This window comes from Saccostrea echinata, unplaced genomic scaffold, assembly GCF_033153115.1.
Source record: "Saccostrea echinata isolate AGI-Se365-2 ecotype Australia unplaced genomic scaffold, CSIRO_AGI_Sech_v1 ptg000015l, whole genome shotgun sequence".
NCBI classification, from domain to species: Eukaryota; Metazoa; Mollusca; class Bivalvia; order Ostreida; family Ostreidae; genus Saccostrea; species Saccostrea echinata.
Window position 1 is genome coordinate 10206953 of NW_026889764.1, and position 144179 is coordinate 10351131.

A 144179-nucleotide genomic window follows, 5' to 3' on the forward strand; every position below is an offset into this window, starting at 1 on the left:
CGATACAATGACCTTCCCAGCGAATACAACCTATCATTAAGAAGAATGTTGACTGAGGTTTTTCAAACAAATTGTAAGGCCATTTTTCCACACTGAATTGTCTACTGATTTTTTTCCGTTTGCCCGGTCATGACAAGGAGCACACGGCGGGTGTGACCGGTCGACAGGGGATGTTTACTCCTCCATGGCACCTGATTCCACCTCTGGTGTGTTTTGAGGTCCATGTTTGCTCTCCTCCAAATCTGTTTTGTTACAGTAGACTTCTGAGCTTGATTACTGTTCGTTATCTTCATATTTCATCTTTATGAATAAATATAATGCATCACATCAAATATAGTAAGAATATTTTCACTATATGATGTATGTTTCCAAACACACCTTTGCAATATTAGAAGACATGTTTTCAAACCAATTTGACTTGAGCTGATAAGACATGACACAAGCCAGGCTTGGATATAGTAATGACTTAGATCCCCCTCTGAAGAAAAGTGTTGTAGTTTTATCCTTATTAAACATTGAGCTGTGCATCATATTAAGTAAGACATGAAATTGTATTAAACAAACTAGTCTTGGTCATGTTGATCTATTGAGTCTACCTCAAATATTATGTAAGACATGAAATTGTATTAAACAAACTAGTCTTGGTCATGTTGATCTACTGAGTCTACCTCAAATCATTTTATGGTGATTTAGATCCTTATCAACACATTTAATAGACCTAATAGAGCTAGATAGATTTTGATATTATTTGCTAATGTCATCAGAAGCTCCTGACCTGAATATGTACGGTTCTTGCTAAATATTCTGAGAGTACCAAAAGATTCATTTTACTTCAATATACTTCTACCATTCCTGATCTATGGCGTATTGGTAACGTTAAACATCTGAATAGTTATATGAAATGTTAAAATAAGGATAAGTGACCATTCTCAAAAGTCTATTTAAACAACAAATTATGAGCAGAGCAACCAGGTACCTAAGAAAACAGATGTGGAATCAGGTGTCATGTCAAGCAGTCACATCCGCCGTGCATGTGGTCCTTGTCATGATCAGGTTTCCATTGTATTACCAGTGATCGAGTGTTCCAGTTTCGATTTCATCAAGAAAAGAGGCATGTCAAGAATCTGAAGCATTTCTCTTTAAATGGTCTTCTTCGTAATTTCTGTAAAAAACTTAACACACAAAGCACAAACTCTATGTAGACTTGAATAGATGTTTTCTAATATAAACTTAATCAACAGATTTTGCATCGTCGGAACCCCACGGCCAATCTCGCATACACTTATCAATGAGCGCATGCAAGATTGGCCGTGGGTTTCGGACGATGCAGATTTTGATACTTTCATAATTTGACAAAACCTGCTTCAAAGTTGTTTTCTAAGATATTTCCTGTAAGAAATTTGTGGCTCGTGTGAGCTTAAACACAATTTTAGATGGTTATGGTTTGATTTCTTTTAAGACCACATTCTGCATTCAAATTAAAGATAACTTATCTATAAGGAAGATTTCGCTTCTCATTTCCTTCTTTAAAGCACTGTAAATATACTGTTATGCATTTATTTTCTTGCAATGTTTGATAATAAATATTTCCTCAATAAGATTTCAAGCAAGTGAATAAATGTTTAACTATGCATAGTGAATATATAGCTTAGGCCTGCATGTATGTTATTATTAATAGAAATCTTTCTTTAAAAACAAATATATGAATAATTTTAGATGAAATACATCTACGAACAATGACTGAGCCTTCTCGAAATAATTTCATGGTTTAAAGTATATTATAAAGGCATTTGACATGTTTTATAAAACTGTAAAATCGGCATTTTTAAACATTTTAAAAGATTTATGACCCAGTAGATTACCTTTTAAATTCCCTTGCAGATATTACTATTTTTTCACTTTCTGTTTGTTTTCTTTTTATGAAAATGCTATATATCACAACACAGAATGTAATAAACTGAGTTTGTTACATCTTGTATTATTACTACGAAAGCCTATTAGGATCAATCTATGGAGAAAAAAAATTTAAAAGGCTTTATAAGGCCTTTCGAAAAGGCGTAATAACGCGAAAAAAGGCGTTATAAAGTCTTTTAGAAAGGCGTTATAACGTCTTTTAGAAAGGCGTTATTACGCCTTTCTAAAAGGCGTTAGTACGCCTTTTCAAAAAGGCCTTATCACGCCTTTCTAAAAGGCGTTATTACGTCTTTCCAAAAGGTGTTATTACGCCTTTTCAAAAGGCGTTATCACGCCTTTCCAAAAGGCGTTATTACGCCTTTTTAAAAGGCGTAATTATGCCTTTTATTAGTCCCCTACCGGTGAAACCGGAGGGGACTATAGGTTTCCTCTGAGTCTGTCCGTCCGTCTGTCCGTCCGTCTGTCTGTCTGTCTGTCTGTCTGTCTGTCCGTCTGTCTGTCTGTCTGTCCCTCTGTCTGTCTGTCAGTCTGTCCCACTTGGTTTTCCGCACTTTTTTCCTAAACGCTTGCAGATATTGAGCAGATTTTTGGTATGTGAGTGTATCTTGATGAGTTACAGATCAAGTTTGCATTTCGTTCCGCTTCATTGATTTTTGACGGAATTACGGCCTTTTCAATTTTTCAATTGCCGGTAGGGGACTAGTATTGCTAATGCAATACTCTCAGAATGCTTGTTTTCAATACATGACTAACTTACTAAAGCCCACTCCGGGGACTGAAATCTTACCCTCGGGACCTCAATTTCGAAATTCAATCTTCAAAAATAATTTAAACGTATTGTAATTAGATTTCCAGAAAAAAAGATTTTTAAATGTTTAATATATTTCCAATGTTTAACCAACTTAGTCCTTCTCTGATGCCAGACACCTCTACCAAGGGTCATGGATTTCACAAATTTAGTTGAAGGCTAATTGCTCATTATACCCATGCAAACAGTTTGCCTGCTTTTTTCCAAGAGGAGAAAAATATATTCGAAATTGACATAAATTTTTAGTACATGGCAAGCAAAGCCCCAAGCTGCATCAGCCTGTATCCTGAATTTCCACTGGTAGAGTGTTGACTTCTCTTGATACGCATGCAAACATTTGTCTGCGAGATGTGCAGGAGTATAGAAAATACTTTTAAATATTGCATAAACAAAGATGGCTTTGAATCAATCTTTCAAGTATTTATTAATATAAAATAACACATTTCCATTTTTGGATATAACGCCTTTTCAAACATGCTGATAGTACGTGTGCAAGTGTGTGTGGGGGGAGGGGGGGATCCCCCACTTTTTGGGAGAATAGTCTTGCTATTATAGTTTAAATATAAAATTCATTTATTTGCTGCTTGGTCTCTGAACATTTTGTTGCAGTATGGTAAAACTCTGGCAAATCATTGCTTTTAAAAAAAAGTTTTACCGAAAAGATATAAAAAGATTCCCCTCGAGTTTAGGCAGTTTAGTAGGGTTTTTTCGGGGGATGGGGGGGGTTCTTGTTTTTTGTTTGCTTGTCAATTTATTTGGAGGTTGTCCCCCCTTTCTAAAGCACGGGTCTGTCATATTAAGGCATAATAATGGCTCTTCAAAAGACGTAATAAGTTAACGCCTTTTAGAAAGGCATAATAACGCCTTTTAGAAAGACGTAAAAGGCGCAATAACGCTTTTTAATTATTTTTTTTCTTCATAGATTGATCCTAATAGGCTTTCGTATATTACATATTGCGTCGATATCAACACAGATTTTAAAAATGCAAATGTTATAAAACGATTTCTGGATGATTACATTTTGCAATACTACAATTTGCGCCGAGGTCAACGCAGAAAGTAGTAATGCAAAATATAAAAAACACAATTTTTTTCGGGGGGGGGGGATTTACCTTTTTGTGTAATTACATTTTGCATCGAAGTTAACACAGAGGAATGTTTTTAAGTTTTGTGTTAGTTATTTATGGAATGTTTTTAAGTTTTGTGTGAGTTATTGGTGTGTAAATCACACAGACTTGTCACGTAGGCATATTTCATGAAGCACGCTAGCGTTTCATGAAAAATATGCCTATAGATGTGCAAGTCTGTGTGATTTACACACCAATAATTCACACTAAGCTTAAAAACATTCCTTATATTTACATTTTACATGTTTAAATGCACTAAAAATATACTCAATGTTTGAATTTCTTGCTTCCCTACATTGTCATAACTTTATTAACGTCTCTGTAGTCTCATTGTGACGTCACTTTAGCGCGAGTTTCTCCATGTATATTTCTACGCGTGAGTATACACAAAAATGGTTTTCAAATCAATTTCACTGTTGGCTTAGTAGAAAAAACTGCAAATGTAATTAAATGTAAAATTGCAGAATGTAATGATCGCTTTTTATCTCTACAATTAAATGCATTTTTCATAAAAAGTGAGCGTATATTGCAATCAATTAAATTTTCTTTTTACAAACTTGACTACTTTTTTTTCAAAATACTCTAAATTTCTCGTCGGTATACAACTTTATTAGAACTAAATGCCATAATCCTTGTTAGTTGCTATAACAAAATGAAAACGATATTACTTGGATGTTTTCTTGTTTCGAATCATAGTTCTTACCTCTCAAAATATTTTTATATAAATCGGATAGGATTTTATTTTATTTACAGCTTATATGTGATATGTTTCTGTTATAGTTTAGTGTTAATTCTTTATTTTGTTGCGCTTTGGGAAATGGTTTGTCTCTGAACTTTGAGAGATAAGATTTTATCTCTATCAGTCTATTGACACAAGAAATTATTTCAACTAATAAAAGAGCCATAGCGCATTTGATGTGCATTACTCTAGTAGTAATTTCTTAAATGCATTTTTAAGCAAAATGTTATCATACAACCTTAGTTTATAATGTGTAAATTCAAATTACATAATAATGATATCTAAATGTTAATAGTTCCATTATATATGATAAATATGAAAATCATCGAGTTTGTATGGAATATATAGTAAATATTGAGGTATCCACCTAAACGATGACAAATTGTTGCCAAAGACCACCCTCAACCAGAAAAACTTTTGAATAATTTTATCTGGACATGACTGCATTTCATTACATTTAGATAATTTTGGTTAAAAGTGGTTTTCATGTTGAACAAAATATATATTTAATTTTTCTTTTCATATTATCTTAAGATTTAGCAATCTCACTTAAATTTATCCATTTGACATCAATGACTTCCTGGCGCATAGGTGTGATTGCTGGAATGTAAATGTAGTGATTCCTAGATCGAGCCCAACATTTTCCAATTTTGTTTTTTATACAACCCACTTGAAAAGCGGGAGATGTATGGTGACGGGGGTGTCCGCCCGTCCGTCTGTTACGCTTTGGGGTACTCATATCTTATCCGCAACTCCTCTTATACCACCGAATAAAATTTAATGATACTTTCATAGAATCTTTGGTACATAGTGCCATTGTGCACCTCCTATTTTACTTTCTGATCGGACACATATTTCGGGTTTCCAGTAGCAAAACATAGACATTGCAATTTTTCAATAATATCGGAGGTACCTTTTCAATTCAAGATTCAACCTATGTAATATCATTTGTGGACGAGTGTTATATTTTCACAGTTGCAAGTATGTCATATGACAATCATTTTTCATGTACATAACTCTAAAGGCAAAAAACGATGACGTCGTAGAACGTCACGGAACAGCAGTTAACGATACAATTTTGTGTTGTACGCTGGAACACTACAGGAAAAAACTCTGAAAATGCTGGCCATGGAGGAAGTAGAAAATATGTCAAAAGTGAGCCATGTATGTGTGTGTACATGGGACAGGCGAATTCTCTTTAGAGAAGTGGGCAGGCTTTCGCCTACATCCACGTGGATGAAGGCGAAAGCCTGTACACTTCTCTAAAGAGAATAGGGACAGGCGGTATTTGAATGATGGAGACTCTGTGTCAGACTAAGACGATCTGTGAAGAAACGGATTATCTGTAAAAATCTGTTCAAAAACTTTAAAAAGTAAGTAAGGTCATGGTGAGAGTTAGGCGCTTCTCAGTTGCTGATCTTGTAAAAGCACAGTTACGCGATATATATATATATATTTCCATTTCTATTTGTTTTCTCTGTGATAACTCTTTGAAAGTTAGGAGAGTTGATTTCTTGATCATTCCACCGGAATGCAAATTTCGCCAAGCGAAAGGTCAGGAGCTAAGACGGCCTAATATGCATGTAATTCTCGTGCGGCTGTCTTTGTGTGTGACTCTAAGGGGGCTTAATGTACATGTAATTCTCGTGCGGCTTTCTTTGTGTTTGACGTCAGTGGGCGGGGACTATTGAAATTGACATGTGAGGCCTCTTGTAATTTAAATCTATTACTCTACATTTTTAAAATCTAAATTTGCAATTTTATTTTACAGTGAAATGGAAATATAAGGAATCACTGTCTAGTTAGTAGAGTATGCCAGGGACATCAACGATAGTTGGAAACGTGGGATAATTTATGCATAACGGGCTTCGCCCGTTATGCAAATTATCCCACGTTTCCAACTATCGTTGATGCCCTGGCATACTCAACTAACTAGACAGTGATTCTTTAAATATATATATATATATATATATATATATATATATATATATATATATATATATATATATATATATATATATAAAGCACTAAAAACCAACAACACTGTATATCCTAAGTGTCGGATCTACTAAGTAGTTACAAGGTCACGGATGGAAATTTATATAAAGCACTAAAAATGACCAACGACACGAACAATAATAATAAAAATTATAATAATTGTCAAATTATTGTTCGTGTCGTTGGTCATTTTTAATGCTTTATATATATATATATATATATATATATATATATATATATATATATATATATATATATATATATATATATATAACATTGAAAAACAAAATTATGCTACTGGAACTAATTAATGTTAGCAAACTAAATTTCAAGTAATAAAGAAATGGTTTTAGTAAGTGCACTGGTATTGGGCCATACTATGTGAAATTATAGGGAGATTTTTGAGAACCTCATGACGCTTTGTGTTTGACATTACAATGTTGTTGAGTTTCTCCGTGGTTACCAAACATGTTGATTTTAAAATTAAATAACATGACTTCTATTAAATCACATGGAATGAAACTTCACAAATCAACAAAATAAATATTTTTACATATAATAATGTGCTCATTTTAAATTTCTTGAAGATAGTATAACGAAGATTGACATGGTCCACGAACTTTTCAAACAACCCTCGTATTTAGAATAACCAAAGAAACTTCATTCATTGAATTTTTAAAAAGTGATAAAGAGAATCATGTATCTTGGTATTGTTTACTAGTGTTCCAAATTTGACTGAAATCGAACTAAGCCTTCTGTGAGAATTTCTACTTTTAGAAATTATGGCAACTCTGTACATCATAAACAAAAAGTATATTTAGTGGAACTTGCTATAATCTTATTCATGCACAAAAAATTCTATTGAAATAAGACCAAAACTGAAACAGGGTTTCAAAAGAATTTTAAACTTTCCATTTATAGTACCTATGGCAACATTGATTGTCAAAAAAAGGATTGTTTATTTTAGAGTAGTCTTCTTGAATTACAGAATAGTGAAGTCAGACAGAAACTGTAGTATGAGTGGTGTTTTGAAAAATTCAAACAAACGGACAATGGACTCTGCCATTACATAATCTATTCCAGTCCATGACCAAAAGTGCTAAAAATGTTATATTATTTTTTTTTATTTATCATGTATACACTATACAAAATTGCTAAATCACCACCTGTTATTTTCGTTTGTTAATTGAACATTTGCCCAATCGACACTAGTATATCTAATATGCCATCTTTCCCAATACAATGGAGTTGACAATGCCTTGGTGTCATGACAAGACCCTTGAATGAACTTCTTGATAAAACAAAACAATGCTCATCGTGTGTGTATGGCTATACACTAAATATTTACTAATCCCTCATAGTACATCATAAACTGTTAACAATAATAAATAATGGTTTTAATAAAGAAACATTATTTGCTAATTTAACCATGATATTTCAATGTACAAAGGGTAAAAAGTTATTATTATAACTTATAACTTAAACAATTTATATGTATAAACAAAGATGTAAGTATCTGTGACTGAGAAATATTTCTTGTGGTACACAGTACTTGGAAATCAAATGATGCTGTGAAGCAGAAACAGACAATGAGATCAGTAACCGATATGTATGTTCTTAAACACAAAACAAAAGTATAATACACAACTACAGGAGTATTTCATTGCTGTCACAACAACAAAAACTGATTATGCATATTAAGGATTTCACATTTAACAATTACAGCCTTCCATTATTACATGGCTATTACAGTTACATTTCCTTGTAATTAAATTAAATCCCACTGAAGAAGTTATAATTGACCCACATATCACACAATAATACTTAAAAGTTCCATCACAGGATTATTTTTTGTTCATAATTGAACTAACATAACATTTCAGTACTTTTTCAGTTCTGGAATGTCGTAGAAGTAATCAATGCTTGAGGGATTGGCTAATGCCCCCCGCTGGACTACTTCTTGTCCATGAATGGCTCGTCTGACAGCTACCTCTACTTTCTTTCCACTGATTGTATACTAAAAAAAAAACAACACATCAGATTTTTAATATACATACACACATTTGTCAATTAATGATAAATAGAAAATTAATACTTTTGTACGGAATTTAAAAGTCAATCTACTTTGTATAATAATCTCAAAAGAGGATCAGTACAAAATATTTTAAAATCATTCTATATATTTTACCATTTCACTCTTTTTTATTCTCAAAGGTATACTGGAAAGCATCAAAAGAGAAAAAAAAAAAGAATGCTTCTTCATAAGTCTACATTCTACCAACTTACATATCAATGTCTCTTTTAAGAAGGGAATTTAATATGAAATGAAAAAAAAACTTAGAATCTAGAGAGTCTCCTCTGATTTTGTGATCAATTTGTTGATGTAGGTTTGAGCTGCCGGAATGGCAAATTATTTTTACAAGGGAGTGTGTTTACTTACTGGAATGTCCTGGATAGGGAGGATGACCTCTGGTACGTGTCGGGCAGACAGAAGATGTCGGATGTTGACCTTTATGCTCTTAACTAGTTCCTGGGCAAAATCTGCTCCTGATGCCATCTTCAAGAATAAGATGACTCTCTCCTCGGAGTTATCTGCCTTTCTCTGGGCAACACAAACACTATCCTGTATTTCCTTATAGGACTCGACTGAAATATGGAATAATATTTCTTTTATCAGTGTGGCCGATACACTTTGTAATTGAAACTCTTAATGGAGTTTTTTTTTTTTTATTGGAACCCAGAAGGGTTTTAAGACACTGATAGCCAGTGATGACTTCTTTTATGAAATGGATCTGACAATATATTATTATCGAGTTCTTACCAACATTATAGATTTCTGCACTTCCGAATCTAACTCCATTAGGATTAAGTACCCCATCACTGAAATTCAAAGATTTTTGTATCAAAAATCTCTTAAAGAAATTATGCTTGGAAAATCTGACACAAAACACATATCTTCCTTAGCATACTTACATTCAAAGCTTAGTTTTAGATATAAAAAAGCTATGAAAATTGTTCAGAATTAAGAATTATCTGCTTTCCTAAGTGATTGTGTTTTTACCTTCTTCCCAGCATGACTATCCCTCCAGTCCTAGGATTAATACAACAGTAGTCACCATGAGCCCACACACCTACAAGACGTTCACTGAATTATGACTACTTACAAAAAACCTTTTTTGCAATCAAAATTACTTGTAGGTATCTTAAATATATTCAGATTTTCATATAGTACTGTACATGTTTATGTCAGTACATGTATCTAGTACTTATTTTGTCTTTTTAGGTGAAAATATCGACAATATTCAATTTAAAATATATTAATACATTGACCAAAGTCTACCCTTCAATTACTGTAGATCACCAAATTTTTCTGACACCTTATTTTTGTGAGAAAGTAATTTTGTATTTATTAGCTATGGCCTAAGGCCATGCATGAAATTAAAAAAAGTCTTCTCTCAAATAAAAGAGTGATTTACTGTAAATTGATTTCATCTCAATCAGCCATATTAGAACTGAGTCTAATCCAATACATGTATAACAAAAATTCACCTGGGTACATGGAGAAGTATGCATTAGTGTACTTTTCCCCCTGGGGGTCATTCCAGAAATAGACGGGCATGGAAGGGAATGGCTTCAGACAGACCAGTTCCCCTGGCTCCCCATACACTGGCTTACCTATGACACAAGAAAAAGATGTATCGGACTACATCATCAAGAATTGAATTACCTTCCACAAGGTAGGTAAAAGCAAACATCTAGATGATGTACACTACTGCTGTACAGTTTGAATGCTACTGCATAAATAGCAATTTTAACACTTAGAAAGAGCTTTCACAAAATATGATACAAATTTATATCAATTGATAACATTGTTACTTGCTGATATAGTAGTACTATACTGATTCATTTACCTTCCTCATTCCAGCTCTGCATGTCACAGCCAAGGGTAAAGCCCTGAACCTCCCCTCTGTGTACCGGGACTGTCCAGTTCTGACCCATAAAACAGGCAATGATGTCAGTGCCACCTACAGTAAAAGACGAAAAATTAAAAAATGTCTATATTCCTAACACAAAATTACTAACAATTGTTGTGAATCACCAATTATAGGGGAATTTTTAAAATATTTGTTTATTTTCATGGTATGAAGAGAACGAATTCAATAATCACCAAATGTTAAAGTTTATAACTTTAGTATCAAATTTGTATACCATTACTTCATCAACCACAAAGTCAAATCTATACAAACCAATATTTTTTCCTCAAACCATGAAAATTTGATCCTATTAATATACTTGATTTAACAATACTTGAATTTCAAACAAATTCTCATGTAACTCCTGAATTTTGCATCCACCGAGTACAAAGAATCTGTTTACATACCTGATATGGAGGCCAGGAGAAGGTCTTTTTTAATTTCCTTGTACACATAATCATAACTTTGAGGCTTCAGGGGGGATCCTGTGGACATGATCATCTTTAGAGTCTTCAGTTTGTGTGTGGTCCCTGTGACATGAATACATGTATCCAGTTAGTTACGACATGCAAGATGTATATTTTCATTTGAAATAAAGTTAAAGGATATGGTAAATAAAGTGCTCGCCACAGCATGATACGCCCGTCAAATATTGTTCAATTGTCATAAACAGTTAAGAGTGCAAAAAAATCATGTCAACCTTGATACAAGGATTTCAATGATTTTTGCATTCCTCGTAATATTTGTTTATACATCTCCTGTGGTATAGGCATTAATTATAGCAAATATTACATAATAGATCTTCAACTGTTTGTGTTAGAGCTTGACAAATGCCCATCTGCAGCCCCCCCCCCCCCCCCTTTCCAGCTTTCAGATTTATGAGACATGATCCTCTGAATTTGTTGATATTTTCAAAAAATTAATTAAAAATGTCATATCAAACAATATAATTTAGTCTTAACAACTTAATCTATATCAAATTAATATCAAAAATAAAAGGCTGGCCATCAAATGACATATGCTATAAACTGACAAGCAGTTCTTCTGTCTAATTCCCAAAGGATACAGATAAGAGCTGCTTGATCAGAGATCCTCTAACAGAAATGATTGAGACAGCTAGCCTTCCTACACTGAACTCATTAATTAATCTTTAACTGGATGCATGTCCACTTATTACTCCCAACGGATGAATGGATCTATACATACTATCTGCTTTGTAGTGCAATAAAAATGCATATTTATGTCATTCTGATATTAAATTTGAAAACAAAGATTTTTTTTTTTATTTGTTACAAACATTTATAAAAAGAAAAAAAAAATTGTGTAATCTTGATGCAATATTTTTAATAAGGTTCCTGCATTACTCTTAGATTTGTAGGGACTATCTACCATAATAAAAACATTTTTTTAAAATACTTGATTATTTTTAGATTTAATATCAGACTGGTTTTAAGCTGCAATTCATACAGACAATGGGCATGCTGATTCCAATACCCCCCCCCCCCCCCCCAAGTATAATTAGTTTTAATTATATTATACAATATCAATTAGTTTATTATACAGTATCAAATTAATTTATTATACAATATCAAATAAGTTTTAATTACTTTTCAACAAATTCATTTTCAAAGTTAGGCTAGCCAACTATTTAATCCAACAGGGCTGATTCTTTTTACCCAGTTCCAAAGAGATATAGACAACACCTGCTTGATCAGAGATGCTCTACCAGTTAGCTCCTCACACTCAACACATTAATTTTTCTCTAATTTGACATGCAATTTTCTGTTATCAAATTCTCCTTGACCAGTGCTTGATAATTACACCCATGGGAGAGGTGGAATTTCTCTTGTAACATTACAATTGTTATAGATTGCTGTAACGTATATAATGAAACAAGAGGCCCAAGGGCCTTAACAGTCAGCCGAGTACAATACAACAATTTAGAGGATCCATAAACTGAAAAATGAAGCTTTGTTGCCCAAAAGCAAGAAAAATAGTATGATTAGCATCAACAAAATAATTGGTCTAGTATCTTCTGCCCCCCCCCCCCCCCCCCATTTATCACTATTCCCATGCAGAATATTAACAAAATGTCTATCATTTAACCCCATATTATTACTTCTTCTCACAATGGCCTCTCTTCGCCTTCGAAGAACATTTAAAAAGATAAGTTATTTTTGTCTCATGTTTATTTTTCTATTATTTCCAAGTCATTAAAACTATGAAAGTACTTTTTTATTATACAATAAATTATCTTGCATAATTCTCTTATTCTATAAAGCTTTCAAAAACATTATTTACACTGATTAATTATCAAAGGTGAATGGCAAAGGGGAATAACTTTGCTAAGCAGAATAAAACTTAAAAGAGCCCTGGCCAGGACTAGAACACTTTGACTAAATGGTCCAGGTGTTCAAAATTCTGGTAAAAATACCCTTGCATATTAAAACTTTTACTCTGTTTGCCTTGACCATCCACAGAAGCACTGAAGATTTTCAAAGAAATGCATTTTCACCATATTATTAAATAAATAAAGCCCCATCCTTACCCCAGAACATCTGACCCATTGGCCACGAACTCACAATTCTGGAAGAAGCACCCTTTCTCATTATAACTATACACTTGTTTCTTTACTTTATAACCAGAGGTAGAAAAAATATTTTGAAAGAAATTATGCATTTTCGCTATATAATCAATAGAGCTCTTCCCCCCTCACCAGAACCCCTGACCCAAGGGCCATGAGGCATTCTTCCTTATCATAACCATGCACTTCCTTTGTTTGAAAAATACCCAGGCGCACAGAAGAAGATTTTGAAAAAATTCATGCCTTTTCCCTATATAATCAATAGAGCCCCGTCCTAACACCAGAACCCCTGACCCTGGGGCCATGAAATTCATAATTTCTGAGGCAATCATGCTCATCATAACAATGTACTTAGTTTATTTAATATCCAGGAGCAGAGAAGAAGATTTTCAAAGAATTAATGCAATTTTACTATATAATCAATGGAGCCCATCCCTAACACCAGAACCCCTGACCCAAGGGCCATGAAATTCAATTTCTGAAAAGGCAGTCATGCTCACCATAACTATGTTCTTAGTTAGTTTATTTAATACCCAAGAGCAGAGAAAAAGATTTTTAAAGAATTGATGCATTTTCACTATATAATCAATAGAGCACCCTAACACCACAACCCCTGACCCTGGGGCCATGAAAATCACAATTTTGAAAGAGGCACTGTTGCTCATCATAACTATGTACTAAGTTAGTTCATTTAATACCCAGGAGGAGAGAAGAAGATTTTCAAAGAATTAATGCATTTTCACTATATAATCAATAGAGCCCCACCCTAACACCAGAACCCCTGACCCTGGGGCCATGAAATTCACAATTTTTGAAGAGGAACTCTTGCTCATCATAACTATGTACTTAGTTACTTTATTTTATACCCAGGAGCAGAGAAAAAGATTTTCAAAGAATTAATGCATCTTCAATATATAATCAATAGAGCCCCACCCTAACACCAGAACCCCTGACCCTGGGGCCATGAAATTTATAATTTTGAAAGAGGCACTCTTGCTCATCATAACTATATACTAAGTTTCTTTATTTAATACCCAGGAGCAGAGAAAAAGATTTTCAAAGAATTAATGCATTTTCTCTATATAATCAATAGAGCCCCGCCCTAACAACAGAACCCCGACCCTGGGGCCATGAATTTCATAATTTTGAAAGAGGCACTCTTGTTCTTCATAAGTATGTACTTAGTTAGTTTATATAATACCCAGGAGCAGAGAAGAAGATTTTCAAAGAAATAATGCACTTTCACTATATGATCTATATAGCCCCACCCTAGCACCAGAACCCCTGACCCTGGGGCCATGAATTTCACAATTTTGGTAGAGGACTCAATGCTTATTACAATGATGCCAAATGCCAACAGTTTGACTGCTTGATGTCCAGGAGTAAAGAAGAAGATTTTTAAATATTGCATTATTTTTGGTGGTTTTAGCCCCACCCCTCAGGCCCCAGGGGGGGCGGGGCCATGAAATTCAAAATTTTTGTTCCCCTTCACCCATAGATGCTATATGCCAAATTTGGTTGAAATTGGTTAAGCGGTTTCAGAGAAGAAGCTAAAAATGTTCAAATGTTAACACACGACGCACACCCCACGACGCACGCCGACGGACGAGAACGGATAGCAATAGGTCACCTGAGTGACTCAGGAGACCTAAAAATAAGTATTTTCTTGATTTAACATATTTTTAATAAGGATACTACAACACTCTTGCATTTTTTGGGATTGTGTAATCTAATAGTAAAAAGACAGTTTTATTTTTAAATTTCACTTAAATTAAAGGTTGCAGTGTCCTTGAAATAGGTCGCGACACACCTTCTACCTAAGATGCATAAATTGGCCAAGTTTGATGATTCTAAGTCGAATAGTTTTCTAGTTATGAGCCGGACAGGATTTTTCCATATTTGGCCATAGCATCTTAATTAAAGGTTAGAGCGACCTACTTTTAGTGCGCGACACACCTTCTATCCAAGAAGTATCAGCTGACAAAGTTTGATAATCCTAGGCCTAATAGTATTAAAGTTATGAGCCGGACACAAGAAAAGCTAACAGACAGACAGACGGACATGAACGCCATAACATAATATGGGCATATAAAAAGTCACAGTTAGTTACAAAAAGTTAAGATACAGTGTGTGCCACTTTCCTAATCAATTTTGAATTTGGTGTGCACTATAGGGGAGATTCAGATGATGCATGTTTTTGGTGTGTTTTTTTTAAAATAAAGAATAGCCTGCGTATAGTGTGCAGTAAGAGATGCAGTAACTGTAACTCTTACCTGACAGTAACTGTAACTCTTACCTGGCAGTAACTGTAATTCTAACCTGGCAGTAACTATAACTCTTACATGACAGTAACTGTAACTCTTACCTGACAGTAACTGTAACTCTTACCTGACAGTAACTGTAACTTTTACCTGACAGTAACTGTAACTCTTACCTGACAGTAACTGTAACTCTTACCTGGCTTCAGTCCCCTGTCTTCCATTACAGCCAACCATTTAGCACTTGTTCCAAACAAAGTGATCCTATAAGAGGAGTAAAACACAGATTAACCAATCTGCTATGGGTTCTAACTGCATCATTTTTACTCATAATAGTTTGTTTCCAAGTATATGTTTGTTCACATTTACTTGGTAACAAATGAGGACTTTGTTACATTGAAGTATTAAAATTCTCTTTGATATTGGAAAAAACAATCCCTTTGTTTTCAAACTTGCCTTGTACAATACACAGTTACTGCTGGCTTTGAGATTAAAATGATGATATAGCTACCTGAGGAGTAAAATATTTAGTACCGAGCCTAAAGGGCAAGAGGAATATTGTACAGTGAAACCTGTCTAATCTGAGACATGCACTGAGAGACAAATTTTGTGTCGGAATAGACAGGGTGTCTGATTACACAGTGAAAAGAACATGGAAAATGGTAAAATGGGAACAAAAATAAAGGTTGGAAAACACAGTGAAATGGGTTGCACAGGTGTCAGATTAGACAGTTTTCACTGCACTTTGAGGGTGTATTCTAAATTTTTAGGTAGTTATAATCTAAAAAGTAGTTATAATCTGAAAAGAATACCTTTAATATCTTCATAAACCAATAAATAGAATCATGAAAATAGAATTATGCTCATGGAAAAATCATATCAAAGAAAATGTTTTTATATTAAACTTGAAAACATTTACCCTAATTCATCCACCAGATCCCAGAGGTGATTTGCATGGGGCACCAGAGGGGACCCATCATACAGAACAATGGCGGCACCCACAGCCAGACCTGAGACTAACCAATTCCACATCATCCAGCCAACCTATCACATACACAAGTACACAGTAAAAGTAAATTATTTTCAGTTTTAGAATTATCTGCATAAAATAATTTTCACTTTATATTTACTAAGTATGACCCCAAAATTTTGTTTGAAAAGTCAACTATTCTTATAATGCCAGTATTTTTCCAATATAATTAAAATTAGATCCTTTATGCTCCTGTATTTTGTTATGTCACTGTAAGGATCCTTAAAGCGATGTAACAAAATACAGGAGCGTAAAGGATCTAATTTTAATTAGATTGGTATTTCTCATGTATTTTTCAAGAGATTTATATCAAATTCAAGCTTGAGGACTTTCTTCAGTAAACATGGTAAAAGAGAAAATAGAAAACATAGTGAAATTCAACTTCTAATACTTAAATGTACTTATTTTAGAGGTAACCTTATTTTAGCTGTAACCATATTCTCGCGGCTTTTATGCTTCTTCTTGTATGTTTATTCATGTTTACGTTAATGTTATGTATGATTAAAGTAGGATTTAAGACTCACATACATGTACACTAATTTATAATTGTGCTAATCAGTTGAAAAGGCCAGGCACTAAATTTTGATTGTGCTAATTCATGTACGTTTACAGCACTGAAAACTACCTATATGTCTTCAATGTATAGCTTGCTACAAAGGAAAAAGTTCAGGCATTGTGCATATCACAAGAGAAAACCATTACAAAGTAATTAAAAAGGCATTTTTAATGCATTAAATCTGTCCTAATGCTGTAATAAAGTAAACATTCTCCTTACTGTAGTGTAATAAAAGAAAATGTCCTCCCTTCCCATGTTGCTTTGTATGATGTGTTCCTCTAAATGCTTCAGCAAGGTTCCCTGTGGAAAAACATAATCAAAAACAATAAATTGTACCTTTCTGTAGTAAACCCATGTATAATTAGAGGCTTGCAACAGACTTTCAGCACCTTAGCCCATAAACTCCATTTATTTACTAACCCCACAAAATTTTCCCTCATAAAAGTACCAGGTATGTCATTTTTATCAATACCAAATCATTGAATGCTTTGAAAATTCTTCGTATCAACATGATAGAAGTTTGTTTTGAAATACTGTATACAGGAAAATTAATGAATCACTAGTCAGGTGCTCTACCAACCGAGTTATCAAGCCAAGATTTGAAAGTTATGTACTTGATGGATGCAGTTTAAAAAATATCACTGTTTAATGAATTCTGTGGGGGGTTTTTTTAAGTCATGCACACATACTATTCCATAAAGGTAATAAAAGTAATTTTTCCCATCAGACAAGTATTTGTGGAGACTGACTTGTCTGCATGGTCACAAAATGAACTGAATATGGACAAGCATTATTGTTGAGCCCTGTAATTAGTGATGGTGAGTTTCAAGCTCAGCTGTTGCACAAGTTTGATGAAAAAAAATTCTTACAATATTGATTTTTTGAAATAAACGTGAAACTTATTTTTAAGAAGATAACAAGTTACAAACACATTACCAATATGTTGATTTTTGATGTCAGCTTACCCCCACTGAGTGGACCATACACTTAGGGGCTCCAGTGGTCCCTGATGAGTACATGATAAATAATGGATGGTTAAAGGGGACTTGTTCAAAATACAGCTCCACATCTGGGTCACTTGATGAGACAAATTCCTCCAATAAGCAGCTAAATACAACACAAAACATTGTTTTTTATATATCACAAACTCAAAAAAAATCATATACATGTACATGTACATGTATGTATTTGTCTCTTACAAAGTCTCTGCATTGGTATCTGCCTACTGATATTTTTATGTAGGAAAACATGATAGGTAGCAAAACTTATCTAATCTGACATGTAAAATCCTATACAACACATGTACTGTGAAATCATTTATTTTTGTACAGTTAAATTTGCCTGGTTTGAGAAAAATTACTGGTTTGTGAGGATTTCATTTCATGGTGGAAAGACAAACATAATACATGTACACTGTATTGAAGTTTGGAATTGTAAAACTTCACGGAGGATATGAAATGGTAGTTCTCTACATACCACAAAATCATTCAATACCTCCCCCCTTTCTGAAAATTAGTGATTTTACAGTACTCTGTCACATTAGTAATCATAATGATCATTTTACTTTGTTGTTTAGAAATATCATAATGTCAGAATCTAAAAGTAATGAGAATATTTTTGTTCAAAAAGTTTGGGACATAAATCCTCCTCCTGTATTGTCTCACCTGTTAGGAATAGCTGAAATATCACAGGGTGCATCAGGAACAAACCTCAGAACAACAACTTTCTCAAGGTCAGGTAACCCTGCAAAGGGAGACAAACACCATAAACTTGACTGGAATATAAAAATGTCAAAAACAAATTGATGTTTCTCACAAGATCAATTGTGAGAAACAATTGATATAAGGGAAGTAACTCTCCAAAAGGAGTCCGCGATTCAAAGTTTTGAGATCATTTTGGTATAAACCATCCATTAAAAAGGTTTTACTTTACTGATCTCAATGGCAAATATGACAGAAATTAAAAACTTACCAGTCATTCTTACATCTAATTCATGTTACCATAAATAATCATTTGTGTATTGAATCAGAAATACATTGTAACACAGTACCTCTGACAACTTGTTCCAGTTTCTCCAGATGTGAGTGAACTTTGCCATTGTACCATACAGCATTAATACTGAATATCAACTTTGGTTTTATTTGTGAGAATCTGTCCAAAACACCCTACCAAAAACATAACAACAATAGATGAAAAGAATTTCTCTTGTTTATTATACTCTTTACTTTAAATACATATATATTAACTGGATTTATTTTCTGTTCTGCTAAAATGTATATTAAACAAACAAGAGTATAATACAGGTAAATACAACTGGGTATAAAAGGTTTATAACATAAAACCCATAAATATTGTTATAAATTTTAAAATGTGCATTCAATTAACCTTATAGCGTACTAATTTCCTATACCTTTTAAAGATATACCCATAGTATTTTCCTAACTTAGGAACAAAATTAATGTGTTGTTTGATAGTACCTCTTGGCACACTAGCTACCATTTATAATATTTTTGTTAAAATGAAAACAATTATTGGCTACTCATTTGCACATTATTTATAACATTCATTTACCGTAATATTTTTACCAAAAAAATCAGTATCATTTCTGCATAAATTACACTTTTTTTAATTATAATATATCACAGACTTAACATGATGCAAAATTTTGAATTTTACGGAATGGAAATTTTCTGGAATAGGCAATATCAGATGCATTCTCAGGCACAGAGATATAATGAAATATTGTGTTGAGTGAAAACAGTGAATGATTCTTATTCTCTAAGTATCTTTTTAATAAGATGTGCTGGAGAATTTTTCTGACTTACCTGTACCCCAAAGTCTGGAGAGGTAGAGCTCCACACAGCACCTATAGATGCTGCAGCTAACATGGCCTCCAGAGCAACTGTACAGTTTGGGATGTACCCTACATAAATAAGACAAAAATGGGAAGGATTACACATCAAATCCTTCAATAGATACAGAGGCTCCATTGGTAGAGCATATGAAACTGTTTATACACTACTAGTAACCAGATCATAAGACTTACAATACTTTGTACTTGTAGACATACTTTTTTCCATGTGGGATTAATTTACGCTATGTACATGTATGTGGTCACAAATTTTCTTTGGAAATTTGTAACAGCAAACATAAAGTGCATTTAAGACATTTAATGGTACTCCAAGTAATCTGAGTATTTTTCTACCTGTCAATTGAACAGAAATTGTGATTCCGTGGATTATGTGTGACGTAGTTTATATTGGGTTTCAGCCACCCCCATTTTTTTGTATAATGTATTAGTCTGTTATAGAATTTATGATCAAAGAGAGATAACTCTTGGATGTGTGTAAATCCGGAATGTGGGGTATCTTGGGTTAAACTTTTATTGTTGCTGAAACCCGCCAAATAAACGTAACGTACTTCACCTCTCCTGTTCTTTTTAGGTAAGAACATAAATTTGTACATGTTAACATGTTTGTAACTGTTTTCTTGATATATAATATGTTTGATATAAGACATTTTGTTTCTCAAAATATTGCGATTAGGTGAATTTCAATGTATTCGCTAGTATTTTGATGCAGCATGGTCTAGTCACGTGGGTAGAGTTCAGTGAAAAGTCTTTATTTTGAGTTTAAACAATAGTGAACAGGTTATATGTACAGAATTGTTATGTTATAATCACAGAAAGTATTTGCTAAACATATAGATTTGATTTTCTAAAGAATATATACAATTTCATTTGTTTCCGGAATTAGTTGAGTTGCACGGATTAGAGTCATGTTTTAGAGTAGTGTAATCTGTTTCCGGTTTGAGACAAAACGTCAACAAATACAGATGTAAATGTGTTTTGGCTGTTTCGGACATAAAGATATGGTATTATAAAATATTTTATTGATAACTTATCAAACGGAATCTACTAGCCACATGTTTTATTCTAGTCAGTGATATTTTGATGTCATAGTAAATTAGTAGTTGTAAATCCCCTAGACTAAATGAGTGTATGTATGTATAATAATGCGTATCTTGTGTTAGACTTTTTAATTGTTGCTGAAACCCGCCAAATAAACGTAACGTACTTCACCTCTCCTGTTCTTTTTAGATTCTGCCAGGCCAGGGTAACATTTTGGGGGCTCGTCCGGGATTCTTATCATGGCAGAGTTGACAGAGGAAATGTTGGAGGTGAGGTCAAAGCTGATGATGGCACCACTGGACGTACTGAAGGGAATTCTGGAGGAATTCGGGGAGACTGTTGATGCTTCCAAGGGTCGACTAGTGGTGGCTATGCAGGCAGATAAATTCTTCATGAAGGAGATGGAAGGCGCACAGTCTGGAACCACATTGCTCTCAGTAAAATATACTTTAGCAGAGGCAGCTCAGAAAGAACTTGAAAAAACTGTGGGTATGAAAGCGGAAACTGAAAGTGTGAAGGACACTAAGTCTCCAGGGATTTGTGAAGAAGAAATAGAAAAGAAACCGGAAGTCAAGAAAGAAAATCCCACAGCGGTAAAGCTACATAAGGACTTTAAAATCAGTGGCCAGGTTGATTGTAAGGCAGGGATATCTTACACAAGCCTAATTCGACAAATTGAAACTGGTAAACAGAAGGGATATTCAGAGGTTGACATTATTGATGGGGTGATCAAGGCAGTTGTTCCATCCTCGAGTCTTCGTAGTTACCTTGATGGACGACCTGACATAAATCTGGCTACTCTGAGGAGTATTCTAAGAGGACACTATGCAGAAAAAAATGCTACTGAGTTGTACAGTGAACTTGCCAGCGCGACCCAAAATCCGAAGGAAAACCCTAATGATTTCCTTTTGCGTGTGATGGACCTCAGGAACCGGATTCTGTTTGCTTCGCAGGAAGATAACAGTGAACTCAAATACAGTCCAGAACTGGTTGCTGGTCTATTCAGAAGAACAGTTTACACAGGGTTACGGGACACAACATTACGACATGAGATGAGGAAACATTTGGACAAAGTGACTATATCAGATGCAGAGCTCATGCATGAGCTGAATCAGATTCTTATACAAGAGAGTGAAAGACTTAACAAACTCCAATCTAAACACTCGGTGTCTCAAATTAACTCTACCTTGGAGATCAACTCTGTGAAAGAGGCCGTGAAAAATGACCTTGCGAGTGAAATTAAATCTTTACGGCTCGAGATGAATAAACTGAAAGAAATAGTAGGACATTCCCAAAGTGATGTGAGGACGCAACCAGTAAACGCAAGGAGCAGACCAGGATGTGCCGACTGCCAAGCCACCGGCAAGCGTTGCGACCACTGCTGGACATGTGGTGGATCCGGTCATCGTCGACAACAGTGCCCAAACCGGAAGTCTCACCCATCGGGAAACCGCAGCGGGTCGTCTTAGAGGGACAGTTGGCGGCCCAGCAAATGGAATGTCCCAAGAGTTGTTTATCATGTCATCGTCAATTGTCAAGTGAAACTATCAAAGTTTGCACAAGTTGTCATTTAGCCACATATTGTAGTGTAAATTGTCAAAAAGCACATTGGGTTGAACATAAGAAAATTTGTAATGCTGTCAAATATATGAACACAAAATTTTTTGCTGAATGTCAACCTAACAATTTTTCTGCAATTTCTGTAAATGAAATCAAAGGTGATGTTTATGATATTGGGCCGAACATTGTAAAACTTGTCAGTAAGCCATGTCATGTTTGTGTATTATTGAATGAGAAACCTGTGAAAGCATTGTGGGATACAGGGGCCCAAGTTTCACTGTTAAGTAAGTCATTTGTCATGAATTATTGTCCAGATGTAGTTGAAAGTGTTAAGAGTGTTGAAGAATTTTTACAGTCGGAGAAATTTTCATTAGTATCTGCCTCGGGCTCAGATATACCTATTGAAGGTGTTCTTACTGTCAGTTTGAAATTGTTAAAACAAGGTAGTGAAATTCAGGTGCCTTTTCTGATCACCAATGTATCTGGTATGAATGAACCTATTCTTGGGTATAATATTATACAACACCTGGTACAAACTGTACATAGTAGTGATGCTGTTGACTTGTTAAAGTGTACTCTTCCAGCGGCTGATGAGGCTCAGGTCAACGCCCTCTACCGGGAGTTGAAAAACACGGGAGACGGAACACTGGGAATGGTCAAGGTAGGACGCAGGAATATAACCGTACCAAGGCAGTCGTCGATAATCGTCAAAGTACCATTCAAGACCAGACAACTTCAGCATGGCACTAAGGCTGTCTTCATTCCGTCTCAAGAATTGGATGCCTATGGAGTTACATCACAGGAAATGCTCATTGATGTGAAGCCAAAGCGTACTAGACACGTCAAATTGTTGTTGTCTAATCCATCCAAAATGGACTCTGTCCTCCCAAAAGGAACACCTTTAGGACATGTTGAAAGGATTTGTTCATCAATTCACTTTGAGACTACAGGATCTAATAGTGTTCAGACAGTAGTAAATAAAGTGAGTACTAAAAATTGTGAAAAGTGGGATCCGCCTGTTGATCTTTCAAACTGTTCCCTTACCCCAGACCAGAAAAAGAAAGTCCAGGAGCTATTGAGGGAGGAATGTGAGGCGTTTACATGTGATGATGATGATATCGGTTGTGCCGTGGATCTGCAGTTGGAGTTAGAACTGATGGACAAAGAACCAGTGCATAGTTCTTACATGGCTGTACCGAGGCCTCTTTACCAAGAAGTTAAAGATTATATTGCCAACTTGTTACAGAAACGTTGGATTCGAAGATCAACATCCCCATACTCTAGTCCTATTGTGTGTGTAAGGAAGAAGGACGGATCACTCCGTTTATGTGTTGACTATAGGAAGTTAAACGCAAAAACTGTCCACAACCAACATCCAATTCCACGAGTACAGGATGCTCTCGATTCCTTGGGAGGAAGTCGCTGGTTCTCACTTCTTGATCAAAGTAAAGCATACCATCAGGGTTTTGTGAAAGAGGAATGCAGAAAGTACACTTCATTTGTGACACCATGGGGACAGTACGAGTGGAATCGTATTCCATTTGGACTCACAGGTGCTCCTGGAATATTCCAAGCATACATGAATGAAGCTCTAGAAGGACTCAGAGATAAGTGTTGCCTCCCATACTTAGATGACATTTTGGTGTACAGTAATTCGTTTGAGGCTCATTTGAATGACCTTCAGTGTGTGTTGCGTCGTATGAAGGAGAAGGGACTGAAATTGAAACCTAGTAAATGCCATATCTTTCAGAAACAGATCCGTTACTTGGGTCACCTAGTCACTACACAGGGTCATACTGTAGACCCAAATGACCAGGAGGCAGTGTTGAAATTAAAGGATCAGAGGTTTCAAACAGTTGGAGATGTACGGAAAGTGATGGGCTTTATCGGATATTACAGGAGTTATATCCCAAATTTCTCCCGTAGAGCAAAACCCATCTACGATTTACTGAAAGGTGACAATGATGCACCCTTATTGGGGAAGAAGCAGAAGAAAACCAAGTCTCAGAAATCAGGACAGAAGAGTTCATCAGTGCGGATTACATGGACAGCTGAACACCAAAGTATCTTAGAGGATCTCATTGATGTCCTACTTCACCCACCAGTGATGGCTTATCCTGATTTCAACAAACCTTATACTCTCCACATTGATGCATCACAAATGGGCTTGGGAGCTATCCTTTATCAGAAACAGGATAATGACAAGCTGGCTGTAGTTGCTTATGCGTCTAGGACACTGACACCAGCTGAACAAAACTACCACCTTCACTCCGGAAAATTAGAATTCCTAGCACTCAAATGGGCAGTGACAGAGCGATTTAGAGATTACCTTTACTATGCCACTCATTTTGAAGTGTACAGTGACTATAACCCATTGCGATATATATTCACCGCCCCAAAGCTAGATGCTACGAGATTAAGGTGGGTTTCCATGTTGGCAGATTTCCGATTCCATATCCACTACAAGCCCGGTGTGAAAAACAGTGACGCAGATGGACTCAGTCGCATGCCCCTTGATGTGTCCAAGTTTACAGAAAGTTGTTCCCCTGACACCATTGATGCCATTGTGTCAGCAGTAAGGTTAGACGAGACTGTTTGTGGCAGTATTTGTGCACCAGTTAAAGAGGCTGAAGCTGAGGAAGAGAAACTTCAGGGTGGAACCTTTACTTCTGTTAGCAGTGCTACCTTAACAAAGGAACAGAGTAAGGACCCAGACATTGGGCTTATAATTCCTTTTGTACAAAAGGGGACAAGACCGTCAAAGGAAGTAACCAAAGGATGGAGCTCTGCTTCCAAGTGTTTACTACGAGAATGGCCAAAGTTGAAGATGGTCAATGGATTACTTAGGAGGGAGATTTCACTACCTCGAGAAGGACAAATACAACAGCTGGTACTTCCAAAATGTTATAGGAAATTAGCCCTTAAACATTTACATGACGATCTAGGACACTTAGGAGCAGAGAGAGTATTGAGTAGCGCAAGGGATCGATTCTACTGGCCGCACATGGGTTCAGAGATTGAGCGATATGTCACTCAGGAGTGTTGTTGTATCAAGGACAAAAGACCACATCTTCCGCGCAAAGCAGCACTACAACCGATAACTACGACTTGTCCATTGGAACTGGTCTCAATTGATTTCCTCCATTTGGAGCGCTGCAAAGGGGGATATGAATATATTCTTGTGGTGATGGACCACTATACTCGCTTCGCCCAGGTGTATGCCACCAGGAACAAATCGGCTAAGACCGCAGCAGAAAAAGTGTTCAATGATTTTGTGCTAAGGTTTGGAATGCCTAGCAGACTTCACCATGATCAGGGACGTGAATTTGAGAACAGATTTTTCTTTGAGTTCCAGAAGCTGTGTGGAATTCATCACTCTCGTACAACACCCTACCACCCGCAAGGAAATGGCCAGGTGGAGCGTTTCAATAGAACTTTGTTACAAATGTTAAGAACTCTAGAACCATCTTTCAAATCTGACTGGAAATCTCATTTAAACAAAGTCATTCATGCATACAATTGTACGAAGAATGAATCAACTGGATATGCACCATTCTTCTTGTTATTTGGACGTCATCCAACACTGCCCATTGACCTAGTTTTTCCTGAGCTACAGCATTCAGAATCAAAGCGGACTTACTCACAGTATGTCACTCAGTGGAAAGCTCGCATGGAAGAGGTTTACAAAGTTGCATCACAGCAAGCAATGAAGATGTCTGATAAGGGAAAGCGTCAGTATGACAAGGCACTATTGAGCGCACGATTGTATCCTGGAGACCATGTATTGGTGAAGAACCTGTTGGAAAAAGGAGGGCCAGGGAAATTAAGGTCATACTGGGAGCAGGATGTGTATGTGGTACTAAAGCAAGTAAATGAGGATACACCAGTGTACGAGGTGAGGAAGAAGTCAGGACAGGGTGGTATCAGGAGACTTCACAGGAACCTGTTGAGGCAGTGCAATTCTCTACCCGTAGAGTCTGGACATAAGGAGAAGAAAAAAACCTGCCGGATTAAACAACCCTTTAAACCTGCAGTCCCAGTGACAGTTTATGATGCTGACGGCAGCTCCTCTGATTCTGATGGATCAATTGATTTTGGAGGGATCTCTTTAAATCCACATGCAGAACCGTTTGTGCCTCAGCAGCATATTACAGAAAATGATAGCTCGGACTCGGTAATTGAAGTAGAGAATCCTTGTGACTCTCATTCTGAGGAACCGGTTGTGATTTCTGACAGTTCTGGTGATAGTTTCAAGTCAGCCCATAGCTCAGATAGACAATCTGATGATCAGGAGGACCCAAATTCTGAGGATAGATGTGCGGAGCCAGATGTTGAACAAACAAGCGAGACTGAAGACTATCATTCAGAAAGACCTAGGAGAGCAACCAAACCTCCCAGGAAGTTTACATATGATCAGTTAGGGAAACCATCATATGTGCAGACCATTAAACCAGATTTTGAAATTTTTGTGTAGATTTTCACATATTAGTAGACTGTCATGTTTTACAGCTTTAAGGGCAAATGCCCTCGTGAAATCAATACATGTATGTTTATTTAATAATATCATGAGTGATATGAATCACATGCTAATTATAGCATTTATCAAGTATTGTCAAATTTCATTAGTTAATGGTTGTTATATGGGCCATGTACATGTATGCGACAGAGTAAATGTAACCTTAGTGTCTAGCTTTATGTATACTTAGGACATTTTAGAGTGTTGTCTGCAATTTGGCCAGTTGTAGACATTTGGGTATAATCGAGCAAGTTGCATATGTATGTTGTTAAAGGGTCTATGTAATGATAATACAGTATACTGTTCTGTGGAAAACAGAAGCCTGATAATGTTGCTTTATTTTAATTACAAAGAGTGTTTCATTGTAATTGTTAATGTCGGGACAACATTCAATTTTGTAGGGGAGTGTGTGACGTAGTTTATATTGGGTTTCAGCCACCCCCATTTTTTTGTATAATGTATTAGTCTGTTATAGAATTTATGATCAAAGAGAGATAACTCTTGGATGTGTGTAAATCCGGAATGTGGGGTATCTTGGGTTAAACTTTTATTGTTGCTGAAACCCGCCAAATAAACGTAACGTACTTCACCTCTCCTGTTCTTTTTAGGTAAGAACATAAATTTGTACATGTTAACATGTTTGTAACTGTTTTCTTGATATATAATATGTTTGATATAAGACATTTTGTTTCTCAAAATATTGCGATTAGGTGAATTTCAATGTATTCGCTAGTATTTTGATGCAGCATGGTCTAGTCACGTGGGTAGAGTTCAGTGAAAAGTCTTTATTTTGAGTTTAAACAATAGTGAACAGGTTATATGTACAGAATTGTTATGTTATAATCACAGAAAGTATTTGCTAAACATATAGATTTGATTTTCTAAAGAATATATACAATTTCATTTGTTTCCGGAATTAGTTGAGTTGCACGGATTAGAGTCATGTTTTAGAGTAGTGTAATCTGTTTCCGGTTTGAGACAAAACGTCAACAAATACAGATGTAAATGTGTTTTGGCTGTTTCGGACATAAAGATATGGTATTATAAAATATTTTATTGATAACTTATCAAACGGAATCTACTAGCCACATGTTTTATTCTAGTCAGTGATATTTTGATGTCATAGTAAATTAGTAGTTGTAAATCCCCTAGACTAAATGAGTGTATGTATGTATAATAATGCGTATCTTGTGTTAGACTTTTTAATTGTTGCTGAAACCCGCCAAATAAACGTAACGTACTTCACCTCTCCTGTTCTTTTTAGATTCTGCCAGGCCAGGGTAACATATGCCCCCATGGAAAAAAAGTATACATGTATTGTATGTTTAACATTAAGAATGTTAGAATCTGTAAAAATTCAAGATGATCCTGATATTGAACATTTGATCTTTACATTGATGTGAATTTTGTAAAGCAATACTTTACAATGTCTCAGTTGTGTAAAAATAACGTCCATGCACACAGATCAATTCCAAGCTATGATATCATTGGGAAACAAACTTTTTATCCATATTTGGTGGTGATTTGATAAGAACAAACAAAATGTGGAGTCAACAAACATATCCATATAGGTACACGTAATAGTACATTGAAAGCAGATCCTTTGAAGATTTATTACCGTACCTTGAAACCAAGGAAACCCCAGACAACCACCCTCAAGTCCAAGACTAGTAAAATATAATATCTTCCAAATAGCATGGTTAAAGGACTTATCGCATGATCTTTCAAAAATCGTAATTTTATGAAAAATATTATCTACAACCTTGTTTTTAAAATATTGAATACAATAAACGTTATTGAAAGCATATTTTAAGAGATATTGAGAGTTGAAATTCAAATACGGCAATATGCATATTTCAGTCGGATTTCGGCAAAATACTGCTCTGACGTCATAGGCGACAATTCAGTGATAGAGAGATGAGAATATATAAACTATTTACGGAGTTATCAACAACAAATGCAGCTTAATTACGAAAAATGCTGAAAAAAATAATTCCTAGAGTGCTTTTTAATTACTATAGAAACATTAACTAGTTCTAAGGTAGAAGGCTTTTGAGATGTTTTCGTTTTTTTATTCGAAACATTCAGAATCAGTACAGCTCCGATTACGGCAATGTTTCGTGATCGGAAAATTATTTTTCAAGACTGCCATCCTTTACAAAACATAAGTAAATTAATGTTATGCTAAAAACGAAGAATAACAGTTATACAATATTAAATTTGTAAATCAATGAAGTTAATATATGTGATAAGATGACAAATCAAATTGTATTGTGATGGTGAGTTTCTTCGTCTTCGCCGCGTCTCCTTCGATATCGTCGCTGCTATTTTTACAATGTTAACAGATTTTTCAGATTTTTTCTTGATGACAATTCTAAAATATAAGGTTGGACATTCAATTTCATATCGATAAAATCAGTGAAATGGTCGTCCAAAATGCAGAATATCCATGTTGTATCGCGTATATTTTAGTAAGATTAACTATAGAGCTGATCAGCCATTGTCGCCTTTGACGTCACAGGGTCACGTGATCGCTATCTAATTAACTTAGATTTTTAATTCAGGGGTTTTCATTTGAGTCAATAATTGGTTAATTACCGCGGTTTATCTGCAGCAAAAACACAAAATTTATAAACTGTGGTCATAAGGAACGTTTTACGCTTTTAATTTCAAATAATTTAGAAACATGCGATAAGTCCTTTAATGAGGGTTTAAAAACTTCTTCATGGGAAATCATAATAAATCATGCATACCTACGACCCTGTCTCCTGACTGGACCCCCATTTTTCTCATGGCTGCTGCATATCTCGCCACAGAGGATCGGAGTTCCTTAAATGTTTTCTTCTGCATTCCTTTGATCCCAAGTCCTTCACCTGATAAATAAGGAAGAGTTTTAAAATGTTGACTCCATACATGAATAAATTAAGACATATACATGATTTATCACTGATTACTCATTACAGCTTACTCCACTTATATTGAAATTGCTAATTTTGAATTTCCGCTTATTTTGAAATAAAAATAAGTCCCCAGTTTTAGCCTCTCAATTTCTTTGCATTAAAATAACATATTAATGAAATCGGCTATTTTGAAATATCGCTTATATTGAAGCCACTGATCGGTCCCTAGAGGTGATACTGAGTTGTTTTCATAACGGTTATATTGAAGTACTCCCTGGCGGCTGTCATTACCGTTGGTGACAGTAATTATGCCTAACTGTCTGGTTGATATACAAAGGTGTGAATTAATAATTTCTCACCTTATGTGTTTTAATACTGCTTTTACAAAATAAAATGTATTCACTGTTGAATTCTTTGTTTTCACATATACGGATGTATTGAGGCTAGACAATATGGGAACCCCACAGAAAAAAACCTTATCTTTGGACAATAAATATGTATTAGTTATGGCTATTGATAAGAAGACAAAACCTAAATCCGAAATAACTAAGGATTTTGGGATTGACCAGAGTACACTTACGATGATATACAAGCAGCGTTCAGCAAGTAATTGAAGCGGTTGAGTTCGGTGATTTTCTCCAAAAACGTAAAAGAATGCGAACAGGGAATTATAATGAGGTTGAAGATGGTCTTTTCAAATGGTTCACAAACGCAAGATCCTCAAACATTATCCATTTAATTCTTGCTGAGAAATCTAAATAGACTGTAATAGATAAACGATGACCAAATTAATTTGTTCGGGTTTGTTCCTCTTTATTCTAGATCGGGATTGAACTTGTAAAAATGGCGGCTTCACGTCAGTCGATTTCGCTTATATTGAATTACAGATATATTGAAATAATTTGCATGGTCCTCTGAAGTTCAATATATCCGGAGTATGCTGTATATTTCCTAGCATCATTGCAATGTGATTTTATTTTTTTTTATTCTGTTATCCTGCGAATAAAAATAAACTACATGGAAATGAGGCTGTTTACAAGAAGCTCTTCCATTAGCAATATATTTATGCTATGATGTCGATTCTTTTACCTGTAGCATAAACTGCAACACGGTCATCATTGTAACGGAGCAGATTTTCCGCAAAATTAAGGCGGCTCCCTCGAAACCATGTAGGAATCTCTGCAATATTCTTGGATTTATCAATCACCTGAAAATCAAGTTTGCAGCAACTGACAAGATGAAGAACAAAATCTAAAAAAAAAAATCTGAGAAGGATCTGCAAACTACAATCAAGATGAAATTTCAATGAACATTCAGCTGACAAATTTATCTTATATATGGCAAATATTTTTGATTTTTCCAACTTTAATAGTTTGCATTTTAAAACAAGATGTGTTTGTGAAACACTGATGCCCCCGTATGGCAACTTTTAGTAAAGGTTAAACTTTCTCAATGCAAATCAAATATGTTGGTACACAAAGTAAGGTCTTGTCTCTAGGAATAAACCTTTGAATTATGAAAGCCCTAGCAGTGACCATTGAATAGATATGGAAATGGTTAAGTTTTTTCAAAAGTATGTCAAACATCAAGGTCAAGGTCAAATGGTCAAAATTATTGGTACCCAAGGAAAGGCCTTTTCCCAAGAAATACACAGGTGAAATGTGAAAGCCGAAGCACCAATCGTTCAAAAGTTATGACCAAGATTAAAGTTTTCCAAAAGTAGGTCAAACTCCAAGGTCAAGGTCAAAGGGTCAAAGTTGTTGGTATCCAAAGAAAGGTATTCTCACAAGGATTACATATGTTAAGTATGAAAGCCCTAGCACCAACTGTTCAAAAGTTATGGCCAAGGTTAAAGTTTTTCAAAAGTATGTCGAACTCTGGTATCCAAAGGAAGGTCTTGTCACAAGGATTACACATGTGAAGTACGAAAGCCCTAGCACCAATTGTTCAAAAGTTATGGCCAAGGTTTAAGTTTGGTAAAATTTTGCAAAAGTGGGTCAAACTCCAAGGTCTAGGTCAAAAGGTCAAATATGGTGGTACCCAAAGAAAGGTCTTACCACAAGGAATACACATGTGAAATATGAAAGCCATAGCTCCAACCAATCAAAAGTTATGGGCAAGGTTAAAGTTTTTGCGGACAAACAGACAAACAGACAGATGGACAGGGCAAAAACTATATACCCCCGAATCTTCGATACGGAGCATAAAAAGTTATGTAACATTCTGGATAAACTAAAAATGACAAACACATTTCTTAAGATATATATACCATCAGTTCAAGAATTTAAGACATATAAAATGAATACTTTATTGAGAAGGTGATGTTTTATGATTTGAAGGTCTGTTATACAGACAAATCAATATATTACCTCTGTATAAGGCTGTGAGTGGATGACATCGGTAAACTGCCAGACTTCCTCCCAAAACTGGTCATAGTTCTCACAGGACCACTTGTGGAACTCTCTATAAGTCTCTGTAAACATGAATATATATATATATATATATATATATATATATATATATATATATATATATATATATATATATATATATATATATATATATATATATATATATAACCTGACATATGACCCCATGACCTTCTTATTATTTATCAACATTACATGAATTCAATTTCTGAATTCTACCCATCACACCTACATTCTGATCCAATTCATGTTAACCTAGCTAGCATCACTGGTTTTGCATTGCCACTATTTAGAAAAAACATAAGTTTTTGTTTAATTTATCACCCATAACTGGCTGACAATTTTGATGAACAGTGCCTGTTGCCATGTTTGCTTTTGACATGACTAGCTAACAATTAATATTGTCAGCAAGAAATGTGAGAATGGGAAACACTCCTGTTAATTTTTATGTTCCATCACGAGCTATAATTGAGGAGCTATAATTGAGGCACAGATGATTAGTCATTGGTTTCACTGGATTCCATAACTGTATCTATTCAGGGACATATATAGTAATACTGTAGTATTTAGGTCCATGATCTATTTCAAGTCATTTAAAAAAATATAAGTTTTTTAAATGATTATCTGCAGATCCTAAATAAAAAAAATATGATTCAATCAAGACATTGGAGTACAATACAAGATAAATATAAATGGAAATTATTTGGCATCTGGTCCTACATACGTCCCTGCTGGTACATCCAATTTTGTACTCCTTCACTTCAACCCCATGGCACCGATGATTGACAGAGGAAATTCGAGATTCTTAGTTTAACTTACCCAGATTTACACTATATTTTTCATTGATTCTTGTCCTCAATTCATCCATTTTAGTCGACATGGTTCGGTCCGGTTCCCACATAATAGGGGGGATTCCATCTACTGCGGCGTCCATAATTTTCTCTGTTTACCAAAACATCCAACGTGACAAATAATACTTCCGGTAATAAAACATTTTCTACTTTCACTTTGACGCTTTAGACGTCCAATATCGCGAGAATTATTTATTTTTGAGATCTTGTAAATTTATAATTAATAAGTTTTTTTTCGAATTAAAAGAAAAGAAAAATAGAGATACGTACAATGTAGGTTTCTTACGACACACAAACAGGTCTGCTTTCCAGTAACTAGTTTAGATCATATATATATAATGGTCATGAATGCGGACATAGCCTCACCTGACTCGATCTGATTGGTCAAAAGAACACAATAAGAGACGCACCCACTAACCAGTGATCCTAGCGGCAGTGACTGGAATGAAGGACAGAAAACCGAAACCAGTGCTTTGTAACCCCCCTTTCCTCTTTCTGCACACTAAAGAATTCTAATTGCAGTGTAGTTTTATGCACTTAAGTGAACTGTCCATGGATATAAGGAAGTATAAATGATCACACATTTTCAACAACCCTCCTTCCCCGAATAAACTTTTAATCTATTTGCAGTCTCATGTGTCTGAATACCCCCCCCCCCAACACACACACATAAAAAACTGTATAAATGCATTTTTATATATCTACTCGTAAATTCCTTTATCATAACAGATATAATATATGTGTCCCTGGTCTTACGTAGTAGATCGTGCAATTAAGCGCCCCACCCCACCCCTTTCACCATTCCCCAAATCTGGAATGGATTGTTTTCAAACTCGAAGTGTTGATAATTGATAGTATACTTTTTTCTTACCTCAAGACTGATAAATGCCCCCCCCCCCACTTCCCAGTGAAAAAAATGACAAATTAAGAAGAAAAATGACTGAGATATGACCATTTAAAGTAATTCACCATATTCCTCTTAGTAAAAATGTGGAATCTTTTTACTACATTGTACGGTACACCCCCTCCCCTTCCAATAAAAACAAAATAATGTCATGTTATGCATTCTTAAACTGATGAAAGAGCAGGGTTGATTAAAGAGCATATGGATTTTTTGGATGCTTATCTCATGATGAAAATGTATAATCCATGCATATTATGCATACCATTGATTCTGTTTTTGATACTGAAGCAACTTAGTTCTCAGCTGTGTTAACGTTGCTACATGTACATGTATGATAATTTGCATATTCATTTAAAAAAAAAACGCTTTGGGTAATGGTCAAATATTGTTTGCATTGTGGTTGGTTTTGTGGGAATTGGCTTTTGAAGAAAAAAAAAGTGATATTTTAAATAAAATTTAAGAAAATTTGTATTTTCATATTATCTTATGCATTATAGATCTATTTAACTTTATAAACAGATGACATAAAGAAATTATGCATGCTTCTCTACCGATCATTTAAAATTAATTCCTTTAAAAGTTAGCAGAATCATGGACCTACATACTATCAGTAATTAAATCTCTGGCAGAATTTTGTATAAAGGGGGACCTAAAAGATAAACTTTCTAATTCAAATAAATTACAGATTGGAGAGAGAGAGAAAGAGAGAGAGAATTTTAATTCAACACATATCAATACAGGTATTATCAATACGGATATAACCTTGAGTTTCGACGACTGGCTTTTAAAGGTACAAGTGTGGTGTCAACTTCGTTGCTATGAGATTTGTTTACATTGGAGAATTCTATTAAGCGTTAATTCTCTTGGGATTTTAAAAGCACTATAATAAAAAGGGACATATAGCAAAGACAATGGCTGACGACGGTAAGTTCAACACGCATCGTTTCTTCCTAATCAACTAATTAATTAATTGGTGGATATAATTACAAATAATATGTTGTCTTCGGTTATACAGTTGCTTGTTGGCGTGCCAGAAATCCGAATTGTTCCAATACGTGCAAGATTTTGTATTGTTAGGAGATTTCCAAGTGTGTGCGTGGATTGTTTTCAAAAAACACAGTAATGTGTCAGTTTGTATGTTCTTTGATTGTGTAGCTATGTCAAAATACTAAAAAATTCTACGACGACACTTAAATTTTTGATGGTTTCCTAGATGCATACACAATACAACAATTATTTAAAGCTGTTCCGGTATTATTTTTGATTACACGGTCTAAAGAAAAATCAATGGTACATACGAGTATATTGAACTTCGTGTTCAGTGTTGCCTGAAAATCACAAATCGATTAATCTAACACAGTAACACACCCGCACAAAGAAATCGAATTACGTTTTTGATGTATATTCTGTATATCTATATATCCCACACGGGTAACTTATATAGATAAATCTTGTACATTTGTTTATATGAAGTGGAGTTGATATAGGATGAAGTAGGCATAATATTATAAGGAAATTTGAAATTTTGGGACGTAGAGCGAGACCAACAGTGGGTAAAATACAGTCAAGAGAGGGAAGTGGGGGTACGCCCTGCCCTAGTGTATTTTGCACATAAGTTAAATATGACATTGTGTAAAGGTAATAGGGATTTACAGCTAGGTTATATAAATATGTCTCCATATATATGTATTCTGTTGATGTCATGTATTTATATACAATGTTTTTTTTGTACTTTATACATCTTTTGACACAGTGAGAGACTAAATAAACTTGGACTTTGTTACTGCAACCACCCACTAACCCCTTCCGTATTCTTGACAATTAAATGTACTTATATGTAGCAAAAATGTAGGAAAAAGAACATATGAAACCAAACTTTAAGTTACTCAGTAAAAATCTCACTTAAAATCAGTACATACCTTGCTATTTTGTTTGTATATACATTTATATATGGTGCCTCCTCATGCAGTTTCAACTCTTGCTACTACCTCCCCCGCCTTTTTTTTTTTTTTTTTTTTTTTTTTTTTTTTTTTGCAATTATGCATCCTTGTTTGTCAGCATGTCTACAGAAAGCTGATGCATCGGCAATATACCAGAGAAATTACAATTGTTCAAACTAAGTAAACTTTATTATCGAAATTTCTATCTATTTGTTTTGTCCAAAGACTCAATACACAAGACAAATCCTGAAGACTCACAATCTTTTTAAACTGAAATGAACAAAATTCCTGTATTTCTCTCTGTACAGTCATGTGCTATTTTTTGCTGTAGTAGAACAGAGCACATGTTTGTATACTTTATTAATACTCCCCGCGTACTTTTTATCCGTGGTCATGACACCCCGACAGACAAGTGTCAATTACAGCCTGTACTTCATAGAATGGAAAATCAATCAACCAATCAATAATGTCCAAAATACAAAGACGTGGAGGGTGAAATATTATCTGTTAATTGTGCAAAGAAACGCACTAAAGTCTGGGATTAGAAATGCTTCGATTTTCTGGTTTAGATTGCAAGGATCACGTGGACCTGGAAATAAGTGCAAATTAAAATCTTTCCTGGGCAACGATAGAGTTGCATGTACACGTTTAATCAGTAGCTCTTGGATCTTCTATTTTTCGTTTTAAAACGTGAATGAGAATTTTATAATTTTGGATATGGGGAAAATTTCACCAGCAAAACAAAATCAACCCAAGAATGCGAATCCAAAACTTCAGAAATGTAAGTTTCCAGCAATGAAAATTCTTTGCAAAGGAATGGTATTCGAACGGTACTTAATGAAAAGGCTTCAAGCAATATGTTGTACACAACTTACAAAAAAAGGTTGTTGTCGCTTGCACATAGAGCACGGTTTTAATCAGGGAAATGCATTTCTACTTTCAGCATTATGTGTTCTAATTTGCAAAATGCATCCAAGAACAACATCACCAAACTACAACCTAAAAATTTGAGAATGTGCCAATGTGGTCAGCAATTAAGCTGTAGTTGTTTGTTTGTTGTTTAACGTCCCTCTCAGAATTTTTCACTCATATGGAGACGCCACCACTTGCTGATGGAGGGCTAAAAATTTTGACCTATACTCGGCACTTAGGGCCATTGCGCAGTGAGGGATCTTTTTCGTGCCAGTACCTACTGCGACACGGGACCTCGGTTTATACGGTCTCATCCGAAGGACCGCTCTTCAGGTCCCGCAGTGGAATTCGAACCCGCGATGTAAGGATCAACTCCGCGACTCTAGAGCAGACGCTCTAACCACTGCGCCACGCAGGCGACAGCTGTAGTTGTATCAACTATACTTAAAATTGACCAAGTTCATCAGCTAATATCCCTCTCATAAATGATCAAAAATAAAAATCCAGTTACTTTGAATGGTTTGTTAATATTTTGGAACAAAACATAACGCACGTTTTACAATGTTTTCTTCAATATTTCAGCATCATCATCCGTGACTTCAAAGAAGGAGGCAGCAGTGCTAAAGGACACCAGTCTCGCTGTGCTGTCGAGGGAGCTTGGGGCCGTAGACAAATACAGCGGATTAATGCTCGGAATGTATCTAAATGTCCCTACCACAACAATCGTCAACATCGCTAACGCTGCATCAGACGAAGGGTACAGTGACGTCAGCGACAGAACCCGGATTGACACTACACAGAAAATACTGCTCACATGGAAAGACTCTTGGAAAGACATGCGTCCAAAGATAAAAGAGCGGGAAAAAGTGAAAGAACTTGCACGAGCAGTAACTGAGATGGGAAAGTCTGAAATGGCATCTGTGATTACCGAAAAACACGCAGAAAACGCAGAACTGACGGCGGATGCTTTCGTTGGACTCACGTCATGATTCTGAGTGTTAGACCTAAAATATTCAATATCTCAGGAATTTCCACTCATCCTGAAAAAAGACCCCTCAATTTTTTCACCTTTATATTTGGTGTTATTGCCAAACCATTTGTACTGTGAGCCAAAGATTGTCCAAGTCCTTTTAATTAAGTTTTGAACAAATTAAGTGCAGGTTTCATCATGTAGGCAACGCTTATTCTGTAGTGCCGTCCATTTTCGATTCAGGCATATTATTCTGTTTTTACTGCAACATATAAAAATACTGTATTTATCGGTAGCTAAATATGTTTGCAAATACTGTTTTGTTTGATAACAATTCTTATCGATAAATAGCTTGTGTAGTCTATTCAATTAATAAAGCAATTTATTTCTCTATAATGTATGTACATTATCTTTTCATTTAGAATTTCAATAAATGAATGGAGTCCATAACAAAATATGTTTCGTCGAAAATTTAGTGAGGATTAAAATTCAATCTTATCTACTCCTTACAGATTTTTCCTTGAATTGCTGTGTTTCCCAAGGAATATAAAAGCATTAAGATATAAGTTTCCATTTCAGACTTATGACATTTTAAATACATGTAATTTGATTGCTCGTTTGCACCTTCATCACAAATCAAAATGTGGATTCGATACAAATGGATATTAAATGAGAAAAACGTAAAGAAGATGAGCTGTATGGATCTGGTAATAATCGATTACTGTTCTTTAAGAAATCGAGTAGAGTGATATGAATTTACCCGAGATCAAGCTGCAGAGTTACATGTAATTGCCTCTGTATTTCTTACGTTAACTAATTATATAATGTCGCTAATTCAAAGTAAATGCTGGAATATATACACTGGTTGAATTCATCATTAAATATTCAGCGCACTTTGGATTATTTGTGAACAGATTTGTCACAATTTTCTCAATAGTTTGGAGAAGCAAGTCTGAGAGTGTTCATTCCTTGATGCATCATCATTGCCAGTTTGGTCAGCATAGGTCTTCTGGTTACTTTAGAATGAACCTGCTCCAAAAACTTTAACCTGGTCACTCATCCGGAAAATGTAGGTCAGATCCAGCTTTCGAAACAAGTCTGGTAGTGTACATCCTTAGATGTATCATGCAAGTTCGGTCAATATAGGGCTTGGAAATGAGACCTACTCCTAAAACATCTACTTGGTCGTTTAACTGGTACAATGAGTCTTACTAAAAGCTATGAAAAGATATCTGCCCCAAAATCTTTAACCTGGGATGAGACACGGAGGGTATTACATAAGCTCCCCCAACTTCGTTGAGGTGAGCTAAAACTGCACTGGACCTGATCATGATTCGAACCTGGATCTCCTGAATCACTAGTCAGGTGCTCTACCAACCGAATTATCAAGCCACCAGCAATCAAACCTGCCTGACCACCACAACTGTAACATTTTTTCTATGTGTCTGGCTTTCCTAAAGTCAGTCCTACTGTGGTCAGCCCACCAAAACCAAAATGTCTGCTTGACTGGACAATAATACCTTGATTTTTTTTGTATAAAGAGGGTATTTATAGGCATTGCCCCATCCCCAACCCAATGAGGTTTTTTTTTCAAAATAAATAATGTTTCAAGAAATGATTCATCCACAAGTTTCCTGAAGATTAGACACTGAACATGTCCTAATCTTTGCACTGAATTTTTATTTTTCCACTTCATTAATCAGTACAGAAACAAGGTTCTCTCAGAAAACAGCATACAACAATTATATATATATATATATATATATATATATATATATATATATATATATATATATATATATATATATATATATATATATATATATATATATAAGGCCTAAGAAAAAAAAGTTTTTTTACAGTTACATGCACCTGACCAATCCTAGATTTTTGCACCGACCCAAATTCTTGTTTGATGTATGATAGGAAAATTGCATGTCCATACATATTCTTTGAACATTAAATTTTATATGACATAAGTTCCATACCACTTTAATGAGGTACATGTATATGGTAGATGGAAAAAAAGATTTTGCACCAAGAAAATGTGAGCTTCATAAGTGCTCAAAAAGTTTTGTATTTCAACTTTATGTTTATAATAAATAATTTTAAAAATAAAAATATAATCCTACCTACCATCCCATTTTTTTTTTAAATGCATGTAATAGTACACAAACATATTTCTTACTTAGGCCTAAGTACCAATTTTTATGTTAATAATATTGAAAATAAATAAATACTCAAAGAATATTTTTTTTGTTAAAATAAATATAATCCAGAAATTAAAAGATAAAAAAGTGTGTTCTTGAAAAGAAATTTAAAAAAAAATTAAATATAGTATGAAATGAACCAAAAACAAAATTTTGCATATGTACTGCCATTACAGTTGAAAAACATGAAGTTTTGCACAAATGAAATTGAATCGAGATCTACACTGTACATATAATACAACAAATGCAAAATCATAACATATAATTTAAAGAAATCATATTATCTATCATTGTTCATGTAATATGGTACAAATAAAACTGAACAAAAAACAACACTTAACCAGTCGAGATATACCTTATTTGTACACAATTAATGCATGATTTAAATTTGGACACCTTATCAAAAAAAAAAAAAAGAATGTATTATTTTTATGTCCAATACTAGAATAAAGTTTCATTTATATTCTGTATATAACTGTAACAGCTATTTGTTTTTTTTCAAAATGACAACACTATATTCATTTTTAAAAAAATTACTGTGTACTTCATCAATAAAGTTGATGATGTTAAGTTTACAGAAAATTACTTTTTCTGATTAGTCAATCTTATTTTTAATGATTTTTTTTCTTGTCACATGCAGAGTGCACCATTCAACTTCTCTGACATATTCTCTGTATAATGAAGCCATTTCTCTATATAATGAGGCCATTTATAGGATTGTAATGTTGTACATGTACATGTAACCATTGAAATATTGCTCTCCTTTTGTGTCAAAATAAAAATGACAGTTTAACAACTGCAATTTTAACCTCAAATACAATGTAAATCTTAAATACAACACTTATTAAATATAAAGAAACTATAACACAGTACACTAAGCCATGCTGTAAATTATAATAAAACATTTTTTAAAAATATAACTGGTACACCTACTAACAAAAATTATATTCAATCAAAAGTTTTTAAATTATTAAATTATTAGTTTTAAATAAATTTTAATCATAAATCATAAAATATTATCTGATAAATTAACAGCTGTAAAATGCTGCTGCAAACAGGCAGTGTAGCTTGCCATTAACTTGATACATAGCACCACACAATCTCTATATATGACAGTCACAAACCATAAAGAAAACAACACACCCTGTCATGATCTGATTAATTTCTTCCTCTACGCATTAAAAGCGTTCCGAGGCTCTGTCTTTATAATACACACACACAGAGGTCATCATCCAGGTACTTCAGAATCATGAAAAGCTCATATTCTGGGGAAGCTGCAAGTAACATAAAATTACACTGTGAAAAAGTCAAGAATTTTGCATGATTTTTGTGTTGAGTGTGGCAATAGTAAAATGTGCTACAATTAAAACTCACTTCCACATACATGATATACTGACAATGTTAATCCACAATAAAATGTGCAATGTATGGACATGACATGGATTAAAATATTTATGGGTTAACTTAATCCAAGCTGAGGTAAACTGCAGGGTTGTCCCTAAGACCCGGGGGACAGGGAATTTCCCTGCCTATAATGACACAATCCCCCAGTTACTTTGGTATTCCTCCTTACTCCCCTGTCAGGAGAGGAACCCCAGATCCCCTTCTAGTCCTTTAATGTCCCCTGCTATTTTAATTTTTAGGGACAACCCCAAAACTGGATTAATAAACAGAATGAATTCTACAGAGCTTGTTGTACGACACATTTCAATTTTCATGTACAACATCAGTGTGGAATTTCCTTACTTACATACCCTGATGTTATTATTATATATACCAAGGTTTGACATTAACTTTTATATGTATAAGACCTGGTGATAACTCTAGCTCTCTTTGATGTTTTGCAATGAAATTTTTATACCTTTAGTCAATATGACATTAAAAAGGTTCCTATTGATTTTGAGGTCAGAAATTTATATACAGTCAAACCTCCTTATCTCAAACTTGAGTGGGGCCAAGAAAAGAACTTCGAGGATTCGAGATATCCATGGCAAAATACTTATAAAAAAAAGAATAATAATTTTATTTAAGGTTGTTGGAATGACTGATGTTCTTTAACATGTATTATATTATATATTTGTATATCCCAATGAACCCGACTCAGTTGGCTGCAACTTATCAAATAGTCTGTTAAAAGCCATGTTGGTTGATCTTGACACATTGAATATAACCATAATTAATACTAGAAAACTGACCAGTCAGCAAGGGCCCCACCGAGGGGTAGAACACAGGTCTCTACATATATTTCTGTCATAGTTCATGCTATGGGATTGACTCTGCATCTCGTAAGAATCCCACAATTAATCCTTAAACTTCATTGTACTAACCCCGTTGAAAATTCCTTAGGTAAACGCAACGGAAGTGCATAGAGAATATATTACCTATTAAGATAACACCCGAGAGAGATAATTACGTCAGACCAAAACTCTCTCGGACGTTATTGTAATAAGTGATACATTCTTGGTGTACTTCCGTTGCGTTTACCTAAGGAATTTTCAGCGCGTTTGATGCGTTGAACCGACATTTTAGGTTAAAATAAAATAAATACATGTTTTTAAACCCAGAAAGACTAGTGGGGGTACAACGTAAACAAACCGGAGTGGCATACCTTTCTCTCTTATAATGTATAGTGGGGTATTTTTGTGTGGAACGATTATTTTGGGGTTTTCACGATTTCTTCGTATGGTACACATTATGAATAAGTGTAACAAATATAATTTGTAAAAAAAAATGTCCAACAAACCTCGGGGTTGAATTGGGGGGGGGGGGGGGAGGGAGGGGGGGGGGGGGGTCCTGTCCACAAGTACCTGTGGGGTGCAGCTTACAGAATGAGAATTTTAATTGATTACAAAAATTTTAAAATATATGAAGGAGAATATGCAATAACAACTGTATTTATAAAATTTCAAGATAATTCCTAAATATCCAACAACCTGTAAAGAGTATCCCTGTATTTCCATACCGGTAAGGCAGTAAAAAACATATCTATAATAACTCAATTAAATGTATATTTAAACAAGAATAAAGCATGTGTTTTATAAAATGCCAGCCTTCAGTGAATACAAATATCAACCAGACTTGACCTTAACTTCAAAACAAACATCAGTTGCAGACAAAGGTTAATTTATCTTAAAATGACAAATAAAGATAAGCCTGGAAAATTTTCTGCCCTAGTCAAGATAATTAATCCCAAGGGATTAATTGTACTGCTCTCTCATCCTTTTCTTCAAAGTTTACAGTAAGAACTCTTTCAGTAATGATAGAATGGGTTTATTATTGGACTACCCATTAAAATTAATAGTATTCTTGAATTTACATATGGCAGCCAAAAAATGAATAAATAAATAAAATAAATAAATAAAAAAAAATTTTAACCCCCCCCCCCCCCCATATCTTTATGTATATCTTGTTTTTAGAATTCAATAAATTCATAACACATTGTATATTTTACCAAAATAAAGTATGAACATTATTTAAATCCACATATCAGAGAATGTAAACATCATTCAGAATTGACCTTAACTTCAAAACAGACAGAGGTGTTAATTAATCTCAATTTGACAGCAACAGATAATGCTTTGGATTTTCTTCAAGAGGAAAGTTAATTAATCCCATGAGACTAGTTGCAGCTTTCATATTTACAATATGAACATTCTCAGCAGTTATCTCTCTTTGCCCTGGCATTCATTCTAATGTAAAGTTAAGGAATCTACCCCACCACCCCAGCTCCAAACTGGATGACACAGAGAACCAAACTTAGCATCAAAATATGTCTTACTGCCTCTCCAACCAACATACCAAATTTGAACTTAATTGGTCAACTACAAAAAAAGTTATTAGAAAAAAACAGAAAATTTGTGGACGGAAGAATGACAGACGGACAGACAGACAGACGGACGGACAGACAGACAGAGTGATTACTATAGGGCACCGGCAAATCATTGTAGGGCCCTAATTATAATGTGAATATTATAATGAAAGAAACATTATCTCATTAAAGTTAGCAGGTTACAATGTATAAGAAGTAAATTGAAAGGTAGGACAGGGCTAGTGGTTTTATGGTCAGGGCTACTGAATTTCATGGGAAGTAGGCCGACTAGAGACCATTTTATGCAAGATATGAATTTTTCACCTTGACCTTTTGACCTAAATTTCAAAGGAGGTCCAAGTCATTGGAAGATATGAGATATGAATTTCATTAAAAAAAAAAAGCCCAAGGAAAACTAGTGATATCATCCTGAAAACATTTCTTTGCATTGTATGAATTTCTGACCATGACCTTTGACCTTAAAATAAAAAGAAATCTTTTTAAGTCACTAAGATTTATGATTAACTTCATTGAAAACTTCAAAGGGAACTAAAGTTATCATCTGGAAACCATTTTTTGCAATTTATAAATTTCTGACCTTGTCTTTTGACCTCAAATATATAAGGGACTTTTTTAAGGCCATAAAGAGTTGCGGTATATATTGAAAAAAGCTCAAAGAGAACTGAAGTTTTCTAAACTATTATTTGGAATGTATGAACTTCTGGCCTTGTCCTTTGAACTTTTCACCTCAAATCAAAAGGGGTCTTCTTTAGGCCATGTGATTTAAAATTTCATAGCAAAAGCTCAAAGGGTTTTTAAGATATCACCAGAAACAAAGGTGTTACACAAAGATAGAATGTATAACTTTGACCTTCAATATTTTCATCTCAAAATGAATAGGGGTCTTCTTTGGGCCATAGGGAGTTGTAATATAAAATTTCATTGCAAAAGCTCAAAGGCTTTTAAAAATATCACCTGGAAATGAAGCAGAATGTATTAATTTATGACCTTGACCTTTTGACCTCAATATCAATCAGGGTCTTCTTTAGGCCATAGGGAGTTGCGATGTAAAATTTCATCGCAAAATCTTAAAGACTTTGAATTACCATAAGACCGCGGAACATTAACTGGCAAAATTGGAAATATACAGCTTACGTCTTTTCCATCTGTTACAGTCAAAACATTTAATGATAGACAATGAAATGGGCGGGTACAATTCGGCAAGGACGTCCGAGAAAACATTGGATTGAAATTCTAGTTTGAAATTCATTTTCAATCCACCTGAGCTGTTTTCAAATACAGAGTGTGAATGTATGATCAAAAAGACAAATCATTTCAATTCCCAAATACATGTTGTTTGAAATTCATATTTAATCATTGTTTATATGAGTTTTTAGCCTATAATTTTTATATAATATATATATTATATAATATTTTTATAATATTTTTTTAGGGAATAGCTATTTGATTCTAGAAAAAAAAAAGGGGGGGGGGGGGAATTGTCGAGTCAGATCATGCCTTCACATGACAAAATATATTTAATTCTAGGATGACAAGAGGTATTTTCTTTAGCTTTTTCTTCACTGCAAAAAATGTTTGACAATCAAAAACAGGGAGGGGTTGTCCAAACTAAAAAAATAAAAACTTTCTTTTTTATTTCCAAGATCGTTCAGCCCCATCCCCCCCCCCCCCCCCCCCCCCCCCCCACACACACACTTTGCATGCACATACCTAACAGAAATAAAATATTTGTCCCTTTATATTTCTTGAAAAACACTGGACAGAAATTCTGAGTTATACATTTAAACTTCAAAATATTCCGAAATTGAAATTATTTGTCTTCTGGGTCAATCAGTAAGACATTACCATCTAGTGTAGCTGAGGTGGATTGAAAATGAATTTCAAACTAGAATTTCAATCCAATGTTTTCTAGGACGTCCGTGTCGAATTGTACCTGCCCATTCCATTGCATGCATATCATTAAATGTTTTGATTGTAACAGGTGGAAATGATGTGAGCTGCATATTTCCAATTTTGCCAGTTAATGTTCCGTGGTCTTAATGAAACGAGTGTTACACAGACAAAATGACAGATGGATGGACAGACCAAAATTAATATCCCTTTAGTAAGTGGGGAATAATAAACTAATTAAAGTATACATTCTGATAGAAGCTAGTTTTAACACTTCCTCTTCTGACTGTGACTTGTCTATCACAGATGTGACTAAAAATAGTGATTGTGCATTGTTGGGAAATTTTCCTTTACATATTGATGGCTGGGTGGCAGATAAGAAAATCTTTTGAAAAGTTTTAAATTATATGTTGAAATACTGAAATAGGGGTTTACATTTATTTTATCCACATGTCTGTTTCACATACACTTTAAACTACCAGGCCACTCATTTACTAGAATGGGGTAGTCAGAAATGCCTTAGTGTCAAACCTGCATACAATCAAACCTCCTAATCTCGAACTCCAAAGGAAAAACTTCAAGATATCTTAAGATTTGAGATATCAAGGTTACTTGTCTGTTTCATAATCAGTTGATAATGCATTGATTTAATATCGTTAGCTTTGTAAACATAGAATTTACAGAAAAAGTGGTTCGGACTTCCAACTCGTTTCAACATATCCATGGAATTTGAGATATCAGTGTCAGAGATACCAGAGTTTAACGATATACATGTAATACCACTTGGTATTTGAGGTCACTGCACACTACAGAACTGTGGACATCTACTATAGGTTATTTTATTTGTCATTCTCCAAAAACAAATTCTTTGTTTGTCTTTATCTCTTTAAAACTTGAAACATAACCTTAATTTTGGTATGTTGTTTTGCCATATCATTTGTGAAGTCATATGTTCAGTGTACATGTATTTAATCAAAATGTTATTACATGTATTTTTGGCTTCGCAATATATAAATTCACAATAGGTTAAATAAATCTCTCTCTCTCTCTGAGGGTCACACTTGAATGATACTCAAACACATAATTTTCTATAGCATTGTAAATATATCAAATTAAATGATCATTGGTCTACGTAGAATGAAACGGATTTGTTTTTCACCTATATTGACTATAAAATACATACCGCTCCAGAGTATTGTGTATAGATGACGCCCTGTGCATTTGTCTGTTCATTTGTCAGCAGACTTGATGACAAAGTCTGGGCTGTATCAAACAAAACAAGGAAAGGTTTACAGTACATGTATCAACATGATCAATGCAATGAAAGTTAATGCATACATAAACATGATAAAGCTTTTGTTTGCTTAAGTACCATACGTTTTTTAAAGAGCACATTTTTGTAAACTGGGGGGAAAAAAAGAAACTACTGAGCTATTTTCATCCAAAAAATTTTTGCCTGATATACAAGTTTGCACCTGGCATTCATATTGTGCCAATAAATCTTCATACAAAACTTCAAAGAATTTCAAAAAATAATGGAAAGAAATTCAATTTCTTCACTGCTTTTCGTTCAATATTTTACACAATATACTCATTACTTCAGTCTCCTTATGATTTATTCCCCCTGTAGGTACATGTAAAACTTATATCGTTCTATAAATTAAATTCATTAGTGAAGAAATTAACTTGTATAATTTGTTGATTGTTTGCAAGTGTTTTCTCACACGGAAGAAAAATATTACAGGTACATGTCCACTTACTATTACTGTTGAATGGAATAAACTTCTGCATCTCTCACATCTAAAGTTTCTCATTATTTTAAACATATAAACTTTAACCTTGCATTTCAATTGTTTAGTAAAACTTACAGAATGTCTCTTCCCCCAGTTCATCAATGGTTCCCTCGGCTCCCAGAGCTGGGCCACCTTTTTCTCCTTTGGAGGACTGAAATACATGAACATGCACCTGATATTATGACCATTCCAACATGAGTGTTGGTACAAGTGGCAATTTGGACAAATTGCAAACTTGCTTTAGTAAGGGGCATGATTGCAACAAGTTACATTTCCAAATAACTTGCTTAAATATGTCATTAATTGGGAGTATCTGTCCTTGACTTCTGTTTTCTTCAGTACCTAATTCAGATATATCATTCTACTTTATTATTCATTGTTTTAAATCTACTGGTATCTGAACAGCTTTATTCATAATGTACCTGGAATTTATACCCTATAGAAAATGTTTCAGACACTAACATTTATTCTTTCTTATAGTTTCACAAAGTTGAAATAAAACAAATTTTAACTCACTGCAGTAGCCCATCAAGCTATTGATTCAGAAGTTCATTTTAAAGAGCTAGGTTCACTTTATGCATAAAATGGCCCTGTAGGTATACCAATTTATTGACTCACACGTTATGTTCCAGTTTAGACATCAAGATAAAGTAGAGACTTGGTGCTTTCATTTCCTATTAAAATTTTTCTCCTTAAAGTCCAGGTCTTGGAAAACATGCTTTATGGAATTGCAATGTTCTTGGATTTTAAGGAAAACAGGTATATTTAAGTACTTTCAGAGAAGAAAATTAATATGAGCGCACCCTCTGATAAAAAAAATAAAACATGTTTTGTAATCCTCAGAAACGGTTCTATCAGTAAATAATTGCATATTTTAGATCAGAGATTGCGCTCTATATTAAATACCGAAAAATAGCTTTAAAAATTGGCTGTTTTTGTAGAATTGTTCTGGACATGGGGAAAATGATGCATTTCATGACGTCATAATGAATTTAGTAGCCAGAAAATAACGTCATTTTTGGTAGATTTGCAATCGCCAAATGTCTAAATGAAATTTAATGCATTGTCAACTAAAACTAAGCAGTTCCAGTTTTTCAGAAATTCACAGGGCCAATAAAGGCCCTAAGTGAACCTTGTTCTTTACTAACCCACACCAAATTTTGGTAGTCTTGGGCTTTTGAAGACTGGAAAAGTGGGGGGGGGGAATTAATTTGCTGTTTTAACATCTGCTTTCTCAGTAATGAAAGAAGAACATGGATCATTTTCAAAGAATGAAAACGGGGAACATTTTCAGAGAAAAATCATTACATGCCAAACAACATGTCACAAATTCTCAAATCTACAACCACGTACTGAGAAAATAAACTTCAACACCCTGAAAAAGTGAGCCTTTTAACAGAAATTGAAACATGACATGTATTAAAAGCCTTTCTGTAAATCTAACCTCTCTATATTTTTGTAGATATTGCTTCAGTGGTTCCACATAACTATCAAACCCCAATGTGGACATTGCAAACAGGATATCCTCTCCATTAATAGTTTTCCTTTTCTCCTGGTGGCATCGTTCACTCGCTCTGGGTAATGTGTTAAGAAAACTTCTACAGTGATGACACAAGAAGTGCACTTTAATACATCTAGTTTTTGATGTGTTGTTTTTTTTTATTATTATTTCGATGTAACTTACTTATCACACATTAACCCCCCCCCCCCCCCCTGAAATTTTTTTTTAAAAAACGAAAAACAAATAAATTTTTTTGCACAGATGTTGAAAAACTTTTTTAAAAATCCCTGATGTATTAATGCTAACTTCACACTTTCATTCTGCAACAATACATTTTCAACTATGTATATATGTCACGCTCTGCTATGTTTAATAAAATTTCCATCTTAGGTAATGATTTTTTCATATTATGCTCCATGTGGTATTTCAAAATTTGCTTGATTTTTTATTTTAATCTTTATTTTCTGTTAGAAAATTGTGACAATTACAGAAAAAGTCTATTTTAGAAAGCATAAGGCAATTTTCCTTTCAAGCAACCTGAATTCTTGAGCAAGATAAATATGGTAACATTTATAGAAGGATACTCGCTAGTGATGAAGCTAATAAATTCGGATACACACTCCTGTACAGTTTCTTTAGCGTCTTTTGCTATCTGAAAAAAAAACCCACAAGATACGTGTATCTCTAAAACATATTAATTTCTATGTGATTTTTCACTACTTTAAGTGTATTCTATAAAATTTGTTACTTTTGTAAAGATTCTAATATATTTCCCGACTTACTTTTCCTGTTTTTGGTATAGATTTCTTCATAATTCTGGCAACATTTGCAATGGGTAAAAATCGATCCTGCAGTAAAAAGAGAAGACATTTTGATATTTGGCAAAAAAAGTATGTCAAAGTAAAAATGTAATGTCATTATGTGTTTGAATGGTCACTAAATGATAAATGATACTGAAAATAAATTAATGTTCTAGCGAGAAGCATTCCTTCATAATTTCTTGTTATCATTATTTAAAGTGTAATTAATCCATATTTGGACAAATGAAGTGAGTGAGAATATAATGAAGGTTAGGTTTGATTGTGCAGATGGTCTCTTATTAATTTAAGTAAATTCATCATGAAATGCAAAGGGATTGTCTCTCCTGACTTAGGACATGTATGCATACTAGCTTATTATTTTACGTTTAATTTTTTTTTAGCAGATTTGTACTTATTCTCTCAGTTTGCTCATTTACAATGTTTACCTCCCCTTGATTTCATAACTACATGCATTAACAGACCTGTTCTCTTAGAGGCTCATTATCTCCCCTGTTATCATCATCATTCTCGGTGGCTCCTAATTCCTCTCCATCTCCACCACCTACAGACAAAGCAATTCATCACAATTATCTACAACATATAACTGTGTCAATGATATATCTGATATAACAAAATTTCATCACAATTCAAGATTTAACAAATGTTACAGAACAAACCAGGATTCAACCCCAAGTGGATTCCATCTGAGGCCAAAAAAATAATAGTCTTGTTTCCTGCTACCCGACCTACCCTATTTTTTTGCACCCGACCCTAAAGTTTTTTTTTTAGTTTTGGAAAAAAAATTGTGGATTTCAGGAATTTCATGTTCCAAAACTGAAAAAAATATATATTCAAGTGGTATTTCATGAAATTCTATGTTTTAAATATGGACTTTCATAAAATACCACTTGAGTTGTGCATCAAAAGACATGAAATTTAATTTTAAAAGATAATATTGACCTATGACATGTTTAATTTGGTTTTGTATTAGTTCATATCCAAAAAATACCGTTGGAAAAAAATAAAATAAAACAAAAAAATAAAATAATTTTCCTACCTACCTATCCTATTTTTTTCAGGCTGGTAGCAGGAAACAAGACTATTATTTTTTTGGGCCTGATGTAACAACCACACCAACACCAATCTTATAATTTTGACATTTATACTGATACAATGCAAAACAAATTAACATACATGGTAACAAAAGAAAAAAAAAAAATGAAAATCTTATGTTCTTTATATACAGACACCATCTGATTCAGCTGTACTCCTAAACACAAAGACCCCCTAAGGTCTTTACATTGTATCTATGCCAAAAGGAAACCAAATCAGTTCAATAAAATGAATTGGTGTTAACTATAATGATTTACCCTCTTCCAAAGATTAGTGACAGATCTAAACAATATTTTGATTGGTAGTTATATACATCATATGCAGACTGTTTCTCCATGAAAAGAATGGTTTCTCTGTGTTACCATTTACCAGACATTTGTACCAAATTACAACGAACCATCAAAACCATTGTTTGAAAAACTGGGATGGCTAAATGTGTTTGAATTAGTCACGTTACATAAGTGTATTTTATTGTACAAAACTTTTTATGGTATGAGCCCTGAATACCTCCAGGACCTTTTTGTTTTTCATAGCCATGACTCATATTCCCTGCGTTCAGAATTAAATTATAATCTTCGTTTACCAAAACATCGAACAATTCTATTTACAAATTCGATTCAATATTCAGGTGTACATTTATGGAATAACCTACCATTAAATGTAAATTTGTCACCATCTTTACATATTTTTAGAAGAAATGTGGAAAAAATTATTATTAGCCAACGTCTGTAAATATATGTTTGTATATTTCCTTTGTACATATTGTATGATTATTACTATTGTTTTTAAACTATGTCTCCTGAACTATAAATATTGACTTATCTATTTTGAGCCTATATTTCATTAAGTTGAATATTACATTTAATTATTCATGAATTAATGAACTTATCATTACATGTTTTATCTTTGATTGTATCATTTTATGTAATATATTGTTTGTTATTTAGAAGGCCCCGGGGAAGAATAGTACCTTGTACTAATCGGGTTACCTTCTCTAAATAAAGCATTATTATTATTATTATTATTATAACATCATACTTTTGTTGCAAACATTGCATTTCATTTCCAGAATTTTGCATTGCATTTCCAACAATTTTTATTTTCATTTCCGAAGTTTTTTATTTTCATTTCTGACATTTATTTTTTTTACTTTTCCGGAATTTTTAGAGGTACCTTTCCGGCAATTTAAATACGGAAATAAAATTTTAACAGGATATAAATATTACACTTATTTCAAAACCTTGACTCATTTAAAAAAAAATATCATATGATAAATGTTGGAGATGAAAACTACAAAATGTCGGAAATGAAAAGTTCAATATTTTGAAAAATTTCGGAAATGAAATGCAACCATTGCAAACTACTTACCTTCCATAACAAATTGACTCCCCATGAAAGAATCCCCCATTCCATCACCAACCCCATCTCCTGAGTTACTGTCCATAGCCACCTGTAAGTAAACAAATTATTTATATTTTCAGGTTTGAAAATTTCTTCAGACATTAAAATAGCATTCTACCTTGTTCAATGTTTTTGTCGTCTAACCTGTACAACAAAGTACCAGTAACTTAGGCCTTATACGCCAACACTGCAGAGATCAGTTATTTCTAAAACTGATAATAAATCCTAGCTTTTCTTAACTACCTTCTTGGGAGGTTCTAGCAAACTCAAAATAGAAACTTGAAATGTGTTACTCAAGCATCCATGATAACCGTCTTTTCACAAACATTGAAATAATTTATTATCTAAATGACACTTCATTGAATGCAACCTAGAGTACAGTTACAGAAGAGACAATTAATCAACTTTGCCTAGAAAATACTTTTAGTTTAATTGATGGGAAGCAACTCCATTTTGTACAAAATTTTAACATCTTGTGTTCAGTGATATTAAGTTTTTCTGACCTTCCCAAAAGGGTTCCAGAAGATGTGACTGTTAGCAACTGTTACAAAACAGTACCACTCAGGAATATTTTAAAATGTGTTCTCAGAAGCAACGATCTCTTAAAATTATTGTATTTTCCACACAGTGTTGAAATTACAGTGAACAACAGCTTTCAAAAATTAGCACACTTATGACATTGCCAATCTGAAGCCTACTCGAGTTTTATAAATTTTCTGAATCGAGACCCCATGCCCTAATGCCGCACTGCCTTCCTATTGATTGATCGATTCAGCAAAATAAACAAAATGGTTCTGTAATCTTCTTCCGTGTTTTATCATGGCTGCAGCGTTAGCTCACTTATCTTTTATAAAAGATAAACTTGTAGAGGAAGTAAAACAAGGCTGAAAGGAAAATAAGCATAAAACAAAGAATTGACTAATGGACATGATAGTTATCATTCTATAGAACTGCTTAATCTCTGTGATAACATAGATGACACATCAAAATTTACGGATTTTCTGACACAAGCAGTTGAAAATAAATATAGGTTTTTGATCTACCTGCTATGACCTAAATATTTCAATGAAAAGCTAGAACTGCGAGTGTAAAAAAGTTAGCACATTGTCAGAGCTAAAGGAATAAACAAGACACAATTGGAATAAATATTTACCGGTTAACTCTCTCCAATTTCACCTGATCGCCAGAAAAACATATCTTTCATATATTTGGACAGAATCGAAAACAGAGAAAAAAGATGGCGCCAGGTTTTTTTGCCGTTATAAAATTTAACACTCTATTGAATTCATTTTAATGACAATAAATGTTCTTTTTCATATTTACAAGAAATTAAACTTTCCACGTGCTGTCCAATTGGTCGTAAGATTACAATAACAAACCTATGTGATCGGGAAGAATTTGAGAAATTGGTTGGTCAACTATGAGCCAGTTAGAATCAAGGAACTTCCAGCCATTCAACGAATCGACCAGCCTTATAATCTGTTTACTCACGCCCTTGTAATTGTTATACAAATTTTATACTTTTTGCTATATTATTCTCTTTTCCAAATGCGTGTAAGAATTCACTATATAATTCATAAAATTAAATACCAATTAAGTCTGCTAATTTTCAAAGAAGGTATTTCTATTGTATAAATTCAAAGACCTATTAGCAGTTTGCGTATGCAGGTTTAATAAATGGAAGAGCAGAATATGCATCCTATTTTCGGCAACCGACCAAAGAATCCTTTGTTTACTTAATTACGATGCTTGTATATATTAAAATGCGTAACTTTTGGTATGATATATTTTTTTTATTAAGAAATAATCATATAAATCCAAACCAGTTTCAATAGGAATCTCGTGTATAAAAATGCCAAAATATCCATACGCGATGATGACGTATCACTCATACGGAAAGTCCCTTGCATGAGGTGCGTACACCAAAACAAAACTGGAAATGCACATTTACGTTAAAATTTTGAAAGGGAATGACTTTCAAGTTGCTGTAAGTTAAATATATATTTATCATGCAACTTACAATTAATACAATTCCTCCCACAAACGGCCATTTCTTCTTATTTTACGTTTACTAGGCCTATGTTTACCGGTATAAAAAAAATTTCGTCCGAATTTTCTCGACAAAGAAAGAGAAGATTGTGTTCAGTCTCTGCTCTGCACGACAGAGTTGGCGAAAGAGGTAAAAAATCTATCGGACACAGTGTCCTACAGATGTCAAAAAATCACAAAAACTACAGGACATGCTAAAAATTTGCCGGACCTAATGTAAAAAACAACAAAATATGTAAAACTGAATTTTATTTAAGATGCATGAATCAATTAACAATACTTGAATGGACTTTACCATAAATTTCGTACATGGCACACAAAACATCATATGCATATCGTCGTCATACCTTAGCCACTGTCTTTCATTAATCCACTGTGGATTAAACTTCTTACACTTTTTGTTAAAAATTCTTTTCTTTTGAGCTATCAGTATCAGCTTTCGGCACCGACTTTCTTTTTACCGACTCTGTCCATTTAATCGGCCACAGCATAGCACATGTTTACTTGCCGCCTCGATACCGGATATTAACGAACGTTACATAGAAACTAAAATTGAAATTTCCGGTATCATATTATTTTGATTTCCCAAAATATTTAAATCGCCTGAATACTTTTAATATTTTCAATATTATCATCTAAAGAAGTTTTGAAAAATAATGCATTATTTCATTTCTTTAATTATTTTACTATTGATTATTCTGAAAAATCTACCGGACACGGTGTCCGATGTGGTTCTAAAATCCATCGGACTTAGACAAAATTTACCAGAGATCGCCGGCGGGCCGGTACAAAATCCGGTGCCTTTCGCCAACTCTGGCACGATGAAATAGCCATGCATGTAAATACCATCTTTATAATCACAGGCACCTGGAACTTTATAAATAATTTGAAATTAAAGCCCTGAACAAAAAAGGGTAGAATTCATTTATAAACTTTCAGGTGACTGTGTTATCAGAGACATAAATAATGTTATTTATGATGCACACAATGCAGCTTCTTCCCAGGTGCTCCAGATACAAAGGAATAAGAAAACTGTACATTTAATTTCAATTAAAGTGCACATGTATTAAAGATCCTTTTTGATTTTGAATGTGAAATATTTTGTATTTCAGGTGTCTTCAGGTCAGACTGTGCTGGGAGTGAAAGAAATACTGGCTATGCAAATTTCAATGCCAGTGGAGGAGCAGAAACTAGTCTTTAAAGGAAAAGCTCTAGCTGGTAAATCATCATCTTCGCAAGCAAGGGTTTAGGTCTGCTTCACTCCCTATAAACCCAAACCTTTGAATGATTTGCTACTCTGTGTTTTTGTACCAACTAATACATTATATCCTCACTTCATCTCTATTTTCGTGCATTGATAAACCTTTAATAACTTGCTTTACATAACTAACTTTACATAGTTCTTCTTTCTCTCTTTCATATATACCTCTATTTGTTTACAATGGATATTGGACTACAATTTAAAAAATGTTACCAGATTGGTTAAAATCCAGAGTTAAAATGTAATACGCCCAGAAGTTGTTGCTTTTGTCTGCCAAAGTTTAAGTGGCGTAATTTGCTGAAGGTTTTTTGGGGAGCAGATCAAAAGCCCTTGGACAGTAAATGGTGGTATGTTCAAGGGGTACTTGGTAAAAGAATTTCTCACGTAGCTTCTTGAGATATTGCCCAGAAACAGAAGTGTTACACACAGACAGAATGTATGAATATACGACCTTGATCTTTGACCTTTTGACCTCAAAATCAGTAGGGATCTTCCTTAGGCCATAGGGAGTTGTGGTATAAAATTTCATTACAAAAGCTCAAAGGCTTCTCGAGATATCTTGCAGAAACAAAAGTGTTAAAACAGACAAAATTTATGGATTTATGACCTTGACCTTTTGACCTCAAAATCAATAGGGGTCTTCTATAGGCCATCGGAGTTGTTATGTAAAATTTCATTGCAAAAGCTCAAAGTTTTTTCGAGATATCGCTTGGAAACTAAAGTGTTACAGACGGACAGAAATACAGTCAGATGGACAGACAGACTGACCGAAATTAATATCCCCAACTTTCAATGAAAGCGGGGACAATAAACACATGTTACTCAAATCATAGAGCTGCCAATCCCTACAATTTTGGTATAAGGCTTACAGTTCGAGCATCTAAAAATATGCCCCATGATTTCTCTATTCTTCCAATTTTAGTTTTTCTTCATGAAAGTCTGAAATACTGGAATTTTCATAGCTATGACAGAATTGTCTAAATTTTTAAATCATTATCAGACATTTGGTCTGACAAAGTCAAATGTTCTGTAGGACCAGTCAAAGTTTTGTCATACCAGATACATGTACCTTATTTTGACGCTGTGAAAGTTATATGAATAACAGCACCAAAGTGCCCTGGATTATTTTCAGCAGCCTTCAATTTTACAAGTTTCCTTCCTTGGGATAGAAAGTCTTTAATAAAAGACATAAATGACTTGTTTTATGAGTTTGCTATAACAAATTTAATTGGCTATCGTCAACACGCCGCGTACGCGGCCATTTTTCCTGTGTTTGTGACCTTCAGCTGCGCATCCCGATCCCGACCTTTATTAAATTTGCATCACGCTCGATTTTTTCAAATGGTCATCTGGACCGACGTTTTCTTAATTAAAAGTTGTCAGTCCAGACAAATTTTTACCGGCCTTGCCGACAGGACCGACGGATTTCGACAAGTCTGTATGATCCTTCATTTTTCAGTATTATAATAAAAGTCATAGTCCTTAAAGACAGTGCTTGCCTGTATTGTTCCCTTGCTAATTTGCTATCTAAATCATTTTAAAGTAAACAATATGAAAAAAATAAGGCCCTGAACCCCTTCCTGATGATTTTTAATTTCATAATGTTGACATCTCTTAAATCATATGAATACAACATATTCTGACAAGTTTGAAGTTCTTAATCAGCTTTTCCAATTTCTGGACTTTCACCATTTCTTCCTTTTATTGACCTTGTTGTATAAATTAAATTTTTTCTGGTATTCATCATGACCCAATGGGAGAAGATTGTTTTGTGAGCATTTCCTCATTATTTCCTTTAGAAATAAGCTTCTTAAACATGCTAAACAATTTTATTTACACAAAGTGTAAAAAGCTTTTTTTAACTTTTAGCTCACACCTTGTAGAACACTGCACATACATCATTCTCTTTCATATAATTTAAGTTTTTTCAAACTTCTTTATCCCAAACTCAATTGCATCGAGAGAAAAAAAACCCCAGAGATATTTGAAGATTCAACATGTTCAATATATTGAGTGTAAAATACATAAAGAGAAAGTGGTTGGGACTTCCAACTCAATTCAACATATCCATGTAATAGATATCAATATTCAAAATACAGAAATTTACCTGTAATTCTAATAAGTAATTAATTCTAATAAGTAATTTTTCCTAACATATTGATATTATATATTACAGATGACAAAAGGCTGAGTTACTACAATATCAAAGAGGGAGACAGGTTATTCCTATTTAGCAAAAAACCCGAGAAAACTGGCTCTCCTTCACTGGGGAATGTTCCAAAATTTGCTGCAGACCTCTCCTATTGCAGTACCACTGTTCTCTGGGACAAACTAAGAGTATTCTTACAGAGGCATTTCACACCACAGGATGTGGAAAAAGTCCTCATTGAATTTCAGAAAGTAAGTGTCGAAGGGTTAGCTATCATTAATTCTTTGAGCTGAATGCAATGCATGCAAATTCTGGGTAAGAGACTACCAGTAGTTTATTAAGATTTTATATGCTGTAGAAATTGGACCACTGTCACATATGAAGAAAATAAAATAAACCAGCTCTTCTTAGGGCAACTCTTTTTCTTGATTTATTATTTTACACCATTTTGACCCAACTGCACCAATTACTGTGGAATCATTTTAATTCGTGGGGGGTCAATGTTCATGGACAAGCAAAATTTTACTTGTTCGAGGGGACGTAATTTCGTGGGTTACTCGTTTATACGGTAGATTCAATTAATCAATATGTTTACAAAATAAACGTTCGTGGGGATGTAAATTCGTGGGTAAGGGTAACGAAATCCACGAACATTGGTCCCCCACGAACAATGATGATTCCACAGTACTCTCACAACGCTATGTTCTCCACTCTCCAAAGTTACCTTTGCTTTCAAGATACAGAAAATACACAGGTATTTGTGGGCAGGACCCTTCCCTCCTCCCAGATATAAAACCCCACGACTAGTTCAACTTTTTCCCCACAAATTATATCAATCACACTTATTTATCATGTATACCATATTAAAAAATATTGAGAATAATCCTAAATGACCATTCCATACAAAAAATACCCCACCATACATAATAAGAGAGAAAGGTATGCCACACCGGTTTGTTTACATCACATGCACCCACTGCCTTTCTTATTATGTACAGTGGAGTATTTTTTTTTGTATTGATTAGTTGTTTAGGTTATTTTTCTCCATATTTTTCTTATGGTATACATGATTAATAAGTCTGATAAATATAATATGTGAAAAAAGTTGAACTAGCCCTAGGGTGTATATTGAAGGGGTGGAGGGGTGGAGGTTCTGTCCACAAGTACCTGTGAGAAATATATAAAATTTTGCAATTTTTCTGTTAATGGCGAAAATCACAACAGCGTTTATTGCACTTGGAGAAAATTAGGGTTGCAGCGTTTCACTTAACTCTTCAATAGTGTGATAATCTTGTACCTTTTACCGGTACATGTATAAAAATTAAGATATGCATGATAATTAACAGTGTAAAAAAGTTTATCAGGATTTTTCAATTAAAATGTAATCATGGTATAAAATAGATGTTATACAGTTCTGGTCAATTTAGAGTAAAATGGTTTAGAAATGTATGTATGGTTTCCAGAATTTCAACTCCAGCCTACAGAGGCTAAGCCTAGATGACATTGAGCGACTTGCTATTACCAAACTCAGACAGACAAATGGAGCACAAGAAGTTAGCTAGCAGTGTAGTGCACAGTGGCTTTAAACTACATTTTATCTGTGATTCCTGAATAATCAATATGTATCATTTTGTCTGACATTGCATAATTTATGAACATCATCAGTGTATACATTGTAATAGGAATGATTTTTATTCAACCTCCTTTTATGGATGAATTATTTTAAATTCATTATAATATTTATGGGTTGTTTAATTTGGCATTTAGATAGCTAAGCTGGCATGTTCAATTTGTTGTTTTTAATCAAATGCATTATCTTGTCACCTATTTATTTACCCACACATGTGATTTTATGTAATTCTTTATTGAAATCATAAGTTTTCCTTATGCATTTTGGATCTGCATTATGCATTTTATAATGGGCATATTGATTTTTTTAAGAGTGTTCACAAAATGTAACTTATTTTAATCAATACAGCTCATGAAAGTAATTTATTTTTCATTGTAGATATGTGGTATGTCTTAAGCCACAACTACCGGTACATTTAGCTTGTCTAATGCAGAAATAAATTACACATGTACCTACAGAATTATTTTTTTATAATATTATTTGAATACATCAATTTGGAAATATTGCCTACACTGTTAAAGGTTTCTAGCTCTATTCCCCTGATGATTAAAGCAGTGCATGTATGTTATGATCTTTTTTCTTCTTAGATATACCTGCCAATACCTAATAAAAATGATGTTCCAGTCAAAATGGGTATTGATTGTGATTCACAGGATCGAAGCATAAGGCTTAAGTGATTGGTAGATTAAAGTAATTTTCTGTATTTCCCTAATTTCATGAATTTTTGCTATTTTTTAAATGTGTTTTTCTTTGCAATTGAGTATATCTCTGATTTTCTTGCAAAAAATCTGATTTTGCTGCAAAAAAGGGGGAGGATAAAATAAATTTGTAACCTTCCAGTAATCTTCATGTTTGCTGTCATTTCTAGATGAAATCAATATTGAAAATATACACGGAAAAGATTAATATATTATGTATGGAGCTACTGCATGTGCTTAAATTTGGACTAGATTTTTTTAACAGAGTGTAACTCCAACCCAAAATTGATCATTGTGTAAAGGGGAATAATTTTGTGTTCTTTTTAAAAAAAAAAAAGATTTATTCCCCTTTTCACTCAAGTTTATAAATAATGTTTTGTTTTTGTTTTTCTTTTTAAAAATCATTAATTTGAAATAGCAAATAATATAATAAAACATTTTTATTTACATCCTTTATTCGATTAAACTTTGATTTATCTTGATTCAGGTAATACGCATCGTGACTGTTCGAAATGGAAATAAATGAGTATGAGTTGTTTCATATAGAATAAGTTAAAGTACGAACTACCAAACACCCGTCACTCCAAAATCACAGGATTGATAATTTTTTGCACATATTTTATCAAAAAACTGTCAATGAGGAGCAACTTTCCTTCAAGCACGACAATTACGGAAACTGTTGGTGTAGCAGAGTTTATTTCAATAATCTGGGGCGTTTTAGTTGACGCATATCTCTCTATTCAACACGAACAGTATGATGTTCAGAGCAAGTTGTTAGTTTTCCTAATAGTCTGGCTGATTTTGAATCTGCTTCTGATTACTATTGCCTGGAGATATTACGGAGAGAGGATTTTTGAGAAACTTTATCGTTAGAGTAAGTATGTTAGAGGAAATGAAAATTCCAATCTAATTAAAATTAAACCTTTCATCTTGCTCTTCGTAAATCTATTTCAGTATTTGTCGCTTTCACGAGCGACAAATAGATTTACGAGAACGAGCTGAAAGGTCTAATTTTAATTAATTGTGGAAATTCACTCTCCATGATACAGGCATTTACTTCGTATACAGCCCCTATCTTTCCACAGGGTACCTTATTCAATTTCAGGCACCCCCACGCTCATATTTATATTAATTTATCAATCATTAACTTACTTTAAGTTTTTCACATGATATAGTTCGCATCAAGAGACCTTTTTCTTCTCTAACTTATCATTCCAGATGTCCTTTGTCAAGCCTCTCATTTGTTCCTCGGAAATTATCTAAGCACATTTAAGGAGGCCCAGTCTACTTGATCTGTGCATATGTTTTCATGCAGCGTTGTATCAGATACGTCACAGTACCCTTGAATGCCGACACAATTGAATGCAATAATCAGTTTAAATGAGGTCAAATTGCACTAAAACATTTCGCAATTCGTGCATGGTGGATTGCGCATGTGAAAAGCTTATACTCATTCTGGCATTTCTATCAGTACCTATGTTTTCATATAATTTTTTTTTTTTTAAATTAACAGTTTAACAAAACTTATTTAGGTAATATTGTCAATTCCTATGTAGAGATTCAACAGATTTGTCTCCACGTTTAAAAATGACTGGAACTGAAAGGAAACATATTTATAGACTTTCTCTTTCAAAATATTTAATTAACATTTTTTGTTGAAAACTTACACATGTATACAGTAACTTGAATTTCTTTTATCATCTATGAGTCAGTTTAATGCAACCAAGAAAAATAAATAAGTTCTCTACATAGTACCATAATTATGAAACTAACTTTTTTGCCCTTTTAAAACCCTCCTCCTTTCCAGTAAAACCATGTTGTGTGTAAAATTAGATAGAATATGAAAAGAAAAATATTTCAAAATGTTAGAAGCAGTTTCTTTCACATAACACTCAGTATAAAAATCATTTGTTGATATTATGTAAATTTATGGCAACTTACAAGCATCTTACGTGTAAATGTTCAGTCCATTTTTGTGTTTTAATATGCTCCCTTTTAACTACAATAGAGGCAATCCCCAATTTTCCTTTCATTTTTAAAATGAGAAATGGCTATGTATATGATGTATGAAAAACAAAGTTTTTCACCCTTTAGTGTTTTTTATTTTTTAATTTCTTTATTAGGTAGTTTTAGCATATAATTGTGTGTAAAACCACCAAAAAATGGTCCATATTTTGAAATGGTAAATGGTCCCCATTTCATTACAGTCAAGACAAAATTTCATTTTGATTTTTCTAAGCATGGGACATACAAATGTATATCCAAAGTTTAAAAATATTTGCCGGACCATTTTTATAATTTTGATCTAGATTGGGCTTCATTAAAACTTTACACAAAATACATTATCTTCTGGTTAGGGTTATAGAGTACGATACAACCAAAGACTTCCGAGCTTACTATGAAGTCTTTGGTTTTATCAGGTCTCTTTAAGCAAATTATGTCATTTTAAAGTAAGTTTAACTTAATGATAGATGAAATAGTAGGGGATGTCGGAAATTGAATTAGATACCTTGTGGAAAATGAAAGAAGGGGGTGTCCTGTGTACAATTATGAAATAAATGTCTGTGCTCCTTGTTCTCAAAATGCTTATATTGGACAGTGTTGGACCATATAATTCCAGTCTTCCTCCCTTGAAAATTTTGCCTTAGTATGCAAATTTCCCTTCATGGTTCATCTACCTATTTTGTTTTTCTCCATTACATGCAATGACTTCTATTGCTTAACAAAATATGTAGGACATCATTATGATAAAGGAAATTTCTTTCTCTCAGATAATGAGAGAAATTGGTAGAGTAACTGGCTTTTAATCAAATATGCCAAGGAATGATGGTTAGTTACACTTCCAGCATTACTGTCGACATCTCTGATTACTAGATTTTTTAAAGAGGAAGATGATTTTATATGGATGGAAAGGGGCCCCCAGGGATAGTTTTTAAACATAAAATTTTGTTTTGAATATAATTATTTTTCAGAGAATAAGCAGTGCTGTAACAGTTTAACCATGTCAGCCATAAAGAAATTTTTCCAAAAGAAGAAGTTAGATGTCAAGTTCAAGAAGGCTGGAGAGGGACATAAATTGACAGATGATACAAGATCAGCACCCTCTTCATCACGGCCACAATCTGTTCAAACCCCAAGGTCAGGGCCGTCTGAGGAGGCAGCTCGAGCAGCTGAGGCAGCCTTAATGAGAACAACTAAAAACCAGACTAAATCAGGTACATTTTACAAAGTTTTTAAGAATTTATGGAATGTATAGCTAATATATCCACATTTTACAACACTGTTTATTTTGAAGCATTAAAAAGTATTGGGCATACTATCTAGACAAGTGTATAGTTATTGTAACACAATGCTTCCTAAGCACTCGAGTATCTCTTACAAATTTAGCATTGATTTCATCTGTAATGTCTGATACTGATACTGTTTGTATATGTATTTACAATAGTGTGCTCAGTTTTTATCCATGATGATGCATGATCATAACATTAGTAGAAAAAATTTCTTGCAGAACAAGTCCTCAGATTAACATACAAAAAGTTTGTTCTTAAAGTTTCAGTTTTATCTATGGACAATCTGATGCAGTTATTTAGAATCACTTGGCATTCTTGAAGAATGAATTTTTGTTTGTGCTGTTTTTGGTAGACCCAAACTACATTGCTAAAGCAAGAATGAGAAGGGAGATGGAGGAGGAGAAAAAAGCTGCAGAACAAGCGATGAAGCTGGCGAGCCAATACAGGGAGGAACCAAAGGAAATTGTCAAGGACTCCGCCCCTGTACTAAACAGTATACTCTACACCTGCCCTGATATAGGTAAAGAATAAAAATATTCTCAGGGAATTCAAAATTAGTAGTCTCCCAATGATTTTTGGTGCCTATAAGCTGCTTCTGTATTAGCTCATTTATCATCAGGCTTCAGGGCCATAAAACTGAGATGTGCTCACTTTTGATCTCAGTCTCAATTTTATAAAAGGAATTAATAATCAGTCTCAATTTTACAAAAGGAATTAATAATAGAAAAGTGAGACTGAGATAAAAAATAAGCTCGTCTTAGTTTTATGGCCCCAAATCCAGAGGTTCATATCTAAGTTTTAGATACATGCAAACTATGTGCATCTTAAAAAATAACTTACAGTGCAAAAAAAAAATTGAAGGTGCGTCTTCTCTTTCAGCAAGATGACTGCAGAACGTATTAAAAAAAATGTAGAATTTACATGTAAATATCCAACCTTTGACCTATGCAATTTACCATCTAGAGACTTGTTATTTTCAGGACCTGCAGTTTTGCCAAAAGAGGAGATGAATAAATACATCCATGAGTTTTTACTGTCTCAGCTAGCAGAGGAGCCAGCAATGGCTTCCGCCCTCATGATCCAAACATTAAACAAGGACAAAGAGAAAGTGAAAGTATGTGTAGAAACTCTGACAAAATACCTTGACAATCTCATTAATAACCCATCCGAAGAAAAGTTCCGCAAGATAAGACTTTCCAACAAAGCCTTCATAGAGAGAGTGAGAAATCTGGCTGGAACAGATGAATTTTTACAAGCTGTTGGCTTTACAATTAGAAAACTGCCTTTTGAAGATGGAGAGACTGATTTTTATGTGATAGAAGAGGAGGTAGCAAAAGACTCAGGTTGTCTAGAGAATATAAAAGAAATTCTTTTAACAGCAGAGCCCATTAGGCCACAACTTGATAGAAATTTAAAGGTCTACCATCCCTCACCTTCAGCATCCAGATTTAACATTCCTGATGAGTTTTACAACATCTCACCAGCAGAGCTCAAGCGAGAACAACAAGCACGTCAAGAAGCCACAGAAAAACTAGGAATGTTGCGTACCAAGGCAATGCGGGAAAGGGATGAGAGAAGAGAACTCACTAAATATCGCTTTGTCCTAATCAGAGTCCGTTTTCATGATGTGCTTTTGGAGGGCACTTTTAAAGCTAATGAACCATTTTCCTGTTTAGTTGATTTTGTGAGAGAGAATTTAGAGCATGACTGGATTCCATTTCACTTGAGTTCATCTGGTGGACAAAAACTGACAGATCACTCTTTGACATTTGCAGAGTTGGGTCTGGCCCCTGCCGCTGTGGTTAACTTCTCCTGGGACAAGGAGGTGATGGAAGAGGTCAAAGCTCAGCAGGGGAACAAAGGAAGCAACTCATCATTAAAACAAGAGCTTATGGCAAGAATTCAAGACTTGTAATGTTTAAAAAAAATTATAAGGATTATGTACACAAGTAGAAACAGCATTTATCGGAGAATAGAATCAATTTCTTTCATAAGATTTGTTACAAATTTAATGAGATGGCTTGAACCAACTGTTACTGTATTTTGATGTTGAATTTTTACTATTTGAAAATGTTTTATTATGTGGGAAAGTATTATCAAAAGTTTTCTATAATATTTAAATGATTAAAAGTACTTGTACATGTAGCAATGATAAGTTGATAATCTGAGCCAAACTTCTTGTTTGCATGTTATTTTCTCATCATCTTTTAACTACTGAAACACAGAAGTGAACAGTTTGATAAAGTATCTAAGCTAGTCAGATGGGATTTTTTTTAATGTTTTAATTCATTGAAGCATAATATCAAAGCTATTCATTGCCATGCAAAACACAATTGTTTATGAACAACATGAATAAATAAAATAATATTAAGGTAGTCCGCTCCTCAGGTTCTGAAAATCAGGTGTTGAATAATTTAAGAATTAAAATGCTCACAAAAATATCTCTGAATTCTCAAAGTATTTACCCATAGTAAATCTCAAATAAATTTTCAGAATATGCAAATAAAAAGACCTACTATGAATTTTCTAATTGAAAATTGATCAACTAATATATTTTAGGATAAAAAAAAAATATAGATATCCTGTCATTTGATGAAAATTGCATGATTTTTACACTTATACAGTACTTAAGTTTCTTCTGTTTACTTCAATTTATTTTATAATGCATAGTGTTATAAAGCGTTTCCTATCATTGCAAAACACCATAAACCACTTCTAATTTCATATCATGCAAATAAACATTGGAATCTAAAGACTTTATTAAAGGAAATTGGATTTCTGTGAATATGTAATTTTTTAAAATACTTTTATGGGGTACAAACATCAACTTTTAAAAGACCGTTTCTAAGACTTCAAAAAACCTTGAATCACACTGAGATGCATAAAATGAAAATTGTTGCGTGAAAAGATTTCAATTTCAAGCTTTAATTTGAGACTTTTTGAATTAAATAATAAATTAGAGTTATCTTTCCTGGCCGAGGAGCGGCTATTCAGAATGAGTGCTTGAACCTTTCAAACTTCTTCAAATAACTGAATAAATCTCTGAAATGCATGTACCATTAAGGATAAAATTGTTCATTATTATATTAATTATTTTCTTTAAGTTCTTTTAATTATTTGTGGTAGAGTTTCTTTTATTGTACAGAACATGCAGAATGTATAATTAAACTTTAGCTGTATTAATGGTGATTCTTAGTACAGCCTGCACATGTTTATGAATAAATTATGTTCATGATTAAAATGTTACTGTCTTGTCATAATAATTGGTAGATTTCCACATATAGAATTCAAGAACGAAGCAATTACAGGGCTTTTCCGACCATGAAATATGAAAACATCGTTTAAACACACACAGGAACAAAGATAAGAAACATGGATTTTTAAACAATTCCTTCAAAACTTTTCTCCAGCAAGAGATCATTAAATATTCTCTACAATTCGTATTCGTAATAATATTCCCTTGGGGGTCCGTCTAAAAAACACAAGAAGCTTGAAATTCATTTTAAGATAGAAATGTAGCATAGATCTGAAAAAAAAATATTGATTGTGACTTACATATTGAATTTAAATTTGGAACATGTTTCCAACTTTAAGCGGAATGATGACCCTTGGATTAATGTTGAATTGGTTTGAGCTTTTTCATGTACATGTAGTATTGACACATATAGATCCATATTGGAGAGTTACTACTAAGTATATTAAATGTAAATGGTATAGAATGTCATTTTTTAGAGAAATGGCAGACAAATACAATACAGATAATATATAATTTTATGATCTTGATACTGACAAAATTTCCCGTACTATGCATAGTTGGTACTGCGTCATGCGAGTGCATATCGGTTTTAAAGGAGATGGGCGAACTAGTCGAGAAAAAATGCTTATGGTTCGAAAGTGAAAAATAAAATCTCAAGTATAATATTTTCTGTGATATTTCAGTTAACATTAACGTATATACTTATTGTAAAATATCAATAATTTGCAACAATCTCACAAATAATTCGTCTATGAAATAGCACGTACGCACCAAAGAGGGCAAAAATGATCATTTCGTCACACTACAACACAATTTTTGATATAGACGTGCGTCTGTTGGGTGCAAGTCCCAGGAATTTTTTTTTTTTTTTTTTTTTTTTTTTGCTGAGAAAATTTGTCTACAGAAAAGTTTTGTTTGTCATAATTGTATACCTTTAAAAAATTAGAATTTGTTCATAATACTTAGTTCACAAATTGAATTTGATTTTTATGTATTTGAAGCTTTAGGATCTAAGAGGAAAAGTAGACAACAATAGTACAGATACGTAACTAGATTGATCTTGACACCGAGACAAAATTTCCTATGCTCTTAATGAGACTACTTCATACTGATTTGTATTGGTGTCCAGCTGCAATAGTGAAGCTCTCTATTTTATTTTTTCGGAGAGGAGTCCTATACCAAAAACGTCATATTAAAAAAAAATGGTGAGGACAGCATTTTTACAGCTAATTGGTATCCAATTTTTATTTTTATAAGACAACACTGACAGTTATTTATGGTAGACTCATATAATATGCTTTCACTTACACAATCGTATATTCAAAACAATTAATGCACTCTATAGTCGGTCTATTCTCCAGATGCATATTGCACCATACTTCTTCGAAACACCTTTAGTGTTCAAAGTGTACAAGTATTTGCAGGAAACTCAAGAAGGTCAACAGTTATCACCCAGCTGGTAAATACTGGCCTGTGTTTCAGAGTTAACAGCTTCGTTTAGATACTGCAGAACTCAACGGAAAGTCCTCTTTTCTTAAGTTTCACTCTGTGTGTCAGGTGGATATGCAATGTTTTATATCCTCATTATCTGCACCAATTTTCATCAGAAGTCTGTTCAGCTGCGAACGAGTGGAGTTTTCTTTTTGCAGAAGATTTGGAAAGGTGAAAATGTTTTTGAAAGAAATATTGGCAAGATGTCTGCTAAAACTTGAGGGAACTACGACATTAGCCTCAAACTGAACACCGGTGTACTCTGGCGAGGAAGCATCATTCGTGTACATATTGCTGTTCATTTGAGAGAGTAAATACTTGACAATATCTGAGTATGGAGATGACTGAAGTATTTCACACGAATCTGATTCGAACACTCTCGTCAGTTCACTGGTGAATACTATAACTATGAAGTCACATGTTTTCAGCTTCTTGTGTGCCCAATCGTACATGTTCTGATTAACATCCTTCAAATGATCAATGAAGCATACAACACTAAATTTAGGAACACTTTTTAGTATATTGCGAAAGTGCACAGAACACGACTCGTTCGGCGCAATGTCTATTATTAGGATTTCTTTTTTAGACTGTGGCGTGGAAGTCTCGATCACAGAAACAAGTGGTTCACTACTATAGGATTCAGACGTTCTCCCTTCCGAGGTTCTTGATCTTCCTGTTGTAAGACAATATAATATACTGTTATATACTATAATAAGAAAATATAATATACCGTAATTTACCATAATAAGAAAATATAATATACCGTAATATACCATATAATAAGAAAATATAATATACCGTAATTCACACAATAAAAGTATAAATAAAGTATGGCAAAAATCTGTGTCAAACACAACAGTGCAAAATATTTGCGCTCTACGTTGAAATTAAAAATGAGACTATGCTTTAATAAATTTCAAATAATTTTCTTTAAATTAAAACTTACGTTTATGGACAAAAAACACAATAAATGTGACTACTGCACAAATTACAATGACCACGGGAATGATGAAGTATAGAACACGCGTAGAGGGCGTCGACCTCTCGGTGCTGACATTTTCTCTCCCAGAAGGGTGTATATAAGAGATAGGGCTGTCTATCCGCGGTGTGTCTACAAAGTAATGTCAGAGTCATTCTACAGTTCTCATTTTATTTTAAAATAAGATTTTGTATTGTTAGGCATACCAATATGCAGGGGAAAACAAAGCATTCCTTTAAAAAAAATATTAAGAGGGGATGGAGGATAGACTGGGGTAGAGTTCTTTTGTCGGTTTGAATTTAATTGCCATCAAGAGTTTGGAAGAAGGGGGGTCGACAAAGAAAAAAAAACCGAGTATTGCAGGCTAGATTTTTCCCTTTTATCATGTAAAAGACTTGACATATTTGTGCAGTGTTGGTTCATAATTTTGAATTTAATTACTGTCTCAGTGAAGAATGACTGTACTGGCTGACGAACAGTTCTCGGACATTTCTGCTTTGCTAAATATTTGGTAAAAATGCTGAAAAGTGTTATTCAAAAATTAATAAGTTATTTATAAAACCCACGTTTAAACATATATACTTCTTTACGTTTAGCATATACAAAAAGACAATTAAATACATGATAATTTCCAAATATATTAAGCCGGAATATGTACCAGTTCTCGAATGCTTTTGTATCGTTTTTATTTAATTCCAAAGTCAATCCGCAGATTCTTTCTTCTTTTTTCGGTTCATTTAATTGAAAAAAATCTGGAGGGGATATAGCATACGCTTTAAATCAGAAATTATTATTTGACATAAATTTCTTATCTAAGCTTGCTTTAACAATGTCAACTTTTCACAGAGCTAGTAAGGTAATAAAGAATACAGCGCTTATTTCCGCAAAGTCTTGAACCTATGTTTTCTTTTTGCAGATTTTTTTTTTTTTTTTTGGGGGGGGGGGGGGGGGGTCGTTGTATCACACACAGTTCCAATACATACAGATAAACGGTCACCGGCGAGTAGGCTTTAACTTACAAAACAGTTTAATGTATGAACAATCCTCGCATGGAGATGGGATCCATTTGTGCTTCGAGTCACAAGACAGATAAACCTGTTAAAAAAGCGTTTTATCAGTATCATAATAATAAATATACATATTACAGGTGAACTAATGTCAGGTACAAAAAATAGTCAATATTAGAATAAAAAGTTCATCAATAACCAGCTTCTTGCTACAGTCAGGTTAAAATCAAGATCTAATGTTTCTACAACGTTTCTCTTTATAACATAGAGACCTATATAGAGTGTTAAATTGGAAAGATGAAATGTACAAAAAATATAATAACTGAGCTTAGTATCTTAATTTTACCTGAAATATCTGGACTTGGCTGTTGTTTAGTCCGTTCGCCTCAAAATATTTTTCACATACCGTAGCATTTTCCTGTAAAAGATACGCTATTTAGAGAACTCTTGCATGTTTGTCATTTTTAAAAACAAGACACATTTTCGTATTCCATCTGAAAAGCAAAACATAATTTTTTTTTTAACTTTCGGTAAGCGAAACACCATCTTACAGCGCAGATGATTTCCCCCATGGGAATCTGTTTGTTATTATGTTTGAGATATACGTCGAATCTGGCGGAAACAGCCAACAGAAGGGAAAGACTTTTCCAGAAAACTTTTTGAAGCAGAGCCAGTAGCACAAAACCGTTATCTGTCTGTCTGACTACCACCTGGAAACACCCACACAAGATGTCAGGGAGTCTCCACTCTATTGAAGAAATTTCCAAAATCAAAATTAAAACTATAGATTTTTGACAAAATCAAGATCCCTCCAGTATTCAGAAATGGAAAGTATACTTTATATACACTGTACAAGTTGCAGATTTATTCCCAGTAAAAAAAATATATATTTCAATATTGATACTTAATATAACAAAGACGTTGATTACCCTAAATTGTAATTGCAGGAATATTACTAGTATTTTAGTGAGCCCTTTTACATAAACTAAATTCTGAAATGTTCATTCAATTGCAATCAACATATTGATGAATAGTAGATTATGTAACCTTGTATTTCTTGTTGGTCGGAACAGAGAGGGGTTTTTAGAGCAGTACTGTTCTCTGTCCCCAGAAGTGTCACTATGTTACACGGGAAACAAAGCAACAACAGCAAGGTTTTCATCGACCAAGGTTTTATCATCTTCCTAGAATAACATACATGCATATTTAACACTTGTTTTGGTATTAATGAAATCAATTAATTGTAATTTAATTTAATTAAATTTTATTCCGATGGAGTATAGCTTAATTTGTTTTACTGAGCAATACAAAGAATAATTTCAAAGAAGAATTGTGTATATTCTAATTTTGATTTTTTTTTTTTTTTTTTTTTTTTGGTGGATATCTATTGTTTCGTTTACTTCTTTTTTCCTTTTTAGCTTACTTTTTCGACATTTTTCTTTACAATAAAATTTAATTCGAAAAGAGATATTGCTATATTGAGAAATAACATTAATGATTTAAGAATCGTAAGAAAAAAAGATGTTGTTTCAAGTCGGTTTTTACATTTAAAAGAACATTAAATGTTGTTTCGAACAGAGACATATAATAATCTCTTACATGTCTCTGTTTCGAAGAGGGCTTTTAATAGATACATATATTCCAGGCGCTGATCCAGTAATTTTTTCCAGGGGGTTCACCCCAGTGAAAAAATAAATCCAAGCCAGAAATTTCTTGACAAGCAAAAACAAAAAACAAACCAAAACAAACAAACAAACAAAAAACAAAAAAAAAAAACAAAAAAAAAAAAAGGGGGGGGGGGGTCTAAGGTCACTTTTAGTTGGTTTGGTATTTGCATTTTTAAATAACTCGGCAAATTCCAGGGGGGTGTCCGGAACCCCCCCCCCCCGACCCCCTCTAGATCCGCGCATGTATTCAATATTAACGGTCTTAATTATGGTATGTATGAATAATGACTGCATTTAATTCCCATCAAAAATAGATGTTACAAGTATTCCTTATCATATATTTTTCAATCAAATGTTAAAAACGCAATGATTTGTCATGTTAATTGTATCCAACTTTAGACTGAAAATTAATAAACGACAAAAGAAATTATTTGATTGTCTTACCTCATAACAGTTCAGTGTTAAATAAAAACAATCTTTTCCTCGCTCTACGTCAGAACAGCCCCCGTTTTTGACAGCTGGCCCGTGGGCATATATCAGGGTCTGTATCATATACTATGCTAAAACAGCTGTGACTGAAGTCATGTGTTCGTTTTGGCTCTAGGTTTACCGAAGAAGGTGAAAATGTGCGTGTCATCGCTAAAACCAATATAGCTGATGAATGACAAAGAAGGAAAAAATATCATTTTTACAGAGACAGGCATAAAATATATCACAAAAAGATAGACCAGTGCCGAACTGATTAGAGAAATTACGACGAGGCCCATTACTACAATTTTCTTTTGGATTTCATATATGATGTTTTGAAGGAAAAAAAACGGGAAATGATATTCCTAATCGTTATCAGAAACTGGGGCATTGATTGTGAAACTCTATATTCCCATTAGTACTATCTGTCTCAGAAAACAGTCATAAAGTCATACATCGGAAACGGAATGATATTCAAGGACAGACTAGAATATGAAACCTCTTTTTTGAAATTAAACTCGGTCATGGAAAAATGTAAACAATCACACTTGGTCATATCATGTGCTGGTCCCCCTCAATTCTAGTGAATTTTCGATTCAATCTAAACATGTGTTGCCAATAAACATGTATCCGATGTCGTTTTAAACGAGTAAATCGTCCTTCTTGGTACACAATAAAAATTCCAATACAGGGACTATTACGGTGAAAAGCGTATTCACTACAAAAGCCGAGACATTAAACGCTGTGGGGGGAACGATTAAGGAATCGACTATTTAAGCAAAAATTGGACATATTGAATGCAGATTCGCATTCTATTTATGGTTCTATATATAAATAAAACCAGTTTCATTCCACGATTATGAAAGCACAATATGCATAGTTTCTATTAAATGTTATTTTAAAAAACGGTTTTCAATTCACAACTCTAATATATAGGGTTTTCAATTTACAACTCTAATAGAATAATGTCAAACTACTCCGAGAGTTGAGGACTTAATTTTGCCTTTACTGCCACCCGGTAAATTAGATAAAATTACATGACGGTATATTGTAAAGGAATTTCAATCGATGTACTTTAGGATACATTGCCATCTTAATCACTTTAAAGAATGTATTCTGATTCATATTTGATTTCACCAAGCTTTGAATCCGTGACATATATTTTAAAGAATGGCCACGAAATAAATAACATTATGGCTAGTTTTGTGTTATCCTCTTTGAATTAGAACTCTTTAATTTGACTGTTCTTGGACTGTATATGATTGTATTAGCATTGAAGATGCATACAAAATTAATACCAAAAAAAATAGAAGCGTACAAGACTAGGTTGTCTACAAAATACCCAACAAATCCATATAATAATAGGAAAAATGAGTTTTCTAGCCATAAACTATTATCAAGTAAAGAAGAAAAAATCAAGTTCGTAAGTCATAATTTAAAAAAAAAATGCAATTTCTTATATTTAATACAGAGCTCTGTTTAATAATTTTAATGGTCATGAACCCCCGACCCCCATCCCTCTTTATTGCATACTGTTTCAAGTTCTGCTTAGCTCCTAAATAAAAGGTTATTTATAATTTCTGACATACATCGAGTTTTTTTTTTCGATCCAATTCAACCTTCGAAGTCTGATTTCCCTAATCTGTTTAAAACGCTTACACACAAAGAAACAGCGAATATTTAACTATAAGTAATGGTAGACGATTCAGTATATAAGATGTACTTTACGGTATTGACTAATTCTTTGTAAGGTTAAGATATTAAGGTCACAATAACTGATTTATATATGCCTCATGAAAAAAAAAAGAAAAATATTTTGTACTTACTGAAGGACACGTTTCATCGGGTAAACAGAAATAAATAACAGAGAGCTATAAAGGCTACACACCATTCATCTCATTTTAATATCATGCTGTTCTTCAGCAGGTTAAATAGATTTTCACCTCTCGATATGCTTCAATTCCTTTTTAAAATTCTTTCGACACGCTGTTATTGATCTAATAGCGTATTTACAATCATGGTAGAATTTTAAATTAGAAAACCAGTTATCAGTTTTGACGTGCTTTCATAATTTGAACCTCGGATTGGGATAAACATTCACATGATGTAGTAGTTCTTCATTCTCTAACAAATGATGTTAGAAATATTAGTCCTGAAAAATGTGCCGAGAAACTACAAGGGGTGGTTGAGGTTATTAAACAGAAGTGGAAGGACGTTCACACCATCATATCTCTAACCACACCAAGAGAAGACAACTCCTTGCACAAGGTAAACTGTGAGATCCTGGATGGGATAATAAAGAGAGACTACATGGAGTATCCTGGAGTTTATATTTCTGACAACGAAAACATGTGGCATGGACATCTACCTACAATCGAACTACTGAATCCCAATGATAAATTTCACTTGTCTCCGAAGGGAACATCCATATTAGCGTCCAACACGAAGAGAGCAATGCACACCGTATTAAAAATCGGCAACAACTCCAAGGGATATACAAATAAGTATCGAAATAGGTCAAACTACAACAACCAGGAAAAGCATTTCCAGGCGAATAACCGTAACAATTACTATAGGAGCAGTTTAAGCTGGAATCATCAGTACCAGGACGATAATTATAACCGCCAACTTAGAAAAAGTCCGAACTATTTTCGTTGAGCATGGAAAGGGCCATCAACACAAGGGTGGTTAATTGTAATTCAAGTTGTTCTGTAGATCTGAAACTGGTGAACCTTAAAATTATAACTTAGTTAATTTTCTTTATTTGTTTAAATTTTATCACAGTAGAATACAGTTAAGGGTCCAAAATGGACAAGTATATGTATAAAAATAGCATAAAAATTTGTTATTGGAATGTTGGAGGAATTTTTACACAGGGTGAGAATAAACTAAATGACAAATTATTTTTGAAGGAGGTGAAAAACTATGATATTATTATATTAAGTGAAACACATGTTGGGTATAATACCAATCTTTTTATTGATGGTTTTACATACTTCCCTGTATGTAGGGACATGTCTGCAAATGGAAGATTTTATGGGGGAATTGGCATTTTTCGTAAAAATTGTATTAAGGAACATATTAAGTTATTACCAGGTACCCAGAAAGATTTTCAGTGGATTAAGATAGAAAAAAGGTTTTTTAATCTTCAAAATGATATTTATCTTTGTGCATGTTACATTCCACCTTCGAATTCAACTTACTTTCAAAAGTTAAATTATGATGTTATTGAAATTATTGAGAAAGATGTTAATAAGTTTAAGTATAAGGGGGAAATTATGATTTGTGGGGATATGAATGCACGCACTGCTTCATCAGATGATTTTATAGAACATGATGATGTAAGGTACCTTCCTCTTTGTAAAACATATAAGATTGATGATAATTTTTGTAAACGTAGTAATCGTGATGTCATTTTAAATGAAAGAGGTAAAGAATTGATTGATTTTTGTATAAGTAATCAGTTGAGAATTATTAATGGTAGATGTATGGGGGATATTTTTGGTGATTACACATGTTTTAACACACATGGTCAAAGCACAATTGACTACCTTGTTGCAAGTGAACACTTAGTTAAACAAATTCTATATTTTAGGGTATCAAATTTTATCCCAACTCTTTCTGATTGTCACTGTAAAATATCATGGGAAGTTTTAGCAAAATTTAAGGAAATTAATTCAAATGCTACTAATGCCAGAACCTTGCATCCCGCCCCTCAAAATTTTAAATGGAATGAAGATTCCCCTATTAAATTTCAGATGGCTCTAAGTTCAGATAGGATACAAGAAAAAATCAAGTCTTTTTTAGATTCTTTTATTACAGAATCTACTTCTACTGATATCGAGAAAAAGGCAGAAGAATTCAATGACATTATCATAACTGCTGCTAACATGTCATTAAATAAGCCAGGTCATAAAAGTAAGAATATTAAAAAGCATAAAAATAAAAAGTGGTTTGATTCAGACTTGCAAACAATGCGCCGTAGATTGATTGCGCATGGAAAAATTTATAGCATATTTCCAAAGGATCCAGTTGTTAAGAATCATTACTACAGACTTCTTAGAGAGTACAATAAATTAAGAAAATTTAAGCGTAAAAATTTCCAAAACTCCATTCTAAATCAACTTGATGCACTTCAAAATAAACAACCAAAACAATATTGGAAATTAATTAATGACCTAAAAGATAATAATAAAGACAATTCTGCTGCAAACATAGATTCTGAAACGTGGGTAAATCATTTTCGCAACCTTCATTCTGTTTGTGATAACTCTTTTAAATCAAGGATACAAGAGCTAGATTCAATTTTGGCTGACATGGAGAAAAATCCATCCTTTAATGAACTGGATTTCAAGATTTCACATAAGGAAATTGTAGATGCAATAGCAAATTTAAAATATGGAAAAGCCAAGGGGCTTGATTTGATATCTAATGAAATGTTAAAACATAGTCAGTCCTATTTACTCTCCTGTATACATAAGCTCTTTAATAGTTGTTTCACATATGGTATTTATCCTCAAACTTGGAGTAACGGGTACATAAGTCCAATTTTTAAGTCTGAGGATCCAAACAACCCTGCAAATTATAGGGGTATTACAATTACCAGCACACTTGGCAAGTTATTCAACAGCATTCTGAACTCTAGATTAGATAAATTTCTTAAAGAACATAATCTAATTCACCAATCTCAAATGGGTTTTACCAAAGATGCAAGAACATCTGATCATCTATTTGTGCTTAGGTGTTTAATTGATAAATACTGTAGCTTAAAAGAAGGAAGACTATATGCTTGTTTTATTGACTTTCATAAAGCTTTTGACAGTGTTATCCACACAGGATTAAAGCTCAAATTACTTCACATGAATGTTGGATCTAAATTTTATAATATTATAAGTAATATATATAAGAATAGTCAGGCATGTGTGAAAATTGGAAGGTTCTTCTCGGATCCATTTCCAATAGCTATAGGTGTCCGTCAAGGGGATAACTTGAGCCCTTCTTTATTTAAAATATTTATAAATGATTTTCCATCATATTTAGATTCATGTATTGATGAAGTATCACTTCAGACAAAAACTGTTAACTGTTTAATGTATGCAGATGACATTGTTATTTTATCAGCATCAGCTCAAGGTATACAAGCAAGACTTTCTAAACTTGAAAAGTATTGCTCTGATTGGTGTTTAAAGGTAAACATTCAAAAAACTAAAGTCATGATCTTTAATAAAGCTGGTCGTAATTTCACGCAAAAACTAATGTTTCAAAATAATAGGATAGACTGTGTATCTAGGTACAAATATCTTGGAGTTCACCTAACTGCATCTGGAAGTTTTCATGTAGCAAGATCAGAGCTTTATAAAAAGGCGTTAAAAGCATATTATAAACTGAGAAATGATTTTATTAATTTGAATCCTGGGATTAAAACGAGTATACATGTATTTGACTCTACTATTAAACCAATTCTTTTGTATAATGCAGAGGTGTGGGGTGCAAGTAATATCAATACTGAAAGATTCCTAAAATGCCAAAAGTTAGAAGTTGAAGACTGTTTCAGAAATCTACTTTGTGAAAGAATACACCTTAAATTCTGTAAATATATTCTTGGTGTTCATAAGAAAAGTACAAATTTTGCAGTATTGTCTGAATTGGGAAGGTTCCCCCTGCATTATGATATTGTCAAATTGTTAATCAAAAGTTGGTATAGATTTGAAAATTTGTCCACAGAATTTCCTTTACTTAAAGATGCATATGAATGTAGTAAAAATCTTTATGTACATGGAAAGAACTCATGGTTCGCATTTGTACAGAAATTAAGAAATATACTGAATATCAAAGATGAAGTAATTTGTTATGGGAAGCATAAATTTAAGTCACTCTGTCATAAAACCATATTAGATTATTATATAAAAAATTGGTATACAAGTCAACAAAGTTATACTGATGGTAAATTAAGCACATATGTAAAACTCAAACAAAATTGGGGTTATGAGAATTATTTATCAGTAGTTAAAAATTTTCATCACAGAAAATCTCTATGTAAATTAAGAATTTCTTGTCACAGATTGCAAATTGAAGTGGGAAGATTTACCAACATCCCTCGTGAAGATCGATTATGCAATAGATGTAACTCTAACAGTGTAGATGATGAAACTCATTTTCTCATAACATGTAAAAAATATGATCATCAAAGAAAAGAAATTTTTCAATCAATTAAAAGTAAATTTCCCAATTTCTCGGCATTAGATGATGAACAAAAACTTTTTTGGTTACTCAATACTGAAGACAAAGAAACTCTTAATTCTGTGGGCAAATTCATAAATGATAACATGTTGTAGTAGTCATACAGTTTTATATATAGTATTCCCTTTAACTGAAATAGTACAATATTATTGTTGAAATGAGTAATGTCATTTACAAGTTGTTATACTATCCATTGGCATATCTTTTCTTTATTATTGTAATAATTTCATACTTGTCTGTTATGGGCTCTAAATTAGAAAATAAATGTTCTGTTCTGTTCTGTTCTGTACTTAAATGTCTACATTATGATAGAATTTCATTACGACTGTGCTTCATTAACTTTTATCAAAGAAATGTACTGCGAAACCTGTACTCATCTATATAGATTCGTGATTGATTAAAGTATATTATGGCGCTTTAAATTAGTGTGAAGAATTCAAGTTTCTGTTAGCATTCACCTATAAGTGACGTTTGTTGTCATTAATCCACCCGATCCTTAGCTCAGTATCAATTTTAGGATGAAGTTCATTGGTTATATATTACCCCCAAGCAGAAGTTCTGGAGGGCATGCCCATGTCTGGGATATTATATTCTCTTAAACTGTTACATGGCATATCTTCAGAAAAACCAAAGGTCATGACACAAATCTAGATCACAATCACATAGTTTGAACTCATTCCAATTATTGCACTTTCAAAGGTATTGTCCGAAAACGACCTGAATGAGATATGGCCTTGATTAAACGTTTTGACACACCAACGACATATTCAGGTTTGAGTCCTCTAAAAGAGTTATGGACGGACAGACAAACAATAATGTCAAAACCAAAATCTTGTCCCTTAAGTGGTACAAACCTCGAGGGCCATAAATTTGGTTCAGGGAGAGAATCTCAAAGTCGATAAAGCAATGCGGAAGAAGTTTGTACAATTACCATAATACTTTAGGGGGGTAAAATGACACGTAAAAAATCTTTCGACTCGGACAAAACATCAGTAATTAAACTTAAAGTAGAGCAAAAATATTTAAACTTGATTTCGATCTTACATATATCGGAGGTCAAAATATCTCCAAAAAATTAGGCTATACGCATGTTCTTGTGGAATAAAAGAAAGTTAAGAAATAAATCCCGCTTTTTAAATTCTTTCTTTAAATTCAAAACCTTTATTTTTTGACCTAATTTTTTAGGATTACCAGAAGTTTCAGATTTTACTTATCAATTGTAATAAATAGCATTATAAGAATTGACTTACACTTTTAGAGAAGAGTTTGACCCCTTGAGGTTTGAGAATTATCGGATTAAAACAATTATATAAATCAAAACCAATAAAATAAGAATTGTATGCTTAATTGTGTCATTAAAAACGGAACCTATCCCCCGAAATCAAGTCATGTTCCGGCTCATCTTTGTGTATATTCTTATGGTTGTTCAAGGTAATATTCTCCTTTCTTGATCTATTTATTTAATAATAACTTAATAAATGAATCAGTGTAGGAAAAATTATTGTAGAGAAATTAAAGATAAATCATTCTGTTCTTCGAATATTTTGCTAAAATCAAGGGAAAAAAAGAATATCACTCAAACAGTAATTGTAATACAGTGGTTGAAAATCTTAATATCGAAGTTTTATATATAATAATATAATAATTTTTACAGTCTGTTCAAGGTAATATTCTCCTTTCTTGATCTATATTTAATAATAGCTTAATAAATAATTCAATGTAGAAAAAATTATTGTTGAGAAATTAAAAACAAATCATTCTGTTCTTCGAATATTTGGCTAAAATCAAGGGAAAAAAAGAACATCACTCAAACAGCAGTTGTAATACAATGGTTGAAAATCTTAATATCGAAGTTTTATATATAATAATATAATAATTTTCACAGTCTTTTGAATTAAGGAAACCGAGGTAATAAAAAAAATTTAAAGCATTTTTTTATGAATCAAAGCAGACAAAATACAAAATAAAAAAAAACAAAAAACAAAATAAAGTACATGATATTAATTAATACGATTTGCATGTTTAATTAAATGTATTGTATCGTGCAATAATTTGACTATGCTATGGTACATGCACATAATATAAATTTTTTTAAGATAAGAAATGGCATGGATCTCATCAGGATATATTTATTTTGCTTTCTGTTATAACTGATTTATAGAATATTGATACTTGACTTTCCCAATGACGTTGAGATCTTTGATTAAATGTATAACTACTGAATTGACAATTAACCTAAAGGGAGGAACATGTTTACGAGGGTCCTCCCAAAATTCCGTAGACTGAGCTCATATTTTTCACAGAAATTAATGTATCTTTATTAAATTTTGGGGGGGTGTTGGCAGATAAATAATGAATTAAATAATGAAGTTTTAAGACGATTACTTCAAAACAATTCAAATGATAAGAATTGAAATGTTATCGTTCCCTAAAACCCGGAGCAATCTCCTCCGAATGTTAACTGTTCAGATTTTTTTGAGGAAATACACTAAATACCAGAATCAAATTCTTTAATTAATATAGATATAATTGTGAAATATCTTAATCATTACGATATGATTAAACATTAAAATGTATGAACAAAGTATGTGAATGTACACGTATGATATAATAATATTTTGAAAACTCTGTTTCTACTAGTTTTTCGTCTGTCTCCTATATTGGAGTTGCACAGTGTCACTCTTGCCCGATTCTTCGGTCGATCTTCTTCTTCTTTTTTTTTTTTTAGTTTACCTTCTCCACATACTTAGAGAAACCGTTCCAGTCATTTTAATAAACTAAGGACCAGAAAACATTTCCATGTGTATCGAATATTTATGACTTATAGATTTCTGTAGGATTGAATTCAGAAGGAAAACAGTCCAGTGAGCCGCCTGTGTCAACACAGCCGTCATTTTTCAATAAGTCAAATTTCAACGTTGTAAAATTCATATTCGTTAAAGCATATATAGGCCTATACACAAAAATTTGAGAAAAGGTGATTAATAATACAATATTAAGAATATTCAATTCCATTCGTGAAATACTGAGCAGTGAATACTTTTTCGCAGGATTTTAAATATTATCTAACGATTTTTAATTGCAATTTTTAGATACTGCGCCGCCTTCTTACATTCAAATATTTTATTTAAATAGGTTTAATCTGTGTATTTACACAATGTTTGTCCATAAATTAATTAGTTATTGTTGTTTTAATCTATGTACAAAGTTTCATTAATTTATGACACCGGGATCCTACAAAACTACGCTTGTCTACAGAATTTTGGGACGACCCTCGTAATAAAATAAAATTATATTTTCACGATAAATGGGAAACCATTTAGAAAGCAAGTTCTTAATAAGTCTAATGTAACTTCACCTAGATTTCTGGACACTTTATGTTTGACCCAGTTGTATAGCTTACAACTGAATGGGTGGTCCATATCTTGACACAAGGTCATCTGGAAAATGTCAAGGTCAAAGAGATTACAGTTGAAAAATTTGTGTCCATTCCATACTTTGAAGGGGAGAACACTGTAAATTTAAAACAACGCCAAAGTCTCACATAGAATTTGAAAGTACAGACTTTATATCGAATGAAGGTAAACACAAAATTTCCATGAAAAACCTAACCATGTTTCAAATTTTAATTTACTTTCACCAATAAATTCAAAATTTACAAGTTGATATCTGGTCAACAACTTTGTAAATGAGAAACACCCAAAATTCACGACTGGAAGCTAAGTCATAATCCTAAATCATATACATTTGAAGGTCACAGAAATGTGCAACTGCAATTCTTTTTATTATGCAGTTTATATACACTTTTTTCAAATATGGACTGTTGTGGGAATACCCTTAATAGAATCATTAACACAGCTAGGACAGATGTAATTTAGTTTGGTCAACTTTGTCTTCTGCGCATGTATAACTGAACCACACTCGGGGGATTCAATGAGTTCATGAATAAATAACACAAACTTTTTTTTCTCAGAAATCAGCAATATTTCTCATATAAATTTATATTCAAATGGGTACTAACCTGAATAATGTTTGCCAGGTAAAATGAGAAAATTTTGTTAAGATTTTGTCACAATGTTTAAAATGTGCGCAAAATCTTGTATAGAGTTACATAGAAAACGACACAAGGTCGCATATCTTAGCACCAAAGAAAACTTATGATTTCTTTATATTTTAGGGATTTATTAATTTAAGTAATTTCTATTCCAAATCAGTCAAAATATATACATATAAATCCAGGCATCAATTTTTTGTTTGTGTTATGTATCCTTAAAGAAGAAACTAAATCCTTTGATACTTCAAGACGTGACGATCGTGGTTGTAATGATGAATAAGTATTATGTCAGACATGTACTGTAAATTTTAATTTACCGCAGGTGGGAGTAAAATCATATTGTTATTTTTTTTTACTACCATCCGATAAAACAAAGACAGTAACAAGATACTAAGCATTTATATTTATCAATTAATAATAAATATTTTCTATGTACCGGTACATATTTGATTAATTTTCAATAGACTTTAGGGAAGACAAACGTAATATATATATTTTATTTAACGTTTTCTCAATGCATGTATAGGATACCGGAGAAGAAGTATAGAATCTTAGTGAAATATAAAGTAATTTCAAACCGTGAAACATAATCTTGGTATTTTTGAAGTGATTTAAGAACCCCACTTTCTGACGGATTATATTACAGGACAAATTACATTAATACTTTCTAACAAAGATTATATTTAAGCTAGGGCAGGTCAATTAAACAAGTTCAAATTAGGTCCAAGTGTTTTATTTTGGTTGTTCAATAATCCATTTTGTAGAATTAGATAGACTACTGTAAAATTGTTTTAATTCGTTGGGGCATTTTTTTTTTTTTTTTTTTTTTTTTTTTTTTTTTGAGAATGTTTGAACATTAAGGCGCGTGAGAACGTTATTTCTTGGACGAACGTCTTTTATTAGATTTCACCTAAAATTCAGCATTCATTAAACTTTCAAATCCGTGGGTAAGCACAATAACGAAATCAACAGAAATTGGACCCCCAAAAATTATGATTCCAAAGCATTTGAAATTGACAAGTTAGCAGTTTTATTTCATTTTCTAAACAAACTATTGGGCAATATTTCATAGTATGAGAGAAATTTAAAAAAAAAAGCCCAAGGGCCACAGACTTTTTCTGGGTCACCAAAGCCCTTGTGTTCTTCAGAATATTCCCCCTTTTAATCCCATGAAAAAATATGACCCCATATTTTGACCCAACCCTAGCTCCAACTGGTTATGACTTAGGCAAACTTGAATCCACGGACAAGGAGATTCTGAATATCATTATGACTAATGCCTTGCTGTTTCAGAGAGAGAATTTCTAAAGATTTTTTCCTCTATATATTAATCTCCACCAAAACCCCCGTGTCTACATATATGACTGAACAAACTTGAACCCACATGACATTGGTGTGTTTGCATTTCCTATAGTATAGTGTCGCCCTGCTGCGTTTTTTTTTTTTTTTTTTTTGGTTTTGTTTTTAATTAATTTCCTATACATTCCAACGTAAAATTTTGAATACCTATTTCCCACCTTTTATATAGTCATAGAGGCCATGATCTAAAAAATATGAATCTGAGCTATGATGGGATGTTTGCATAATAATGAGTTTTAATAATACCCCTCTACATGTATATTAATTCTTGAGAAGAATAATACATCGTTTTGATTCCGTATTGTTGCCTCAATCTATCCTGTAAGGGATGATTTTGAACAAACTTGAATATTCACTACCTTAGGTTGTTTGAACAATGATACTAATAATTAGTTAATTAAGGCCTTTTTTGTTCTTGAGAAGATTTTAAAGATGTTTTCCAAAATAAATCTACATCTATCTCTTGTTGTAATTCCATTGGAAAAGCTTCCCACTTGAGCGCTTAGGTGAGCTAAAAACTGTCCCATTAGATGGATGTCTTTGCAAGCAAGTTGGGATCTAGAATTACTAGTACATTCATGTATAAAGCTATTTTAATTATTAATTATTCCTATTAAATATTTTGCTTTTATCTTTCAGGTAGCTACGGCGTTTTGTTTTATACACCAAACGCGTATAGTTACCACAAAGTAAGTAGATACGGAATAACATGTGCCGGGAAGAATTACGTCACTTTCAGAGTGAGGGCCTGTAATGACGCTCACTTGGCACTGATGACGTATGATCGTGACAATGGTCCGCTTTACGAGATCGTCATCGGGGGTTGGGGGAACGGAAAATGTTGCTTACGTAAGGGCAAACAAGGACATTGCTACAGGGAGTATAGAGGACGAGTTCTCAGCTGCAGTTCATACAACTACTTTTGGGTCTCATGGGGAGGGAACAGGATCAAACTAGGGAGAGGTACCACATACGGTTCGAGCACTCTCATGGATTTCCCGGACTCCTCGATAAGAGTGAACTACCTGGCTGCCAGTACTGGATGGGGTGCCACGGGATACTGGGAGTTCTCCGATCCACCAAGTAAATAAATAGAATAGGACTAACATTGAATCAATTCTTATTGTAGTTCAATTTTAAAAAAAATTTCAAGGGGGAAAAAGCAAAAGAAAATGCATTTAGCTGCAATCAAATGAAAATTATAATTTGGTAAAAAGGAATATACACTGACCTTAGGGAATGGTGAAGAAACAATCATAACTTTAAAATCATTATTTCAAGTTGTAAAAAAAAAAAATTTCAGTTAATGGTGGCTGGTCGTCGTGGTCTGGATATGGATCTTGCAGTAGGAATTGTGGATCTGGATCACAATCCAGAAGTCGGAGTTGTACAAATCCCAGACCATCCAACGGTGGAAGATCTTGTTCAGGGTCATCGACATCGTCACGAAGCTGCAATACCCACAGCTGCGCAGGTATATAACAATATACAAAATTTTCTAAATTTTGTACATCAATGCAACATATTTTAAAGATTATAAATTTTCTCACTCAAGTGTAATGAAATGCTTAATATATTCATTGCCATTTAATTGCATACAGTTTTTATCATTGTTCTCCCAATATATTGAATATCAGCTCTTCTTATTTAAGTCAATGGTGGCTGGTCGTCTTGGTCCGGATACGGATCCTGCAGTAGGAATTGCGGATCTGGATCACAAACCAGAAGTCGTAGTTGTACAAACCCAAGGCCCGCTCACGGTGGAAGATCTTGTTCCGGATCATCGACATCGTCACGAAGCTGCAACACCCATAGCTGTCCAAGTATACACCACTACGTAAAATTTTCTACATCCCATAAAACAATTCCACATATTTTAAAATATACATTTAAGGATGTATCAATTTTTTCACTCATGTGCAATGGAAAGGCTGAATTCATTGCATTTTAATTTTAAATAATTCTATCATTGTTCACTCAAATTTTCCAGCTCACCCTGTGTTTTGAATATGAATTCTTTTCTAAGTCAATGGTGGATGGTCGTCTTGGTCCGGATATGGATCCTGCAGTAGGAACTGTGGATCTGGAAGTCAATCCAGAAGTCGTAGTTGTACAAATCCAAGGCCCGCTCACGGCGGAAGATCTTGTTCCGGATCATCGACATCGTCACGAAGCTGTAACACCCACAGCTGCGCAGGTATATACATGTATCACTAATGTTTTTATCTTGTAAATCACATCCAGGTATCATTTAGTATGCGACATATTGATAGTCCAATTCGTGTAATGAAAGGTTGATAATAATTGCAGTTTTTATCTACTAGTAACATTGTCCATCCATCAGGTTCTCTTAATCAGCAGTAAAGTCACTTTCAATGAGATATATAAAATAAATCAATTTTTCAGCAATAATAATTAATGACTACAGGGATGTGTATATTCACATCTCTATGTACCATTTTGAGTAACAAACATTAAATACGCTGCAAAAGGTTATACTAGTATATCCACAGTTATTATCATAAATCATACAGACACGTATAAATAAAGGTTCACCTAAATAGGAACTGTTGTTCATAAGGATATTAAATTCCTAGTTAAATCTGAAACCTAATAAATATACATACTAATTGTCGTTCATTAATTTCCTATTTTTATATGATTTTAATGTGTCTTTAATGAATTTCAACGCAATAACATAACATTGTCACCTGAATACACACAAAGATTTGATTTTTTAAAGTTAATGGCGGATGGTCATCTTGGTCCGGATATGGATCCTGTACAAGATCTTGCGGAACTGGAAAACAGTCAAGAAGTCGTAGTTGTACAAACCCAAGACCCGCTCATGGTGGAAGATCTTGTTCCGGATCATCGACATCATCACGAGACTGCAACACCCACAATTGTCCAGGTATACATACAAGATTTGTAGCATTTTTGAATGATTTTTTTTACCTTATACGAAAGAGCAAAAGTCTTATTCGGTTGTAACGAAATGAAATACTTCAATCTCCCTAAATACTTTAAAATGCATAGATTCAATAATGTCTGTTCTTCAATACACTTGTCTTTATATTTCTTTTTTTAAAGTTCATGGCGGATGGTCATCATGGTCCGGATATCGATCCTGCTCCAAGTCTTGTGCTTCCGGAACACAAACCAGAAGTCGTAGTTGTACAAGCCCAAGGCCCGCTCACGGTGGAAGGTCTTGTTCCGGATCGTCTTCGTCATCACGAAGTTGCAACACTCATCACTGCCCAAGTATGTACCCAATCTGTTGTGTTCAGCTTAATTTTTTCTGATTTACTTCCGGAACAAGGAATAACAATATTTGTTATACAAGCAATGTTTCCGTCCTAATCATATTACAAGTCATCACAGCCAATAATGTGCAAATAAATTCACGTTACCATATTATGACACCCTTGGCCAAAAATTCATGATTTCAATGATGTTTCACCTTTAATGTTTGATAAATCATAGTAAGTAAACAATTACATACTTGTTCTTCATAAGAAAGTATATCTATTTAAGAGATGAATTTAATTTTTGAGAATTCATGAGGACATGAACTACGACGCTTCACGCCCGAATATTTCATGAAGCGCGTTAGCTTCATGTTATATTTACATCATTTTTCTGATGACTTGCCATATATTTTTGTCGTTCAACGATCACTTTTAAAAAAAAAGTTTGCACTTTTTTTTACTTCAATCACAATGGAAATATTCTTACTCATCCCACTAATGAGAACACGAACTTTTTCTAATTTGCAAAGAATCTTAAGGAAAACTATTTGGAAATGTAAATATTTCTGTGTAAATTTGTTGACCGGCCCTGGGACCCTGCCTTGCATAAAAATGAATACACTGCATGCTTGAAAATCAATATTGAGAGAAAATCTGTTGCTATTCATCAGATTTTAAAAGGGGTTAATTTATGCAAATATTTTCACATATTTTGCCCCTTTCTATAGCCCAGGGAGCTTCATTATTTGACATAGCACGAATTTACAGCTAATGGATATCTTCTTTCAATGTTGAACTGCTCTTTTAAGAAGACATCTCCAGATTATTTTTACTGTCTAATATATGATAAACGTGATGACTCTTTGTATATATCGTCAACAATGTTTATGAGGTAATTCATAGCATACTTGTAATCACATTGTAACCCCATCTTATCCGTGTTAGCCCTGTGGTCAAGGATTCTAGATCTTGGATCAGAATAGTTTCTTTGCCTGCAAATGGGCTTATCTGCTCAAACCTATTGGGTTGTAAAATATCACAAATTACGTAATTTGTTCATGTCCATTTGTTACAAAATGAACACTCCATAATCTTTCCACTCCGGACAAAGATAAAATGAATGTCTATTGTTCGATATTTAGTACACGGTGGATGGTCTTCCTGGTCAGGATACGGCTCGTGTTCTAAAACATGCGGAACCGGATCTCAGTCAAGAAGTCGCTCTTGTACGAACCCAGCACCTCGTTACAACGGAAACTCATGTTCCGGATCTTCCACCAGTTCCCGTAATTGTAACACACACCATTGTCCAAGTAAGTACGAATAAACCTACAGAATGGACACATGTACTAATGCATTTACCATTATGTCATGTTTATTCCTTAGTGACAATTTTTGTAAAATTATTTTTTTTATGTGATTAAAATAATTTTATTTTTATGCCTCCGTTTCGAAGATTTGGGGGTATATAGTTTTTGCCCTGTCCGTCCGTCTGTCTGTCTGTTTATCCTTATGGCAAGACCTTCCTTTGGATTTCAACAACTTTGATCCTTTGACCTTGGAGTTTGACCTATTTTTGAAAAACTTTAACTTTGGCCATAACTTTTAAACGGTTGGTGCAAAGGCTTTCATACTTCGTCTGTGTTATTCTTGTGACAAGATCTTCCGTTGGATACCAACAACTTTGACCCTTTGACCTTGACCTAGGTGTTTGACCTACTTTTGAAAAACTTTAACTTTGGCCATAATTTTTGAACGGTTGATGCTAGGGCTTCCATACTTCGCCTATTATCCTTGTGACAAGACCTTCCTTTGCATAACAACAACTCTGACCCTTTGACCTTGGAGTTTGACCTACTTTTGGAAAACTTAAACTTGGCCATAACTTTAGAGCAGTTGGTGCTAGGGTTTTCATATTTTACATGTCTATTTCTTGTGACAAGACCTTCTTTTGGATACCAACAGTTGTAATCCATTGCCCTTGACCTTGGAGTTTGACTTACTTTTGAAAAACTTTAACGCTGGCCATAACTTTTGAACGATTGGTGCTACAACTTTCATATTTCACATTTGTATTTCTTGTGAGAAGGCCTTTCCTTGGGCACTATTTATTTTGACATTTGACTTTGGCCTTGATGTTTGACTTACTTTTGAAAAACTTTAACCTTTTCCATATCTATTCGATGATAGCTGCTGGGGCTTTCATGTTTCATAGGTGTATTCCTCGAGACAAGACCTTACTTTGGGTACCAACATATTTGATTTGCATTTGAGAAAGTTTAACCTTTGCTATAAGTTGCCATACGGGGGCATCAGTGTTTCAGAAACACATCTTGTTTTTTAGATATTTTCAATAAATTAATATCGAATATTTATTTTTTTTCCCGCTAAACACCTCTGAACACAATTTTTATGATTGTTTGTTTTGATAAACAATGTCATTATGTCATGATAAACAATGACACAATATATGTCATTTGGAATATCGTTTATCGTACATATGACTCATTTCAATCTACAGTTGACGGTCGTTGGTCTTCATGGTCAAGCTATGGAACATGTTCTAAGACCTGTGGCACCGGAAAACAGTCAAGAAGTCGTACTTGTACGAATCCAGCCCCACAATACCTCGGAAAAAGCTGCTCAGGATCGACAAGCAGTTCCCGAGACTGCAACACACACCACTGCCCAAGTAATATTTCAGTTTTGAAACAAATAACTTGTACGTTCTGTATAAACATCCAAAAAGAGTACTGATTCTATAGGCTCTGATTAGCATTGTTAAGTAACCTCCACCAGGCAGGATAAAGGAGAAGGGTTATAGTTTTACTTTTGGGTGTACAAATTTATTTCTTAAAATCTTAAAAATCGAGAACAGATTTCAATTCAAATATTAAGAAAGGAAACAATGATAATCGATCGACAAGCCCATTTGATGCTTGTCCCCTTTCAAAAACTAATCTGAGAGGACTCTATCAAATGTTGGCTAAAGGTATTGAATTATTAAAAAAAAATACTACATTTCCTAATTCTGAAAGTTTATGGGATGTTCGTATTGGCAAAAACATGAAACTGTAGACGGCATTGGAAGCTTTAACTTTAAATACAAGTTGACAACTATTTTGGCAGTCGATGGCAATTGGGCGTCTTGGGCAGCCTATGGATCCTGTACCGAGACCTGTGGGGGTGGTATACAGACGAGATCTCGCACTTGCACAAACCCTACCCCACAGTATCTGGGTAAAGCATGCGTAGGAATGTCTTCCCATTCCCGTGTCTGCAACACCCACAACTGTCCAAGTAAGTTTATATACATATCTAACTGTACCAAGAGCTGGATTTTCTACATTATCATTTTCATTGTATACCATATGTTAAAGATTTTTTATTTTTCCGATGTCCCCTTAAGTGACTGGAGAGTCTCTCTTGGTCGTCTATTAACAATTTTTTTCATTAACAGATGATAGAAGTGTATTTTATATTACAGTTGATGGGAAATGGGCAAATTGGGGTAACTGGGGCACCTGCTCCGTCACTTGTGGAGGAGGTTCGCAGTCCCGAAGCCGCACGTGCACAAACCCTGCACCACAATATAACGGGAAAGCTTGTCCAAACTCTGCCACATCGACTCAAAGCTGCAATACCCAGCCATGTCCAAGTAAGTTAGCAGTTATGACATAAGATTGTTGTGACAAATTGAAAGTTATACTTTACAACACAAGTAATGTTTTGGCTAAATACAGTTGGTAATGATAACTTTGTAAGAACACACTTTCTATTGGTGCAATTACAATAAAATTAAGAGTTGGATTTCAGTCGATGGCGGCTTCAGCAACTGGGGCTCATGGGGAGTTTGTACAGTAACATGTGGAGGAGGTACTCAGGACAGACAGAGGACATGTACAAACCCCGCCCCACAGTATGGTGGTGCCCAATGCAGTGGAACGACCACAAGCACCCAAGACTGCAACACTCAAGTTTGTATCAGTAAGTAGAAAAAAAAAAATGTCTTACCTTCATGACCGAATATTGTGTGTCCATGTGTGATAGAATAAAACTCTCGTGCATATTGACAAGTTAAAAATGGAATACATATAATGAGTTATAAGGCTTAAAATTCCCTCTTTTGTACGACAGTTGACGGCAGTTGGACTAATTGGTCTGGATATGGAGCCTGCTCGGTTTCATGCGGAGGAGGAAAGCAATCTCGAACCCGATTTTGTACAAATCCTAAACCCGCTAATGGAGGAAAGAACTGTCCTGGAAGTGCCAGTGACTTGACTGACTGTAACTCTGCGCCATGTCCTACTGTGGCAGCAGGGACGTACCAACAAGTATGTGAATTTAAATTTATTAAAAAAAGAGAGGTCTTTACCAACTATTGGACATAGTTAACCAAAACGTCTAACAAGAGGTCTTCCACAATTTAATTTGAAAGATTATCTCTGTTTATCTGTAAAATAAATAAGCTCTGCAAGAGGCTATGTCATGTATGTACTCAGGGATTTATCAGCTTATTTTGGGAAACGCCATTTTTTGAGAATTGGGAAAAATTTATCGGCAATTTGATGAAATTGGGAAAAATAAAAAATCTTGCTTACATCATGTATTCAGGTGTAATTCATTTAACATTTCAGCATGAACTCTAAGTTGGGCAACTAAACAGACAATTAAATCTGATCCAACTTCATCAAACAAGATAACTTATAAATAAAGTATAAAGTATCTATACAAATATCAGTAGTACATGTGTGTATGAAATTCCAATTTAGGTCATTAGAATCTGTTTTGGAGATTATAAACCTCCTGCAAAATATTATACTAATTAAGTACACATTTTCTCAAAGTCCCCTTTTAATATGTAAAAATGCATTGAAAATATGTTTTCTATCTGAAATAATGCCTACAGTTCTAAACATTCACTCATAGATCAATTGAGTATGTGGAAATAACTTAATAAATCTATATTATTACGCAATATCACCATTTTCAGAAAAACCGAGGAAATTCGGATTAAAAGTCGGCGATGTTTTTTAAACATGTTTTATGACTGTACCTTTGCTAATTAAGTTAAACATAGGAAAATTACAGGCGATCTGACAATTTTACTTGGTGTTTTTTCCAAGATAATTAAACATAAAAGCATTGTTCACCAATTGGGAAAAAATACTGCCAAATTGGGAAAAATTTAACTCATTTTCAATTGGGAATGGGGCCGAATTTCGGCCCCTGAGAAGGTACTGATAAATCCCTGGTACTGATACATATTGGTGGGAAAATGTCAATTATTTGCTTACTTATTCCTTCAAGCTATGCCCAGCCGGATGGTTCACGTGCGAATCGGGAGGAATCACGTGCATTGACAACACATTCCAATGTGACTGCTCAAAGGACTGCGACGACGGAAGTGATGAAGATGTAAATTATGCAGGATGTCAGGCAGCTCAAATGATGACGTGTCAGAGTGCAGGAGGTATAATTAATAGTCCTTAGTTGAAGATTTTTTTTGTTTATTCAACTATACATGTAACACAATGAATACCATCGATGTTCTCTTAAATTATTTCTCCTTTATCATCAATTTGTAAGATAACAAATACCTGGGTTTTCTGTTACTGTAAGATTCAATAAAGTTGTTTTTATTTTATTTCAGAACACCTTCAGTTCTCCCACTTGGCTTTGGTACTTGTTCTGTTGTTTACAACGCTGATGCAGATGATGCTGTGATTGTGTCAACATCGGATATATATATATATATATAATGTACAGTCACACAAATATCAAGGGGAAACTGCTTGTTTAGGAGAATCAATGATTTTTTTTCTTTATTAGTATTACTCATGTATAATGGTATTTGACTTAACAAATGTTTGGTCCTTAACACAATGTTAATCAACACATTCTTTGCATTATCTGGTTTGTCAGCATTTCATTTTTTAAATAAAACTGCAAATTTTGTGTGTTGAATATATGACATAAATGGAATTTGCAGGGGAAAAGAAACAAAATTTCATTAACCATACAATCATGAAGTTGGTGAAATATATAGACACTTAATTTATACGTTTTTCTTGTTGAATCTTTGATTAATTTTCAGTACAAAGTCATGTACATATGGGCACTTGGCCACCAAAAAATCACCACCACATTTTCATTGCATAAGCTATAATACAATGCTGAATGCTTTATAATTAAATAGAAACAAAAACATTTTTTGCATAAGTGGGTGAGCTTGTACTGTTTTAGTGATTACGTTACGTATGCATTCCAAACAAGCTACAATTTGATTTTGGCACTTACATAAGATTAAATAATTGGCATATGACAAAATAGTGTCAAAAAATACAAACATATAAAACAATCAAAAAGAAACCCCATCTCCCAACCAAAAAAAAAAAATCAAAAACAAATTAACAAACCAGTAAAGGCAAAAATCAAACTAAAAGTTCTAATTGGATGAAAACATTGTCCCTTCCTCATTTATTATATAAAGAATTCCTTGATCTTATTGTCGCGAATGACTCTTGTTGTCAATAGTTTGCGCATGCGTTTGAAAGCCCGGAAGTATTCGACTCAGCAACGTCACAGCCTCTTGATTCTTCATGAAGATCTCCTCTAATTTACTGACCCCGTTTTTGGCGATTTGCAAGGATTCTCTGAAAGTTTTTTCTTGTGAAGATATATCATCTATCTTCGATGAGAGCTGATTCACCCTAAAAATATTAAACATCAAAACAGCCTTTGTACTTATAAGGAAAATGTATTCACCATATACTTTTTTTGGTTATTTCTCTAACATACTATCGTAAATCTAAATCGTTGGCCGTCACACTAGTCAAAAATTGTTACCAGTAGCTCATATACAAAAAACGCTTTTAACCATTTTTTTTTATCTATTCATATAGCTGTATATATATCTGTTCTTAAAATAATTTAAAGCGTAAAATAACTCAAAGAATACAAAAAATTTGTAAAATAAATTGAATGAACATTCAACTAAAAGGAGAGGTATTATACTAAAAGAAGCACCTGTCCCACTCATTAATCAATCATTTTTAATGATGCTGGGAATTATCAATTTGATGCGTACCTCTCACAGATAGCAGACACTCTTTTATTGGAGGAGGTCTGTAGCTTGTGCTCTCTGTGTCTTAAGTATCCCTCAAGACACTCTGTTTCAAAACCGTGAAGTTTTTCTTTCTCATTGTCAGGTAAGAATATTTCTGTAAGCAAAGATAATTAAAGGATAATTACTTTACGGAGTCATAATTAAACATCTTTTACAGTGCGTAAGATCGCAAGTCAAAAATATCAATATAAGTTATGCTATTTAAACAAAGCTTATACATACATGACGTAAAAAATGTCAATAACAGTATTTACACCATAACAGGAAAAATGTGCAAATATATAATAAATATTCAATTGCAGCAATCTGCGACACGTGTCTAGTTACGGAAGGTAAATATGCTGCTTCAAAGGCCCGTATGAATACCCCCGTGCCGCCGGATCATACTGAACTTTGCAAGCACAATATTTTACCTCAGTTACAGAAAATAAAGAAATTTAAATTGTGTAAACTGGTTTTATCTGTTTTACAATGAAGATTCTTGGCACCTTTCCACTTCGTAAAACTGTCAAAACACTACTCACTGAGTCCATTGTCATGGAAGTCCTCCCTTCCCTGGCATTTCCAGACGAGATATTTAAAGAACTGGTAAATCAAGCTGATCACAGTTAGTGGAGGGGGCAAAAGTGAACACAGTTTATACTTCCGGATCAGGTTATAGCGCTGGTATTTCCAGACCTCCCGAACTCGAGGGATAAACTTAATGCACGTGGCACTGGAAAGGCCAAGCAAATAGACAATTTCTTTGGCAAAAGATATTTTTAGACAAAGAATTCCGCATTATAATAAAAGGACAAAATAGGCTTTTGGATGTTAATTTTGTTTTTTCAACTAAGGAAATCTAAAGATTCAACAAAAACAGTGATAATATGATGATACAAGTAAACTAAAATTTGAAAATCCCCTTTGCTATTTATAGAATTATCGTTCTGTTAGAGGTTACTTACTTGAACCTTGCGATGAGGAGGTTAACAAGAAGAATGAATACAACGAGGAGGAAAACAAACATAGCTAGAGGAGATACCCAGGATCCATAGGTACAACCGTCAGGGTGATTCACAGGGTCAGTACAGGCTGAAAGAGAAGAATGAAAGGTATAGAGGAGTGATGAAAAAGCTGTAACTGAATAGTGACATTACATGAACATGGAGCTAAGAAATGTCGAATACAGATTGTAATACACATGTAGATGACAAAAAACAAACTCAACGACGCATTTAGTGCCTGAAAGCGGCGTAAGGAAGAAAGAATTCAGCAACGTAAAAGAGGCATCGCAGAGAGCACAGAGTATAAAACAAAAGATGAGCATAATAAAACCATAAACTCAATGATGGAAAAGATAAAAAAAAAAAGGTTAAATCAACACAGATTCAGAGCAAGAATAAAGCAGACAAAAGAATTTATAAAGACATCTTAATTAATAGCGGCAGGTGTAAATTGTACAAGAAAACCGGATAGAGAATGTCATAAAGATGATAGAATCACAGGAAAGAAGATATCTATAGAGAGGAAACATCACAGAAGCAGTACAGGCAGTAAACGGTAATGGTAAAGAATATACAATGGAATCAATGTACAAGATAATTTAAGGATATATTGGATATAAACGAATCAGTATGAATCAACAGAATGAAGATATCAAAGTATCAGGACTAGCTGTTAAATGAATAACACGGAGGTATAGGATAGACTATTACAAAGTAAAGGAGACAAAGGTAATAGTAAAAAGTCAGAGACTCTGAATAGAAGAGGTAAAGGGATACAGGACATAACATGTTACGACACTACAGAAGAAAATGTAACTGGTAATCAGATTAATAGGTCGACGACACTCGTTGCAATTAGCGGTTATATATACATTTAACTTTCTTCCCTGATAAAGGGGAGGCATTTTATAGTTAGTATATGGTAAAACAACATGACAAGATGGGAATAAAGGAAAAACAACAAGGCTGGTGTAAACTGAAGAAGAGTGTGTTGTTATAAAGTGGAGTAGTCAAACATATTCCTTCGACTGTTATGTGTATTTGCAGCTGCTCTATACAAGATTGTATTTTGTTCAAAACAGTTTTATTTAATAATTTTAAAAAAACGTGAATAAATATATTCATATTTATTACTGTCAATTTCCTCTTTGAAAATTTCTCCATAAATCATCCAGTAGGGATAGAAAAACATGGATCGAACCATGAACCAAGACCATTCCTCATTCTGGAAGTGTACTGCTTGTCTAACGACACCAAAACAGGCCACAACAATGAAAACAATGACGGAGAAGTAACACATGTGCTTCAACTGAAAAAAGAAAAACAAGTTCACTTACGGTAAATACTCCAACATCGGCAAACCTCAGTTATTTGATATAAACATCATTGACAACATCAGAAATATATTAATTTCACTATTTTACAAATTTAAAGTAAAATCTCTATATATTTGTTCTTTTACTATCATTACTGACCTTACTTATACTGAAACAGTCAATTGTCATAAATATTGAAGAAAAGTTAAGAATTTTCTAGGAGATATTGAAACACATTTAAATTTTCCATTTAACAATGATAGGAAAAGTTACCAGTTTCCCAATAATTTTTGAGTAGGCTCCAAGGGCTTTGTTAATTGACAGAATTCCCAGAATCCGTATGTAAAAGAAGACAATGTTTAGTGTGTAAACTATTCGCGAGGCCCTCAAAGTAGAAGGGTTGAATCTCAAGACGACCCCAACACCAAACCACAACACGGCTACCATATCCCAGATGTTCCAGTAGAAGCTAGCAAACACTCGGAGTTTTATCTTCAACGGACCAGGTACTAAGATAAACAGCTTAAAAATAATTTAAAAACTTAATAATTCAATAATATCAATTCTGTTAAACAATGCAAAATGCGTTTTTCAAACCTTAATCATATCATATAAAAATAATTGTGAAGGTTTTGAATGAAATACCAACAGAGATACTAGAATTTACGAGAAAACTACTTTTGATAAAGTTAAAATTATCAAAATCTGTATTTACTTATTAATCATACCTCCCGACATTTTTCAGCAGTGAATGATAGTAAATAGATCATGACAAAAATTTCAGGCCATGCTGGGCTGGGCAAAGTTCTGACCAAAATGGTGTAACTGAAGGCCACCAGGAAAGCAATGTAAGTTATCTAGTAAATGTAAACAGAATTGAAAAAGTGAAAAAATACTGCTGGATGGTTTTCTTTGTTTATAGACTTTCCAGTAATATTTGATGAATGGGTTGTTTTCAATCATTCCATTCACTTTTTGGAAAAAAAAATTGGAGTTAATCAACATAAGAAATTTACTTCATCTAATAAAAAAATTACTGGATATCTTATCATGAAACATTATTTTGGCAGCAAAACGTACATTGAAACACAGTAATGTAAATTTAGGATACAATAAAGAATTACTTTAACTTCTTGACATTTGTAATAAATGTAAGTAATTTATGGGCATACTCTATGGTTTGCTGTATAGGTTTCAACATTCTAATCTACAAAATGGTTGCGGAGATATTTACCAGATAGAACCAGAACTTTGTAATAGGTGCCGTGTAGAACTTGTGAATCATTTTTCTAAGTTTAAGTGGTTTCTTTAAGTGGGGAAGGATGTTACATTCCTTGTTCTTGTTTGCAATCTTCTGTAATGTCTTCAGATCCTGACGACTTATCCTTCTCTGGTTTTCAAAATGCATACTCTGCAAATGATATTTAATATCTTTAAGGTAAAATTGACTCTCTGCAAAGATAGGTAACTCTTAAAAGTTATCTACTCTGAGAGACATCTCTAAAATAACCTATTAAGATAAAGATAACTTTGACAATAGGTATTTACAGTTTTCGTTATGAAATTTTAATTTTCAGCAATGATTTGTATCAATTCAATATACTAAACGTAAAGTGTACTAAACCTCCTTGGATTTCATTATTATCTACATCTAACGTTTGAAAATTGTTGTCATTACAGAAAAATCCTAATTTAGTGAGTAGAGGTAAGTTTTCATTAATGATTTATTATCTATATATTAAAGCAGTCGATCACAAACACAAATGATTACTCAGCCAGAGATTTAAATTTGCTGATCCACGAGTTTGGCATAAATAAGAGTGACAGGTTTTTTATTTTATACAGGATTAGTAATTTTGTTTAAGTTGTAGTCAGATGAGGGCTAAATCGTCTCTGAGAATCTTGTTTAGTGGTATTTCAATGGAAATATAATTTTCTGATGTATACAATGCAGCAAATAATTGCCTTGATTGCACAAATGGAACTACAAAAATAAAACTAAATAGTTAAAAAATAAATAATGGCAGTTGACTGTTACTTACTGCAGATCTGATCATAGGAGGCCTGTTACTGGTTTTCAAAGCATCACCTAACTTCGGTAGAGAGTTCGATGTTGGAAGAGTCTGCATGGAAGTTTCCTTAAAAAGAATGAACATATCTTCATTAATTAGAAGTTCCTTTTATAATTTCTAGATGGGGTATTTGCAGACAAAGTATGAAGGACATGTCAACATTTATAGCTTATTTCTTGATGAAGCTAGCATGTTTTATGCAGCAATTTCTTTTATGTCAAAAGGTCTTATAAATCTGTAACAGTAAGAACTTTTTCCAGCATATCATTCATCCTTTCTCATTCTGAGACTGTCAAACTTATTTAACTTGTATGTGTTCATGATTACTCTATCTAGATGCCTTGTAAATAATTTCCCCCTTCAAATTGTCACTTGAAAGAAAGCATAAAACTCTTAAAATCGTAATTGATTGTCAGTTCTAACCATATTTTACCTGCTGAATGCTATCATCATCCAGATCGTCATTGTCATTCTCGTCGTTGTCATCGCTATCATCTTCTATCGTTTCTTTTAAATGTTCTTCTGCTGTTTGTGGCATGAGCTTCATCTCTTTCTTTGACTTGTAATCCAGCATAGTAAGTAACGGTGGAAACAAAACTCCAGCAATGACCTTGCCAATTTCAAATTTATAAAATTTGGCTTAATGTTATTGCATAAACAAGTGCCTGTGATTCGTCATGTAAAGAAAAAAACCCAACCAATATGTTGGTACATGTAAACAAAAATATAGCAACTATACTTTACACATATAATACGTATATCACCTTATATTATGTTTTCCAGTATAAAGATAAATGTCATGAACTGGCATCTTCACAATGATAGATTATATCATCGATATAACATTTACACAACTTAAAGTTTTTATTGATATAAATGAATATACGATGATTAAATTTCAAGTTTCGTTGACTTCAAATTCCGTAACTCACTTTAATGCTGCTGTTTTTTCTTGTTTGGAGGCCGCCCATCCAGATGTCGTTTATAAGGTTCTGACAACAGTTGTGAGCCACAAAATCATAGTGTCTAATGTCAACTGCCAAAGTTATACAGGTTGTGTTCGAAAAATGGTTCAGGTCTTCTGTCAGGAGTTTCTGTGTGCAGTCTACATTGTAGTGATAGCAGTGGTCCAAAAATTCTATCGCTACCTTCATGAATTCTCTGTCAATATCATCAAAATGTGTGGGTTTTCTTGTGCTTACTTGTTTCAACAATTTCTATTGTAATAGCTAGATCAATTACATTGCTTCATGCATCCCAAATCTCATAAGAATTACCTGTACTTTCTAATTGTTCTTATTACAATTCATAAAAAAATTATTCAAATGGATATCTTATGTTTAAATATAAAGTTTCCTCTTACTCTGCATGGTCCATTAGCTGGCCCGACACCCCGCTCTTCATTTCATCCGCGTCTGCTTCCTGGGCCATTTTTTGGTACAACTTGGAAGCAACTAAAGCCTGTATACAGAAAAAAATTTAAAATACATTAATTTCTCAATATTATACAGACATTAAGAACCATTGAATGATATCTACAAAACACGATGAAAGGGAATTTAAAATAATCACCCACTTGGGAAGGAAGAATCTATTAATGTGTTTTATCATAAATGATTTTTCTTGAGTAACGTATATAAATTTTCCCTTTCCAAAGGAACTGAACTAGATTTTTAAAATATGTATAAACTTTCATTAAACCTCTTTAATGAATAGTATAAAAACCTTGGCCATTGCTTCATCACCCTGCTGCCACATATACATCGCCATCTTTTGTCTGTTCATTAACACTGCCCAGAACATGAGGTCGTGAAACGGATACCGAAATAGCCTTGACTTTCTGACGTCACACTTCAGGGAAGATTCGCTCATCATATCCCTCTTACTTCCGGTAGAACTCTGTGAAAGAATGGCAAATAAGGCTGAAAAATTTAAAAATCCATCCTGTGTACTGTTAATCATACAAAAGAGATTAGTATACTTACAAGTCTCTTGAATGCAGCATATTTTTGTCGGAAGTCCTTGTCAGAATAGATTGACTTGAATGCTCCACCCATTAAGCTGTCCATTAACAGACCAATATCTGGCAGCGTGAAGCGATAGTTAGGATATAAGTTCTGAAATATGTCAAATTCTTGATACAGGAAATGTACATTTGCCTTGTCTTTGCTTTCAAAATCTTTATTTCTTTGTCTAGAGTTAAAAACGACTTACCTTTCGCAAACCTTTTATGAAATAACGAACTGGGTTAAACTGGCACTGTGTCTGTGAAAGATACAGTATTAGTAAGAACTAGGGGAAGAAACATCCCTCAAAGAAGGTACAACTGCTGTTTGAAAAGTTAATCACTTATATGCATAAAGTGATATGTAAGGTATAGATTTATAATGGTGGTGACAAACAGGAAGAAATTTGAACATAGAAAATCTACAATTTCTTCATATTTTAGAAATTTGATATATACATCATTTAGAATCAAAATAAGTCCAAAGATATATACCAATTCATGCATCCGCTTTTTTTGTTTGTAGCATGGGTCCTCAAGTCAGAATTTTTTTGTATATTTTCCTTTTAATTAAAATATATATATTTCCTTCACACTAACCACGTTATAGAGATCTTCTAATCTGTTGGCTGTTAGAAAAGAATGTACACTGACACCATTCTCCAGAAGTAGTTTAACAAAGTCCACCTTGTCACTTATCAAAGCCTCCATCAAAACTTCCTCCAAGGACTCATCCTAAATGAAATTGATATCATACCAAACAAAAACACTGAGCATAAACATTGATATCATACCATACAAAAACACTGAACATAAACATTCTTTTCTTTTTTTCTACTCCTCAGAAATATATCTAGTCATCTAGTCTAGAGTGTTACTACAGAAACATGATATTGCCATTCTTTCATTTTGGTTCTAGTACCACCCATTTCATCCATAAAAGCAGTGAAGATAAAAGATATAATTGACATCCATACCGTTCTTGCTTTTTCTGCATCTAAGATATGATCCTGGGCGAGGTCTACTCGGTCCCACATCAATGCCAGTCGCAATTTTTCTGCAATAGTGCTACAGGTACCTGAGAGTAAGTACAGATTGAAACTAGATATCATTGAGATGGTGACCATCTCAAAGAGCCCCACTTTCAGCAATGAACATGAAAATGTAAGGTAGCTGAAAAGGGTTTATTTTGAAGAGGAACATTTGTGTACTATTAAGGGATGTGTTGTTTGAGTCTAAAGGGCTTCTATGTTATCCTTGTTATAATAAAAAATGGCAAGAAAATTACGAGTGCTCAATACCTTCTATCAAAAAACGGCACAAAAATCACGAATGCTGCATATCCTCTATGAAAATTGTTGCATATCATCTATCAGAAATATGGATGGAAAATCACAATTGTTCCGTACCCAAGTCAATTGGTAAGGTTTGAGGCTGACTGGACTTAAGGGAAAGAAATTATGCACCGAACAAAGATTTTTAAACACAGAGGCTATTTTTGAAATTGACCCTTGACCTAGAAACTTTGTTCAAGGCCACTGCACATCCATTGACCAGTGGCACCCTGTGAGTGAAGTATGGTTCATATTGGACCAAGGGGAGAGAAGTTATGCTCCAGACAAGGATTTTTCATATAATTCTGCTATGACCTTAACCTTACACCTAGAAACATGGTTCAAGGTTACTGCACATACTTTACCCAAAGACACTCTGTGGGTGAAGTATGAGCAAGATTGGGCCAAGGAGAGAGAAAATATGCTCCGGACAAGAATTTAAACATAGAGGCTATTTTTGACCTTGACCCTTGACCTAAAAACTTTGTTCAAGGTCACTGCACATCCATTGACCAGTGGCACTCTGTGAGTGAAGTGTGAGCCACATTGGACCAAGAGGAGAGAAGATATGCTCCGGACAAGGATTTTTCATATAATTCTGCTATGACCTTGACCTTAGACCTAGAAACATGGTTCAATGTCACTGCACATACTTTACCCAAAGACACTCTGTGGGTGAAGTATGAGCCAGATTGGGCCAAGGAGAGAGAAAATATGCTCCGGACAAGAATTTAAACATAGAGGCTATATTTGACCTTGACCCTTGACCTAAAAACTTTGTTCAAGGTCCCTGCACATCCATTGACCAGTGGCACTCTGTGAGTGAAGTATGAGCCAAAGTGGATCAAAGGAGAGAAGATATGCTCTGGACAAGGATTTTTCATATAATTCTGCTATGACCTTGACCTTAGACCTAGAAACATGGTTCAAGGTCACTGCACACCCTTTACCCAAAGACACTCTGTGGGTGAAGTATGAGCCAGATTGGGCCAAGGAGAGAGAAGATATGCTCCGGACAAGAGATCTCGGACGGACAGACGGACGGAAGGACGGACGGACGGACAGACTGATCACTATAGGGCACCCGCAGAGCGGGGCCCCAATTATAATATGTCTTTTATACTGAATGCTTACTAATTCTAGTAAATTACAATTTTTGTGCATATATCGATCTTGTTTGTGAACTAAATGCGTCAATCCATACATAATTTACAGTCTCTATGGAAATATATGCAGTCGAAAACAGGTACTGATCCGGTGGGTTTTTGAAAAATAATTATTACTGACAATGTGTTTTTATGATACCTTTCAATAGGGAAGTCAAAATACAGAGGTCTAGTTCCTGATTTTCATCGGCAAGATTCACTATGGTAATCTGTAACACACAAAAAATCTAAAGGTATAAAAGATGTCACGTCACAAGAGCTATATATAAAGATATATTCTCTGTTCACAGGCACAATGCATGAATGACGTACGATGTCATTTCTCAAAAGGTCCTCAGACATAAACTTTAAGTGAAAATATTGATAAAGGTTTGACAACAGGCAGCACACTGACTGATTGAGGACTATGGATGCAAATCAAACACAAAATCAAAATATGAAAATGACATAAAAATGTTAACTTTGAATGTATATAACCTCCAACTTTACCAGGTTTCTTTTCTGTACACACAGTAAGATTTCTAGATAGAGTTCTTTGGCTTGGTCCTCGGTGCATGTGAACATGTCTTGTATTGCGTCCTTTAAGACTAGCTTTAGGTTATCAGGAAGTTTTCTGTTTACACATAAGTAGAAAATGCATTAATAGATCTGCTCTTGTATACAGTATTTATAATCATCCATATGTAATTAACAAGAAATGCAATTTGCAAAAGTCTCGTGACCTACCCCTCTTTCTTTGTATTTTGATATGCAAATGAGATAAGATCTGCGGCACGCCCACTTCCTGCGCAAACAACCACAGGAATAGGAGGCGTGTCTGTGACATATTCTAACACCGCCCTAATCGTGTTCATCCCCCCTTCCAGCACCACACAAACCATGGGAATGTTGATCCCTAATTATTTAAAATAAATATTGCTTAGTTTAAATTTAGTTTCATTTATGAAGTTAATGTCAAGGGTTATCATTCAGTCTTTATCACTTTCCATTGCAGTCATTTAGAAATTGGTCATAAACTGAAATAAATGAAACGAAATTGTAAATAATCGTCAGCTTTGTGAATACAATTTTTTTGTACCTTTTGATGATTTTTGTTGATTTAAATATCGCTCGATTCTCCTACGAAAGATGACTTCTGCCCCAAATTCCCCGACTGTCCCATTATCTGCCAACAGGAAGTAAGAATGATTGCTGTCGAGTGCTGATTGGCCAGAAGATGCAATCACGTGATGAGATTGACAAATGATCTATAAAATTTTAAAAAAAAAATGTTTAAACGTGTTCAATTTTTTTTCTATTTTGGGGAGTATATGTTGGGAAGATTTTGCTTTGCTGAATATCTTTATTAAACTGTACATTTTTTCCAACAAGATGTTCCTTGTTTGCAATAACTCCCCAAGGTGCAACCCCAATGGTAACCAATTTCCGTCTGGCCTGTTTGGATCGCCTTTCGCCGACAGCTGCTCCAACATGTCTAGTTACACCTACATTAAAAGAAATGACCGAAATATTTAATAACCTTGCATACAAACTAACAAAAAAAAAAAAAAAAATTCTAGAGTTAAAGTACATGAGCTTTCTTTACCTGTCCGAATTCCAGTGGTAAAAATCCATGCACCTGTTGTCTTGGCAAACTTTGCTACCCCTTTCCGGAAGGAACGTTTCATTTTTGGCGAGAGATCAAAATTAGCAATACCACCATGCACGGTTATAATGAGCTTGGGTAGGTCTAGACCCCACTGTTTCTGCAGAAGTTGCAAAACGTTTTCTGTTTTTGTGTCCAGTGTTGACATTCGCACATACTGAAAATTTTTTCGAAAAAGATTTAATTTAATAATAATTGTGAAAATTAGAGAGAAAATAGTTAGAAAATTGGTAGAAAATTATTACATTGAAAACATCAACACACACGAAAAGTTTTAGACCCGTTCCGTTCCTCCAATATAGTTACGGCTTGCAAAACCAAACCCTCTTTAGAATATAACGATCATTTCATTTCCCCTTGTGTTTGTTTCGACTCTTTTCTGTTTTATTGCGTTTAAAATACCTTAAACATATTACCTACAATAAATATGGTGTGTGAAGAAAGTAAATATGTTCACACAAACTATATATCTTCAATTCTTCGTGCGCTCATCAAAGAGGTTTCTTTCGGCATTTTATTAGTTCCCTACCGGTGAAACCGGAGGGGACTATAGGTTTCCCCTGAGTCTGTCCGTCCGTCTGTCTGTCTAGCTGTCTGTCTGTCCGTCTGTCTGTCTGTCAGTCTGTCCAACTTGGTTTTCCGCACTTTTTTCCTAAACGCTTGCAGATATTGAGCTGATTTTTGGTATGTGAGTGTATCTTGATGAGTTACAGATCAAGTTTGCATTTCGTACCGCTTCATTGATTTTTGGCGGAATAACGGCCTTTTCAATTTTTAGGGGTTTTCGCACTTTTTCTCTAAACGCTTTCAGATATTAAGCTGATTTTTGGTATGTGACTATACCTTAATTAGTTATAGATCAAGTTTGCATTTCGTCCCGCTTCATTGATTTTTGACTGAATTATGGCATTTTCAATTCTTAACGGGAACCAGATTACACTTGCCGGTAGGGGACTAGTATTGCTAATGCAATACTCTCAGAATGCTTGTTTAATTATGTCGCCTATTACTCCATTCAAATATGAAATTTCTCTTAAAGTAATCGTTTAGCTTTTTTCTGAACTATAGCTAACTATCCTATTATACCTGTGCTTTTATGGGGAATCCTGCACTTTGGAACTCAATGGTTCCAAATGCATCAGTGGGTGCGGGTGTCGTGTGTAGACCAGGCAACCATTGCCTACTGGAGGGCGCTTCCTCTGTTAAGTCCTCTCCATGCCTGAGGGCGGAGCGACCACAACAGCATCTGTGAAAAAAAAAAAGAAAATATTAGAAACCCATGCGAACACTGAATGGTAACTAATGCCTGGTTTGTCTGCCTGAATGTTTTATTAGCCCCCTACTGGTGAAACCGGAGGGGACTATAGGTTTCCCCTGAGTCTGTCCGTCCGTCTGTCTGTCTAGCTGTCCCTCTGTCTGTCTGTCAGTCTGTCCCACTTGGTTTTCCGCACTTTTTCTCTAAAAACTTGCAGATATTGAGCTGATTTTTGCTATGTGAGTGTATCTTGATGAGTTACAGATCAAGTTTGCATTTCGTTCCGCTTCAATGATTTTAGACGGAATTATGCCCTTTTCAATTTTTCACGGCTTTCCGCAATTTTTCTCTAAACGCTTCCAGATATTGAGCTGATTTTTGGTATGTGACTTTACCTTGATGAGTTATACATCAAGTTTGCACTTCATTCCGTTTCATTGATTTTTGACAGAATTATGGCATTTTCAATTTTCAACGGGAACCAGATTACACTTGCCGGTAGGGGAGTAGTATTGCTAATGCAATACTCTCAGAATGTTTGTTCTAGTATGAGTTAACTAAGGTACATTTGTAAAGTTGTATCTTGTCGAGGCCTGGACGATTTGATTAGATTTTGAAATTAATTGAACATATAGGTGGATGTTGGAATTTCCCCGATTGTCTTGCACATAAGGCCACAGGATTATGAAGCATTTTAAGCTTAAGTCAAGAAATGTTTATTACGCCGAAATGATCTAGAAATCAAGCAGTCCAAAATTGGAATGATTTTTAATTTGCACCTATCTGTTATATGCAAATTAAGAGTTTCAGTTCATAAGTTATAAACATTTTATAGATCATTAAAATTTTGAGTAAAGTCTAAATCTGTTTCTAATCCTAAGTGGGGCCTGAGTAGGTCACTTCCTTTACATAAACAAAGCATATTTCAAAACGTATCTTCTCATCAACGAAATTCAAAGGGATCTGGTTTTGGTAATTATGATATTTTTCTCACAAAAGATGGGGATAAAAAAGAAAACTTCGTAAGAGATAGGGGGTAAATGTTTAACAAATCATTTAAGTTTGCAAGGGAAATATATTTTCTCTAATTTCGAGTTATCTTTCTTTGCAGAAGGCATCAATTTTGACAAATTGAGATAATGATTTTGAGAATGATTTCCGGCTAATCTCTCTCTCTCTCTCTCTCTCTCTATAGATAAACAACTAATGTTCCACAATGTTATTTATAATTAACACACAGTTCTACTTTCTGCTCACATTGTCATTTAGGTTATAAATCATATAATCATACCTGTCCTGGTCTTCTGGGTCAGCTATAAATGTAATGCATTCTCTCTTGTAAAATGTTCTCTCTATCCAAGATGTCTCCTTCTGTAAATATACTGGAATTTTATTTTTCAATCATTTTCACTTGTTAATTATTTTTTTAAGAAATTTTTATTGCACTAGCTTACACTTGTTTTTTAGCAGAGTGCATCTGAAGAGTCATCTGAAGATGTCCCTTTTGGATGGCAAGGGGGGGGGGGGGGGGGGTTACTGATTTCATTACTCTATCAACATTTATTTTGTCCTTTATCGTCAATATTACCATTCTTATGTAATATATTTTTCCATTTCATTTTTAAATTCAATTAAATGGCCGTATGAATAGGTAATTGTTAGCAATAACTGTCAAATACAAATGATATGTCGCCATGTTTAACACAATTGTCACCGCTCTAACAACAGCCCCCGGTCTCTGTATACATTACTTGTCCATCTCTCTGATTTAATGCAATGCATTTGCCAATCAACTTGTTACATTCAGTCCAAATCCTGTACCGTTATATTACAGTAAAATTACATGTAAATTGGCCAAAAAGTGTTTCAAATTGTTGACAGTTAAAAATTATTTCTATTCAAATGATGCACATGTTTTGAATTTAAAGTTCCATCACATAGAAATAAATATCTTTAAAAATCGATTTTGAATTTTCTCAAATGTATATTTTTTTCTATATCGATTTTTAAATGATATATATTTATTTAAGTATTCAAAGGTTAACTCTCGATTTTGAATTCTTTTATTTCCATTTAGGATTATACCGTTGTGAACCTCGGAAGTGAATATTGCACGTCAACAAAAATATAACGAACTGTATTTTTGTGAATTAATTATGACACAACTTGCACTGAATTAACAATAATGCTTGCATATTAAAACTGAACTTAAAAGTACGAGTAATCTTAAGTGCAGCATTAATCAATTAATAAAAAAAAACCGACAGAATGTGATTTTCTTAACACTGTATCGAATTTTGTATAAATTATAATATGCTGTTTGTTAATTTAAACAAGTTAGAATGAAAATACTTTGAAGACACAGCAGTCATGTTTTAATGAAGAAAAAAGTTCTTTATATCCCCAAGTAATAAACTGTCACCTGACTTCATTTTTCAGCGTCGTTAGCAGACAAACACAGGGACTGACACCTGACAGGTAGAAGAGACACCTGTCTGGTTAACCACCTTACCTTTCCGTCTATTGCAAGTTTTTTTTTTCATACGCAGAACTTATTGGGAAAAGATTCTGAACTTTGCGTATTCTATTATTCATACTCCCAATATCATTTTTCTAGTACATTTGTAGATAAGCCTAACATACTATCAACTTTTAATTAGGAATTAGTTAGAATCCACATATTTTTTTTTTAATTGGTTACATTTGTTGAACTCTACACACTACATACTGTACTTGTATTGAAAATTCAGGATACTATGTTTTTCTTTGAAGGGGGGGGGGGGGTAACGTTGAGATGAACGCAGTGACAAAAACTTATCCTACGCAGTATTACTACTTACCTTTTCCACAGAAACAACACTTTCCCGGATATTTCTTAATCCGTCAAAAAATGAAGTAAAACTTATTGTGCTTGGCGATAGCGCAATAGAGCCACCGGCGGCGCCGGGGCGCGGTTCTACACTCACTGCCGGACTTAGGTCTTTCATGCGAAGCATTTTTTGTTAATAAATCCAAAATTATTCTGAAATGTTATCCTTCCATGGCACGTAATATCTCCTTAAATAAAATTCAATAATTTCAATCGTTCACAGTTTAAAAAATCCATTAAGATTCTACATTAAATCCTTTGTATGATTTCATTCTTCACAAAGTAATGTAAAACTGTGTCCAAATTTAGACAGAGACAGGCACAAATTACGCTGTACAAGCGGATCTTTGTCTTTATGCTGTATTGTGAAGGAAATTGTCTGACAAACCCGACCGTGCGGAGAACACGTGTCAATCAAAATCTCATGTCCCAACATCTAATGACTCTCTAAATTAATTTAGGGGGAAAAACAAAACATATTCTTTAAAATTTTTAATATATGTTCCAATCTTGCTGTTTGCCATATTTGTCATGATCAGACAGTACAAAAAAGGCGATAGATTAGAATATTTCCCAATTGTCAAAGTAAAAACTATATTCTTGTAATCCCATTTCGTAAATGGATCAAAATGAAATCAATCATTGCTTGAGTACTTTTCCTAGCAAAATTTCACACTGAATTTAATAAAATTCTAGCAAATTGATATATGTGCATTAAGATTTGCTGTGACTTCAGTTCAACTAGTTCAATTTAGCTTATTAATTAAGCCTACGTTCAGGGGACCACTATCACTATTTGCGATACAATGGAAATTGTGGTCTTAATCGCGCATAAATTGCGATGATTGTATCAAATCTCATCAGATCTTGAGGCCAATCATGACGATTGTGTTGATCGTAGAATTTTTTTGACGCATTTCTACGATTACATGTAACACGATTTATGTAATCGTGATAATCGCATCAGATCGTATTGCATCATAACAAAACGTGTCACATCGCTTCTAATCGTACAATTAAATTGTGATGTAAGAAATCTATCGTGTATAACAGGAACACATATGTTGAGATGTCTCCCAAATTAGCATAAAAATTGATGACCTTGCCCTTTTGAAAAGCTTGGTTCCAAACGAAAATGGTCATCTTATTCAAACTTATTAAAAATAAGTTTTTACTACGTTCAAAAATATTACACCATTTACACTTGCATTAAAAGGGCAACTCCATGTTGTCTCTTAGACGGACATTAAGAAGTAGGTCACTGAGCCTTTTTTTAATCGCTACGCAAGAATGATTTTTCACATCGATAGTCAATTTCTAATTCTCATCAGTGCAAATGATGACGTCCATAGACAGTCAGGCCCGTCGGGTCCAGTTGTAACTCAAATCGTGATCACTCTCGATCCTGATCGTGAAAGACATTGCGACCACAATGTTAATCGTATTCTATCGTAACATAGCGCATTGGTTCGTTATTCACGTATTTTAACGTATATGAACCCGATCGTGCCAAATCGGGAACCCGGATCGTGATGATCGTGTCAGACCGAGATCCAATCGTAGACCCGATCGAGATAACAATATTGAAACGTATGTGATCGTATCTGAACGGTGATGTGATCGTAACAGTTCGTGTAACCTGAAATTGATAAATCGTGACCGTATGACATCAAAGCTCAACAAATATTAAGTACATACGAGACGCATCACTTCGTATTTAAGTTCTGCGATCGACTACAAATTGTCATTTGTGGAGTTAGCATTCGCACGGCATTGGGAACTGGTATAAATGGGCCTTGAACTTAATTAATCTTCATACAAAGATATTGGTTAGAACAATTTAACTTTGTCTTAATTCTCTGACCTTGACCTTTCCTATGACATTGACCTTTCCTCATGTTTTGTTTAAATTGTCTTAGCTTCATGGAAACTATTCAAAGTCATTAAACTTATTACTCTGCTAAATATTGAATGAAAACCCTGATTTTCAGACTTTGACCTTCATTTACACATTGAACTTCGCTTTTTTTCCCCTTCATTTTTCGTCTTAGTATCGTTCCAAAAAACTTCATACACAGATAAAATCGATTTCTATTCCAGCATTTCAATCATACATGTATAGACTTAAAAGATGTTAAAATTAATACATTGTTAACATCAGAATCTGTAATATATGTCAGTTTTGTAGTTTCAATATTTATACGTTTGTTAATTAATTCATCAAGTATCTTGCCCAACATATGATTTTTTTTCTCTCTTCGTGTAGATTATCTACAGAACTTTCATGATGTGGGTGAACTAGTTCTGAAACGGGGCAAAGTGCTTTTGTGGTAAGAAATACAAGCAAATTGCATTAGAATAATTATCTTCTTTCAATCGATTTGAGGTGGTTAATGCTAGTATTGCGGTCGTAAGCATCCGTTATACAGACTCCATTTATTTATTGACGATAAGACTCATTTTGCAAGGTTAAACTATCATCAATAACCTCAATTCGAACGAACGAAACAAGTAATAGCTTAAATAAATGAAGCAAGTAATTAATTAAGTCTGCATGCAGATTCTGTAAATCAAGCTAGCATGAATGCAATTCGAGAAAAGACAATAAAACGAATGCAATATGTTAGGAAATGCAAGAACGAAATCGATATTTTTAAGGGGAAGAGTTGTCCAAAAAAAAAAAAAAATGATTGAAGCCCCCCCCCCATCCCAAACAAATTTAATTTATATAATTTGACCTCTGAGATACAAATTTAAGTAAACTTTATTGTCCACTTTCGAACCAATATCAACAGCATATTTGATCAAATAAAATTGTGGGATTTTTTCTCCAACAAATTTGATCAAATGGGAGTGAGATATCATTATCATAATCTATGGGGTATACCCTATGTTTAACAAAGTATGGAAGAAAATGACTCATTGTCAATATCCATTGGATTTATCACATTTGATCAAATTTGTGGGTGAAAAAATCCTAATGGGAGAAAATATCTCATCTGAAACTTTTTCTCCCTTTGTTAGGACTATAAATCCCACCATTCTCCCATGGGATTCTGACTTTTAGGACTTCATATTTAAAAAAAAAAAAAAAAAAAAAAAAAAAAGAAGATATTTGAGAATTCAACATGAGACCCGTAGATACTGCTAAGAAATCCCACCAAGTGCTATAATATATTTTTGGACATCACAATTAGAAATGGCAGTAAAGAGTCTGGACAATGTCGTGTCCGCAGTTTAATGTCGCACTGTTCATGCTGTTATACATAATTTAAATGAATTTCAGGCAAGGATTCTAAATAATGAACAAGTCATAGTTTTGTTACAAAGATAGACAGAGATATTTGCTAAATTCAATACCACTTCCTATAGGGGAGACAAATTTACGCATTGGAGTTAAAGAAAAGCTCAGGAAAGAAATTGTATTTTTAAAGAAATAAACTAAAATATGTCCGTAAAACATGAAGTCCCAACCCAAGGTAATTATTGCAACATGATGCGAAAATTAATGCACCTTGCTTCAATGGTCTGAGCTAATTATAAAATTTGATTAAGGAATAAACTTCATATTTTGTTTTCATAAGCAGAATTGATATCCAAAGTAAGTCGTCATTATTTAAACCATAAAATGTTTTTAAATTGCATTTAAAGTTGGTCAAATTTAAATTTTCTTTTCGAACTTTAAAATCGGCTTTTCCAACGTTAAAGTTGGTAATTCAAACTTTAATCTTAGCTTTTTGAACTTTAAAGTTAGAAAAGTCAACAATTCTTCACATTTTTGTGTTTGTTTCTCTCTGAAATCAAAGTACTGAAAGTACTGGGAAGCTCTAAGCATATTGCAAATTTTAAAATTCACCAGATTTATTTTTTTTTTAACTTAAATTGCCTGTTGTATTGGAATTTAAGCAATATCTTGACAGTGCGGCTGCGCTAGGGCGAGCACAGTTGTTTGATACATAATCAAACATGTGAGTCATGAAAATTTCCCGTTGGGATATGAAATTCAACATTGTCTTATTTTAAGCATTTTACATTTTCTTCTTCTGTCAAAAGATCAATCAATTTCACATACATGAAATAGCAAGAAAATATTTCTCCGTTTCTTAAAAAAAAAAACAACAATATATACAAATTAAATGGCTTTAATTTTAGAAACTGCACTCAGAAAATAAAGATGTTATTTGTTTATTGCGTCGATAAACATTTCCTTATTGATACCATAATTATTTATTAAAGTTATGAATAAAACATCTCAAAAATTTCGAATACTAGTATTCTCACTAAATTGTTTTTAATATATCTCTTTTTTTATATTCATAAGCGATTTATAAATTTACGATTTCATATAGAAAGGGTTTTACAAGAAATACATTAATGGAGTGTGTAAGATAGTTACACAATCGCTACGAGCGTTCAGCATTTATTAATGATAAATAAAACTTAGACTATATATTACATTTCGTTTTGAATATGCTACTGTTGTGTATTATACATTTTTAACACTTCACAGTCATCAGCTGTGCAGCATATTGGCATCATGTTTGTAACAACGTCATGTGACAAAACTCTATGTCAATGAAATGAGCACCCATAGAGTTAACGGTCTTTTGTCAGAGATAATTGGTAAATATATATTTTGAGTGTTAAGATATTATATTTGTCTTCTTCGTTTGATGATAAAACATTTGCTGCTATCCTTTTATCTCTGATTTTCATACACATGATTTATAATGTATTTGCAACAAAAAATTGTTTTTTCTGTTGATCTCACAATATGTATATCTAATTTGTAAATATATTATTTTTTTAAAATGAAAATTTTATACTTTCCTTCTTCGGATTAAAAATATGTCATTAAACCCCCAAAAGTATTTTGGACTATTGTTGAAATACTTTAAAATGCTTCAGTATTTTTTTACGGACGTTTGATACTTTACACCATTCTTTACTTGTTTATTTGTGATTTTAAATACCACGCAAAACGTGTTTAGAGGGAAAAAATATCCATAGCACTGTAGTGTTAGTTGAAAAAGAATACTGAAAATAATTGCCAGCAATTTTTCTGCTATTTCCATGATAAATAATTCAACAGCCCAAGAAAGAAAATACAGTATACAATTTAACATTGTTTTATTGTTTTTTTGTTTTGTTTTTGTTTTGTTTTTTTTTATTTTTTTATTTTATTTTTTTTTTTTTAATAGTCCTCATTAAGTTGCTTAACAGTCAAATCGGCAACACGCGCACATCTGTACATAAATTCTTTCTTCCTAGTTTCCTAGTACAAGTATTACACTGTTTGCTTAACATTTCATCGGCGCTATACCTGTCCATTGCCGTTTAATTAAGGTTTTTGCATTTTCGCAATATCTTGCGCACTGCACACACAATTTTAAAGCACAATATTAAATTAGAAATTAGTTTTCCTATTTGAGTGGATTCGTTGAAAACACAGTCACCATATGCCCTACATGTACGTACAGCCGCAAACTGCCTTTTCTTGCGAATTATTTACATCACATTTTTTAGGGTGTTGCTAAAACGCGGAACGGAAAACGGAACGGAAAGCGGAATGGAACGGAAAATCTTATATCAAATTATTTACTTCAGGCATATATAAATCAGACAGGAACCAGTATTCTTTATCATATAGTTTATGTCTCATTAAAAAAAAATAACATAACAATGTACATGATGTAATTTATTCATCCCCCCCCTCTAAGAAGTATATGCGGTGGTCAATGAAATACATACTAATTAGACACACAACTCAAGTATCTATCTGATACTCATTCATCACTTGTCCAAACCTAATTTTTAAAGCTTATTCACCAAAGATAAAACTCTCTTTTTTATCATTTATTATGAAACAGGCAATGGTGTTTTAAAACATGGGAGGGGGGGGGCAGAGAAAGAGAATTATAATTATATACACATTTGTGATCCAAACAACGATCACTGACATTAAGGAAAGAATAGAGGACATGCTTATTAAAACTACAGGCATATGCGGATCTAGAGTGGGTTCGGGATGAGGTTCGGACCCCCTGAAATTGCGGAGTTATTACGTCTACATTGTAAAGTAAATATTTTTTTTTAGAAAAATTACCCCCCCCCCTTAAAAAAAAAAATCACGGATCCCTGTGAAGTTGATGGGAAAGTACACATTAATCCACCCACCCCTAAAAATATCCTGAATCCGCGCTATCCACCGTCAGACACTTGAAGCGAGGACAACGTAGGCTACATCTATGCATCACCCCCCTCCCTACCAAATAATATATAAATTACGATAGTGCATTTTCTGGAAAATGTGTGATTTCCCCATCATAGCAATTTTAATGTTATTCTGTGCAATCGGTCAGTGTTGTTTTCCAGTTTTACAATTTGGCGAAATACGGGGGATGGGGGGTGGGGGTGGGTGGGGGATGCAGAGTTGTACGATATCATGGTTATTCGCGCTTTAGGTGCCTGCTGATTGAAAATTATGTTGTGTTCGCACATATAAATATCGAATACTGGCTATTCATGTTGATCAGAGTGGTCTTTTATAAAGTTAATTCTCACTCATCATATCTCACCACAACGTTTTATATATACCACGTGTATATATTTTATGTTTTCCGTACCCTATGCTTTGCTTTTGTACTCATGAAGAGATCAACTCATTCTTGATAATCAAGGTTAAATCATCTTCGCTAGCCAAGGGTTTCTGATATGCTACTCTCCTCATAAACCCTTGGCATACGGCGCTGACAGAAGACGGGATTGTTTTCGTCACGTGATCACAATTCTTACCAGGTACGCACAGATTGCGTCATCGACAGAAATAAAAAGCGTATTTAAAAAAAAAATAATGTTTTTAAAGAATAATTAACAAGATGGTATTGAGTTATGTTAATTTGTTATTTAAACATGTTAAAATGCAAATCTAGATATTCAGTATTGATTCTTAATCACATATTTTGCACGTAGCTTAAGATATTGGATGACACCATATAGCTATTCATAGAATGGCATGTTATCTTACGGATCGTTGTTTACTTGCGTTTTTCATTCCTCTGATTAAAGAGTCAAGATATATCCCGAACGCAAATATCGTCATTTACAAAAAACAATTGCTGATTGGTCGAACGATGTCGATCAACTCCAATCACAACTTGAGAAAAAAATCCCAACTTTTTTTTAACACAGTATGCCAAGGGCTTATGAGGAGAGTAGCGTATCAGAAACCTTTGGCTAGCGAAGATGAGGTTAAATATGAACAACAAATATAATTTATATCGTTTTGGTATAATTTGTATTTTTCAAGGGCTTTAAACTGGTATCATATTTTCCGTTTTCCGTTCCGTTCCGCTTTCCGTTCCGTTTTCCGTTCCGCGTTTTAGCAACACCCTATTTTTTACCCATATTACAAGTATAGAGTACAACACAAGTATAGACAGTCCATGAATGCATTCCATCCCGTTACTAATTGATCCTAAGATGCGAAAATCAACTTCATTGATAGCTCTCTGCATGGTGCAAGGGTGATAACAGGAAGACTTGTTTTTAGTTACATTGCCTGAAATATGGGTCTAGAAGAAGAAATAATAGTTTATATGGATTTGTTATATAGAACGTACATAAGTAATTACATTGTAAATCAATTTTATGCGAATTTTTCTACTAAATAACTCAATTCCAGTTTGAGTTTTAAATACTTATTAAAATCCCATCTGAGTTTTAAAAATATGTACTTATTCAATCACTACATTACATGTACATGACATATAATAAGCCGTTTTTAATTAAGTATTTGCGCCATAGATGCAGCAATTGTTATAGTTACATGGTACACAAGTGATGAATGCCGACACGATTTTAAATGAACTACAATGTATAGAGATAAACATGACAAGAACCGCCCTTATCTACTAACAGTGGATTTTCGAACAATGTACATGCATATCTTTACCTTACTAAGTGACTCCTATTATTAGAACTGCACGTAACTCAGTATTACACAAAAATAGCCGCAAGAGAGTCGGGGATTTCCAGTTGCATATTTTTAGAAAACCCAGTGGAGTTATCTAACTTGCTTAGTGGCGCTGGATCGCAAACGGAAGTAGATTTAGGATGACAGTAAGCGCTTTGCGCTGCGCTTAGCGCTTAAAAAAGTACTGCTGTCAGCAAAAGTGATAAGAAAAGGGTGATAACTGGGGATAACATGTATTCATATAATGTATTTTTAGCTAATTTTCACTTGTTTGAAAATGTCAAGGAAGTTTTTCCCAATTCCATAAAAAGTATGGAGAAGGTATATCAATAAAAGGAATGACATTTTTTAATGAAGATGAAGACAAGGAGAGTGAAGAAAAGGAAAGGCGTGATCCTGAAGTTCAACCATTTAATTAAACTGTAAAAGAATCTGAACTGGAAAAGGTGTTGAAAAGGAAATGATAATTAATCAAAGAAAAAGTGGAACAATGTTCTACTCGAGACCTAATAATTACCTTCAATAGAAGACAGAAATCAGATCATGGAATTTTTGTTTTGGATACGTCAGAAATTGATTTTTCACAAGAGTTTTGACCTTCAAATTGAGGCAAGATTGAAAACATATACTTGATAATAAAATATTGCTTAAAATTGCAGTTGTAAAAGGAATATAAAAAGGGAAGATAACAAACAGTGATAGATCTCATAAATCCAGTAAACAAAAAGAATTGAGACGGAGCAAAAGCATGAGAACCTGGAAACACCACAGGTAGGATCAGATGCCTAGGAGGGGAAAGCATCACCGGTTGAACTGTTACACCCGCCATGAGCCCTGGGTGTTGATCAGGCAGACCGGAGTACTCCGTAGTTATATTTAGTATTAAATCAATGACCTAACAAATGGTGTGAAACACGTCGACCCTATATAAGATCAAACGATAGGTTGTGTTTACAAACAAGGTCATTATAACGACCATAGAATTTGCAAACAGCTGAATTCAAACGGAGTCCTTGTCACAACTTATTTATCGGTAGCTTGCATCGGTTTAGAATTGATCGTATTCTGAGCATATTCTTGCATTCAAGCTAGGACTCATGGACATCATATGCAGGTGACGTTGGAATATTAGTACATAAATAAAGGAAGCTCATGAAAAAGCGGAAGTCATCCCGTTTGTCATACAGTTATTAGTTGACCCATTAACGTCTATAGTCAATAAAACAACCATATATGAGATATATGTGACAGACTCTGAATGTCTCTCATTGAGATACATCGAGTTGACATATGAATGAAAGTAACTATTGTTAATTCATAAAACGTCGTCGATATCAAAATGTCGAGCTGAAGGCCACAGCTAGAGTTTTCTTCTTCCCACGTCGAAGTGTTTAAAAAAATCTGCTTCATATGAATTTACAACAGGTCGACCAATAAAGGAGCACAATAAGAGCCTATCGGTATTCCAACAGTTTGCTGGAAGACCTTGCCTCCAAAGATTACATAGATATTGTCAATGAGGAACTCCAGCATTTTTTTAATATCAATTCCAAAGTACTTGTATGTAGAATCAGAATATCACAACATATGAAAATTTACGAGTTCAATTTTATTGAGGAAGCAGTTGTCTTTGATGTCAAAAAGTCTGCTCTTTAATGTAGGAATGGTTGTATAAAGCGTAGAAAAGTCATATGTTTTGATGCTATTGCTGTTTGAAAAGTTTCCTGATTTCAAAATTTCCAAAAGGTCTTTGGAGATTTTTAGAATCCATATTCAATTTACATCACTTCTTGAATATGTTGTAGTATATACTTCTGAAGTTTCTCCATCACAGCAATAAATATTTTGGTGAGAAGTAAGGATAGGGTCTTGGTTGAACATTTACTGGACCCTGCAATATATCACTGAGTAGACCGCTTGGAGCAGTGGTTAATGCGTTTGCTCTAGAGTCGCGAATAAAGGAGTTGAACCTTACATTGCGGATTCGAATACCACTGCGGTACGTGGAGACCCGTCCTTCAGATGACACCGTACAAAACTAGGTCCCGTGTCGCAGTAGGTGATGGCATTAAAAAGATCCCTCACTGCTCAAAGGCCGTAAGTGCCGAGTACAGATATAAATTTATAGCCCTCCACCGGCAAGTGGTGGCACCTCAATATGATCATGAGTGAAAACATTCTCAAAGGGACGTTTTACAAACAAACAATTGAATATATCTTTGAAATAATTTTTGTGAAATTTTGGAATCCAGTATAGGTACGGAAAACCAAACTCACTTCCATTAATTGAATGTTAAATCATTTAACAATATGGTTTTGTAGAATTTGATCTTTTGAAAGGGAACTCTACGTATAGGTTGGATTAAGAGATGTGAAATAAAATCCGATTTCCTCTAAAATACAGTTTTAACGATTAGCCTTACAAATAAAGACTAAATTGTTAGAAGCTTTGTCAGCTGGAACCAAAATATATTTATCATGTAGTCTTTCTAATTCTTTCATCACTTCCGGTCTACTGAAAATGGAAAGATAAATATTGCCATTTAATTTTTAATGTGATTCTTTAATATATATCTAAAACGCTTGATCCATTCTGACAGAGTGGCAAGGTCTTTCCCTTCATAATTAGGCAATTGTCTAGCATACTGCTCAACATATTTCATAATAGAAATTAATTTCTGTCGCCAAGTGAAAGATCTGGGCTTCCTGAATTTAGAACCTTTGAAAATGATAGCTTTTAGGTCGTCATTTTGTACTCTATTTACATCATGTTATTGCATGATGTAGCCAGCCGGACTATATATGCAGTTGAAAGAGGAAAAACAATAACACTTAAGAGGATTTTGTTTTAGATAGTTAATATCTACGCACTGTAGAGTTTGTCTTTATTCTAGTGATGAAGAATCCAAATATGGACTTGCTTTACCTTCTTCGAATAATCTATATAAAAGTTTTAAGAGCACAGAGCAAAGTTAAGTGCGAATGTGATGTAGACGTAATTGTTTATTGACGAAATGAAACATCGTGTATATTTGGCTTATTGTATGAACGACGTCCATAACTGCGCTTAAGTCTTAGAGTATTGAAGTCTATTCATATTCCTATTGGCACACTATGGGTTTGAAAAATTTCCTACATTATTATTGATATGATCATCGCATGGAAATTCATGCAGTGCTTAGTTTCCTAATCCAGTATCCTTCTTGTTTCCTACGGAATAGTGTACTTAAAGTAGGGCTATCTGTGAGATGGTATAGTTTTTTTCTTAAGTTCTGAGCCTCGAAAGAAAAGAATGGTCGGGGGAATTGAAATGTTTATAAAGATGGCTAATCCATTATTTATTTGAAACCTATGTCCCGACATTCTCTTGTTGGGTGAGCCCTTGATTTCTCCAACATAAATAAGGCCACAAAGAAATCAATTCCACAGACAACTTAAAAGACGTACAATTCAGATCTTCACAAGTTTGATGTTAAAACTTTGTCCTGTGAAGTTGCTATCAAAAGAATTTCTGGTTATCAAAATATCACAGGTTTTACAATTTTTTGTACAGCATTTGGAAATGGAGCACATGGTGTCCTTATAATCTTTTATTTTATAGTAAAGGTGTTGTCTGTTTTACACCAAAACTGCTTATATGGAAACTGTATGAAAGACAGATTCTTTACGTCTCGAAGGAAAATCCGAAGGGCACAAACCATTCTGTTACAGTATGTGCTCATATAGACTCAACAGAGTGACACCTTTTTATACTGTGCGACGTGTAAGGCAATGTAGAATTCTTTATCTCTCAAATACATGTATCCATAGAAGGATATACATGTATACCGAACGATAAGCATTCTCGGGGACAGAATGTCCACCAGCAGAGAAACCGCACCGAGAGACACGTACTCGGTGCTTAAAATGTAAAAAGTGAAGAAAACGAACAGTGAGCAATCTCATAAACAGTCATTTACTTATCTGTCTTATATGGTGGCATATTTCTGCCCCCTACATGCAAGACAAATTATGTTAACATGCAAGAAAAGTATGTCAACATGCAAAATAATTATGTTGACATGCAAGTTACCAATCTTTTTTTAAGAATCTAATTTTAATGTTGGTAAAATTACTTACGTTACTATGGTGGCATATTAATGCCATCCAGATAAATTTTGTCAACATAGAGATATCGCGTCAAGCCAAGTAAACTATCTCGTCAAGTCAAGATAATTTGCTGGTTTTGTCGAGATACAAAAACTTCTATCTCGTCTAGTCAAAATAACCTATCACATTTTGTTGTGATACCTACCTCGACATGGCGAGATAATTTATCTTGTATCATGACTAAACTTGTTGCGTTGACAAGTACTGCCTCTCCATTACCGTCACGATAACTGTATACTCATATACGTATGTATGTATTTATAGATGACGTGTTATGGGTGTCTCAGTCATTTTCCAGTGAAATTATGCGGATCTCTTTTATTGAAATGATTCATTGTTATTGATTTATCATATAAACCGTTCCATACATATTTTTTCGTAAAATATAAAACAAAATAACCCATTTACCTAATACAAAATTTCTCTTATCGGTCTTTTCCGAGTTATTGACATGGCATAAGTGAAACAATTAATGCATAGGGGCATTCATTTATTAAAAATAATAATATCAAAGCCAAATATTGATCTCTAATAAACAATAAAAAATTATTTATTTCATTTAGCAAATCTATGGAATTAATAATTGCAGATAATATATGTAATTAAGTAAAAACTCATTGGTTTGGTTTACACATACTTGTATTTTATTTTTACTGAAAACGTAACATAGACAAGGTTTGAAAATACATTGGTTCAAACTGCATTCCTTTGAAATTATGCTTGCATTAAGAGTATCAATTTGATAGAGGAGATCAGCGTATTTCGTTGGAAAATGCCTGAGGCACCTGTTACACGTCATATATATGCAGTTATCGTGACTGCAATTATGAAGAGGCATTACTTGTTAACGCAACAATTTTATTCATGATACATAATAAATTATCTCGTTTTGGCAAGATAGCTATATGATAGCTTATCTTGCCTGTACGAGATAGAAGTTGGTGTATCTCGACAAAACCAGCAAGTTATCTTGACTTGACGAGATAGCCATCTTGACTTGACGCGATATCTTATGTTGACAAAAAATTATGTGAATGGCATAAATATGCATACTGACGCCGGTATACGACATCACACAAAAAAGCTGCAACAGAATTATGTCAACATGCGATTTATTTATGTTAACAAGCAACATTATTATGTAGACATGCGACTTATTAATGTCAACATGCAAGATAATTATGTCAACATGCAACTTTTTTATGTCAACATGCGAGTTATTTATGTCAACATGGGAGTTATATTTTAACATGCAAGGTATTTATGTCAACATGCAAGATAATAAGATGCATGTTAACATAATTATCTTGCATGTTGACATGAATAAGTTGCATGTCTACATAGTTATCTTGCATGTTGACATAAATAAGTCGTATGTCTACATAATTATCTAGCATGTTAACATAAATAAGTCGCATGTCAACACAATCCTGGTGTATCTTGCTTGTATGATGTCATATAATGGCGTTAGTAAGTAAGTTTACCAATATTACAATTAGATTCTCTAAAGAGATTGGTAACTTGCATGTCAACATAATTATTTTGCATGTTGACATAAATAAGTTGCATGTCTACATAATTATGTTGCATGTTAACATAATTTATCTTGCATGTAGGGGGCAGAAATATACTACCATAAAATTGTGATTGAGAGTGACGACTTATAAATGTGTGACTTAAGTGAAACTCGATGTTTTGCATTAGGTTTCCTATTTCAAAAACTTTACCATAATTTGATTAAATTAAATGTTTCAGCCATACATAGTGATCAAGGAAATGCAATAGGTAGTGCGTGACAGTCAAAAGTATGGTGGCATAGTTATACCATCCACATAATTTTTTGTCAACATAGCATATCATGTCAAGTCAAGATACTATCTCGTCAAGTCATAATAACTTTCTGGTTTGTGGACAAATACCGACTTTATATCTTGTCCAGTCAAGATAAGCTATCATATTTGTTGCGATAGCTATCTTGACATGAGGAGACAACTTATCTTGCATCATGAATAAAATAGCTATCGCAAAAATACGATAGCTTATCTTGATTATAACCGAGAAAATTAGAAACACGTTGATAGATCAACGGGTTTAACAATATAAGAATAAATAGCCAATTAAATGACATTTGCCATCGAATGCAGTCACGTATAGAGTGCGATTCGGACAAGTCCTTTCCATTTAAAATCACCTCTGTAAGCTTTTTTGAATATTTTAGAAGGATTATTACTGATTTATTCATGTGTGTGTATGGTGTGTGTGATTTTTTTCTTTAAAGGGATATGATCAATGCAAATTCTTGTGATAACCAACCCCTTACAAATTCCCCATTTTTATTTTTAAACTTCCAGATAATAACACTGAGTTGATGCAACTTTTTCTTTCTTAAGTGAATTCTATGAAAAGAAGTATGTAAAGAGAATTACCTTACTTTTTTATAAAGAAATTTGCGACCACACAAGGTAGCCCCAGAACAATAACCCGTCTCAATTGTTATTTGGCATATTTTGTTAAATGGAGAAGTGTCAAGCTGTGTTTTAAATATAGAATAGACATTAAAATATCTATTTTCATCAATTTTTACATCAATTTTTGACCTGAAATTATTGGCTATCCCCTGAAAATTCAACATGACAACAATCGCCCTTTACTTGTCTTGTATGAACATATTAAGTTACCTTTAGTTTAAAAAAAATACATGAATATTGTTACTTTATAATATTGATAAACATCTTGACCCGAGCTTGTCCGAATTAGCCCCATTTTGAACCAATGAAATTTGCTGTGCATGAGTCAGTTCCTTTTTAAGGTAAACCAATAATCACAATATAAGCACATGTTTCTTAGAATTAGGACATATACCCGTGATGCGGAAGTATGACATTTAATTCTAGTATTCTTTAATTTCGTAATTAGAACCCTTCAAATATCAATTTTGTGAAACTGTCCGGAATTGCCCGGACGTCACATGCAATAAATGCATTCAAACACCAGTTTTACAAAATATATTGAGGAAGGTTCTTAAGTTTCATGTCTGAGTGCTCGTGTACAGGTACAAAATATGGCAACATATAAAGAAATATACTTTCCTTTTTAATCTCCTTCCGTAGAATACGAGGTTGACATTCGACATAACAGAAAAAAAAAATAATGAATAAATACTAGTAAATAAATTAATAAAAAGAAATAAATAAAAAATAAAATAATAATTAAAAAAATCACGGATCTGTACCTTAACAAATAAATACTAAATAGCATAGCAATACAATTCAATATAATTCTAAATAAAAATTACAATTTAACATTTTAAAATCAATATTTTAAAGACAAATTGGCAGATATTTGCAGCAAATCATGTGGCAGACGACAATATCCAATCGCCTATTCTGCAGGGGGAAGACAAAGCTTGTCTCGGCACATATTGTCGCTGCTGTCAGTAAGTATGCCCATGGGCGGTTATATGTGGAGTGAGTGTAGGTACACATTGTCGCTGGCGACATTACAGAGAAACCAGATGAAAGAATCAATTAAATTCTTCGAAATCGTGTAAAAGTGAAATAATCCCCTCATCCGGTTTTTGCCATTATACACACAATTACAAAAGAGTGCTTTTTGAGAAACTATTTATCTGATCTTGACATATAGTTTTCAAGGAAAAATTCTTTAACAGTGTAGTGCCTATATCAACAAGACTTTTAAATATTTACGCGGTATTGTGCTCCTTTTAGGAAAATATCAGTAGTAAAAATCTTAATCTGGGTATTTTTTCCACTTTGAATTTCATAATAGGTCACTGTTAAGGTACTGGATCCTTGAAGTTATCAATATGGAGATAACAAAAGTAATCAAGCTCAAAAGTCCACTGAATCAACACAGATCAGGAGCAGAGCAAACACGGACCTCTAAAAGCACCAGAGGTGGGATCAGGGCCATGGAGGAGTAAGCATCAGCTCTGTCTAAAACTTTTACGTAGAAATTAAGCAATAGCATGGGATCAAATTTCAAGTATCAATGGGAAACTAATACTATTTTAATTCCTCTATACTGTTTAAAAGATGCTGGAGTTCCTCATTGACAATAACTTAGTAGTTTTTGGAAACTAGAACTTTGAACAATCTGTTGGAATTACGATGGGAATAATTGTGTTCATATGTTAGCCGACCATATACATTCGAATGAAGCAAAACACCTATAAAAGTTTTTCATGAGAAGAAGCTGTGGCCTTCAATTCGATAATTAGATATTTCGACGGCGTTTTATCAATTAACAAAAGTTATTTTTATTCATATGTCGACTCGATATATCCCAGTGAACTCGAAAAAAGACACCACACATCTTTTTTTTATATTTGGATGTGCAAGTTTTAATGATCATAGACGTTAATTGATAACTAACAACTAAGCTATTTGACCAATTTGATGACTTCGGCTTTTTAATCTTTAACCTCCCATTCGTTTGCAGTAATATTCCAAAATCAACTACATATGGTGTTAATGTCTCCTAACTGATTCGATACGCAATGAAAAATTTTGAGTACGATCAATTTTTAAACCGAGACAGGCTACCCACACAGACGTTGATGTTACAGGGATTTCAACAATCTCGTTTAGAGTCGGCATTTCGCATATTCTATTGTCACTATAATGCCTTTGTTTGAAATTACAAATAATTGTTGGGCATATTTTTACTGACATGTTGGGCAATTGTTTTTACTTTAATTTTGGCTACAGATTACTCCTTTTACCTGATCAGTACAGAAAGCTCAGGGTGGGTTTGATCGGTCGACAGGGGATGCCTTCTCATCCTAGCCACCTGATCTCAATTTTGGTGTTTAAAGGGATCTGTGTTTTACCTGTTCACGATCCGTATTGTTGACAGGATTTATGAGATCAATCACTATTCGTTATCTTACGTTTTTACGTTTTTCATATTCAGTTTTAGGTCAATTTAACAATAGACAATAGCCGGTGAGTGAAAGGGGTTAATGGTGCATTTTTATTTGTTTCAACATCTCATTGAAAACTGTCCCCAAATTTCAACATTTCAAAACTTTGAACTAAATTAATGACTCTGCATTGCTGGTAAAGTCCGTTACTTCTCATCAGTGAACAAAGGTTTTCAGTCATTTTTTTTTTCATTAGCCACGACAAGGTGATTATATTTCCTGTGGAATTTGCTTGTATGGTATAAGCCAGTTTCTGTAAAAGATACAATTATCTTTTTTTCAAAATGAGGTTCATGTAAAAAAGAGGATTGACAGAAATATGAAAAAGGGTGAAGATAACGAACAGTGATCGATCTCATAAAAATTTAAAACAATACAAATCTATGAACAGTGCATAAATTTTGGACCCCTGGAAATTCCAGAGTTGGGATCAGGTGCCCAGGAGGAGTAAGAATCCCCTGTTGACCAGTCACATCCGCCGTGAGCCCTGTGTATTCGGACATTTCGGAGTCAAATTTAATTTAAAAACAAAGGTCTAACAAATGGTAGGAAACAAGTCAGCCAAAAAACGACCCCGTGTTAGGTTATATTTTCTGATAAGTTTATTATAACGACAATAGAATGTACAGAATGCTGACTTTAAACGAGGTTGTTGAAATCCCTGTAACATCAACGTCTGTGTGAGTAGCCTGCCTCGGTTTAAAAACTGATCCTACTCAGAACATACTATTGAGTAACGAATAAGTTGGGAGACTGTTAAAACCATATGCAGGTGAATGCGGAATATTACTACAGAAATAAGGAAAGTTGAGGATGGAAAAGCTGAAGTCATCTCGTTTGTCATACAATTTAGTTGCTGGATAACCTTTGTCGTCTATAGTCAGTAAAACATCCAACTTTTTTTTTTAATTCTGCTTCATACGAATATAAAAACAGGCTGCTAATAAAGGAACACAATTAGTACCCACGAAATTCCAACAGTTTGTTGGAAGACTTGGTCTCCGAAGACTACATAAATGTTGTCAATGAGGAACTCCAGCATCTTTTTTAATATCAACTTCAAAGTACTTGTGTGTAGAATCAGAGTGATTTTTAACGAAGTAATTTTGTTGATGACCAATCAAGAGATATGAAAATTTCCGAGTTCCGTTTTTATTGAAGAAGCAATTGTCAATGATATCAAAAAGCCTAATCTTTAATTTATCGTGAGGAATGGTTGTATAAAGTGTAGAAAAGTCGTAAGTTTTGATGTTGTAAACTTTTGAAAAAATTTGTGATTTCAGATTTTCTAAAAATTCTTTATAGTTTTTGAGGATCTAAATTTGATTACACCACTTCTAGAGTATGCTGTAGCACAGTTCGTCGAAAGTTTCCCCTTAACAGCAGTTGATATTTTGGTTAGGAGTAAAGATACGGGCTTTGGCCCGGCAGTATATCTTTGTTTGTAAGGATTTTTATGAAGTTTAAGAATCCAGTATAGGTAGGGTAGATCGAACTCACCTTGGTTGACTGGAATGTTAAAGGTATGAAACACTGAAATGTTATTTTGAAGAATTTCATCCTTGGGAAGTGAACTGCGAGTGTAGGATTTCCAGACATATAATTAAAACAAAGTTCTTCCAAAATACAATTATAATAATGAGCCTTACAAACAAAGACGATATTGTTACCAGCATTGTCTGCTAGAACCATTACATATTGTTCATGTAGCCTCTAATTCTTTTATCAACTCCGATTAAGCGAAAACGGAAGGATAGATGGTTCGCATTTTGCCATTTAATTTTCGTATACGATTCTTTAATATATTTCTAAAATATTTAATCCATTATGACAGAGTGTTCAGGTTCTTCTTTTTCATATTTAGTTTATTCTGGCATAATCTTCGACAGAATTCATGATAGAAATGAAGTTCTGTCGCCAATTGAAAGATCGGGGCTCCGTGTATTTAGGACCTTTCACGATGATTGATTTTAGGTCTTCATTTTCAACTTTATTCTGAGTTTGGGGTGGGTTTTCTTTTTTGATAAATCTGGTTGCGATTATTTAAGAACAAAACGGAACACATTAAAACAATTTAAAACAAGTTTTTGATAACAATGTCATGCCATTATCCTTTGATAAATACTATATATAACAAAATCAAATGTAAATGTTTATTACTCAGTCTCTTTTATAAAAAGCGTTCAGTTGACAAAAATATCAATTGAAAGTGCTAACTTGACTCTTTATCAATTCCAGTGATTTAAGTGAATTTTATTAAAATTTTGTACCTCTATCTGTCTGTATATTTTTATCCAACATATCTCTAAACTCGAAAACATTTTAAAAGAGAATATGTATGTATTTAGGAGAAATAGGTAAAAGATCTTCGGGGGTGGTGTTCCGGTTAAAACGCTGGAGCTATCATTTTTGTCTATCATTTTACCTTAGTTTATTGCCTTAAACATTAATGAGTGAGCAGTTATCAGATAATAATTTTATTTGATTAATGAATCTACTGTAATTCTTTGATAAACTATATATAAACTTCATGGGCATGTTTGGCTCTCTCTGCATTTGTTTTCCTTTTTCAACCAGAAACAATCAAGCTCACCTGTGATTTTATCCTCCACAAAGACCTCCGACAAATTCCTTTTTTATATTATTATATTCATTCAAACCTTATTTCTTTCTTTGGTAAATGCCATGCGAAAGATGAATTATGTTAGCCTATTATAAAGCAAACTCAAACGCAAAGTTGTATCGAATGAGCTACTGTCGTTCCAGTCATTCTACATTTTGTCAGACTGTCTCAGGCGATGTTTTTAATTCAATTTTAGAAATAAGAGTTAATATAATGCAGTGTTATATAAAGGTGATTGGTAACATCCTTACATACGATTAAGGTTTTTAATGTCAAATCAGGAAGTACACTCTTTACAAAAGTAGGTTGTCTATGAAAAACATAACATAATTGTAAACAGATCAGGTATGTCTGATACAAAAAGCAAAGTACAACGATGCCAAAAAAAAAAAAAAAAAAAAAAAAAAAAAAAAAATAGTACACTGTAACTTAAAACCGTTTAAAAATCACAATCTTATTCAAACCAAAATCTGTGTATACCTGTTTGCATTTTTTTCCTGCATATTTTATAACCCTGTTAATAAAGTTCACCATCAAAAATTTTATTTGTTTAGGGTGAAAACACATTGCCTAGGTAAGTAATTTATGTTAGGTTTTGACATACAATTTGAGTATTTTTATTTGCATTTGTCAAAGTGTACGCGTAAATGAATTTTATATTTACCCTGTTTGAACTATAATTTGGATTGCTAACTAAAGCCAAGTTCATTAAGTGAATGGAAGATATATTTTTGTTAAGTGTATAAAAATTTTACATTTGATCTAAAACTGTTGTAACAATTCCACCACAAGAGTGTCAATTTAACTAATGTCTAGTTAACATCTCTATACAACAATTTTTGTCTCTATTTTTATGCTCCCAAAGATTCGGGGGTATATAATTTTTGGTCTGTCCGTCTGTCTGTCTGTATATCTGTTTTTCAACAGAGACATTTATCTTGCCTATAACTTTTGAACGTTAGTGCTATTTTGACCTAATTTTCGGAAAAAAATAATAATAACCAACTTTAACCTTGGTGAATGGTTGGTACTAGGATTTTTATATTTCATATATCTATGCCTTCCTATAAGATCTTTCTTTCGTACCAACATTTTTGATTTCATGACCTTGGCCTTTGAGGTTCACCTACTTCTGAAAAACTTAAACATGGCCATGAGCTGCCATACGGGGGCATAAGTGTTTCACAGACAGATCTTGTTCATAAGCAATAAAGTAATCTTAATGTGAAAGGTATTATCTGTAGATGGAAAATGTTGTGTATCTAATGAACAATTATTTAAGCGTTCCGTGCGTAAATCATAAATGTTTCACGGATCATTTTAGTTGAATGTTGAGAACATACTACTTTTTGAATATCTCGCACAAGTACAATGTAGGTTTTTTAGCAGGATCTGCAAAAATTGTTACATTGTAGGGAATCAGCTAAGTCATCGACATCTTTGGCTATTGATTATTACGTCATATATCACACACTGATGACCCTGCAGTGTTAGCTGTCAGCTTGACCTTCAAGTTTTCAGGGGCAAAATAAATTCTGTCTATGCAATTTTAAGTGTAAGGCAAATTTACCTTTACTAATCTCCGAGGAGCCAATTTCTAGAACATATGGCGATGGAGCACATTTTTATACTTTATAATTTCAGATCAAAAATGTAAAATATAGTTTATCTGCCAGGTCCAGAATAGTCAAACTGATTAACGACTCTAAATTATAGTTAACGACCATTAATCGTATTTTGTAGATAAGAGATTATTTTATATTTATCAACAAAAACTATCATTAACACTTTTTTACAGTAATATAAACTTAATTTAGCAATGCATGGTAAATGAAAGGTTACGTTCAGATGTATTTGGTCCGTACTATATCCAAAGGTGTAGACTAGAATGCCCAAACAGGCCAGTTTCAGATCTTACATAATTATTTCAAAACTTCATATTCAGTTATTTTTTAGGTGTCATAGTTTATTATGAAGAAAGCGAATGGCGAATAGTAAAATGAATTTATACAAAAAGATGTAGTATATCAATGTAATATTGAGATAAATCTGCATGAAATTACAAGTTGAATGCTAGCAAGATACGCAAAGAAAGGTCTTTCCCCAGTACCATGACCAACAACTGGGAAATATGCATTCAAATTGTTTCCCATATTAACATATAAACCACTTAATTTTTAGAGTAATTATGTTTTCCACATTGAAATTAATTTGCATCCGCTAAATGTGACATAAATGATATTTATTTTTTCCTAAAAATGACTTTTTACATGAGCTAATTTTCAAGTTTGTCATTTTAATTCATTTGAATTCGCTTTATCAGAGCTATATATAGTAATGTTGCTGATCTAGTGTTATTTTGAAAGATGTATTTGCTGAACAACTTTATTATACAATGTGACTTTATATTCATATAATTATACATTTTATTGGATCGTCACCGGTATATAGATTAATGTTTCCAACAGAGAAACTTATCAGACTTTGGACTATGTTAACCTCAACTTTTTCTTAAAATATAAGTACAATATACATGTACAGATGGTTAATAGACTTCTATGCGGAAAATTCTTATCACTTACACTGTTTTATTCATTTCTAGCTATGGATATCATTTGGATCACGATTCTGGTGTTTATTTTTTCGCCAACAGCTGTTGGACAAAATTGCTCATCGATCAAGAAATGCACTTGCATTGCATATGAAGGAAAGTGGTTTGCTGATTGCGAAGATGTTGATTTAACAAAAGCTCCAACTTTCAATCTTAAAATTATTGGTATAAATTTGGCTAAAAATAGATTTACTGATGTTCCTCAAAATCTTCCAAAAACTCTTTTATATTTGGATTTATCCCACAATAACCTGCAAAAGCTTGACAGCACATCCCTTAGAAGATATGAGTCTCTCAGGAATTTTAGTATTTCATACAACAATCTCATAGAAGTTCAGATTGGAACCTTTCTGAAAAACTTGAAACTTGAACACCTTGACATCTCAAATAATATAATTCTTACTGATGAGGTCATCTACAACATTACAAGTGATCTGCGGAATTCAAAAATAAGGTATATAAATGCTGAAAAACTGCATTGCACATATGGGGTAAGTCATGTCATAAAAGTTTATCATGTTATGAATTTAAAATACACATCGCTAGAGGAACTAAATTTAGCTTCGAATAGAATTCACCATTTGGAAACAGGAGTTCTATCATCTTTGCCAAAATCACTCCGTGTCCTAAATTTGGCAGGTAATCAGTTAAGTTTTGGGTTCTACCTCATGGAGTTTGCAGTTTTGCGCAATTTGGAGGTGCTAAATATCAGTTTTCAAGCTTTTTTCCATCAAGTTGGAATGAGCGTTGACTTTTTCGAGAACTGTAACGACACAAGAAATCCTCCTCGATTCTTTGAAGTCAGCCAAAAGGCAATCGAAAATGATTATTTATCGTACAAAAACAAATTACACGCAAGAGAGCTGACACAGATATCTCGAAAACTCCACTCGAATTTTAAGGAGTCTCATGGTATATTCGACAATTTTACTCTCTACATTCCACCGAATCTGCACAGCTTATTTTGGCATGACAATTTGTACAAAATGTTCATTCCAAAGCTACCAGTGCATGCAGAAAACAAAGTGTCAAAAATATCAATGCAAAGAAATATCATCTATAAACTAATCGGTCCAGTAAAAGGAATGATGCACGTTCAATACTTTGATCTTTCTGGTAATTTCTGTGGATATATATCCAAGCAGTTTTTAAAATATTTTACTGGATTAAAGTATTTGAATTTGTCAAACAATGCATTGGGACCTTCATTTGAAAAGGATAAAATTGGCGAGATTCTCGCTCACCAACACGAGTTATTATTTCTAGATTTATCTTTCAATAGAATAGTTCGCCTTCCAAGAAAGGTATTCCAAAACAATCATAAAATTGTATATTTAAATATAAGCTATAACTCATTGAGTAGTTTTACTGTACAAATTGAACACATGAGACAAATGTCTCTTCTAGACTTATCGTACAACCAGTTGTCAGACCTTGGAGCATCGACAAGAAAAGCCTTAAACTTGCTATCGATATCCAAGGAAATTCAGGTCAATCTAATGGGCAACCAGTTGAAGTGTTCTTGTGAAAATCTTGAATTTCTCAAATGGATTCACAAATCAACAACCTTAAAGTTTCTGGAGTTTGAGAACTACACTTGTGCATTTGGTAACTCGCCAAATTTTCCATTGAAGGCTCTCGATAATATTCTGGCCAGTTTAGAGAAGAGATGTTCTTCTTACACACTCATCATAGTAACTATGACGTCTATGATCATTGCTGCAATGACGTTAACCGTGAGTCGCATTGTGTATAGGTACAGATGGAAGCTTCGATACATGTACTATGTTGCAAAGGAGACTTATCGGGGTCATGCTAGAGGAAGAAATGGTGCAAAAAATAAACAGAGTGTGTACCGATTTGATGCTTTCATCTCGTATGCAGAAAACAATAGAACCGAGGTTATTAATCTTGTTCAAAGCCTTGAAGAAGGGTTTGATCTAAAACTCTGCATACATCACCGAGATTTCATTCCTGGAACAGATATAGCCGATAACATCACAAATGCTATTCACTCCAGCAGACGAACAGTTTGCATAATGACGTCACACTTTCTAAATTCATACTGGTGCATGTTTGAATTAAAAATGGCGCAAATGGAGGCGATATATTCTCGTAACGGTAAGAATATCTTGATTTTGGTAGCTTTGGAAAAGAGCTCAATGCAGAAGTTACCGCTTCATCTGATGGACCTCATTGAGAGTCAATCATTCCTAGAGTATCCACACAGCGAGGAGGAAATTGTTGCTTTTCGTTCAAAACTTGGAGATTCTCTCAAGGCAGATGAGTTTGAGTGATTGTCGTATAGAGAGTGACCATACTTAAAATGAAGAATATTCATTTATATCTAGGAATTAAAAAAACTCGTTAAAATGGTGGCATCAGGAACTTAATCTAATAAAATAAAAAGAACGAAAGAAATATTGAAACAAGCAAATTATATATGTACATATTTTTGTTTCCGGTACATTTTCGAATAAAAAGATATTAAACAATTAGACATACATATATTGAAAACTATGTGCATGTATATACAAACGAAGATAGAAATTTAAGGTTATGATACTTTTGATGTAATAATAAATTCAAGAATTCTAATGAAACAATCTTACTTTTTCATCCATTTAATCAACTGTTGACAAAACTTGTTTCATGTTACGAGAAAGATTCGTACATGTTTTTACATACAGTAATTCCGCTTTAATCTGGCCTTTTCACATTCCTAACGATATGTTTAAAAAAAAAAAAAAAAATTAACCGTAATTTTGACTCATTGATCCAGAATTTTGCAATCCGCAACCGGACAGTCAATTATTACTACGATATGTTTTATTTCTTTCACAAATGACTCCATAATCCGGTGGTTATTTTGGATTGGACATGTTTGAGACAAAACCTTTTTAGGTGTAAATTGTAAATATTATTCACTTACAGAAGATTCTTTAACGCTCATTTATCAAAAAAATAGTCTTAATTTTACATACTTTACATACCCCATAATCCATCCTAACTCCGAGGTGTGAATTGTTTTTGCGTAACTGATATTATCTAGCACATCCACACTCGATGTCTTTGATTCCAATTAAAGAACAGAAGAAGACAGATAGAGAAGGGAAAGTTACCTGTATTTATACAGAATTTATAGGATTTTTTTAATATAATAAAAACAAAACAAAATGTATGATGATAATTCAGCTGATCTAAGCTTCGGCAATAAAATTCATGCCAGGATTGCAACTGGTATCCGCCCCCTAATTGTGCTTGTCTGCTGGTTTCAGTCGACATCAGATGGACTTCAACTTTCCTTAGATGTTTCGACCCTGGACTACAGTATAACATCCTACAGTTGATGGGTTAGTAATGGTGGACAATATACCACGCGATGGACTCTGGCTTTCTACACAGATCATCTCTATGATGTCATAGCTAGCTGGTGCTTTCCTTTGGCCTTCTTCTGTCTATATTACTTCAGTCTGCTTGAACCATCATTCGTTTTTTAAATGTTGTTGCCTTTTACCATTACTGAAAGAATGTCATGCCTGCTCCTTGAATTCTGATACATGTGATTGCATGCTACAAGTATCTGCTTAGTTCACTGATGCAAATGTCGACCAGTTCCTTCCTATTATGCTTTTGAATGCTTATGGAAATTGGGCTTAATAGTCAGTATGAAATATAGAATCTCCTTCAAAAATGAAAACAATAATTTCTTAAAACTCTCCAGAATTACCCAGATGGCGAATGCAGTAAATTTACGATACATGAAAACGCTAGCTTTACACGAAACATAGAGGTAGGTTCTAAGAATCCACTCTGAACATGAACAATATAAAGCAACTTATCGAGAAAATTCTGTTCATTTACATAATAATATCAATATGCTAACTAACCAAAAAATGTAAAAACAATAATAAAAATTAAAATTTAACATATATTTCAAATTCAAATGAAACTTGACTATCCTCCAAATACTTTCTTAAAAATGGAAGCGTATCTAATGATAACTACTAGTTTTTGAATAATGAATATACATTTTTTGTTCACGTAATGCTTTCAGAATCAAGAGCTGGTATTTCCTACTCTAAAAGTGCATTTAAAAGCATTAATCCATCAAAATCATAGAAAGATTTTATTTTTTAGTGAATCTGATATTTGCCTATGACATGGATTTTTTTTTTGCGTAAGGTGTTTTTTCAATATGTTATGGCCATTTATCTTTGATTCTCACCAAGACATCCCGTGTATGTAAACATTTGAGCGCACATAACGCGACGGACTACTTTTTTCAGCTTCATTTTATCATAGACATGAATGTCCAGCCAGATTAAAAAACATCATGCAGCTATACAGTGACTAAATTTATGTTTTGCCTATGTGCAGAAATATTTAGTTTACTTCTGAAACAGAAACATTTTTTCTTCTTTTTTTTTGGATAGTTTTTAGTATTTCGAATAAACTAGCCCCTACCTAAGGAGGATGGATCTTGCAGTCAAAATTCTTCGGGAAATTGGTAATCTATATTTTAAATATCTACGCACATAGCTTAATAAAAAATCAAAACAAAAAATAGGGATTGATATGTGTTTATCGGCACTGCGTAATATTTAATATGACTTTTTTTTCACTACAATTGCAATTTGCACCAAACATCACATTTTCAGTATTTTTTCTCTCTAATTTTTTCATCTAAATGATAAAAGGCACCAAAGACAGTCTTATACTGTGAAGAACAAATGCAATTAAAGTTTTTGACAAAAAAAAATCCAAATTATTGTGTATAAACAAATATGTGACGTTTTTGCATTCAAAAACTGTGAATTTTCTGGCACTGAAAATTTAACAAGCAATAAAATTATTTTAAAATTTTTTAGTGAATTTACATCAGACTAGTATATAGTATCATATATTTTCAGTAGAGTAAAGAAGAGTAAAAGTATTTGATTCGATACGTGAGAGCATGCTTTACGTCTGAACAATTTCTAAAACGAGGTAAGTTATTGACAAACAAGTTGATGAAACAAGAATATCAACACTCTCGTTTAAAGTCATCATTTTGAAGTTCTATGGTTCTATAGCAAATACAATCCATCATAAAGTCAAATGCTGACTGACGTTTTTCATACTAGTTGTTAGGCCATTATTTACACACTGAATTGTCTACGGATTTTTCTGTTATTTCCCGATCATGACAAGGAGCACACGACGGGAGTAACCGGTCAGCAGGGGATGCTCAATCCTCCATGGCACTTGAACCCTCCTCTGATGTGTTAAAGTTCCCTGTTTGCTTTGCTCTTAATTTGTATTGTTTAAATGGACTTTTGAGTTTGAATACTGTTGAATATCTCGTTCGTTATCTCCATATATTTCAAGCAGATGTCAATGTTATTTATTTTTAGATATTGTCAAAATATGTTAATTTTAGTTTAAAATTTGATTTTTACCCCTGTACTTTTACAATTATATTTGCTATGTCTGTCAGAATTGACGAGGAATTCAAAAAAGTTAATCTTATATTTAATTTGACGTCTACAAAAATTGTAGTACCGCACAAAATAACTCTATAAGAAGTCTGCCTCGATTTTTAGGAAACCAAACTTAATAGTACTGTAAATATTTTTTCATATAAAAATTAATCATTTTCTTCTGGTCGCCCGCGTGGCGCAGTAGTTAGAGCGTCTGCTCTAGAGTCGCGGAGTAAGGAGTTGATCCTTACGTCGCGGGTTCGAATCCCACTGCGGGTCGTGGAGACCGGTCCTTCGGATGAGACCGTATAAACCGAGGTCCGTGTCGCAGTAGGTGCTGGCACGAAAAAGATCCATCACTGATCAATGGCCCTGAGTGCAGAGTATAGGTCAAAATTTGTAAATTTGAAAAATTCTCGAGAGAGACGTTAAAAAACAAACAAACATTTTCTTTTGGAAAAACCTTTCGCCACAAAGTAGAATTCCTCATGTAATCCTTTGTTTATGGAATTTAAAGTTTTGAATTTGATATAGTTTAATTGAAATTCAAATATATTGTTAAAACATAAATATGACACAGAATTTTTAGACTAGAGTTCCAGGCAAAAATCTATTCAAAAGCTGAGGATCGGATCTCCTTACGTATTTCAAAGACAGTTAATTCGTTTATACGGTTTTTGAATGCCCTGTACATTCTGTTCTATTTCTTATATCTTACAGAGGAGGTGTTATTGCTTATTTTACAGCTTTGAACTTAATCTTAAACATGAAAATAATTCCTTTTTTAACTGCTCATCATACATACAAAGGTTTCCAGTTTCTGCTTTCAATTACCTACGAAAAGGAGATTGTATTTCCTCTTTAGTTTGTTTAATATCAGCAGATTTTCAAAATAGAGAATTTTCCTAACATTAAGTTCAAGGCAGGTAAATTGGTATCATAATGTCACACCACTATAATTATAACGGGGACCGGGGGGGGGGGGGGGAGGAACGAGCTAAAAAGCCCTATTACGAGCTAAAGATCGCAATAACGATACAAAATGTCGTTATAACCTTTTTTGCTTTTTATTTTTAATATTATTTTTTCTTTATTGTTATGTGTTTGATTGAACGGATGCTTATATTCATCTGTATATTTGTGTGAGTTTTTTACCTTTTGATAAAATGAAATATAATCAAACGAATTTTTTTCCACACAAACAACCAATTACAAAAAATATATTTTGAATGCAAACCTTTCTTTCGTTGCCAAATACCATGCAAAATAATGAATTATCTAATCCTTTTAATTACAAAATTCGTGACCACACAGAGTAGCACAAAACAATATGACCTTCTCAATTCAGTAATTTAAACGGGGGAGTCTTAATCTGTGTCTTTTTAATAAAACAAAATGAAAATTTGAGATTGCTTCCTGAAGTGTTAAGAAATTTTGAATCTATATTTATTTCAGACAATTTGAGAGAGGTATTTGTTACTTATAGCATTTGGTCGTAAAGTGCAGGCTATTTAATTCAGCTTCATATAGTATAACTATCTAAATTTATTAATTTATCATGCCAAAAACCATATCTACTATTTATTAATAAGAATTAGGGTCATGGGTTACTCAAAGCCCGAGAAAGTTGGGTTTTATCATACTTTCTTGTTTTAGTTACTTTTCGATTCAAATTGATTTGTTACTTTGTGAAATTAGAGTTCATTTATTCTTATTTGGAAGGATTTCATTTTTTTCGTTCTTTTGCATTAAATTTCAATTGATAGATATAAAAGTAAGGTTTGAGGAGAGTGAAAAAATAAGGTTGGTTTGAAAGGAAAATTATATTTTAAAAATGTGTAATAATGAAGTCTGTACAAACTATTTAGCAAATTTCTATAACAAATTATTTTAACATGGTAAACTATTATATAATACTATTATATAATAGTTGATTCTCTTTAGCTTCTGTTCAGAGCTTATGAAGTTAGTTTTTTATTCAAAGGTTATCTTTTATCTTAATATTGAATATAGACATGATGCACCAATTCAATTAAAGGTAGTGAAACATAATTCAGCATTTAATAAACTAGACTTTGACCCGTGCGTGCACGGGTTGACATTGTTATGAATGCATCCATGTGCATATCGGACATTTACAAAATAGATACATCGACACATTCATATTGTAAGGTACTTTTGAAATAAACAATGAATGTGAATATAATTCTGTTTTTTGTTGTTTTTTTTTTTGTTTGTTTTGTTTTTGTTCTTAAAATTGGTGCGTAACGGCGTAGCGCAGAATGGGTTTGACCCCAAGTTTAGCTATAAATCAAGTCATGAGTTCGAATCACGCCGGAGCTTACATAAATTTCACCTTTCCAAACAAATTTAATAAAAGAAATTATGGATATTTATTGAAAATATGACAACAACAAAGAGTTGAGCACTGCTGATACATATCAAGCAAAGTAATGAAAATGAAGAAATGTGCTAAGCTGGTATTTTTACACAATCAGTTATTAAACTAAATGTGTAATAAATTTTGTAACAATTTTAACACTGCAGGTCTCAACTTGTTCAAAATATGACCTCAACAATAAAAGAGTTATTAAGCACTGCTAATACGTATACTTTATATATACACAGGTAATAGACATGTATATAATCTGTAAAAGCAGAAATGAAAATGGACAAATGTGCTATACTGGTATTTCTACACAACTTAGCAGATGTGAAGCAGAACAGATTATCTTGCAACAAATAACCCCCCCCCCTCAAAAAAAAAAAAAAAAAAAAAAAAAACATACTGGTTGTTCAAGAGATCATAATAAAAATTAAGAATATCAAATGTACTTTATCAAATATATGATATAAGAAAATGCTCTCATGACTGTCTGTTTTGATTAAATTTATTGTAATATCCTTGAATTAGTAATATTTTGAATCGATTCGATTAAAACCCAAACCTCGGTTTTTGAATAATTTTGATTCGATTTTTGGAAACAATATGTTTGCTTCAGTTGTGTTTAAACCTGTTATAGTTACTGAAAATTCGAAATAAATAGTAACCAATTTGAAAGTTTTTTTCATCTTTTATGATTCAACAAATGTAATGTGTTTTACTTTTTAGCTCACCTGAGCTGAAAGCTCAAGTAAGCTTTTCTGATCACATTTTGTCTGTCGTCAGTCTGTTCGTCTGTCTGTCCGTCTGTCTGTTAACTTTTCATATTTTCGACGTCTTCTCCAAAACCACTGGGCCAATTTCAACCAAACTTGGCACAAAGCATCCTTGGGTGAAGGAGATTCAAAATTGTTAAAATGAACTACCACGCCCTTTTCAAGGGGAGATAATTAAGAAATATTGAAATTTTTTGGTAAATCTTTAAAAATATTCTTCTCAAGAACCATTTGGCCAGGGAAGTTGAAACTAACGTGGAAGCATCCTCAGGTAGTGTATATTCTAAATTGTTAAATTCATGACCCCAAGGGGTAGGGTGGGCCTCAATGGGGGGTTGAAAGTTTTACATAGTAATATATAGGGAAAAAACTTTCAAAATCTTCTCCTTAAGAACCTTTTGGCCAGGAATGTTGAAACTTATGCGGAAGCATTCTCAATTTTGTTTAAATCTTATCATGACCTTTCATGACCCTTGGGGGTACGGTGGGGCCACAATGGGGGAGGGGTATCCATGGGAGTATTTATAGGAAATTTTTTTATGAATTTTCTTTTCCAAACCTATTTGACCAGAGAGGTTTTCTGAAATGTAAATTCATATAATGTACATTCAAATTTGATGATGACGATCACAGGGGTCATGATAGGGTACAACCACAAAAGGAGAGGGGAGAACAAAATATTTACTGTAAATTTTACATATGAAAATCTTTGGAGAAAAAAGTTAGAATATTCTTCAAAAATTTAATATAAAAAACTAAATTTGTACAGATATTTCTGATTTGTTAAAGCTGTTTGGGTTAGAGTAATTGACCATTAAAATTAGTTGCTCAAGTGAGCGGCGTGGCCCATGGGCCTCTTGTTTATGCTAAGTATAAAATATATGGGATACAAAAATTATCATTATCTTAGATAAGCCAAGCATGGGTATCCTAAGTAGGAAAGTAGGAACTTGAAGGTACTTCTTGCTGCAATAATGAAGTCTTTTCCGGGGGGGGGGGGGGGGTTACAACTCTTATTGGATCATAAAATATCATTTCCATTTCTTAATTGAAATCATACAATGTAATCAGAAACATTTTAAAATAAATGTTTCTGATTTAATTATTCAGAGCATAATTTTTTTCAAAATATTTAGTAAAGTCTGAGTTTAGCGCAAACTTAAACATTTACTGACCTTGACCGATTTTATTTTGGGACAGCCACTGAGAATGCATGGTTAACTCACCCTATATTTTACAAACGATCGATATTTTAGCAGCATTGATAGAATGAACTGTACGGGCCGCAAGGGCTGACTTCAGACTACCTATCAAGCGTAGTTACCATGACAACCTTTACATATTTTGAAGATCTAGCCTAGAACAGGCTGTCCCTTCCATATAACATACTGAAGATCAATAACAATAATTTACATATTTCACCCACTTTTTTTTAAAGTTAAAGAAATTTTTGGAGGTGAAGTTATAAATCTCAGCATTGAAGGTAATAGTAAACATGGCGAACAAATTCAAGTTGCAATCATTTAGACACATTTCAAATTGAAAATATCGGTTATATTGACGTTATTTAATTATTTCGATTTATTTCAAAGTTAAGAAATGAAAATAATGTTATTGTAATTTTTGGCGGAAAAAGAATGCCTACTTCACCAAAATGTGATTCTAGCTGCAGTTGTAACCCCCCCCCCCCCTTTTCCCCTCAAAAAAGCACAAAAGAAAGGAAGGATAAAATAAAATCGGGTAGTTACATTAATATTGCTTCTACGATCATGAGCTTTTTGCCTCCATTGAGATGGCCAGAGACATAAATAACATAATTATAATAAATGTGTCTCCGAGATGGCAATGATTACCCACGTGGCCACAATATCACATTTGCATGGATAAACTCAGAAACAATAATACAAATACATGTAAATTTTCATTGGAAATTTGCTGCATATTTTGTTCATATCTATTTATGATTTCTTTTTAGAGAAATTATAAAATAACAAATATATATCTACTTAGTACAAATTACTTTTGTCTTCTCTGATTTGAACATGTTGAACACCGTGATTTAGCCTAAATGTAATGCGCACGCACAAGATTGTAAAATCCAAAAAATCCAGATGATTTCCGGAATTTTTTGAGGAATTTTCGTTGATTATTAATTAGCGAAGCTTAATTGAGAAAAAATAAAAACAAATTGGTAATCTTCAAGTACCAATGATGTTTAAAATATATAAAACAAAAGACAGTACTCTTCTGATTTATCGGTATTAAAGGCCAAAAATCCGAGTCTATAATTTTAATATAGTAGTATAGATAAAACAGGATTGATCAAATTCAAATATGACGAAAAACCATTGTTAACTGTACCATTTCATTGTAAACTTCTGTGAGAGATTCAAGGTTTAGTATAACATGAAAGTGGACAGTTGTAAGTTAAAAAAAGTTATTGACGTTAAATGAAGTTACTAGAACATTATACAGAGCATAGAAAAAAAAAGAAGTTTCATACATAGAATCTAATTCATGAAATAACTCCCTTGGATACATCCTATAGAAATCTTGCACATCACCAACCATGCATTTTCAAAGTATTCACAATAACGAAAGAAAATATAGCTTTTATTTTTCATATTGTTTTTCATTATTTTGTAGGTAATGTAATTTAATTGTAATATTTACAAAATGTAGAATTGAAAATTTAATCTTTTACACTATAATCAATAATTTTATTTAAACCAAAATTAACTAATATTATCATTGGTCACAAGCGAGAAAATATATTTATCAACCATATTTCTATGGAAATGAAGTAATTGGGTTTTCATGGACTCTTAAGTGATATCATTTTTTTTCTATTTTAATTATGCGAGAAATATTTGAGAAAACATTTGAACAATATTTATATTTTATTACTGTGAGTATTGAATGCATAGAAGGTAATGATGCAAAACTTCGGTAAAATGGTTTATTTTTTGTAGTTAAATCTAATGTCACAAACTTTTTTAAATAACTGATTTTTAATGGTTTCTGCCTGAAAGCGCGTAATATATTAGAAAATATTTAACATACGTATATGTGTAATAGTTCATAGGTGAGAGTATATACTTATCAACAAAATCTTTTTAATATGCATACTTGTAAACTTGATTTACCATTCAACAACTTCACCTTAAACATATATCACCCTTAATTAAAATCAATTGGTTAAAACACTGTATATGGTATAGGGAAGGCAAAATTTTCATGGAATAACGTTTCCAAACACACATAAACACGAATTCACCATCAAATATCTTGCAAAATTATGACGATGTTCATTGTGTTTTTATCCTATTTAAATCTGGTTTTTAAATGTCTGATAATAAACATTATTATGGGCACCACAATGAAATATGATATATAAAGAAAGATGCAAAGATTTAAACGGATTCTTACGGTTTAAAAATATCCCTTATCTGTTGACCTGGTTGTCAATCGAATTTTGTAGATACATGCCGGATTCACAGACATGTATATGTTTAAAGAATGTTATTTAGTCACTACTACCCACATAAATTCCTTAAAGGGTAATTCCTGATTTATTCTTGTATATTTTTTCGTTTCTATTAATTTATAATACCTTTTAAACGTTAAAGGAAATAATCACAGCTTTTCTTGTATGTAAAAAACAAAGCTTGATACTAATTAACATAACACCAAAAAACCTGAATTAAGAAGGGCCATTTTTTGCTGTATGTGGTTGCAAGTTTATTTATTATTTGCAAGGTAATTCACCAAAGACAGAAAAGTTTGCACCACACTCCTCAGGTATTATCTAAAATCTAAAATACATGTATATATGAGGGGCATTTTGTAATGGTTTGTCTGGCCTAAAACACAAGAGTTTGGTCATATACATTTTATCAAAAAAGTTAAACTCACACAAATAAATAAATAAATAAATAATTAATTAAATAAATTAATAAAATTTATCCAAACAAACACACTTATGAAGCGTAAAATAATTTTGCAAATAGTTGGTAATATTTTTCCCTGAATAATATCACAAAAAAGATGTCGAAATTTAAGATACAGAGAGGAAGAAGATGAAAAGAAGTATTCATATACACTTATTAAATTTAAGTGATGAGGTAATAAATACCAGCCTAACATTCATTGGAATTTAAACTGATTTTTATCGAAGAGGTTCTGAAAAATAAATAGACAAATAAAGAATTT

At 33.5% G+C, this 144179-nt stretch overlaps 9 protein-coding genes across 10 annotated transcripts; 5 read left to right on the plus strand and 4 right to left on the minus strand.

Moving 5' to 3' along the window:
- Positions 1–7729: 7729 nt before the first annotated feature.
- Positions 7730–33270, minus strand: LOC133187501 (acetoacetyl-CoA synthetase-like). The gene is made up of 18 exons (XM_061322900.1): positions 33123–33270; positions 32244–32347; positions 30964–31081; positions 29728–29847; positions 19814–19911; positions 19039–19153; positions 18653–18731; positions 17954–18095; positions 17208–17288; positions 16322–16446; positions 15602–15666; positions 10968–11090; positions 10498–10611; positions 10136–10261; positions 9648–9717; positions 9408–9466; positions 9027–9232; positions 7730–8603 (listed from the first exon to the last, which is right to left on the minus strand). Exons 1-18 carry the CDS (start codon positions 33235–33237, stop codon positions 8466–8468), a joined length of 1998 nt encoding a protein of 665 aa, XP_061178884.1. The 5' UTR covers positions 33238–33270; the 3' UTR covers positions 7730–8465.
- A 1634-nt stretch (positions 33271–34904) lies between these two features.
- LOC133187846 (uncharacterized) lies at positions 34905–38248 on the plus strand. The gene is made up of 2 exons (XM_061323241.1): positions 34905–34982; positions 37493–38248. Exons 1-2 carry the CDS (start codon positions 34970–34972, stop codon positions 37897–37899), a joined length of 420 nt encoding a protein of 139 aa, XP_061179225.1. The 5' UTR covers positions 34905–34969; the 3' UTR covers positions 37900–38248.
- Positions 38249–40966: 2718 nt separating this feature from the next.
- On the minus strand, positions 40967–53892 carry LOC133187848 (nuclear transcription factor Y subunit beta-like). 2 transcript variants are annotated; one of them, XM_061323243.1, is made up of 9 exons: positions 53571–53747; positions 52385–52466; positions 50386–50465; positions 49886–49951; positions 49688–49755; positions 49047–49176; positions 47678–47753; positions 46993–47072; positions 40967–41364 (listed from the first exon to the last, which is right to left on the minus strand). In XM_061323243.1, the coding sequence occupies exons 2-9, from the start codon at positions 52458–52460 to the stop codon at positions 41338–41340; spliced, it is 603 nt and encodes a 200-aa protein (XP_061179227.1). In that variant the 5' UTR covers positions 52461–52466; positions 53571–53747; the 3' UTR covers positions 40967–41337. The 2 variants fall into 2 exon arrangements, with proteins under 2 accessions (XP_061179227.1, XP_061179226.1); XM_061323242.1 differs by lacking the exon at positions 53571–53747 and adding an exon at positions 53797–53892 and having other exon boundaries at positions 40969–41364.
- A 406-nt stretch (positions 53893–54298) lies between these two features.
- On the plus strand, positions 54299–60136 carry LOC133187849 (ubiquitin-like protein 4A). The gene is made up of 4 exons (XM_061323244.1): positions 54299–54404; positions 55579–55684; positions 57904–58127; positions 59340–60136. The coding sequence occupies exons 1-4, from the start codon at positions 54357–54359 to the stop codon at positions 59436–59438; spliced, it is 477 nt and encodes a 158-aa protein (XP_061179228.1). The 5' UTR covers positions 54299–54356; the 3' UTR covers positions 59439–60136.
- A 620-nt stretch (positions 60137–60756) lies between these two features.
- LOC133187502 (UBX domain-containing protein 6-like) lies at positions 60757–65935 on the plus strand. Its single transcript, XM_061322901.1, has 4 exons — positions 60757–61078; positions 63177–63419; positions 63847–64014; positions 64475–65935. Exons 2-4 carry the CDS (start codon positions 63206–63208, stop codon positions 65407–65409), a joined length of 1317 nt encoding a protein of 438 aa, XP_061178885.1. The 5' UTR covers positions 60757–61078; positions 63177–63205; the 3' UTR covers positions 65410–65935.
- Positions 65936–68021: 2086 nt separating this feature from the next.
- LOC133188086 (uncharacterized) lies at positions 68022–71407 on the minus strand. The gene is made up of 6 exons (XM_061323473.1): positions 71275–71407; positions 70779–70975; positions 70574–70645; positions 70240–70315; positions 69188–69352; positions 68022–68914 (listed from the first exon to the last, which is right to left on the minus strand). Exons 1-6 carry the CDS (start codon positions 71405–71407, stop codon positions 68304–68306), a joined length of 1254 nt encoding a protein of 417 aa, XP_061179457.1. The 3' UTR covers positions 68022–68303.
- A 4233-nt stretch (positions 71408–75640) lies between these two features.
- LOC133188087 (SCO-spondin-like) lies at positions 75641–92993 on the plus strand. The gene is made up of 16 exons (XM_061323474.1): positions 75641–75791; positions 76185–76280; positions 84655–85098; positions 85319–85489; positions 85668–85838; positions 86042–86212; positions 86759–86929; positions 87109–87279; positions 88409–88579; positions 89788–89958; positions 90396–90566; positions 90754–90924; positions 91083–91253; positions 91404–91600; positions 92577–92739; positions 92920–92993. The coding sequence occupies exons 1-16, from the start codon at positions 75641–75643 to the stop codon at positions 92991–92993; spliced, it is 2835 nt and encodes a 944-aa protein (XP_061179458.1).
- A 315-nt stretch (positions 92994–93308) lies between these two features.
- Positions 93309–109304, minus strand: LOC133187503 (transient receptor potential cation channel subfamily M member 3-like). Its single transcript, XM_061322902.1, has 26 exons — positions 109015–109304; positions 107466–107545; positions 106006–106165; positions 104860–105076; positions 104631–104758; positions 104353–104521; positions 104001–104169; positions 103764–103887; positions 103414–103483; positions 101752–101852; positions 101375–101509; positions 100984–101034; positions 100755–100886; positions 100495–100668; positions 100133–100230; positions 99702–99930; positions 99203–99379; positions 98740–98835; positions 97932–98108; positions 97426–97554; positions 96971–97219; positions 96516–96690; positions 95343–95469; positions 94920–95110; positions 94357–94489; positions 93309–93979 (listed from the first exon to the last, which is right to left on the minus strand). Exons 1-26 carry the CDS (start codon positions 109168–109170, stop codon positions 93772–93774), a joined length of 3855 nt encoding a protein of 1284 aa, XP_061178886.1. The 5' UTR covers positions 109171–109304; the 3' UTR covers positions 93309–93771.
- A 23522-nt stretch (positions 109305–132826) lies between these two features.
- On the plus strand, positions 132827–133643 carry LOC133188088 (toll-like receptor 4). The gene has a single exon (XM_061323476.1). The coding sequence runs from the start codon at positions 132846–132848 to the stop codon at positions 133641–133643; it is 798 nt and encodes a 265-aa protein (XP_061179460.1). The 5' UTR covers positions 132827–132845.
- Positions 133644–144179: the final 10536 nt, after the last annotated feature.

What these genes read in the sequence shown, in the direction of transcription:
- LOC133187848 (XM_061323243.1), bottom strand. Translation starts at nt 52,460, where the DNA reads ATGGACAGTAACTCAGGAGATGGGGTTGGTGATGGAATGGGGGATTCT. An exon ending in CTATACCAAAAACAGGAAAA is followed by an intron (nt 49,756 to 49,885) that starts GTAAGTCGGGAA and finishes TTTTTTTTTCAG; the next exon opens with ATAGCAAAAGACGCTAAAGA. An exon ending in ATACACAATACTCTGGAGCG is followed by an intron (nt 41,365 to 46,992) that starts GTATGTATTTTA and finishes TGTTACTTGCAG; the next exon opens with CTTCCCCAGAATATGAGCTT.
- LOC133187503 (XM_061322902.1), bottom strand. Translation starts at nt 109,170, where the DNA reads ATGCTTCGCATGAAAGACCTAAGTCCGGCAGTGAGTGTAGAACCGCGC. An exon ending in ATGCAGAAAAAGCAAGAACG is followed by an intron (nt 101,510 to 101,751) that starts GTATGGATGTCA and finishes AATTTCATTTAG; the next exon opens with GATGAGTCCTTGGAGGAAGT. An exon ending in TAGAAGATCTCTATAACGTG is followed by an intron (nt 101,035 to 101,374) that starts GTTAGTGTGAAG and finishes TATCTTTCACAG; the next exon opens with ACACAGTGCCAGTTTAACCC.
- LOC133187849 (XM_061323244.1), top strand. Translation starts at nt 54,357, where the DNA reads ATGCACATTTACGTTAAAATTTTGAAAGGGAATGACTTTCAAGTTGCT. An exon ending in TAAAGGAAAAGCTCTAGCTG is followed by an intron (nt 55,685 to 57,903) that starts GTAAATCATCAT and finishes TATATATTACAG; the next exon opens with ATGACAAAAGGCTGAGTTAC. An exon ending in TCCTCATTGAATTTCAGAAA is followed by an intron (nt 58,128 to 59,339) that starts GTAAGTGTCGAA and finishes TATGGTTTCCAG; the next exon opens with AATTTCAACTCCAGCCTACA.
- LOC133187502 (XM_061322901.1), top strand. Translation starts at nt 63,206, where the DNA reads ATGTCAGCCATAAAGAAATTTTTCCAAAAGAAGAAGTTAGATGTCAAG. An exon ending in TAAAAACCAGACTAAATCAG is followed by an intron (nt 63,420 to 63,846) that starts GTACATTTTACA and finishes TGTTTTTGGTAG; the next exon opens with ACCCAAACTACATTGCTAAA. An exon ending in CTACACCTGCCCTGATATAG is followed by an intron (nt 64,015 to 64,474) that starts GTAAAGAATAAA and finishes TGTTATTTTCAG; the next exon opens with GACCTGCAGTTTTGCCAAAA.
- LOC133188087 (XM_061323474.1), top strand. Translation starts at nt 75,641, where the DNA reads ATGATTTGTGGGGATATGAATGCACGCACTGCTTCATCAGATGATTTT. An exon ending in AAATAAGCCAGGTCATAAAA is followed by an intron (nt 76,281 to 84,654) that starts GTAAGAATATTA and finishes TTTATCTTTCAG; the next exon opens with GTAGCTACGGCGTTTTGTTT. An exon ending in CAACACTCATCACTGCCCAA is followed by an intron (nt 87,280 to 88,408) that starts GTATGTACCCAA and finishes TTCGATATTTAG; the next exon opens with TACACGGTGGATGGTCTTCC.
- LOC133188086 (XM_061323473.1), bottom strand. Translation starts at nt 71,407, where the DNA reads ATGATAAAACCTTGGTCGATGAAAACCTTGCTGTTGTTGCTTTGTTTC. An exon ending in CGACCAACAAGAAATACAAG is followed by an intron (nt 70,976 to 71,274) that starts GTTACATAATCT and finishes TTTCTTCAATAG; the next exon opens with AGTGGAGACTCCCTGACATC. An exon ending in TTCATACATTAAACTGTTTT is followed by an intron (nt 69,353 to 70,239) that starts GTAAGTTAAAGC and finishes ATTACTTTGTAG; the next exon opens with ACACACCGCGGATAGACAGC.
- LOC133187501 (XM_061322900.1), bottom strand. Translation starts at nt 33,237, where the DNA reads ATGGACGCCGCAGTAGATGGAATCCCCCCTATTATGTGGGAACCGGAC. An exon ending in CTCCAGACTTTGGGGTACAG is followed by an intron (nt 19,154 to 19,813) that starts GTAAGTCAGAAA and finishes TGTTTTTGGTAG; the next exon opens with GGTGTTTTGGACAGATTCTC. An exon ending in TCCCTATCCAGGACATTCCA is followed by an intron (nt 8,604 to 9,026) that starts GTAAGTAAACAC and finishes TTTTTTTTTTAG; the next exon opens with TATACAATCAGTGGAAAGAA.
- LOC133188088 (XM_061323476.1), top strand. Translation starts at nt 132,846, where the DNA reads ATGGGCAACCAGTTGAAGTGTTCTTGTGAAAATCTTGAATTTCTCAAA.